Here is a 124,289-nt window from a genome sequence, read left to right on the forward strand (position 1 = left end):
AAAATACTTGCATCCTATTATCACGGACTAACCCAATCTGCAGACCCGAGGATTTTTTTTCCCTCCTTTTTTTTTCCTCTCTATGCAGTACCCTGATCTACTCCACTGCCCATTCGCACGGGTAGACCTAGTATTTCTTCTTTCATCTCAAATTTGGATTAAGCTATATAACAATGCAGGATCTCATCCAAAAAAACTAGCCAGAAAGTATTATTTGTGTTTCTTGATTCTGTATAAGTATCCAAAATCTACCCAGCGAATAACCAATATGGGACTAAATACATGCCCGCACGGGTCCTCACATACTTCCCTCATTTAAGCCCTAACATCCTTATTAGGTAGTCAGCTCCAGCAAATACATATTGTAATATTCTCTAATCCATGGGTTATAGATTAGGTCCACTCTGATATTATTTGTAATAATCCAGGATCTCATCCAAAAAGATTAGCTAGAATGTATTATTTGAATTTCTTGATCATGTATAAGTTTTCTAAAATTTATCTAGTGAATAACCAATGTGAGACTAAACACATGCTCGCATGAGTTTTTACAAGCTCAATTCAATTTTATTAAAAGAAGAGGCTGCATCTTATATCAATCACCAGTGTAGGGTTGAGCCGATTCACATGAGGAGAGGTATATCATATCAAGGAAAGAGTTTTTTTAAAAAAAAGTGGAAAACAAATTGCACCAGCCAGGAAATATAGAGCAAGCTTCCAATTTTCCTAGTAGTGTGTATATATAGCTTAGTCCAAAAGTCTTTCCGTTAAAGTTTGAAAGATTTTCCAAGGAGTGTTGAGCCCCACACCCAAATTCATGATGAGGTCCGCCACGCCTCCACCCCATTCACATCATCACTGCACTACTTTAACCCCACTATGAAATTAGATGGCCACCGGATGCGATATGTGGTGGAACTTTTCATGAACCATTTTCTCACCTCCGCGGCAAAGGAGATCATCCAAGGAACCAAAGTTCATAAAACTAGGTTGGAATTAACTCTAGACTCGTACATAGTAGGAGTCCAAGAACGCATGCGAAAGGACCCTGCCATTCGGCTACATTGCCTGCAAAATTCCCGGTGGCTTAGCGTCTCAAAGTGCTGCCACCTTTTCCTTTTCATTCACATGAGAGCCACCATGGTCTATATAAGGCCCTCCTTCCTCTCTTCCACTCTCCTCCATCCGCCATTTGCCTTCCCATTCTCTTCTGATCAGTAATTACCATCTCCTTCCATCTTTGGTCCAGTGCTAACATGAAGTCAGCACCTCTCTTCTTCTTCTTCTTCTTCATCGCAGCTCTTCTCCTATGCCGAGCTCCGACCACAGTGTCGGTGACGTGCAACCCCATGGAGCTGAGCCCATGCGCAAAGGCAATCCTGTCATCAGCTCCGCCCACCGCCGCCTGCTGCGCTAAGCTGAAGGAACAAAAGCCTTGCTTCTGCCAGTACAAGAAGAACCCCAAGCTGCAGGGTTATATCAACTCCAAGAACAGTAAGAAGGTGGCCGGTAAGTGTGGGGTGCCGATGCCCAACTGTTAATGAACTAAAGAGCATCCTCTTAATTTCTCCTTAATGAGTTAAGCATGGCCTTGTGATTAAAGGAGGGGAAAGAGGGTGCGATCCTTCATATATTTATGGATATTATAGCATACAAGGTAAGGTCGTAGCTGGTATGCGGTGTACGTGAGAGTGGTTCCTACTTGCTAGTTGCTGTTACTTTGTCTTTGGGCTTCTTTGTGTGCATGAGAAAGTTTCGTATCGTGTCCTCAATTATGTTACTTTGCTAATGTATGAGGAGGGAGAATGCTATCTTTTCTGATAGTAACTTATTACGTAACTCTGTTTATGAGGTCAGTACCTCCAATGCTTTGGTATTCTTGGTCTCATTGTTGCTTGCTTCTCTGGAGTTGGGGTTTGGTAGTGCCGCCGGGCTAAGTTGGAAAAGCCTTGTTTGTGATTTTGCCGTCTTTTCGACGAGCTTTATCCACCCCAAATTTCAGATTTTTTTTCTGAAAAGGTAAAGATTTTTAAATATATCCAAAACCAGTTAGACCTGAGCCTAACTCTTTGACCCAAAGCAGCTTAGGTCAAGCTGGAGCCAGATCTACCACACAGAAATCCTTCAATATGGATGGTCTCGGGTTTTGCTACGTGCCTTTTACGATTTCATAACTAGGGCACTTGATATCCATGACTGGTCTGCTTCTATCGAGTCATATGATAACCAGCAACATAAGCGACAAAACGTTTGGTCCGGGCAAGGCCACCATGAAGAATAGCTTTTGGGGACCCAATTACTCGTTGTGATCTGCGTGGATACGACTAAAGTAAAAGCGTAACAATTCAAAATCTCATAAAAAAAAAAAAAACTAGCACGAAGTACGTAGCTAATGTGGGACTAAACATACACCCGCACGAATCTTCATACACTCTCCTCATTTAAGCCCTAGCGTTTTCGCCAGATTAAGAGTTCAAATTCTGTACGGATCCTCACAGAAAGTAGCCAAGTATCCCTAAGCCTGTGCCACCAATCACCCACACGCGGTCATCAACCCTAAAATAGTGGCAATCAACAAAATAGCCGACCTGCCAAACCAAAAAACAGAATAACAAAGCGAAAAAAAAGGCAAATCAGGATATTTAGACGTGAAAATATATTTCTTTGCAGGTAGGAAATCCGCAACTTAAAGGTATGAAGCTTGAGTCCTGAAGTTATATTGCTAATGAAGCAAAAGAATTCACTTAATCCACCCTAGCATTAAAATCCACCATGTTTATTTAATACAGAAAATAAAGAATGACCATCAATAGTTTATGCCATGATAAGGCTGATAACTGACTCTTTATATTCAGAACTCTGATCATTTTCTTTTCAGCCTTTCACACAACTTTTGGATCATGGACCCTAGAATTGCATCCACCAGAGTAAGCAAAAGCAGTGATTCTTGAAACGGTAAAATTCGACCCTGAAATTTCCGGGCTTTCTCCGACCAGTATAAAATGTGGAGTCCAAGTCATGCTACCTCTCAAGAGATCAGGAAATGATAAGAAGAAGTGCCCCAGTGGTGAGAATTTAGTAAAGATCAGGAAATGATAAGAAAAAGTGCCCCGTGGTGAGAATTTAGCAAAATTCAGGTGTCTTCCAAGAATGCCAACAGATATTACTAAAAATGCAGAAAAACAAGCCAAAGAGATGTTACAGAAAAGCCAGAATTTTTTCAACCAGGAGCTTCATAAAATATAAAAATACAAAAAGGTGGAAAGGAATTTATTCTCATCTAGCTAGAAGTACTTGCTCCGATAGTATCATCCCTTGCCGGCTAAGCAAAAGAACTAGAGCGTGTTTCCAAATGACATCAGCCCTCAAGGGGTGGGGTAGTTACTGGGTAGAAGATCTTGAGGGGTGGGATGGGTATACAGTAGAAAGTAGGAGTCCTTTCTAATCACAAAAATTAGAAATCTCACTTCACTGGGAGACCTGCTCCCTCATTTATCCACTGCCTATATAGGCTAGCTCTTGTAAAGACAAGTATCAATAGTCTTCATCCGACTCATTAAAGGCATCAAGCAACAAGAATACTCTCCCCAAAAGTAACTCTTTTCCCCTCTAATATCACCAGATAGATGTGCATCAACATATCCTGGTTGTCACTTTAAAAACACTTTATAGATCTTTCACCATAATACCAATCTCCGATAATAGAACACACATTTTCCGCCAAAGAAAAAAGGCAGAAGCTTAAAGTGTCACTACAAGCAACAACAAAAAAATACAAAAAATCCAAAAATCCAACAAGCATAGTTTAATAATACTGACATGCTAAAGTCTGCTTTCAGATTATCCATGGAACCTTCATATCAAACACATGCTGCCAGCCGAACCAAACTGGTTCCACCTGCCTATCAAAAATGAAAATGAGCTCCACATGAACTACAATCAACCAGTCAACACGCCAATGAACACGAAAACCATGATCATCTAGCCTTGTTCAGCAACACCCCAGAACCATGGAAGTGAATTTTGGCTGGAGGACTCTTTCATGTGCTTGGAGCTGTTTCCATTTTGGCCTCTGACGAGGCTTCTTCAGTCTTCTGCACATCTCCAGCCTTTTCGGCATGATCAACCTTTTCTGCTTCTTGTTCTGAAAAACAGATGGGTTATTAAATTAATATAAGGTTAGAGTTCATAAAATACTGGGAAAAAATATAATTGCACTGCAACAATTGCGCTTTGGATCTTCCACCCCACTACTGAATAGGACAGGGAATGAATTTCTAGTACTTAGAACAAGAGTTTATGCTCAAAAAGAAAAAAAAAAATGCTGTTACAACAGCAAAGGCTTGTGTGTTCGATCAATGCTTACTAATAAGGAAGTTGACTATCAGAATTTCCTAACAAAAAATTATATTGCAAGTCGCCTAAATTGATAATGTATATTGAGAATAATCATGGGTGAATACTATAGAGGATTGAAAAAAACCAGGGCCATTCTAATGTAAATGTTTTAGATTTGTGAATGAGAAACTTGACATTTTCTAAATGAAAAATAAAGGTATTGCTATCTGCAATCAGCTCCTTGGTTTCAATTTCTCACTGGGAATGACATATATCAATTTTGTATTATGCCCGGCATAATTTGCATTTCCACTTGAAACATAGTATTCTGTGCAAAATGCAATAGCTTAAACAGTCAAAAAAAAAAGCACAACAATCTACATAATGGAAAGGAAAGATTAACAAACAATCATTATGGCAGATAAACCTAGAATCCCAAGCAAATGCAAAAGGGCAAGATGGATAGATACAAATTTTGAATCCTCAATAGGGGGAAACTAAGTGGAGGTCCAATTTGACTGATGTTCAAGAATCAGTGGATGAGTTATCGTTAGGGGCAAAATGCCAGACAAACCCAGTTTTTTTTCCCTTTAAGATGCAGGAAACCCATTTCATATAGCCTCAAGGGAACCACAGTTGATTAAATCCTCTGATAAGGAATACTTCTAATTAAGTTGTTAAGAATTCTCTAATCTATCTGAAAAGGGAATCATAGTGCACGAGGCTCCTACCAATGCTGGGTTTGTGGAGAAAAGATGAACATAGCCTTACCCCTACATGGAGGGAGGTTGTTTCCATGTTTCAAACATGATGGAACAACTTTACCGTTGCGCCATGGCCCGCCCCTCTATCCTCTAATCCATCTTGATAAATTAAATTACTTGTGCAATGTGCATGCATTTGTAAGTAGACCCATGAAATGCGAGACTAAATGCATACATGAAGTACATGAGAAAATATGCCAAGTCCTTTCCCCTTAATAAATTATAGGTACTTGTAATTAAGTAGGGCTGATACGTTAAATTCCTTTCCATATCCAGATTGCTAGATCCCCATGAGCAGTGAGGGAAGGGATGCAAGGTGTCCTCAGTTTATCTGATGAAGACTTCGGGTGTCTCCGAACTGTATACCGAAGACTTGAGGTGTCTCCGAGCAGTATTATGAAGACTTGAGTTGCCTCCAAAGCATCTTACAGAATTTTAGGTGTCTTTGAACTGCGTATAAAATTAAGGGGCTGTTTGGAATCCTTCAAGTCAACTTAAACTGCAGCTCAGGTCGCATATAGTTTGAGTTGCTGGTGGATTAAGTTGAAACATAATCAATTCACCAGTTTGAATGGTGCACGAGGGCAAGAGGCAAGATCAAGGTGAATGTAGACCTGGGAGGCAGGAGGGCTGAAATCTCCACCATCAGATCATTGTCCTGATCGGATATGAGCCGTCACTCATCAATCCTCCCTGTGACATGGGAGGATCAGAAAACAAGCGTCCCTCACCTTGTGCATTGTCACATCAGATCTCAGCCTGCAGTGAGTTTGCTTCCCACTAACGTTCTCACACCAGATCTCAGCCGGCATTCTTGCACCAGATATTGCACTAGATCTTTAGATCTTCCGAACTGATTTGAGGCCTCTGCCTCCATGATGCATTTCTCCTGGCATTTTCGGTAGGGCACCGAAGAGGAGGGAGATGATGGTGCGGGATTGGGGATGGTGGGGTTAGGTGGCGAGGTTTAATGGGGCACTAAGATGAGGGAGACCGTGACATAGGGGGTTGGGGCCAACAAGATTAGGAGGTGAGGTTGGGTGGATCACCGAAGGGAGACAATAACAAAGGGGTGGGGTTGGCAGCATCAGAAGGCGAGGCTGAGTTGGGCAAAGGAGAGAGGAGGAAGATGGTGACACAGGGATGGGGTGAGTATTCGATTGGGATAGAAGAGCAGCGTATTTTTTTATACTGCTCACCTGGCTGCGGGTCAACTTGCGATAGTTAAGACTTGAGATGCAGGCCTTGTGTAACTCAAGTTATAGCACGTGGTCTATCTATGCCTCTCCAAACACATGAAGTGGCTTGCACCTGCAACTTGAGCTGCATGCAGCTCCACCTACAGGGCTCCAAACAGCCCCTCAATAGAGGTTGTTAAATCTCAAAAGTGAGTATCCCACCCTCCACAAAAACACATGCATGCAGGCAAATGCTACGCAACACTGTAGTATTTAATAGAGAAGAGCAAAGCCATAGGTAAATGCTCGATATAAGTCTAAAGATGAGGTGGGTAAATCTTGTGTAACTAACACACTAAGCTAGGAATAGAGGTGAGTAGGCCTGAAGGAAACCGCTCAATACTCTAACTTTGGAGCAAAGGTGGAAAAGCCCCAAGGAAAATGCCCAAACCTCAAAGCTTGGAGACTTCAAAGAATGTGAGCTTTGAAAAATATAGTGATTTGTACAATCATGATGACCAAAGCATTGATCATAGCAGTCAATGTTGGACTTAGATGATTATCACAAAAACTGAAGGTGCAAAACAATTGAGGCACCTTTGTTGCCATTCAAAGATTGCCTTGGATATCTAGATTGATATGCTAATATGAGTTAGGATGTCCAATTGACCATGCACTGTAAGTAATGAAACATCATTATAAAGACAGCAATGTTTGGATGGCTCGTATTGCAAAGACAATGTTTAAAGCCATTTGCTAGGAGATTGTAACTATCAGTTGCTGCAAATCATGAAGATTAAGGTGATCAAGTATTAGTGATGACGGCCTCAGAAGAGCTCAAACACTATCAATGCATAAATCACAATGATCAAGAAGTCCTAAAAATACTATAGGCTGTCACGCGATGGCAACAGCACGGACCGTATCAGCATGAATGGGTCTTTAACCTAATGTTAGTGTTCCCTCCTCTTCTATTTTTATTATTATATACTTTTTTACAGACAGCCAGCAAAAAAGAGAAAAAAGAGCATGGAATCTTCTCCACTCTCTTCACAATAGAATACCGTATGTTTAACATTATTCAAAGAGAATGAAATAATGTGGATATTGTCAATAGTGATAGAGAATAGAGAGCAATGAAAAGAGAAGGATGAAAGTACTCACCCAACACCACCCTCTTTCCTTATTTTGGGATCAGCAAGAGATGCTCCTTACTTCTTTTTGCTGCGAGATATTACTGCCCAAGAGAAATCTTATTATGGTGGGTCCTTCATGTAGACTTTGTAAAAATGTCACTAATTGAGTCATGTACGATTTTTCTGGTGATTGAGCATGTCCTTATGGTGGGCAAGGTCTTGATATCTCACGGTGAGGGTTATTGATGGCATAGCAGTATCATAATAGCGTCTGAATGCCCTCAAAGGGTAGCTTCCTCTCTTATGTATACGTGAAAACAGTCAAGAACCACCAAATCCTAAGGAATCATACTTTCCCATCTACAGCCAAAGATTTGAGGCACACAGCTGATATGGAGATCTCTCTCTCTCTCTCTCTCTCTCTCTCTCTCTCGCGCGCGCGCGCGCGCGCGCGCTGTGCCCGTTCATTAGATTAAGGCTTAGGAATATGAGTGGATATCAAAATGACAAGGGGTTTTGACTAATTTCTCTTGATTCTCTTCTTCTTTCATTTCCTTTCACAACACCAGCACACTTCCACATCTTCTAATGGACCCAAAGTGATTCCATACTTCCCTCTTAATTCATTTTCCTTTTAAATTCATTTATGGCAGCTGTATCCCATCCTAAGACTTGAATAGCTGGAAATATATTGAGAATGGTGGTTGAGCATTCTATCCAAGACAAAACTGAACTAAAGAGAAGTCATTTTCCTTCCCAAAGCTTCATGATTCATGGTTGTAAATCAAAGAGGGGTCGAGGGCTTCGGAACAGTTGGAAAGAAATCTAGCTCTTTCTTTTCATGACAATACTCTTTTTCGAGGCCACTAAGACCCAATGTGACCCCTCAATCTTTTATTTCCTTTTCTGGTCAAAGCAAACTCAATGCCCTTTCTGTGTGGCAACTTCACTAGGATGGTTAACAGTTTAACATATAAACAGTATGGCAAGTCTATGGGGTCGATACACAAGATCTTTTATGGGACCAACATATTTGAAGCTTGAGCTTTAATGCATGATTGTGATCATGTAGTACTGGGTCAAGTTTAATTGTATGAGATTCATACTAACCCATCAGGAAGCATGGGTCTGAACTCTGCTATGAATGTTGGATGCATGTCTTCTCGACCCACATAAGCCCTTGGAGGACAATGTCAATGAATTACTATTCCAAATTGGCATTTCCAATCTGTCAATGACTAAATTCATGGGTGCAAAAGCACCCCAAACAATATGATCCATTGGATACTGAAAAAATTGAGTCTGAAGCAATGTCACAACCTAATCTTTCAGTAGATCACGATTTACATGACTAATCAAATTTGTCCAAAATTGCATTACCATGAATCTAACTTATCACTTGTTAAGCTCAACAAAGTTTCATCCTGGAATTTATAAGGTGAAGTAAATAATTCAGTATAAAAAGCATCTTGAGCCGTTAAGAATTGATGATGGCATCCTCACCTTCAGAACATATGCCATGAAGCAGTTCTAGTACAAACCCCTAGATAGCTCTAGAAGAAAATGTTCATCTTCATGTTCTACTTTGATCAACAACACATCAAACATCAAATGCTACTCAACTAAGCTGTACCATATCATTATAGTCAAAAGATAAAAAAGGTAGAAAACCTGCATCTATGTAGTGGAGAGGCTGCGTGCAAGACTGAGTATGGTGAAACTGAATGAAAAATTGAAGGAAATTTTTTACTTCAATTTCCTTTTACTCTCTTTATCTTTCTTTTAGCCCTCCTAATCCCCTTCTGTCACTACAAAAAATATGATAGAAAATCATATCTAGTCATCCATGACACTGGATCACCATCTGAGTTAGGAGGTTAAACATTAAGTAGGATGGAGACCACAAAAAAAAAAAAAAGCATAATGCAGGATTGGAGGTTAAGAAATAAATTGCGTGAAGTGTATACACTTTTATGAGGACAACTAAGTATAAACATAGAGGACCCACCCATCGACTAACAACCATTCTCTTCTTCATATGTTTTCATTTTTATTTCCCCTACTTGTTTCTTTCAATAGAAAACAAATCTCGCACATATGCAAATGATTTTATTTTAAATGTAAACATGCACAGGGAGTATATTATTAAAGATTTTTTGCATGAATATCCTCCAAAATATACAAAATTGTATGAATAACCTTGTAAAATTATTATTTGCATGTATACCCTCATCAAATACTTATTTTGCATGCATACCCTTCTTTTTCTTTTTTTTTATATATTTACCCATACCATCGAATGCCATTAAAAAATAAACGATTTAAATTTGAAATGACTGAAATATGCTTAGAAGTAGGCGTGCAAAAAGAAAACTTTATAAGGATACACATGCAAATAGCAACTTTGCAAGAATATTCATGTAATTATGCATATTTAGGAGGGTATACACTTAAAAAATCCAATAAAAAATGATAAAAATTCAGTAAAGATAATTCAGTTGTTCTTAATAAAAAAAAGTGGCAAAAGAAGATTAAAATTATCATGTCACATGATCTCATATTAATATCAACTCTTATAGAATGAATCATCTTGCTTTTATGAAATTCTCACCTCAAAAACAAACAACTCAACATTTACATATCACAAAAAAATATTTTACTAATCTAAGCTTTTACAAATAATTAAGAATATATAGATGTCATAGATTCAAAAATGACAAAGATATCAAAATCAAATGAAGAATAGCATTACCAAAATGATCATCTAATATTCTAACTTGACCGAGTCATGATCTTTAAAAACAAATTGACAATGTGGCTCAATCTTTTTTTGACTTGGCGATCCAACTGAATCATACAAGACTTCGCAAGTTCTAGCCGAGTTTTGATCTTTTTTTATAAATTTTTTGAATGTATACTCTTCTAAATATGAGAAATTATATGAATATCTTCATAAATTTGCTATTTGCATGTATAGCCTTTTAACATTTTTTGCATATATTTCAGTCATTTTAGTTTTAAGTCGTTTATTTTTTAACGACGTTAGATGGTACAAGTACATATGCAAAAAAAAAAAGAAGGATATACATGCAAATAGCAATTTTACAAGAGTATACATGCAATTTCATATATTTAGGTGGGTATATATGCAGAAAACCTTATTATTAAACATATGAAATTTCTGGGTTGTTACCTTCATCATCACTTTCATCAAGGTCATCATCCATTCCATCACCCCCCATGCTACCAAAATTCTGTGCAAGAGATAAATGCAAGGTAAGAAATGTATGCCTATTTGCTAATAAAAGAAGTAAATTTTATTTGGAAATATTCGTTACCGAGAAATCCATCCCTCCCACGTCAATGTCGCCAGCACCTAACAAACAAGTAAAAGTTAGTAACCAGGAATTCCATAATCATAAGATCACATTTTTATAGGTACTGAGATTAATATAAATTTTCAATTACTACATACACAAGTTACAGTGAGATTAATATACTACGGTCCTCGATTTTTGCTTTACATATTCGCATAGTCAACTTATCCTAATTTGGAGAACTAGAAAGGTGCTTAGTATCTCCAGAACATAATCAATGATAAAAAGTGGGTGCAACGTGAGGCATTCAGTCTTAGCAAGGCAACCTGAAAGCCTCAGCATGTAAAGCATAACACCATACGTTTTCATTATGCAAGATAATTATTTTGAGTAAAAAAGAGATGTGTAAAAACAAAGGATATGACTGTTGCGCTTGGACTTGGTTACCTTCCATGAAGTTTGTAAGAATGTAAGGCAGTATTCTCCAAATATGCACAAGTTTTGATTTACATCAAACGATGATTCACTTTAGTTCAATACCATAATTAAGTTTGACATCAAAACTGCAAGGATTATTTTCTACAGTACATAACTTTGGCATTTGTATTTACACACTTCAAAAGTATATAATAAGTCATGGTAACCATCCTTCTGTTGTACTTTTAGTTGAAAATGATCATACCCTCATGGTATACATCCCACATCAGGAACATCATGAAACCGCATGCCTCACATGTCTCTCATTTTATGCTTATGCATAATTTAGTATAGCATCAGAAATGACTCAAGACATTTGGAGAGCATCTAAATAGTCTTGTATAAGCCCTTTAAAACAATAAATATAACACATAGTTGCTTTTCTTTTCAGCCAAATGTTTAACTAATAGTTAATATCAGCTTACGTTTAGTTTTCATGACATATTTCGCTGAAGTTACTTCTAAATATGCTTGGTTATAGTTAATTCACCAAAAAGGTATTTAGAGATATCTACATCAAACTATCTTCCTTTGATTTGTTAAAGCGCCATTATTACATTTCAAGATACTTGCTGGAACCACTATTCCTTTAGCATCAAATCATTAACTAGAACTAATAAGATGGAACATAAAGGAGAAGCATATATACCATCATCATCTTCGTCCACCCACATATCCCAATCTACTTTCAGATAGTGAGGTGTTTTTGCATCACCACGTAATAGCTTCTTCCACCACCCCTTCTCCACTTTTTCTACCACACAGAAGATAGACCGGACTCCTGTGTTAATTCTGCTTCCCTGATAATTACCAATATGGAGGTAAGGAAAAAAATTGAAATGGTGGAGAACAAGTTCTAAAACAAGATGTTTTTGCTCCACAATGCTTAACAACAAAACTTACCTCTACATTTACTTTATCATAGAGGTCCATTTTCAACTCATATAAGTTGTTTTCAGCTCCAGCAGTTGCCGAAAAAGTGAAAATGCCATCAGGTTCCAGATTAACCTTCACATCTTTTGCATCAGGCAACTGTACAGTGATGTAAACCTTGTCGACCCTTTGTGCCCACTTCACTTCAGGATGACGACTAAGGAAAAACGAGTATACAACATGTCAGATAAAGACTAGGGGTCTGTTTCGATGCTTGCTGGTTCTTCAAAAACAAATAATCATGAAACATGATTTTTTGTAAAATAGATTTTATGAAAAAGGGGATAACATGTTTTTTCATAAAACTCACTTTCCAGGTTTTATGACTTGTCAATTTTAGCAAAACAGGTTTTACAAAAACAATCTAGCTACCATTTTCTTAAAACTCATTCATTTAGGGTTTTTGGTAAACTTGTTTTACTAAAGCTTAAACAGCGAAACCAAAATGTGCTGTTTATTGAGTTTTATAACATTTTCATAGAGTGCAGTTGATCGAGTTGGGTCGGGTTTGTGTCAGGTTGAGACGTAAGTAATCTAAAAAAACTGTCAACCTGAACCAGTCCAGATAAACAGGTCAACAACTCCAACCCGAAACCAACCTGTTTATTAAATAGGTAACCCAACCTGACCTATGTAACTCATTTAATAAACAGGCCAGGCCGGAGATGACACAATTAACCTGTTTACCTTGACATGCTTAAACTCATGCTGACACAATTAGCCTGATTCTGTTAACCAATGCTAATACATTAACTTCACATCCAATTAACATAAATCTTTATACAATAATTTATACACATAATTCTAACAAATAATTATATCCATACCGAGTTAACGAGTTTATAATGAATCTGTTTCAAGTTCAGATCATAATGGCATCAACTAAATGCAGGACAAGTGTGCCAAGTCTCCAAAACCAAAGCCAACCTGTTTAATAAACAGGTTAGTCATGTCAACAGGTTTATGTTACAAACCCAATTATTCCCAATACAGACCTACTAACTTCACCAGTTTTTGTCAGATTGGCAAGTCAATTACAGCTGTCCACCTGAATTCCACTTTTCTTGGGCAGCAGTATGCTTGTCTCGTGAAGTACAATAACAGTTCTGATTTGAACAAAGAAATATGATGGCAACAATTGGGATACTCCTTATAACTTATTTTCTAAATGTAGCTCCTATGGGATTTTCGTCCCAGTCAATCTGCACAAGTTAAGATTTTAATAAGGTTCTAGTTATCCATATCAACTGACCAATTCAAACACCTAGCCCTGTAAAATAAAATGTCAAACAAGCCAGTTTACCAACGTATTCAGAATTTCTCAGATAATTTTTTATTCACTTTACACCAAAAGGGTGCTTCTGAGTAAATACCTACACAATATACAAGCACAATTTTATTGCAATCTAGCATTTTTAAACAGACATTCATGATTATTTGCAAATTTGACTATTTATTCCACAACTTCCCTGATTTCTTTCATGTAATGGTATATCTTCTATATTTTATCTGCTTCTATATTCATCCTTTCACTTTTAACCTATGGCACATTCGCAAATTTTAATTAAAGTAGAAACTTGTATCCTCTGCAAATAATTACAAATATTGAATTGTCACTATACCTAAATTCTGTTGATCCTTAGGTGCTATGGGCGGTATGCTAATTTGGATGCCAAGGGTCCAATTAAACACATAAACAGAATGCAACAAAAGAAATGCTAAACATGACCTGAATTACACAACCATACAAAAAGGAAATGAACAAGATAGATGGGACACAACTATATGGATTCTAACAGTCCCATTAGTATGTGATGTATCCTAGAATGGGTTTAAGGTTTGATATTTCTTTATTCGAGGGCTTTTTTACTATAATTGTCAGGTTTTGAGTCTCATGAAGGTCCTATTTAGCCTGAAGGATTATTTTGGTCGTTATTTCTTTCTTTTACGTGAGGGTGCATGGGAGGGGCTATTGTAAAACTTTCAATTGTTTTCAGTCAAACAATTGTGATTATAATTCAACAATAATTCTTTTGGTATAGCAACTTTAGTCCATATCACTAATTGGCATCTACAACTTAGATAACTCGGCCCATATTTCACCAGATGCTTACACTAGGTCCACCTTCCCTAATTTCTTTTCTAAGTCTGTGGAAGTAAAATCCTAACTCTCCCAAGTCCAGGCTAAAGGATCAACAGACAAAGGGTGACATGGAAAAGAGAATGGACCTATTAGCATCATGTCTACATCATTACCACATGAAAAATCTAACCGTCTATCTTACTTACGATTGACTGTTCATGTTCCAAACTGAGCATGATATGCCTTTGCAAATGTACAATGCTAGCTTCTTCCACATCTTTATGGCTTTCTTTCTTTTTGTTATTTATGAAATTTGATGTCGTGTAGAAGAATAAGAGATTCCCTTATATGAACTGCACAGGTCAATTGAAATGGGTCGGCTCAAGTTGGTCCTCATAGTTGACGAATCCAAGTCACCAGAATGAACACTTGTCAATTGTCCCAATGCAGCTCTTTCATTCAGAGATATGGAGCGCACTAGGTAAATGTCCTCATGCAGCTCTTTCATCCAGAGATATGGAGGGCACAAGGTAGAGATATTCACAACAATGATAGCACCAAGGAATATATTAGCGTCCCCTTTTCTTACAGGAAAACTAGCAGAACATCTTTGTTGGTTACCATAGATTTCTTCATCAAAAGCAAATTTGAGCCCAAAGAAGAGACTTGGAGCAAAACGAGAATCTTGATATTATAGCTTAACACTTATTCCTTCTTACTGCAATTTACTGAAACAGGATTTTAAACCAAGCTCCTGATAAAAAAATCACTAAATATTTCCTACAAAAAGATCTTTACTTAGAACCTTTTATTAAAATGGACACTGGAAATCAAAAATTTGTTTCACAACGAAAAATTCAACCAAATGATTAAGCAATCCTGTACAAAAATTTGATATAGTCCAACAAATAACAACACTAACAAGCACATATAAAAATATCCAATCATATTGATCTTAGGTTCAACAGACCATGTTATAATGTTATAAACAAGTTGTAGCTTTGTAACTTGATTGAAGTCAGATAGTACATAAAAATCTGGTGAGCACTAGTGTATGAGATTCTAGAATTTTATGGAAGAAATTTTAGGATGAAAAAAAATCTTAAATTCAGAAAAATTAAAGAGAAAATATTGAAGATCATATGAGAGAAGGAGGAAGAAATAAGAAGAGAAGATAGAAGAGCCAAAGAGATGTAAAGGACGAGCCACATGGTGCTGAGAAAAGTAAGATTTGGCGTAGATAGCTAGAAATCCATGAGCAGAAATAGAAACAGAAGGCGGAGTGGAAACAAGCGAGTATGAAAGACATGATACACCCCCTCAAAGTTGCTTATGGAACAAGAACAGACATGCACAAGTTCATGATTAGATCCAAAACCAGAAATGATTCGAAGATTATACTAAACGATCTTTCCTTTTGTGTGTGTGTGTGTGAGTGAGTACAATGAGGGGGCACAAAGAGTATGCTACTAGTGCGATTGCGTCTCTAAACTCCCAAATACTTTTCATCCAAAGTTCAACCAGCTAACAGTCCAAGATTTCCAAGTACAAGTTTTAACGCATTTGGGTTCTAAATTTGGGTAACTCTGAAGCAAAACTTATAACTAACTCTGATGCTAATGCTAGGTTTAACCAATGACAATACTTTCAAGAAGACATACTCATCTGTGGCCACAGAAACCACCCCAGATGTCGTCGGCGGCAACGAAATGCCAGGTCAAACGCCAACCTTCTCCCCAAAATTATTTATTATATGTAAAAAGATGGCTAGAAGAGAAGAAGAAGAAGAAGAAGAAGAAGAAGAACTTACCTCATCTCGACTGGATACCGTCGACCGGCGATCGCTGATCGCCTACAGACCACCGGCCGCTGATTACCCTTTGATTGCCGACCGCCGCCCGGTCTCTAGGGTTTAGCGTTTAGGGCTTGTACTCGAAGCTTTGATAATTTTGGGATGAGGGAAGAAACCGAAGCATAAGGTACATGCGCCTGGGTTGGGTACCGGGTTAACGGATGCATGCCCATTTAAATACCGAATCCGATAAATAATAGTATTCCCATTCTAAATCGAACCGACCTAAAATTTCAATTCCACGTTAAATGACACTATAGGAAGGGTTTTTTTTTTTTTTTTTTTAACATGAATATCCTCCCAAATAGCAAATTTTATATAAATACCTTCTTAAAATTAATATTTACATGTATATCCTCCAAAAATACTTGTTTTGCTATTTTATTTTTTTATTCTTATTTTTGTATTTATACTTACGCCATCTAACTCCGTTAAAAAATTAACGGTTTTAAATTAAAAAAAATATCCGTAATGGATAGATGTGCAAAAAAAAATATTTATAAGGCGATTGCAATGAGAGACAATAAAATAATTTCAATTCTATTATATTTGTTAATTAAAATAAATATAGTTTTTATTAACAGTATTAAAAAACCGTTATATTAGGAGCATTTGTGCGAAAACAGTGTTTTATGATGGTACAGAAATAAATATAAATTTTAAGAGGATATTTATGTAAATTGAAATTTTTAGAAAGATATTCATACAATTTTTTTTTTCGGTAATAGACACCATAATAAATTTTGGTTGTAACTCTTTTTCTTTGTCTCAAATGCACGATCAATAAAGATAATAAATTGATGAGAAGTGAGTGAACCATAAAAATAGCATTTTGAACTGCAATTTTGATCTCCCAGTATTACCACCATGATGGACGGAAATAGGAACCTGACCTTATCACAACCCAACCATTATCAGCTCAAATATAGGTCTCCAATCAAGAAACAACAATAGGATACATTTCAAATTATAGTATCATTTTGCTAATGACATTTTAGAAAAAATAGATAAAAGAGAGGCGGTTAACCATCCGAGAAAAGAAAAAAAATATATAACTATCATATTAAAATTAAAGACGATTACTCTTCCAACCAATAATTTGTTAGATAGAAACTCGTATATTAGTCCCATAAAAAGGCAACTGCTATAAATATTAATAGCTGACAATTAGGCAAATTGAAGCAATAATGAAAAAAAATATTGCTTATCAGCACCTATTCCTTTTGCTTTTCACCGACACAATGCAGGCAATCATTGGCCTTTACGTAGAACTCTCAGCATTTGTAAAAATTGTTAAACACAACATCCCATCATTGGAACATTCTTCACCTAAATGTTATATTAAAAATAGATCATTGGGTAGAATAATTGTATACAAAATTATATGATAGAGTTTGTACGACAGAATCATGGAAAATGAAAGAATGGAAAAGATGATATAGTCTCACTAAAAAAAAAAAAACCCACAATAATGAAGCGAAAAAAGACAAGAGTACTAATATATTTATGAAAATCTCATCCAAGAAGTTGTTCGAAAGCGTAGACTCCTGCAGGCATGTGGCACCCATCAAGCTACACACGCCTGCAGGGAAGCGAATTGTGCAGCTGATTGGGTCGCTTTCTATGCGGCTCACCATTCTAGAGACTTTGTTTGGAGGGAGTGCGACACAGTGCCGAAATCTCTTTCTGTTTTGTAATTTTTGGATTTTGTTGGCAGTATCCACATCCGTAGGATGTGAGCCGCCATTATAAAAAGAAAAAAAAAAAAAAAAGTTGTTCGACATCATATCATATCAACCTTTGCATTAAAGCTGCGAGACATTGACACGTAGATGATGTTTCATAATGTAAAATTTCAAGAATAATATTTTGACAACAAAATTGACAGGAAGGACGACTAAACATGAAGTCATATGATGGAGTTAGCATAAAATAAGCCTAAAGACATTTGAGTGACATAGTTTTCATGTCCTCATATACTCCTTTCTAATCTCTTCAAGAATTACTAAAACTCTAATTAGATGATTCTCACATGCATGCAGTTAATGATCATCACATGGATCAGCTTGTTGCATTGCATCATGTCTCTGATCATATTCTACCAAAACTCCAGACAAGTTTGGTAATCCATGTTAGGACTAAAGTAAGGGTTGTTGAGGAATTCTATGGATGGTAGTTTTATCATAAAAGACTAGTCCAAGCATTCAGCAAATCCACTGATGGAGTTCAATCAAAAGATGGATGCCATGGGATCCGGGGTGAGCTTATTAATAGGCTTCAGAGTTCGATTAGGTTGTCAAAAAATACGGCAAAGTAGGCGAATACTAGCGGGTTAAAATTGACGTCCGAGGAGGGAGCTAAAGCAGCTTTTTAACGTCTTTCTCCATATTATGAGACCCACTTTAAACGCACGCAAGCGAGCCTCACGGCGTCATTTGGGCCCCGAAATTTCGGGTTCACGGAACCGTTTAAGGAGAGACTTAAAAACTACACACTTCGAAGTAGTGGTATATTTTCCGATATTTTTTATTTAAAACTTTACAAAACTAGCCGTTGGCACCCCAAATTCAAACGGCCGGTTTTGTCTTCACTTTTTTTTCTCTCTCTCCAATTATTATTATTTTTTTGATCCTAAAAACTTTAACAAAACCCCTTCTCAAAACGAAGCTCTCTCGATTCACAACGCTCGCTTTTCTCTCGCTCTTTCCGCCTCCCATTTCCTTGCTTTTGGTCTTCTGGGAGAAAGAAACCGTGAATCCCCCCCCACCACTCAATCCACCATTTTTTGGGTCTCTTTTCTTTCCTTCTTTTGGTTCTTGGATCGTTTCTAGGATCTCGCCGTGCAGGAATCGCGGGTTCGGGCGGCGTCTCCTTCCCCAAATACCTCTGTGAGTGCTCTTACCTTCTCTTTCTATCTCAGATCTCTCTTTCTTGCTATTTTGGTCTATTTTTGGGAGGTTTTTTCTTTTCGCTTCTTTTTTTCTGGTTGAATGATGCAATGCTGCGGAAATTTCGTTACTTGTTTTTCTTGTTGTTTCCCGATCCGGGAAATGGCAGCGTTTTCTTTGTTTTCTTTGGTTCTGTACAGATCTTGGTAGCTTTTCTCCGTTTTCTTGGTTTATTTCTTGAAATATTACCTCTTTCTCTTCTTTACTGAAAAGATTGTGGAGAACCCTTCCAGCGGTCTGGTCTTTTCTCTGTTTTGATCTCTTAAGACGAAAATGGTTGGAAAATCTCCAGAAGGTTTTGTAAATGTGAATAGAATGGAAAGGAAGAGGTGAATTACTCTTTCTTGGTTGAAATCGTGATTGCTTTTGATCATATTTCGATGGAACTGGAGAACACTTGCGAATGGAGTCATGTGGAAGACAAGAACGAAAGAAGAGGTGGATGGATGAAAAGCTCCGTGAGTTTTATCTTTTTAGAGGTTACGGTTGTATTAAGAAAAATCATAGCAAAACATTGTTTCATTTTATCCTCTATAATTTCTTTCTAAACTTTGTTCTGCTCTTTTTGAAAGCATTTTAGTTGAAAAGCTGGTTTCTGTTCATCACTTCACTGAAAAAAAAAATCAAGATTTGGTAATTCATGGTTTTATGTTACAATGCGAGTCTTGAAGGTTTAATTGTGGTGCATAAAGACATAATTCTTTATAGTTTATATCTTTATTTTTAACCTTCCATGTGGTGGATGAGTGTTTTATGCTTATGTTTTAATCTGTTCATGTCCTGTTGCTGTAATTTCTGATTGAAGTCATGTTTCTCTAAAATTGTAAGTTTACTTTGGTGCATTGTCTTTGCAATGTCCATCCAATATCTCACCAACTTTCTTTTTTTTTTATTTGACATTGTTTAGCCCAGCGCGCAACCAAGATGGCAGCAGCAAGGACTCCTGGTACCCCAGCTTCGAAGACCGAAAGAACACCAGTATCTACACCTGGAGGCTCCAGAGTCAAAGATGAGAAGATTTTCGTCACAGTAAGGATGAGGCCACTGAGTAAGAAAGAACAAGCACTGAAAGATGAAATAGTGTGGGATTGTATCGATGACCACACTATCGTGTTCAAGGGCTCAACTCAGGAGCGTTCAAATTTACCAGGCCCCTACGCGTTTGGTATTGATTAGATGAACCACTCCATTGTTTCTGATTAATTTATTTTGAAGTTTAAGACAAAGAGTTGCAGTTTTATGCTCCCAGACATAGAAGTAACTTGATTTTATCTTCCATATAGACAAAGTATTTGGACCTAATTGTTTGACCGAGATTGTCTACGAAGAAGGAGCTAAAAATGTTGCATTATCAGCATTGACAGGAATAAATGGTAAACATCAATGGATCTTTTTTCAGTTTAGTTTCTACTAGTAATTTGTCTTCATAATGGATTGAACAGGCAATTTTTCTTTTTTTTTTTTTTGTAGCCACCATCTTCGCTTATGGGCAGACCAGCAGTGGCAAAACATATACTATGCGGGGGATCACTGAGAGCGCTGTAAATGATATTTACAAGCACATAGAAAATGTAATTTTTACAAAAAAATTCTCACCTTTTGCTTATTCCCCCTTCTGGTGGAGGGAGGGGTGGAGTTCAGCGGCATCCAGAATTTATTTTTAAATATCCTTAATCTGGCTGCTCAGGAGGAAACGTCTCAATCTGATTTATGTCCTTTTTTATTGTCTTGCAGACTCCAGATAGGAACTTTGTGATTAAGATTTCTGGCATAGAAATATACAATGAGGTAGTAAGAGACCTGTTGAAAACAGATTCTGGTCCTCTTCGACTACTTGATGACCCTGAGGTATTCTGTAGTTTTTCTTATTATTAATCCTTTTTTGCTATGTGATGTTTATCCTGTTACATATTTTGGTTTCACTACCTCTGCAGAAAGGAACTATTATTGAGAAACTGGAAGAAGAAACAGTAAAAGATAGCCAGCATCTGAGACATCTGGTCGGCATTTGTGAAGGTTGGTTTTTTCGCTTTTTTGCGGATGGCATATTGACTTTAACTATTTTCATTATAAGTTCTGTATCTGGTGTTTTTTGTTTGTAATTTAAATGCAATATTTGTTTTAATTGTTTACAGCACAAAGGCAAGTTGGTGAAACTGCCTTGAATGATACCAGCTCCAGATCTCACCAAATAATAAGGCTGGCAAGTCTTATGAACTCAGTTACTTTTAGTATTTTATATTAAAATTCAGAAAGAAGGGGAACACTAAATTTGTTTTGGTTATAAATCCAGACGATAGAGAGTAGCCTACGTGAACATTCAGGCTGTGTGAAGTCTTTTTTGGCAAGCCTGGTAAGTTTTATCTCATATTCTGCTCCAAAATTCCAAATTAAATTTCTTTGATGGAAAGATACTAATTCTCATGACTGGTATTCTGCAGAACCTTGTGGACCTTGCGGGAAGCGAGCGGGTTTCACAAACTAACGCAAATGGTGTCAGACTTATAGAAGGCTCCCATATAAATCGTAGCTTGTTGACTCTTACAACAGTAATTAGAAAACTCAGGTCAGGTTTCTCGTATACTGCTCCCATTTTTTTCAAAAAAGTTTGTTGGAAAGAAACATATCTAGCAAAATGACCTGACTAAGATCATAACTAATGAACTATTAAATAGTTATTCAGTCAATTTCCTGATCAAAGTCCAATCAGTGAAGTAGTTTGAGTTTTGACTGAATTACATGGAATGTGAGGTAACTGGAAATTACTAAAATGATAGAAAAGTAAACTGCCATGTTAAAAAGAAACATGGCAAACAAATTGATGTTATCACATTCAATGAAAATAGGTGAGTGTGTTAATGGTAAATAATTTAAGCAGCTAACCTTTAAGCTTAAGGATGGAACATAAAGAACTTGAGAAAGAAAATAAAACTTTATGTGCTCGGTATGAAATAAAATCTCTGCTTTCTGCACTCATCAAGTTTTTTATTTGTATAATAACTCTTCCATTTGCCTGTGTAAGAACAAGAGATGGCACATTGGAAAAATGATTTAGACCAATATTGACCTATTAATCATGGTTAGACCAATGAAATTTACAAGATGATTTTGACCAATTGACTGAAATTCTAGTCGTGAATCAAATATTTGGATAGGAGTCTGCAATGTTGTGTTGGCTAAGATGAAAAGAAGATATCTTTTGTGTTCAATCATATGAGATGGCATCTCTCTTTGCTCTAGCAATGCTAAATAAACCTTTTTTTGTCCTCTCTTTTGAAAAGGGATCAAAAATAGCTAACCTCCAAAAGAGAGACCAAGTGGGTGTCCTAGATGTCCCTAATGAACCGGACACCATGAACAATAGGAAAGAGGTCGAGCTATTATAGAAACAGTCAAAATGGACAATGCTCGACTTTGGAGAGTATATTTAATGATAAGATATAGATTAATAATAACCATAGATTTTGGATTGCCGAAAACCTATCAACAAAGGGAAAGACCATTATAAATGATGATTTTGATTGGCCTCCTCACCTCTACTACCCCTTGCAGTAGAAGAAAAGATGAAAAGACTAATGATTTTGATAATTTTGATTGATGTATCGAAGGAATGGGAAAGAATAGGGAATTGCAAACATAACTTATTTGGATGCTAATGCAACACTTTTCACCTACATGGTGTATGTTGAACCAAGGTTAAATGCTATTTCGATTTCAGCAGTTTCGGCGATGTCAATGATTTTGGATCAAAGTTTTGAAGATTTAGATAAGGTCCAAAAATGTCCAATAAGATTATAATTTTAGAAAACTAAGTCGATATTACTATTAAATATATTTTATTGTTGGGGATTTGGGGCATATCATTATTGTGGCTCCACTTTAAAACATTTAGCTATTTTAGTAAAATGTTACAATCTTTTTTTAGAGTGTAATAAATTATTTTATACTGATGAAGAAGATGAAATTCCAATTATAATCATTTTTTTCCAGTAGTGAGAGTGAAGCTTGCTTGATTAAGACACACAATCATAGTACAAGAAAAACTAAGGGGGACTCTGACCATAGTTATGAACTAGAAAGATAATTAAGATTGAAAAATAGAAATAATTTATTATGTGCTACAAAAGTTAGGAGATTTGAAACATGGGAGGACATAAATATTTTAATTGACTACTTAGTTTAGTTGCAAGCTTATAATAATGACTTTAGATGGTGTTAAAAGTAATGAGTAGAGAAAGCACAATGACTGATGGAGAATAGACAAATAAAGATAGGTTTATATATTTTTTTAAAAATGGATTGACTTATATATAAAAGGAGTGCAAATGGTTGATCTTTTTGATGGTGACATTGGAAGCGATAGTAGTATATTAGCAACGAACATGTTAAATTGGTTTGATTTCCTTCCCTAAATTGGGTTAAATTCTAAATGAAGAAGGGACTGCAAATTGACCGTTTGTGGTTAATTATTGGTGCAAACATGTCATTTATACTTCTAGAAAAGGGTTTGCTCATGGGATTTGAATATCCTAAATGACCTAAAGAGCAAAAGGATGCATACATTTAGTATAAAGAAAATATGCTGATTTGGTGAATCAAAAAAAAAAAAAACTTTTATTGCAAAGACACTTGTACAATACTTAAGTACAAGTATACATAAGCGCTTGCTCACGCATAAATTTTGTGCACTCTCTTTACACACAAAACACCTCCACTCACTACACTCAAACGTCTCACTTGCACACACTTTGTTCTTCACTCACTCACTATTGATCTCTAACTCTCTTAGCCTCATTTTTGTTACCCAACAAGAGGACCCAAGTCTCCTATTTGTACTAGTTGGTAGGCGGTGTTCTGAAGTTCCGGTTAGTTTGTAGAGATATTTCTTCATCTTTTGAGTTGGTGAGAGAGTGCATGGTGGAAAGAATTTCTTCTAAAAAGAGAAGAAACTTTGACACTAGAGTGCCTAGGGCGCACATGCTACTGCATGGATCTCGAGTCCTGTACTCCTGAAACCCAACATGAGTTTTGTCTTGTTAGAAGAGTTTAATGTTAGTTAATTCTAGAAAGTTTAAATTTTTGTAAATTTTCTTTTGCAGTTATTAAAAAAGTTAATAGTTAGAACTCTTCGAGTTAGAATAGGCCTTGGAATTCCACATTGGAAACTTGAAGAAAAGAGTCTCCTTGTACTACTTATAAATACCTCTATTACAACTCTACTTGCAATTATACTTAAAATACTTGAGTTATTAATCAGTGAGAATTTTCTTATGAGAAATTTTTTTGCCTTCTCTCTATATTCTCTCTCCTCCCTTTTGGTAAATTCCTAGAGTTTACGAGTGATCGTGTGATAGCTGTATTCTTGGAGTGACCAACCAAGATGGTATTTTCAACCTTGGAAGAGAGTGACCCGCGTCTTCTCTTCTTCTAGTTACTGCTTCACCCCTGTTAAGAGCCTATTGGCTTGCTAATCATCATTATATTTAGGTTCCAACCCCTGACACCATTCATGTCGTAGTAAGGTTTCTATCTCGCCATGGTTGCACCAACATATCCATCCTCCTAATTTTCAGTCCAAGTTTAACACCTTCATGGTGTCAGTTGTTATTAGAGCACGGTTTCAAGATACTGTTGCATTGCCGCAACATCAAAGAGCATGTTGAACACGAGCAAGATCTACATGACATCAAATTAGATGAATCGCACTACCAGCTTGAACAACTTCAAGAAGAAAATCCACAGCTTTGTCACCAGCAAGAGCAACATGAACGTCGACATCGTTAGAGTTTCAATCACTACTCTGATATAGAGCCTTTTGATGATGAAAGCAGGTGTTCCCATAAAAAATTGGAAGATTTCAATCTATTCTATAACGGAAAACCATCTTCAATGAGTGAAGAACATACTTATAGCCAACGCAAATGAAGACTACATCGCAACCATCGTGACTTTAGTATTAAAATAAATATCTAACTTTGAAGGATGCCTACAACTTGATAAGTTTGTTGATTGGCTCTACACCATTGAATGAGTCTTTGAGCTTAACGAATTTTTGACGATCGACGCATGAGACTAGTCGCCGTTAAGCTCAAGAAGCACACATCAATTTGGCAAAAAATCTGAAGCAACGATATGAGTATGAAGGATGTGGCAAGATCCGAACGTGGGACAAGATGCACCGTGAACTCAAATGTAAGTTCCCTCCTAAAAATTATTGCTAGAATAAACTCTTTAAGCTTCACAATCTTCGATAGTGTGGTATGACTGTAGAAGAATACATAGTGGAATTCGAGCAACTTCTCATAATGTGTGACATCAAGGAGCTTGACAGCAAACTATAGGGCGATATCTTGGAGGATTGAAGCCTGACATTGAACAAGTTGTGCAACTCCAGCCCTGTTGATGCTGAAGATGTGATAGAGCATCCAACCAGAAGAGTTTCGTGTCAAAGACATCAACATCCTTTAAAGCTAGCACCTTCCAACCATCTCAGAAGGACAAGGGTATCCTCAACAACCCTTGCAAGTGTTTCAAGTGCCAAGGGTTTGGACATATTACAGCTAACTACCCAAATAGAGATCTCATCATTTTGGTGGAGGAAAAATAGTGCGTAGAAGAGGACAAAGATCAACCAGTCAAGTAGAACAAGAAAGGCTCAAGCAAGGAAGAGCTAGTGCATACCGATCAAGGTGAAGCCTTGATGGTCCGCTGCAACTTGAATACGACCATGGTAGCTAATGAAGAAAATTGGTTATGCCACAATATCTTTCATACTAAATCCACTTCATATGGCAAGATGGAGGAATTCAGCTAAACTTTGACATCCTAGGTACCTTATGCATGTAAGGATTTACCTTCGGCAACTTAGTTGTCAAATATTGCTGATAATGGTATATTAGACAATGAACACTGCCTACATCTTGCCAAAAACAAGACTAGGTTGTTGTGTCTCCTAAACACCCATTTGACAGTCTTGTTATTAGACTAATACTACATCATAATGGAGGCGAGATTGTTTAAAATCCTTGTGCTGAAGACATATGTAAGGAGGTCTGTTGTATTAAGATGAATGAGACAAATATAAACAAAAATTCAGAACCTTTCTTGATTAAAGAAAATAAAAATCTGCTGCAGCTGAGTATAGATTCTTTCAAGTATGACTATGTCGATGCACTCCCCATAACCTCCACGCAACTACGATCGGTAGATGAATTAGGCTATCTGGAAGAATCTACAAGTTCTTCAATGGATCCACCTTGTATCCATTTGGCAATGGTTGAGCTATACAAATTACTCCTACAAAATGGTTTCAACTAAGAAATCTGTGGAGAAGAAGTTGGCTTTTAATCAAAATTGCCTATCAATTCCCCACAAACAATCTGCATGTTTTCCACCATGTTTTGCTATGTTGGTTGAAGATTTAATTTGCAACGAAGACATAACTTTGGAGATCAAAGTGATCAACACGAAAAGTATTGATGGCAGTGATGTTGTGATACTTTACTCGCGGTTGCCTAAAGGATTGCAGAAAAGATGGATTACATTAAATTATTATGCCAATGTGGAAAAGTTTCGAGAGAAGAATCTCAAAATTTTGGATGGCAGTACTTCAAAGAGCATCATGTTAAGATTAGTGCTGAAGAGAACATTATCAGCATCTATAATTTTGTTGCTGAACTTAAAGAGATGGCTAAGGTTTAGCATCAGAAACTACTCATTGTGGGTCAAGAGATGGAACCGAATGCCAACAAAGATATTGAAGGAAACCATAAAGAGCATAGGCCTAAATCCAATCTCAGGCCTCTTGCAATCTCCTTCAAGATGGCTGCTGGATTTTGGGAGAACGCAAGAGACAATTGAGCGTTGGCATGCATGCAGTGTTTCCTTAGTTCATAGAGATGGAACTGAATGCCAACAAAGATATTGAAGGAAACCATAAAGAGCATAGGCCTAAATCCAATCTTAGGCCTCTTGCAATCTCCTTCAAGATGGCCGCTGGAGTTTGGGAGAATGCAAGAGACAATTGAGCTTTGGCATGCATGCAATGTTTCCTTAGTTCATAGAACTTACTTTTTCTTGCTCTTCAAAGCTGATCCAACATATTCTATCTATATGAGAGTGGAACTTAGGAGGTTATCCCTTCTAAAGAATACTCTCTCAGAAAAATCTTGATAAAAATGTGAAAGTCAAAATACTACTCTCTCATCAAGTACCAAGAAGATGGGTAGGAAGCACAAGGACATCTATGACAAGAATGCTAGCCCAGTTCATGTCAAAATTAAGGATCGTCTAGATATTCAGTGGCTCCACTACACCTACAAACTAAACATGGATTATGGAAAGGCTTACTTGCTTCTGGATAATCAATACTGCAATCAATAATAAGCTCTCCTTGAAAGTAGCTGGGCAGCTGCCATTGTCACTATGGATGGCAGCTACAACTACAACTTTGCCGACTACTTGTAGTTTATTGATAACTTAAACTTCTTCGTTGATGGTGTATATGCAACATTCAACGTAGTCGACCTAACACCTTACTATGAAGACTAGGAAGACTAAGAAGGTAGACTCGATGGTGTGAATCTTCTCCAACCAAGAGAGTATGATGCCAGAGTGCCTAGGATGCACATGCCACCACATAGGTCGTGGTCTTGTACGCATGAGTTGTGGGTCCTGTATGCATAGGTTGTGGGTCCCGTATGTGCGGGTCATGGAACCCAACATGAATTTTGTCTCATTAGGAAAGCTTGAGAACTTTTGATTTTTGTGAACTTTCTTGTTAAGAACTTTTGATGTTATTAGAAAAGTTAGTATTAGGGTTCTTCGATTTAGAATAAGATTTGGAATTCCGTGTTGAAAAGTTGAAGGAAAGAGTCTCCTTGACCAACAATTCTTCAGTAACAGTTTATCTTGGATACTTAGGATTTGCGCATACCAATGAATGGAGTCAAAAACTTTAGCTTAAAGCCCTAAGATGCCTCGAAACCAATTATTCTTGGGATTCAACCAAATCATTCGAACGATTAATTTATAGAATTTTTAAGAATAATTATCAACTGAGTCTTTTCCTTGCCTTAGATTTTATAATCTATGATATAGGTATAACATAATTATAAGAAAGGAACTCACAATGCATATTCTTCTTCATCTTTTCCCAATTAGTGATTTTTTGGCTTCCCATTATGCTCCCGCATAATTTTTAGTTGGTGCCACCATGCAGCCGCCCTACCTTGCAGTTGTGTTGCCACTAGTGGTACTTTCTTATTGTACGGAACCTCCTTGAACTCAAGGATCTCCTCGACTGTATAGAGCCAATCCAGGAACTCCACGGTCAAGCTCCCTAAGAACTCAAGCAGATCGATTTTGAGGCGCTACTCCCATCGCCTTGGATCCCCACCCAAGGTTGGCCTCCCCTCTGATGCCCTTGGTGCGATCTGGAAAGGGTTGAGCATGTCATCCTCCTCAACCTCATCCATGCATGAGGGTGTTCGATTGCATGAAGTTGTCAAGTAAGTCTTCGATTTGGCATCGAATCTTCGATTCGTACAACACTAATCCACTTCCTTGTGCTCCTCCCACCTGCATCATTTGCTTCTTCTTCGGAGCCATCTGAATCAAATCAAAACTCAGGCTTTGATACCAACTAACGCAATGGGAAAAGAAAGAAGAGGCAATTTGATTGATGAGGTTATACTTCAAAGAAGATCAACACACAAATAGAAGAAAACTAGATTAAAAATTCTTCACCTGGTGAAAGAAATTCTCTCGAATTTTTTTTTATTAATATTTTAAATGTTTCTATTACAATAGGTTATGGGCATATTTATAGGACATGATATCCTAATCCTGATTTAGGTATTAGACATGATATAGAATCATATTTGAAATAGGACTCGACAATAAGAAAATATACTATAATTATTTTATTACAAATATTGAAACCTACCTAAAATTCTATTATCTGCTGGCTCCTACGATGCTTGGCATGGTTTAGTTGATTATAGTACTTGCTGGCTGCAACCCGTGCTGCATAACGTATCTTTTGTAGTTCTATGATGTACTCATATTTTCCATAGACTTGTTAGTCTCCAAGGCACCCTTGTCGAAGCTGGCTCTGATTTCCCTTCACTATAAGGGTATCAATTCCTTAATGACTTCAGGACTAGGTTGTCTCTCCATTACTTGCTCGCCCGGCTTGTCTTGTAACTCATCTTCTATCTCCTTAGAATCTGGCAGCATTACCTGTTAGCGGACCACCAAGATGATGCATCATCAAACACCACCTCATGATATGTAACAACATCCTATTGTAGGGTCACAACATCTCCAGCCTTTTCTTTCACCATCGTAGCCCTCAAAGATGGACCGAGCAGCCTTCTTATCAAACTTGTTGCGTAGTTGATCAGGCACGAATACGTAGCTTACACATCCAAAAACTTGGAAGTGGCTGATTGTGCTACTAAGCTTCTCTTCATCACCAATCATATGATTAGAGCACCTTGAGTCAACAATCCAATCCTTGCTGTAGTCAACCACTCCTGGATTAGACTTAGCAACTGCTGACTCCCCTGCTTCCATGGCAGCAGCTTCTATCTGTCCTACCGTCAAAATCTATCTCTTCTTCAAAGAGGACTTATGTGGACTCTGCTACGACGAAGGATACCTCAAAGTCCCACTCTCCTTCACCATTATAGTCATCTTGATGCTTGCTGGACATTTCTTTCTACCAATTCCTTCTTGTATCTGCAGACTTGTGCAAAGTGGCCTGCCTTGATACAGTTGTATCACTGACCATTCCATTGTTAAATCTTGCGGATTGTACTCTTCTACATCGTGTTGTCGAGCCTCCCCCTTTCCTAGAGCCCCTCCGTTGTTGCCTCCTAAATTTATCGTCCTCCTCTTTCTTTTGTCTTGTATCAAACTGTCTTCCTGAGTGGCCTCTTCTTTTTATTGCTAAAGAGCGCCTCCTCTATATTTTTAAATGGAACTCCCGCCATTTGTTTTGCAAGAGGCTTCGTGGTTGGCCAATAAATTTTCTAAGTCTAGTAGAGAAGGATGGATTGGCCAACCTTGTATTGTCGTGATAACCCCCGGGTACTTGGATTTTAGACCATTGATAGTAATTCGTCTCATTCCATCTTCACCAATTTTTGCATTAAGATCCAATTGTTCTGCAGAAAGTTCTAACTTTTTCAGAAAATATTTACTTATCGAAAGTGTACCATATGAGACATTCATCAGCTCTCTCCCGAGAAGTTGGAGCCGAGCTGCAATTTTCTTTGAAAAGAGGGCAGCAAGAGCACCCCATGCTTCTTTTGATGTCTCTACGTCCTCAGTACATGCAAGTAAATTTTTCTCTATTGCTGTCTCTACATCCTGACTTGGTATGACCCCACATACATTACCAAGTCCTTGATTCTGTACGAGCAAAAAGATCTCCCAAATGGCATAAGCTGCATTGTCCTCGCACTACATTTTTACCTCATAATCTCTCACAGAGAATTCCACGCACTTGTATGAAGCTGTTTTTAAACTACGGTTGATCTTAATGCAATAGTAAATTGACAAGGCTGATTGTTTTCTAAAAGTTGCTGCTATGGGCTATCTTGAACATTGTAAAACTGGTTTTCTAATGCCATTGATTTTCTCCATGCAGTGTTGGGAAAAGAAGCGGCCATATACCCTACAGGGATTCAAAGCTAACACGTATACTGCAGCTTTCTCTCGGTGGAAATGCAAGAACTGCCATTATATGTACCATGAGTCCAGCACAAAGCCATGTAGAGCAATCTCGGAATACCCTACATTTTGCAACTTGTGCCAAGGAAGTTACAAATACTGCTCATGTTAACATGGTAAGAAACAAAATACCAACATAAAATGAGATAAGTTGGTTGCCTGTTTTTCTTGTTGCAGTATCAGGATTTTTCTTTTCTTGAATGAATCATGCAGCTGACCCTTCGCTTAATCAGGTTGTGCCAGACAAACAGATGGTCAAACATCTGCAGGATGTGGTTGCCAGACTCGAAGCAGAACGACGCACCCCGGAACCTTCCGAAGCCCTTCTGAAGGAGAAAGAGCTGAAAATTAAGGAGGTAAGAAACCTTAAATTTTATTGCTTTTGAAGGTATAAACAATCATTTGTATCATTACTTTGGGAAAAGGAGGAGCTATAGATTGATGAGTCATATACTTTGTGAACTGGTGACAAGCAGATGGAAATGGAAATGGAAGAACTGAAACGGCAAAGAGATCTTGCGCAGTCGCGACTGGATGACTTGCGAAGGAAAGTAGGTGCAGCAGATCAGACGGTAAGGAATCCAAACTCCCTTTCCCCTTTTCCAACTCGCATTTACGGAGCGTTATCTTTTCATGCTCTTTTCTTCTGTCACTCTCCAGGGTTCGAGTCCCCTTGAGCCATCGCCTCGACGAGTGGCTAAATGCCTCACCTTTTATGGCCCATCATCACCGCATCATGGCGACAGAGGACATGGAAGGGCTGAGAAGATGAGGAACCCAATGAGGCAGTCATCAACTGTTCCATCCATGCTTGTGCATGAAATTCGCAAGCTCGAACAGCTACAAGAGGAACTTGGAGAGGAAGCGCACCGAGCTCTTGAAGTGCTGCAGAAAGAGGTGGCTTGCCACAGACAAGGGAATCAGGATGCCGCTGAGACTGTTGCCAAACTTCAAGCGGAGATCAGGGAGATGCGTGCGATCAGATCCCTGACTAAAGAGGTCAACATCGAAGATGTGATCACCGGTCAGAATGCCGGTGCCAATCTTAAAGAAGAGATAACGCGACTTCATTCGCAGGGGAGTACCATTGCCAATCTGGAGGAGCAGCTAGAAAATGTCCAGAAATCTATAGATAGGCTAGTGATGTCTCTGCCGAACAATTTGCAGCTCAATGAAACCACCCCGAAGTCCTCAAAGAGTCAGCCGAAGAAGAAGAAGAAGAAGATGATGCTTCCTTTGACCTTGAGCAGCCACGTCAACCGACCGCATCTTATAAGGGCGCCATGCTCTCCTCTCTCTTCTTCCCGGAAGATATTAGAGTCTGAAATAGAGAACAAGGCTCCAGAGAACGACGCAGGATCCCCGGAGACCTTTTCAGGTTCTGAGAAAGCTACTCCGACCAAGAGCGAAGATGGTGGCGACATAACATCCAGGGAAGGAACGCCACGCTGCCAACGTTCCAGTTCTGTGAACATGAAAAAAATGCAGAAGATGTTCCAAAATGCTGCAGAGGAAAATGTAAGGAGCATACGAGCATACGTCACCGAGCTGAAAGAGCGTGTTGCGAAGCTTCAGTACCAAAAGCAGCTTCTTGTGTGCCAGGTTTGAGATTTTTTTTTCTTGGTTTTCGTTTTCGTTTTCGTTTTCTTGGTTTGTTCTTCCTTGAACATCTAGAAATTTTTACCTCTGTTTTAGGTATTGGAATTAGAATCAAATGAAGCTGCAGGGCACGAAGTACCAGAGGCTGATGAGCATATATCAGAACTGCAAAATTCCACTGATGCATGGGATTCCGTCTTCAAGGAGCAAATGCAGCAGATTATTCAACTATGGGATGTTTGTCATGTATCGATAATACATCGGTCGCAGTTCTACTTGTTATTCAGAGGTGATCGAGCGGATCAGATATACATTGAGGTAGAGCTCAGGAGATTGGCTTGGCTGCAGCAGCATTTTGCTGAAGTTGGCAATGCAAGCCCTGCTCATATCGGAGACGAGCCTGCAGTTTCTCTGTCATCAAGGTATGAGAAATTTGAGTTACTTCCACATTATTCAATCAGTTGTTTGCATTATTTAATCTTTTAACCGGCGACAAACTGTTGTTTGCTGATCTTTTGATCCAAACTGCAGCATTAAAGCATTAAGGCAGGAAAGAGAGTTTCTTTCCAGAAGGGTTAACTCACGTTTGACAGAGGAGGAGAGAGAGCGGCTCTACATCAAATGGCAAGTTCCCCTTGAAGGGAAGCAGAGGAAGCTTCAGCTGGTGAACAAGCTTTGGACTGATCCAAACGATCCAGTGCACATCGAGGAGAGTGCTGACATAGTGGCCAGATTGGTAGGATTCTGTGAGGGAGGAAACATCAGCAAAGAGATGTTTGAGCTGAATTTTGCACTGCCAGCAAGCAAGAAACCATGGTTTTTGGGATGGCAACCCATATCAAATTTGTTGAGACTCTGATGCTGCGAGGTACCAGAAATAAAAGAACTGAAATTTTATTAGATTCTTTCTTTCTTCCCCTAAATTGTTTTAATAGCAATTATTATTGTTTCCTAAAATAGTTGCTAACTACAAGGAATCCCTTGAAAAGTTCATCTCAATTTCAGGGGTATTTGCCTGATTATGGGTTATCAAAGAAACCTTATTTCAGTGGCATAAACTTTAACCTAGCAAATTGTCACGCCCCGAACCCAGCACCTGGGTTCGGTATGCGACCGGCCGCATGAGCCCTAGAGCAGTGCCCTAAAGATCATGCAAGGTCTAAGATGAACAAAAATCCGATAATTCTACAGTTAATCACTTAAATCAAATAGATAAATCCAACATGATCAGATAATCAAATTGGTTCATTTACAAAAGCTTTCAATATTCATTGATATCAAGATAGACTAAGTGACTAATGACTCTCATACTCGCACTCTGCGCTCATCCCATCAATGTCTATGCATCCTACAACTCTGAAAAAAAGAAGAAGAAGGGGGGGTGAGCTTTACAGCCCAGTAAGAATTCCTACACATCCATACCAACACAATAATAATATTATATTGAAAGCCACGACAAATCGATGCACATTTCATGAAATCATAAACCGGCTATCAAAAGGCTCAAATAATCAATATAAGTATGTACGTCAAATATCAATGAAAGTCCAACCACACAAGAATGATATAGCATACGATAGCTCATAAATCTTCATTAATGTTTTCAATGCTTTTTCTTTCCATTCTATATTAACTTGATCCGGATCAATTATCTTTCCAACTTTGGGCTACATCCTGGTCATGTTTCCGGCCCGTGACAGGGCAATCGATAGTATCACATTTCCAGCCTGTGATGGGGCAATCGATAGTATCACATTTCCAGCCTGGTCAAGAGGTCGAGGAAAGAGGCTGGAGACGGGGCAATCCATAATATCACATTTCCAGCCTGTGATGGGACAATCAATAATAACGAGATAAGCCCAAAGTCCATGTTCATTTAATCAATTCACAAACACACATCCATTCCCCTTTCCACTTTATTTCTGACCTAGACTGACCATGGTCACGTTTCCAGCCTGTCACGCCCCAAATCCGGATCATGACACGGCCGTGCTATTGCTATCTTATGCACACAATAACACGAAGCCACATAAAATTTTATAATAAAAATAAATAGTTTCATTTACTAATGTCATAACATTATTGAAGAAGTTGGAATAGTACAGAGATTCTAAAATCTGATTATTACATAACATTTTCAATTATCCCAACCCTGAATAACATCAAGCTCCCTGCTCCTAGTGGTCTTATTCATCTGTAGAAAAAAGTAGATAAAAAGGTATGAGCTACACAACTCAGTAAGTAACCAGGTACTATCTTATTGGATCAAGTACAATTATGCCAATGCAGTGATTAAAAAGCCAACAATTGTAGTAAAATAAAATATTTTATAGATGATACACACAAATCAGGTCATAAAGCAATGTATGATCCATCCATGAAAGTTCATTTTTTTTTTTGATGAAAAAAAGGGGTAGGGGGGAGGAAGGGACAAGCCCACCCCCGCGTAGCAGCCCCCACTGGGCCCCCGCCCCGCCAGGAGAATGTTCGATGCGGGCAGAAATGGCCGTGTGTTGGGCACCCCGACCGGTTTTACTCATACCCTCCCCATCCGTGAGCCCGGCTCAGCTACTCCTCTGAGCTCTGGCTCGAGTCCCACGTGTGAGTACGTCACACCCGGCACCACCCCGGCTACTAGCGGTTCAAGAGCGGTCCTACACCACAAGTCCAAGCAGTGGCCAAAGTAGTGAGCTCCGGTCCACAATTTAATCGTCGCCGCAACGATTCGAACTTGGGACCTTGTGGTTAGAATTGCTGCCCAGTACCACTAGGCTACCACCTTGGTGGCATCCATGAAAGTTCATAACCATGATAATGCAAGTTATATAGAAATATTGCCATTTATCCATACTTTATAAAACATACTCTCAGACGGATGTGCTGCTATGGTCACTATAATCCCGTGACAGAGCCTGTTAATCTTAGTCGACTAATTCTGTTATTCGTTACCAACTTTAACCCGTTGGCAGAGGGCCTGTTATTTTTTGGATGCTAGCTCCAGGGTGTCGACTGGCCTCTATTTCTAGAGGTGGTCATAGCTATCTGAGAATTCATAAATCATATTCTTTTTCTTTTATAAATCATAATCATCATAAATAGGTTGGAAAATGATAAATGACATCATATAATAAATGCATAAACATGTCTCAAATATCATTTTTCATGCAGTCTAGCATAATCATAATTTCATAACTCATACACCATCAAATATTCATGAAGAATGCTCTTTAATCAAATTCATGAATCACATGCAATCATATACTTGATCCTAATTTTGAGAAAAATATATCATAACCAATACATTTTCATAATTGTAAATAAACAGTAATTTAAAAACTTTAAGATCAGTGCCAAGGTTACTTACTGCAATATGCTTTCCAATTTCTTACGTCCGGGTGACAAATCCTTGATCACCTAAATAAATCACATAGGGATCACATTATTCTCTATTTATTTCATAATTTTCTAATTTATCATAATATGAATTTACTTGCTTGAATCTCAAGTCCAATTTACTTAATTTAGAGCCCTTGGCCTCCATTTAGAATCAAATTGGGTTCATGTAGGTCAATTGGGTCTTTAATTAAAGAATTGGGCTCGGTTCCTGATTGGGTCTAGCCCTATCGGGTCAATTTGGTCTTCTGATTATGTTATTGGGCTCAATTTCAAGTCCAATTAGGTTTAACTTTCGTCTAGGGTCAATGTGGCTCATCTAGGCTTGAGTCAGGATCAGCCCAAAGTCAATTCGGTCTCAATTTAGTTAAACTGGTTTTGAATTGGGCTTGATTCATATTTAATTTGGGTCTGCTGAGACTAACTCAGCTTAATTAGGTTCAGACCCAACTCAATTGGACTTAATTTGGTTCGGATTTATCCCAATTTATAGTTTGGGTTCGTCCGGACTTAGCCCAATCTGACTGGGCTCGGTTTTAGTCAAATTTGGCTAAACCTATTTTTCTTTTCTTTTATTTGGGCCTAACAGGTTCGGACCCGTACTCGGATCAGGCCCGTTAGGTCGAACCCGTTAAGGGTCTCTCTCTTTTTTTTTCCTTTCCTTTTCTTTTCTTTTTCTTTTCTTTTTCTTCTTTTCTTCTTTTTCTTTTCTTTCTTCTTCCTTCCCGAACCTTCTTCTCCATTCTTTCTTCTTTCTTTTTCTTCTCCTCCTCCTCCACTGTTTGTCTCCCTCTCTACAATCCTCTCCGATTGGTAGGACCCGGTGTTAGTCCTACGTCGCCGGAGCAGAGGGCTGCATCACCGGAGTAAGAGACGAACGATCCCCTTCAAGGCAGGTAAAGCCCTTCTTCAGAATTTATTTTTTGTGGTGTGAGGCTCAATAGTCCCACATCAGAAAGACTCGTTCTAGAACCTGGGCATATGAGGCGGGTGTCTCCTAATCCTGCAGACACATTTTGGGTGGAAAACAAAACCGGGGAGGGATGAAGGACGCTTGCGTGAAGCCCCGGAACCGGACAATATCTGGCAGGGGAGTCCCGTGTTCTTCCCTTATGTGGCCCCCACGTGGGCACTGGGTGCCTCACGTGCTCCGCGCAGGCGGAGGCGTGACATTTGGTATCAGAGCCGAGGATGGCTCTTGTCCGATGGTGGGAAGGGTGTGAGGCCCAATAGTCCCACATCGGAAAGACTCGTTCTAGAGCCTGGGCATATGAGGCGGGTGTTTCCTAATCCTGCAGACGCGTTTTGGGTGGAAAACAAAATCGGGGAGGGGTGAAGGACGCTTGCGTAAAGCTCTGGAACCAGACAATATCTGGCAGGGGAGCCCCGTGTTCCCCCCTCATGTGGCCCCCACGTGGGCATTGGGTGCCTCACGTGCTCCGCGCAGGCGGGGGCGTGACACAGCCCGTGACAGGGCAATCTATATAACATGGTTAGTCCATACCACCACATCCATAAATCCAATTATGCAGGTATAGGTTATACACATACATACATCCATCACAATACCAATCACAAGCCAACACGATTAAAATATAATTTAATATAAAACTATTTTGCTTTGTCTGGATCATAGCATATCAAACATATATAGTGCAAAAATATTTATATCATGTAGGATTGGCGTACAAGGATTCTTACCCTTTGTTGAAAAACTCAGATAGACTAATCACCCGCCCTCACGGCGATTTAGAAACTGGGATGCGCAGAACTCCGCTCAACATCCTTTCGTCCAATGGATTATTCTCCTACAGAACCAAGACGATATTAAAAATTACCCAAGATATCTGACAACCCAAAACTCTCTATGGATCCTCTCAAGGGTCTACAAGTATCTAGTACCCCAAGACTAACCAACAATCCATGATCTCCCTAAATTAAACTAGAGAGAAAATAGACTAATAAGAGACAACAACTAGAGAGAGAAGATAAAATAACCAACTCTCTCTCTCTCCCTCTCTCCCTCTCTTCCTTCCTCCTTCCCGTCAATAAAATAGCCAAGAAGAGAGAGAGTTGGCTCTCTCTCTCTCTCCCTCTCTTCCTTCCTCCTTCCCGTCGAGAGTGCTCGGCAGCAGGCGGCCCATGGCCGGCGACGCCCTATGGTCGTCGGCCCATGGTGGTGCCGGTGGTGCCACGCCCAGCGACGGCCGGCCGGAACGGAAGAGGAAAAGGCGGAACAGAGACTCGGCTTTTCCCATTAGTCCGGCGGCTTGCCAGCCGGATTCCAAGGCGACAGTGGCCCAAAGACAAAGGAGAAGGAGGAGAAGGTGCTCACCTTACCTCCGGCGACGAGTTCCTCCAGTAAGATCGGCGGCAAACAACCCAATCTCACGGATCCCCTTTTTTTTCTTTCCTTTTTCTTTTGAACGGCACTCGGTTGATGCCCTAGGACGAGGAGAAAGGGATCTTTTATAGATGGAGTTTGGTTCAATTTAGGTAAGATTTAATCCCCCTTTTTCCTCTGTTTTTTTTTTTTTTTCTGGTGGATTCGGGAGGAGGAAGATGGGTTTGAAACAGGGGAGGGAGAAGACCCGGTCGGGAGTCTCCCTCCCCCTTCTCATGGGTCGGATTGTATGCCAAGCCCAGTAAAATGTGGGCCTTTACACAAATATTTCGGACTATTTTAAAACCTTAAGAACTTGGTAACCGTTGAGGCAAAAATCTGATCCAAGCCAAATTGTTGATTCCGAGATGGAAGTAGGATATCCGTTTCATTTCACATCAATTGGTCAGAGGATATCTGAAACCAAATCATAGTCATTTTATATTAAAGTTAATGGCTCAGGATGGATGTAGTATTGATAGCTTGAATATTTTTCGGCGGTTGATAAAATATTATTTAATGAGAAGATACCTTGGATTGCTAAGTAACTAAATTCTAGATAACTCGTTATATTTAGTATATTCTCTAGCAACATTTTGAAATTTTTCTTTATAATCCTCAGTCCACATGCTGCGATATCCCTTAAGAACTGGGTTCGCTTTGATATCATTTGTAATAACTTAGAATCACACCTAAAATGATTAATTAGAATATATTATTTGTATTTTTTGGTCTTGTATAAATATCTAAGATCTATCCAATACATAGGTAATATAGAACTAAATACGTCGAAAAAATATAGAACCAAAAGAAAGTTTTCTTTCTTAAAATTTCTATAAGAAAATTGGTCACAAGTGGCAGTATTCTTTAAGGCCGCAAGAGACCTTAAACTCTTGTAAGACTCGGACTACATTGAAATGAAAAGTGAAATCTTAAGGTATTTCTGGTTAAGAGGCCAGACTACATGATGGGAACCTAGTTGTTTAGAAAAAATAAAGTAGGTTTCGAACCAAGTGCTGATGATCGATTCTCCGTTCATATCAGCTAGTTTCTAGAAGAGCATTAGGTGCATCAGAGACTATTACACATAGCCTGCACAATTCATTATATTACACTAATATTTTATTAATTTTTATTACATGTTTATGGTCATATTCTTATTTAAAAAATAAAAGTGCAACCACTAATAATCTCGCTATATTGTATTTAAATATCCTCTATATGCAATATTTTCCTATTTTTTATTTATATATAAGTTGGATCGTGATCTTATTGTTTTATAATAATATAATAGCTCACTATATCGATAATTATACATATACTATTGAAATTTTATATATTAATAGTATATCATAATATTAATATCAAAATATCATTTTAGAAAATAATTATATTTTTATGCCTATTATACTCTATTCTATTACAGTTATCTATTTTGTTATATTTATTTTATATTGCATTATAAGAACAGTTAGAAAAAAAGGAGAAAGAATTACACCTCATGCATCACGCGAGTTATACGCTATTATATGTACTAAAATGGGGACTCTACCTTGACAATTTTCTATTCGCTATGTGTATAAATGGTCATCCGCCACTAAAATAAAAATCAGATTGGATACTCTCATACTGGTATATCTATATTTGTTTTGTTCGATAAATATAAATACGGATATAAATGTTAGTTGTATTAATACGGATATAAATTTGTATCCATATTATTTTAAACAGATATGGATACAAATTGAATAGTCAAAGAATGGATATAAGTTGGATAATTAAATTTTATGACTACAAAATCAAAGATATTACTAAATAAAAGGTAAATCAAATAAATATCATAATTTATTTTTCTTAAAAGTTCATAAGTGCTAATATAAAATTAAATAAATTATAAATAGAATCGGATATTCAGATACTGATTGAATGTCTAGTCATACTTATATTCGTTTTTATTTTTTATCGACATGGATGCGGATACAGATATTAGTCGGATGCTCAAATTTTTATCTATATCTGTATAGATTAGGATACAAAAATGGATCTAAATGGATATTATCTAATCTACTCTTGGAAACACTTCTTGGGTGGACGGTAGTTTTGTAGTTTGGGAGAAGGAAGGGCATTTGGATCGAACGGTGCATGTCACTCGAGGGAGGGTGATGGGGTTTCTTCATCATGATTCGAAACCTGTGGGTCGTTGCCTTTCGCTGACCTGAAAAGAACAACCTAAATATTATACGGTGGTCTGGTGATTTGCATGTTGGTAAATTTGGTGACATGAATGCACGAGAATAGCTCAATTTTTTTTGGTTTTTTTAGCGATCTTTTTCTTCTTTTTTTTTTCTTTTTTTTTTTTTTGTCGAGTGGTAAGGATAGTGGAGCGATGTGGCACTAGCACGGTATATGCGCACTTTGGAAGTAGCCAAAGGCTCGGCATTTCCACTAACACATGCAATGTAAAGGATAAGACCTATCATAACCTGTTATGGCTAGAAATAGTTTAACTGCATAAAAATACTGTTTAGATTTACATGAATAATATGTAGCATGTTTAGTTTTAAATGAATAATATATAGCATGTCTGGAATAAGGCCCAAGAAAACATGGGAAGAAAAATAAAAAATAAATTAAATAAGGCGAATTAAAAGGAGAAGAACAATCATCAGATTGGACAAAAATCAAAACTTGTTAAAAAAGTCCATATGGATCAAGGGAGGTGATTGTTCGTACCAGGTTCCGTTTCTACCTTGTTGATGAACTCTGAATGGAGATGTTCTAAGCTCAAAGGACCATGAACTCTATCTCTATCTCTCTCTCTCCTCTCCATCTAAGGCACACTTTCTGAGATCCAGTATAGAGAAGCCATGAGAAGATGGACTCACAATCCAAATAAAAAAAATGGACAGAGACTAAATAAATGCAAGGAAAAGAGGAGGGGAAACAGGCGAAATAGGAAAGAAGACCAGCTTTCCTCTTTCTGAGATGTAGATAATCTAGCTTCAAAGATTAATGTGAGGTCACTGCCTACCATCCAAAAAATTTTAATGCGGCGTTGACCCAGTTTGACCGACAGAATTCTTTGGACATGATCCATGCTTGGACTTTGTCGGCTCACATTCGTTGGTGAGTTTAACCAGCCTCTCTTCACCTTTGCAACCCCTATCTCCTTTTCCTAGATTTGAAAGATCAGAGACATGAATCTAGAGGATTTGCACCGGGAAAAATCTTAGAATAAATTACATAAGGCTGAATTCTTGAGAGATGACAACTCTCAGTCCTGAATCTTGATCATTTTCTTGGAAGCTCAATCCAATTTTTAGAGATTGTGTATAATGGGATTGAGTCAATCCAGATTGGAATAGAACCCAAGCGACCTTAGACCTGACCTCTAGGTCCCGCATGAGTATGAAGTTAGGACCCACACTTTGATTGGATCATATATGGAGGATTTCAAATGATTGGACTTGATTCGTGCTGGTGAATTGATCCACTGGTAAAAATTGGCTCAACGGTCTAAGTTAAACCTCATTGTATTAAATAGACTAACATAACATGAAACAAGACACCACCCAACCCAGACGAGTGATGGATACTCCAATTTATAGTAATTTTTTTAAAAAAAAGGAAGACATGGTTTTAAAAAAATAAAAAAAAGAGGAGAAGAAGAAAGAAAGAAATATCTGGTGAAATTTGTTGGTGACTAGCAGAAAAATTATTGAGAAAGCAAGCACGCTCGATTTCAATCAGCATAGGAGACACAACCCTAACTTAATAAGAGGCCCAACAAAATTGAGTTTGACTTTTTTTTTCAAAAAAAAAAGAAAAGAGTTCAACTATTCTTTAAAAAAAGAATTATACAAAGGGATGTTTGTTTTCTTTTTCTTTTTCTTGTTCTTTTTTTTTTGAGAGGAATTATCATAGCATTAGTATATGAGCTTTTAACCCTAAAAATGTGTGAATCGAATAATAAGAAAGGAAGATTACCAAAAAAAACAACAACAAAGTGTAATTTGTTCAAAATATAAATAAAAAAATGTTAATCTTTTTATCTCAATACATGAAAATCAAATATTTGTGAATAAAAAGTATTTATTACTTCGCAAACAATCAAATATATTTATGTGCCAAGAGTAATATATTTTAAAGAGTAATATGTCTATTTATGTGTCGATGACCAATATATTTTTGAGAATTCTTCTTGGTGAATGCACCGAGACCATAAGGATACCAATTTCAACACCAAAGTCCAATGCGTTAGAATGAATGGGGTGCATAGCCAAAAATTTGGACTTAGTTAATATAAAAGTCATTCACCCTTCTCTCTCTAAAAAAATACCAAGAAAATACTTGAGATAAAAATTCTAAAAAAAAATATTCTGGAAGCATTATTGTATCCCTTATTCACACATGAATTTTTCCATTGTTCTTTTGAGAAGCTAATCAGATTTCTTTTTTTCATTAGAAATATGTAATGTGTATTTAAAGTAAATTTATTTTCTAACATGTTTTAAATGAGCATATCTTATTTCAAGTATATTATATACTGTAATGTTAGTTAAAAAATAAAACGCAAATGAGCTGGCTATGAGCGGTTAAGGCCCTGTTTGGGGGAGCTTTTGGAGGGCCAAAAAGCATTTTCTGGCCCTCCAAAAGTACTTTTAGATAAAAAATAGTGTTTGGTAAAATTTTCGAAAAGCTGTTTCAGCTTTTGCGAGAAGCTGAAAACAGCTTTTGGGGAGAAGCTCAAATTTGGAGCTTTCCGAAAATACTATTTTCAGCTTTGTCGAGAAGCTATTTTTTGGACCAAAATACCCCCATTAAATCTCACTTTTTTCTCCAAAACCCTCATCCCACCTCTTCCTCTCTCACCCATCCTCTCCCTCTCCCTCTCTATCTTCTTCTTTCTCTCAACGCCGCCGCCTCTTTTCCTTCTTCCTCTTCTTTTTTTTTCTTTTTTTTTTGTTTTGGGAGCTCGTGGCTGCCCACGGTGGTAGCCACCATGCCGGCCACCACCCATGGCCGACGATCCTTCTATATTTCAATGAAATAAAATAATAAATAAATAAATAAATAACTAAGTAAAATAAATAAAAAGAAAAATAATAAGTGAGTGGCAAATAATCTGATCTAAATAAATAAATAAATAAATAAATAAAAATATTAGTAATTATTTAACCAATTTTATCACGTAGCTAGAAAATTTGTTAGAGAGATAAATGGTCATTAGAAGGATGAAAAATTAATTTACACTAATAATTATAATATTTTATATATTTATTATTGTATTATACTATAAATATAATATTATATTACATTATACCATAATACATTGATATGTTATGTTAAATAATTTAATACTGTATTAAATTATTATTCTATAATACATAATGTTATAGTACTATATTATAATAATATTATCTTACATTACATTAATATTATATTATATTATATATTTATATATTAATACGTATTATATTTTATTATACTCTGTTGTATAATACTGGTAATGTTCTTTATGGTCATTTTGTCACATAAAAGTACTTTCTCAGCTTCTTTACCAAATACATGTTAAAGTGCCACAGCACTTTAAAAATGTAGTTACCAAACAGCAAATATTTTTTTATAAACACTCTACTTCAAATAATTTTATTTTCAATAGCCCTACTTCTAAAAGTTTTACTATTAATAGCTCCCAACACAAGCGTGAGGTTGAGAAAGCAAAGTGTCGATCGCCTTCCTTTCACTCACGGACAGCGGTTGGGCGCCGCTCCCCGTTTGTCGAGGCAGATCCCCGCCACGCACGTGCCGATCCGCAAACTTTTCTCCACGTGGCGCGGCGTTCGATTTTTTCCGACTATAAAAATTATGGCTCAGTCCCAGTCCACGGCGGCGGAGCTGAAATTTCTTCTTCCCTCTATCCCTGTCAAATTAACTAAATCCATCTCTATCCTCTATTGGATGCTTTATCGCTCTTGAATTCTTCCTCCCTGCTCTCGCCGTTCTCGTATCTCTCTCTCTTTCCATCTCTTCCTCGAATTCTTCGATTCCGATCGAAGTCCTGGGGTTTTCCCTTTTTGCTCTTCGATCGATTAGGGTTTTCGGAGATGCTGAGGTCGCGCCGGAGCCATCACCAGCTCCACCAGAACACTATCAGGCGCCGAACCGCCGGTGGCAGCGCCGCCGCGTCCCTCGCCCCGCCGCCGGGGTCCAGGGACAAGTTCGCGTCATTGGACAGCCGCGAGCCGGAGGAGCGAGCTGGGCGGTCGGAGGAGTCTTCCAAGTCGTCAGCGAACTCCTCGTCTTCTTCGGCCTCTACGGCAGCTCCTTCTTGTAATCTGGATCGTTTCTTGAAGTCCACTACTCCATCAGTTCCCGCTCAGTATCTCCCAAAGGTTCTTGATTTCTTCTTTGAAAAAAAATCTAGTTTTCTTTGGGTTTTGTTTCGAGTTTGATTGATTTGGTTTGTAAAATTGGTAGACGAGGTTGAGGGGGTGGAGGACGTGTGATGTGGAGTACCGGCCATACTTCACGCTGGGGGACCTATGGGACTCCTTCAAGGAGTGGAGTGCCTACGGTGCTGGTGTTCCTCTCGTTCTGAATGACAGCGACTGTGTTGTCCAGTATTATGTTCCCTATTTGTCCGGCATCCAGTTATATGGTGAAGTAACCAGTCAGGCACTCAGTTCTTGGTATTCCCTACTGTGCTAGTTCTCCTGTTTCTATATTTAATGTGAATCTGTGAATTTTTTTCGAAAAGTTGTGCTTTTAATGTTCGCTCTTGCTGTAAGTCATTTTATTAAAGTGGTATTATTGTTTATTTGCAGTATAATGTTGATTCTTCAAATCATTTACTGGAGATATATAGAAAAAAAAGTAGCATGGAAAGAAGCACGACTTCGTTTATCATACCTATAGAAAAAAAAAACGCTCACTAGAGGGTTGACATATACACGGGAATTGCCAGTTTTTCATTGGATCATTTTTATTGTTTGCGTTGTGATGCTGACACCTAACTGGAAGATGGTAATCTATTTCTGTTTTGCCTTTTTTTAAGGAAAAAAATTGGGATTTATTTCAGTTATGAGATTTGATGCTCTCATTCTCAGTCTGCATTAAACCATAACCACGAAGCCTTATTCCAACTTTCTGGGGTCAGCTTTATTGATGATCATTCACTAAGAATTCTGATTTAAGGCCACATCTAAAGTTAGTTAAAGCTCAATTCTTAGTCTGTATTAGTTACATATATGTGCATGCTTTCATAACTTTCTTTGGAAATTCATCCGGACATTGACTAACATAGTTCCTCATAAAATGAGGAGGTTGTGTGGAAGCATCACCAAAAATGCAATTAGCTGACATGAAAAGTACATTCTCTTTAATGGAAACATGTTTAACGGAAAATGCATACAATTTACAGTACAACATATTTCTAAAAATAATTTTATATTTGATGTTACTGTATCATGGAGACTATTTTGCTACAGATGTTATCCAATGGAGGGGCCTTAATGAAGATTTGGATGCATTACATGATCAGAGATGATTAGGAGGTCTAAAGGTTCATTCTAACAGATATATCTGCACATGGAGTGAGATTATATGAGATTGATGGTGAGTCGTGGTTCTGAGTATTTAGTTTGGGTACTAAGCAAGATGCAATAAGTGATGAGTATCAAGATGCAATAAATCTGCGCAGATAGATGCAAGATAATAAATGTTTTGTTGCATCTAAAAAGGTTGTAAGGATTGCTCTGTAGCAGAGATCTGTGAGGGGCTTGCTGAATATATGTGAATATATCCTAATGAAATATATTATTATCATTAGGAGTGGCAATTATCATAATGAATGTTTTGGAGCATCTGCTGATGTTTTCTAAGTTAGTATATATATTTGGATTTGTACTTTCTTGGGACCTCATGTTTAATTTCAATACTTCCCGAGTTAATGACAATTTTATATATGTTTTAATAATGGTGACCTGCCTATGACACCCTCTCACACCTGGGGTGTATGTGTTCCTGCTCTGGCTGGACTCTTTCTCTTCTAACAGTTAGTAATGGCAGCCTCAATTATGGGAATCCTATTCATTTAAACTTTGCTATTTAAGAACTGATCATGCTAATACCGATAAAGATGCTTTGAATTCTTCTTGTCTTCTAGAGTTGTCTGTTTCCTCCTATCTTGAAGTTGTTTTGTGCAAGTCATTGTCATCGGACTAATTAGTCAAAAACTATTGAAACTGCTTTCTTTAGGTTTGAAATGGCTCTTTGGCTCTTAAAATGAATTTTTAAATGCATCCTTCATTGAATTTGGCATATCAGGAGCATACCAGTTTTCAGTATGGCCATTTCTGTAAAGGTACAAGTATTGCAACTATACTTTGATTTATATTGTTTTATTCATCTATAGGCTTTAGTATGCTTCAATTTCTCCATGCATGTATTTTTTTTTGGGGAGACGAATGCCTTGCTCAACATAATTTGACTTTTTGGCCAACTGAACCAAATGTGCAAAGTTGATGCCTTGTTTACCCTGTTTCAGATGCCTAGTTTCTGTGTTATCTAAAAACATGGTCTTCAATATATTTTCAGGTTGAAAAGGAGTTAGGTGGAAAAAAAGAGTTTATACACGCTGCCAAATTTAGTGGTGATTGCAAAATGGAAATATAAACAGTTGGATATAATCTACAAGGTCTGAAATGCATATAATGCCATTTGCTACGTCACTCTCAAAACCAAAACAATATAACACGCTATTAAAACTATTATTTAGGACAACTCCATACATGAATAAGGAATCTCTAGAACATGAAATTGTGTACAGGCATTTTAGACAATTAAAATCATTACAGTGTTCTAAATTTTTATTTTGAAAACTCTCATCTTTAAATTTGTTAGGGTGCTTTATTCCTTTCTTTCACCCTGCATGTTATAACTCTACGCTGGATGTCATATATGCATCTGTGCATGTGCATCCAAGCATATGCTCATGCGCGCATGCCTGCCTGCATGTACTCACACCCATGCATATGCACATGCATGCCTGCTTGCACACATGCATGCATGTGTACAATTGATAGGCGGATCAGGGTAGGCACTAATAACTAATAAGTATGTCATTTACTTGAACTACATGTTCTTAGCTGATTTTATGTTATAATGCAATTTAACTGTTAACCGTATGTTCTGTGTCAGTTGAAGTGGACCCATCTTGGATGTGCATATTTCCAAAATCAGAAGCTGCTCTCTCTGTAGATATCCATAATATCAACTAAAATTAGGTGACTTAGAACATACTTCTAGCTAGGAGCCTCTTTTCCTTCTGCCCAGCTCCTCGAAAACAACGTTCGAGAAACTTCGGAACAAACTAATCCCCCCGAGGGGGACGAGGCCACAGGCCGAAGGGGGGTAACGCCCAATTCCCAGGTGACAGGTCCATTTATGGACCGGATATCCCCTGGGCAATTCCTTTGAAAGACTTAGGTACATACCTTAGTTGGTCCTTCTGTCATAGTCAACAGGTAAGAGGTAAACCCGCCTAGTGCTTGTCATAATTGCGGATCTGCAGTGAATTATATGATTCTTGTCGAGATAACTAGATCAGTATCAATTTATTGTCAATTTCTAGCCATTCACTGTTCTAACTGCTCAAAGTATCAATGGGTGGGAGCAACTGTGGAAAGTGAACTTTGTCTAGGAAGAAATCAGTACTGGGCACTGACCTGCATGTCTTTTATGAATCAAATTATCATTATTGTTGCCACCGCTGCGATATTATATTGACTCCGAATATTGGTTTCAATTCTGACTTTGAATATTCAGTGGAAGATCTCAGTCTTATTAAACAGTCAGTATACCATGCTTATGGTCTGCATTTTTATGGCTCAAACCTCTTTCTAAATGATCGGGGCTTTATTCTTTTTGATATCTTCAATAATTTAACCAGAGCAGTATAGTTGCATAGGAAGTCGACTTCCCATCTTCTAATTTGTTATTAAACATAGTGAGTTCATTATAAGTGATTTTTCATGCCCTGCATACTAAAATTATTATATATGCTTTGTAATTTGTCAATATATTTGGTGGCTTGTCAAGCCATTACTATTTAGAAGGATCAAAGCTTAAGAGTTATGTGGATTGTGACATTGTTTTAATTTGAGTAACTTGTCTGCATGGACCTGTTAGGGCAGCCAATGCAAATCTCAATTTCAATTTTCAGGTTATCTACGAACATAAGTTAAATGATAACATTTGAAGTTTCTCGCTTGCAATCAATCCATGTTATATTATCTCTTGATACCATAAATTTGAAGAATAAATTGCTTCCTGCTGATATTTATTCTAAAGTTTCTCTTCTGCACCATTGGCTGAAGATGTCACCTTGTTGGTAAACTGAGTTCATCATAGCTGTTCTCTTCTTATGGACATCATTTTTCTTTTCTATCAGGATGATCTGTTTTCAGTCCTAATATATTATGTTGAACAAAACAATTATAGCTAATATTATGGTGCATGATGGATTTCTTATTTGGTTATTGCCTATCTGAACAGCAATTTGATGTGCCTCTTGCAATTCATGATAGGTTACGAATTTTTCCAACTGACCTATTTACTTGCATCTTTTTTTCCCTAATTATGTTATTGGCTGAAAAAGATTATTTGCTAATACTAAACGAGCTCATACTGTGTATCTAGAAAACTAAAATTGCATAAGAAAATAATTATAGTTAACTTCAGAATTTCAATTGTTTGACATGAAAATATAATTAATATGAGCAAAATTACAGACTTAAGACTTCAACTGTGACAGCTCACAATGTCATAGTTCTGAGATGGATTTCTACATCTATTCATTCTTTTTTCTAATTAAACCATTGTATTGAAAACTAACAATTAAATGCAATAAAAAGATAGGCCAATGTTAGAAAAATGTGTAACGGCCATTTAAAGTTAGTTTGGAGAAAAGAAAAGAGCACAATCTCAGGGTTCACGGTCTTGGTGTGGACTCTATACCAGTACTATGCTCGTACAATGTCAGTGCGCCTGGTATGTAGTTTGGTTTGGCGCACCGAGTTTCGGTACATTCCCTGTATCGAGTCTTAGTTCGTTACTGGTACGATACAGTACGCACTAGTATGGCGAACCTTGGAACATATTTAGAAACCTTAAGTTCTTTTTCTCCTTGTATCAATTGCTCTGTTGCTTTTCTTCGTATAAAGAAAAATTTTCCTATTTCTAGGAGGAAAAATGTATGTTAATTTTTCAGTAGGTATGGAGGAAAAATGCGATGTTATGATGATGTAGAAGACCAGATGAAGGGACCTAACAATTCAACAAAAAGGGTTCTAACGTCCGACTAAGAATCATGAGCAGATTTTACATAGTCAATCAAGATTAAAGTAATGTCGCAACTATAACCTGCTGCTGTAGTAGCAGCATTATCAATTCCAGAAGTAATCTCATTACCTTCTTCTCTTTTTGTTCCACTAAACCTTTTCTTGTTACTTCCGTTCTCCTTCTTTCTTTTTCCATATTTGTTCTCTGAACATTTAATGATAATCGATATTAGATAAGGAAGCTATATTGATGCACAGATTTGCTAGACTAGCCCATAATCACAACTTGGAATTAATTGGCATGGGACAAAATTGTAACTCAGAAGAATTGCACAATAGGTTAAGAATATTGTCGAATATTCAAACAAGTTGGAAGAAAGTGACATATTATTAGATATATCTTCGTAAGCAGGGCAAAAAACAAAACGTTTACGTGAGATTTAAAGATTTTTTGTTTAGAAATCAGACTGGCTACCACCTCCCATCCTTTATATATTACGTTAAAAGTGTGAACATGGATTTAGAGATTTCTGCTTAGAAATCAGATTCACCACCAGCTTCCATATTTTATATGTTAAATAAAAAGGGTTCCAGATCTGAAACAACTCAGATCAGATTAACAATTCTACAATTGTGTCACATGGTCATTATTGTGAATGTCACCTATTTTTTTGATATATTATATATTTCTGCATCAAGCTAAATTAGTATAACATTCTGTATCACTTAGTGCCGAACCTTCACATCTTATTTTGGAAATTTCCTGTTTTGATGCTTATATATCTCCCTTCATTGGGCTTAAATCAGTGAACCACCATATGTTCGTGCAATATTGCCACAGATTTGATGTGCCATTTTTTACTGGACTTTTTGTTCAACACAGGTGGCCTGGGGAGGAGAGTGATTGTGATTGTTACAAGGATTCTAGTAGTGATGGAAGTAGTGATTGTGATAATGAAAAGGACATTAAATATTCTTTGAATTGGAATCAGAACCATCTGGCTGGCACCTCCATGCTTAGGATGGATAGACTGCCCTTGAGGGAGAAGCATGCAACTCTGCAAGAAGGGTTTTCAAGTGATGATGGTGAAGCTGGGAATTCTCAAGGTTACCTGCTGTTTGAATATCTCGAACAGGATCCTCCTCATAGTCGTGAACCTTTAGCTGACAAGGCAAGTTCTATTAATGGTATCAACTAAACCTTTAGTTTATGTTGCTCACACCTTGTTTCTTTGACATTATCTGGCTCTTTCCAGGTTGCAAATCTAGCATGTTGCTTTCCTGAATTGAGAAGCCTTAGAAGCTGTGATTTGTTGCCAGCAAGTTGGATTTCTATTGCATGGTAAGATTCAGTCTGGGTTTAAAGGCATAATCCTCTTCAAGGGAATGTTAACTTTATGAAAATTTGAAAATGTTACAGGTACCCTATATACCGTATACCAACCGGACCAACACTAAAAGATTTGGATGCCTGCTTCCTAACCTTCCATGCTCTTTCAACATCATTTAGAGGTAATGGTATTTTCTCATCGCTTTCATTCTTCTCCAGGCCAATCAAAGAGAATGGTCACTTATGTATGCTCCATGGTCTTATGCTGTGTATCCTAAGTAATGACTCATCAGATGCAAACTTTGAGGCTTGGATTGATGAAGGGATTCTTTTTTTCTTTTTACTTCTGTTTTTGGATATATATGTAGGATTTGGTAATCTCAATGTTACGCTTGCAAGTGATATCGTTTGAAATCTTATTGTTCCCTGGAAAGTTTTAGATAGGAGATATTATATATTCTGAACATTTATGCATAGACCAGTGTCCTGTTTTAATTTAGTCTGTTTTGTCAGGATTCTTAATTATTTCTATTAATTATCTTATGCATTTGAATTTATGGAATGGTTAACATATTCTACTTGCATAACTTGCTTCCTTTTAATTATCCTAAAAAGCATTCTCTTTAATTATCCTAATAACAACTTAAGTATGCCAATAATTCATCCATGTAAAAAATTGGCCTGTGTAAATGCTCCTTCTTTATTCTGAAAATAACCATCTTTATCTAAAATGACAAGGACTAGAACCCAAAATTGCCTACTTTATCAAAGGCAATCAGGATTAGAATATAATTTTGTGGGTGTATTGTCCTTTCCATGATGTTTATCCATCCGTGCTCCCATATCATATGGCTTTACTAGCATACTTCTTTCATTAGAGCCCCTGTATCCTTTCAACTTTGCTCAACAACAAATAGAAATACAGAATCGAGTGAACTAAATGTGATGCGACATTACTTTAGCCAACCTTTGTTGGTTCAAAACTCGAAATCACTCCATGAAATAAATACTAAATAGGGTTGCAAATAAATTGGATCGACTTGCTTCTAGTCCAGAACTGGCCCAAAAATGGTCTGGTCCAATCTGGAGCATAGTTTTTTGAATATGAATTGATATTGATTTTGATGTATCCTGATTTAGAACTACATGGACCCAAAGCAGCCCAAAACTAATACACTACATTTTCAAATTTTTCCATGAATTTAAGAAATTAATTATTCTTAAACTTTCCTTTCATTGGCTATTAGCTTCACATGCATATGCACATGCACTTTTACTAGTAAATGATAAACAGCATAATTTCTTTATGTTTGCAATTTTCCATATGAAGCCCTTAACTGTTTGCTAGATTGGTGCATTACACTAGGAAATCCTGAAATTTAACAGATGCGGCTCTTGAATTCTATTTTTCCAAATCCTGGCTTATTCTGCTTTTTGTAAAAAGAAAGAATTGCTATATCTTAAATCTTTGTATTTAACAATGGACTTGCTTATCCATCCCCTTACTTTTTTTAATTTTTAGAGCAATTGCTAAATTTTACCCAAGAATTTAGAGTAGAAAAAATTGAGATCAATGACTTCTCTTTTTAAGAAAATCATATATGTAGATTGACAGTAATATCTTATTAGTTAGTTTGCTTTGTACCATATGTGCACAAATTTAGTTAAAGTAAGAAGAGTAATGAGTATGAAGCCGAACTGGTACTGGAGGGGTACCAGCCGACGACTAGTTCGGCTACAGATCCGCATCATGCCATTCTAAGGCGTATCGACATTGGGAGAGCTGGAGAGGGAGAAGGAGAGAGAGGAAATGAGAGGGAGGGAGGGAGGGAGGAAGGGAGAGGGAGAGCGGGAGGGAGAGAGGGCTCAAAAGCCCCCATCGAGAATGAAACAGGGGATACCAATTTCACCCTTTTTTTTGGCATATTTTGAACTAAAATCGGCAAATAGTTCACCGACTTCACTCAACCCTCCCTCTTCCTTTCTCTCCCTCTCTTTGTCCCTCTCTCTCTATCTTGTCCTCTCCTTAGGATCTCGAGCACCGTGGTAGGACTTGTGTTTCGAACCAATGGAATAAACCATGACAATAACCGACTAGTCCAGTTTAGTATGCTCCAAATCTACTAGTTCGGCGCACCCCAAACTGGACGGTTCATACAGTTCAGCAAACCTTATTTCTTCTACCTTGTGGATCATCAGACACTTATTTTGAGAAGAGAAAAGGCTGGAGGAATTGTTAACAAATTTTGATGAATTAACTGCAAGAATAATATAATATGAAACTTTCTTTAAAAAGAATATTATATAATATTTCTATGCATTTTATAATTTTTACAGTGAAGCCATTAGTATAGCTTTTTACTTTTTAGTTTGTCTGGACTATGATACCAACCCACTTGATCTTATCTTACAAAATATAAAGTGGTATATAACAAATAAACTGTCAAAAACAAGAGATCTGCATCTCCCTTTGTAACCAGCATTATCTATGACAAATATTTCTTCTTCATACAACCATTTGACCCATTGATATCTTATAGTAGTTTTAGTTGTGCTTATAATTAGTTAAATCTAACTACTTAATATAATAATGAAAGCATTGGTATTTGGTATACTCCTTTCACTTAAAAAATTCTAGAAACTTAATTTATATGCCTACATGCATTGTTGCTCTAGAAGCTTAATTTATATTGAGTAAATTACGAAAACCTTCCTGAGATTAACGGTAAATTACTTTTATACCTAATCGTATGAAAAATCTATACTTACCCCCCTGAGGTTTATTTTTATCCAATACTTTAACCCATAACTTAATAGAACGTTAGTCAAACCGTTAACTTTTAATGGGACCCAAATGCCACATTAGAATTTTTTTTAAAATGATCAAAATAACCTTACAAAAACTCTCCTAAGGTCTACGTTTATTATACTTACACCCAATATTTTGTAAAACCTACAGTTACACCTAGTTAAATTGACAGCGTTAGTGAAACCATTTATCTATTATAAAAAGTCAAAATTACCTCTATAAGAAAATAAAGCTCCTCTTTTACCTTTCCGACCCTCGATCTCTTTGAAGTTTTCCGTCTTTAAGAGTCTTCTTCTTTTTGAAATTGAGTGACTAGGGTTTCTTTCTCACTTTACCACCCCACCATGAGCGTCCCTTTCCAACAAGCAACCGACGACAAGCTTTCTTCCCAACCAGCATCCGGCGACGAGCATCCTTAATTTTCGACCAGCATTCGGCAACGGACGTCCTTTCTGATTAGGTTTTGTTCTCGCTTCCTCGTCCACTGTCACCGAGATCAGGGATGCCTGTGTATCATTTGTTGATTCTGAGTTCTACTTATCCAATATCGTAGACATGATTCTTTAACATTGTCGCTATGGATGAAAATTTCTATATCTACATATAGAATTATGATATCTCTGGCAGCCTATCATCAAAAGGATCCAAGTCAATACGTGTGTGAGAACTCTAGAGTGCATAAGTTGCGGTTCTATGGCCTGGCTTGGACCATGAACAAGCTAGCTCAAGCGACAAAATTCTTGATACTAGTCCATGCAGCATAAAATTTTAGAGGCATCCACTTGTTTGAGAAATTTAGATTGCTTTTTCTTGGCACATAGCTCTTTTTTGATGATTCATCAAGGTCAAACTCCAAACCTATGGCACCTCACGGCTATTCTCCTCTTTGGGTAGATGTTATATCACTTAAGGCTAGTTTGGTCATTTTCTAAATTTTTTTTGATGTGGTATCTAAATTCCATCTAAGTTAACAATTTTGCTAACATTATATTAAGTTATGGGTTAAAGTGTTGGATAAAAATAAACCTCAGGAGGATAAGCGTAGGTTTTCAAACTATTGGATGTAAGTATATTTTATTCCCTAATCTTAAGAGGATTTCTTGTAATTTATTTATCACTCGGGGGCAATTTTGACTTTTTACATGAGGTAAACAGATTCACTAACATCGTTAATTTAACTGAGTGTAAGTATAGATTTTACAAACTATTGAGTATAAGTGTAATAAACGTAAACCTCAAGATTTTTTTTAATAATTTACTCATTTATATTTTGACTATTAATGGGTTTATATTACTTACAAAAATTCTTTGTTGCTTCTTTTCAATGCTGTAACATAGCTTATCACTGGATTTTGACAACTTGTTCTCTTCAAGAACTTGAAAATCCTGAATTCTTAGATGTCATGACCCAAGTGCATTCCTCTAACAAATTCTCATATAGATAGATCAAGCATTGAAAATGAGATACTGAAATTGCTCAAGTATTGAACCTGAAAAGTAGAAACATTATAATGATCCACTTGTGTCTTTAAGATAATCATGCCGGGCTAGTTTGTAGACTGTAGGCTCTGAATACTGCCTAAGTTCCACCAAAATCCACCCCCTATGACAATCACATTGACCAGAGTTTAGAAGCCTTGTCTATTTAAGAGCAATATTTTTGCACAATTTGAGAGTTAGCAGTAATTTGATAGATGATTTTCATAGAAGGGACCAAACCTGGAATCAAATCCTGTATTCTTTACTTTTAACTCAAAAATAAGGCCATTTTTGCTCCATCTTCATCACCATTTTTGGTTATGGTCTCATAATATGGTATTGAGAATCTCCACAAAGGTGATTTTTTTTTTCCACCATAGAATAGTGGGAGTAAGCAGATCGCCAACCCTTGATCCATTACATCAATATAAACGCTGCTTGTTGATATATAAAAAACATTTTACTGGAAAAAATAGGTCTTTGCTCTATGGAGAACTTTTTCCATAGGAAATCTCCCTGCATTATGCATCTCTTCAGGAATACAGCCTCATCGGCTCACCTAACATTTTATATCTTTTATAATGCAGTTGAGCTTGAATCTTAGTGGGTCATTTACTGAAGAAGAATGGTTTAGTCTTTTGATGATGACCCTTATGAGTGATTTTTTACTCAGGAAACAATGCTTGGTTGACATTATGCTTTTTGTAAATTTGCTTAATTCTGTCCACTGTTCTGTGATACTTAACCTCTTTATATTCAGCCTTACACCTTCTGACTACCTTTCAGGTGCTGATACTGCTCTTCCTGTCATTACCTATTCACATGGGGTTGATGGTGTTCCAAAGATCTGTCTTACTGCTTTTGGTCTGTCCTCCTATAAGTTTAAACCCTCAACGTGGACTTCTAGTGGAGGATGTGAGAGCCAACTTGCTAGCTCCCTATTGCAAGCTGCTGACAGCTGGCTCCGACTCCTTGATGTCAATCATCCAGATTACCTGTTCTTTGCTTCGCATGGTGCATTCCGCAGATAGAACTTGGATACTGAATCACTTCGAGCTTTTTTTATTTCACTACTGTAGGAGTCCCAGTTATTGTTGTTTAGTTACAGTTACACACGCCGGGAAGTTCTGATGGCAGGATCACTGCATGCAAGTGGTTCTTACTATCAGTTTGTTATCTCCTGGGAATAATTTTAAAAAAGGAGGAAAAATAATGAGACAATAAATATAGCTAAAATACAATGGAAAAGAGCAAAAAACGTCCCGGTTCGATGTGATGGAAAGATGAAAAAGGAAATAACCACTTCTTAAAGGAATAGAAAGTGGACAAAGGTGGAAAGAACAAGGGAAAAAAGGATTCAGATGCTGGATTGCGCCATAAAAGAGCATCTGGAGGATGGTGGAGTATCTTTTAATTTCTTTGCCCTTCTCTTTTGCATGTACCTCAATGATTGTGAGATTTTCATGTCCTGACAGGTTAGCACATCTTTTAATTTTCTTGGGGTTTTTCTCTGTATATTTGATGATGCATTGGGGTACAATTCAGGTAATCTCCCTCCAAAATCCTTAAGACTGATTAATCCTGTTGTTGGCTCACAGAATGTTGTATACTTTTATTTCTAGATACAGATACTGGAAGGAGCCAGTTGAGATGTTCTCTTTTGTGTTGCCTCTTGCCAAAGTGGAAGTTACTGCTAGTTCTAAATACCAAATACTGGGTGGAAGTTCTAATGGTACTTTGTTGTGTTTCTTGGCTGTTATTCAAGCTTGCTCATGAAGCACCCTCTAGCATGCTGAAGACACCTTGCATGCTGCTTTAATTTTTTGTTTTTTTGACATCAATATTTCATGCACCATGCTTTCGACGAGTAGTGCAGAAAATAAATAGAGTAATAGACTATTTGATAGTATGTGGAATGGTACGATCATTTGTGGAGAATGATCATCTAGTTCAGGATCATTATGAACAAACATCAATCATCATGTAGAAAATGATTGCTTGGAGAATAAAATTAAGAAGAATAAATTTGGAGAGAGAAAATAAATAAATTTTATTAATAAAAAAATTGTAAAATTAAAGTTTTTGGCTTCTACTTCAAGAATGCTTAACAAGATCTCTCCAACGGTGCATACGCCAAGAATCGGAGCACTCTACCTCTAACAGATCATAGGAATCTTCCATAAGAAATCTTCAAATTGAAATGTGGATACTTTGTTTCCTTATTTTAAACAAAACTTTTCTAAGCCTATCAAGATTCAGAAGCCGAGTTTTGCTTCAGCTATCCCACTGAAAGTCGAAGTGCCCATCATAGCCTAGATGGCTAAGATAATAATGTAATAAGCAACAACTAGGAATGTAATCCTGGCTAAATTAATACTCTCAATGCACCACCTATACTCCCCTCATTCATGCGTACCCGTTACCACTCAATACAGGCAACTTCTACTTCAGCAGCTCATCACTAGTCCAACCCCTTTAATGTGTGCCAAAGCCAAGGTTTACTTTAGAACTCCCCCTATTCCATCATTATTAAGTTGATCATGTGAGGATTCATGCAGGCATGTGTTTAGTCCCACATCGGTTTCTCGCTGGATAGATCAAGGATACTTATACAAAATCAAAGAATCCAAATAATAGCTTTCGGCCGATCATGGTGCTTATAATTAGATTCGAATGGATTTGAACCCTTAGCCTGACGAGAACGTCAGGGCTTGAATGGAGGGAGTATATTAGGACCCATACGGGCGTATGCTTTGTCCCACATCGATTATATGCTGGGTAGATCTTGAGTACTTATATAAGATCAAGAAATTCAAATAATACCTTTCAGCTAGCTGTTTTGGATGAGGTCTTGGATTGTTACAAATGGTATCAAAGCGAACTCGGCCCATAGCCTATGTAGACTAGGGGACATTGCAGCACGAATTCATGGAGGCTGACTACGGGCTTATCGTAGTGCTTATGATTAAATTTAAATGAATTTGAATCCTTAACCTGATAAGAATGCCGGAAAAGTATGTGACAACCCATGTGAGCATGTATTTAGTCCCATCGGTTATCCATGCGAGCGTATATTTAGTCCCACATCGGTTATTCGTTGGATAGATGTTGGATACTTATACAAGATCAAGAAACCCAAATAATACCTGTCGGCTAGCCATTTTGAATGAGGTCTTGGGTTGTTAGAGATCTCATCGGACATCTAACAAGGACTAATTGATATCCATGAGTCATATTTTAGAATTATCACTTGACGCGGTGCTTGAACCTGTATGACTATTTACACACATGTTTGCAATCATGCATTGGCACAAGGTTATACCTTAGTAGATGTTTTAGCACTTGCTTCCTCCGATATTTGTGCATCTTCCCTCACACGTGTGCACCTCTAGCACACCTATACCCACGTGGCTCACTCGCCTATGCTTTATAGCTTTTTGCACTTCCACATTATCGGCTCCCTCTAATCATGGAAATTTATTCCCATGTTTCTTGCTCTATCAAGATTGTATGACATGCAATATATTTTGACTCTTCCTTAGTAGCTTCAAAATAAACAAGCTCTCCCACCTTTGTCAAATACCAAGGCAAAACTATAAAAATTCATCAACATCAAGCATGTCTTCAGAATTGGTTTGCTCTGGCACCTCGTTGAGAACTAAATCTCTGTAGGAGACCTCCATGTCCTACACAATATTTTGCTTGTTGCAGCCACGACCCCAGACTCATTTATAACACAAATCTTGTGCAGCCAAGTTTGTCTCCCTTGGCGAGTTGAGTTATGGATCAATTGACACCTCTAAAGTCGAGGGCAAATAAGGTTCGCAGGACCAATTATCAAGTTGGAGGACATACAGGTTTTTAAAATTGAGATAGAGTATGTGGAAGGCTGGAGTTCTAAAACTCGTTGTCTCTCTTTTTTTTAATAATAAGAACTTTACTTATTTGTTTTAGATATTAAATATGCATTAATTTTTCCCTCAATTTCGCACTTATTTTGGAGGATCTTGGACATCAAGGAAGAATGGGTGTTCTCTCTCTTATCTGTTCCACTTGGTAATCTGGAAGAAAAGAATAATGAACCATGCATAGATCTGGTTTAATATTTTCACTTGAATTTAAATTTAAAATATACCTATACTTGCTAAATGTTGAATTTCAAGAAGGTTTCTCCTTGGTGATCAAATCTACAAAACAATGGAAGACCAATCTTTCTAGCATTGGTGACGATCATCAACAATGTAAGGAATAACTGCAAATTCTTTTATATGATAAAATTAGGCAACTCAACACCTAAAAGTTTCAACTAATGCAAGAGCCTCAAAATGTTTAAAGTGATCTATTAGATATTACCTTTCATCATTTTTTTGGGATCTCGAACTTTACTCTAATATAGAGGTTCTTTTTCAGAGTATGAACTGTAAATTCAATTTAGAACTTATTTGGCATTGCTTTTATTTTTTATTTTCTAATTTAAAAATAAAATCATACAAAATGGGATAAAAAAAGGAAGTAAGAAATATTTGCTTTCAATATTTTCAAAAAAAAGCATGTTTTTTACAACCACTGCTAGCACTCCTTCACTACCACTGTCGTCATTGCCTTTGCCACCACCACTGCCATTATTATTGTTGTCACCATCGCTGCCATCCTTGTCGTTGCTGTCACTATTGTACCACCATTGTCATCCTCGTTATTCCACCTAGTGTTGGGCAACGGGTCGTGCCGGGCCGGCCCGGCCCAGGCCCACCGGGCCCAAAGAATAAACGGGCCGTGCCGGGCACGGCCCGTCCAGCACGGAACGCCAGCCCGGCCCGGCCCCAGGCCCGTCTATTGGCGGGCCAGGCCGGGCACGGCACGCCACGGGCCGTGCCAGGCACGGCCCGTAACGGGCGCAAACGGGCCGTGCCAGGCACGGCCCGCAACGGCTCCAGACGGGCCGTGCCTGGCACGGCCCGTTTGGAGAGGGAGGAGGAAAATAGCCGTTTCCAACGGCTATTTTCGGGAAAAAGACCCTTTTACCCCTCCCAACAGTCTAATAACGGCTGAATTGAGGGGTATTTTGGGAAAAAAAATTTTTGGGCTTCTATAAATAGCCCATTCCTCTCTCATTCTCACCACACCAAACCAACTTTTCTCTCCTTCTCTACTGCTATTATTTCTCTCTTTTAAAGTGTTCTTCTAGCAATTTAATTTTTAGTTTGTTCAAGTGCTACACAAGAGGAGGTTCCTGTTGAGAAGAGAAGGTCGCTTCTGTTGAGAGCACAAGAGGAAGCTCGGAATCTCGGCTCTGCCTCTGCCCTCCGACCCTCTACTCAATTCCTCCTTGCGGTTAGTTTTTATTTTTTGAATTAATCATAGATATGTTATCTTTTAAGGAAAGTCAGTTTGGCATTCCTCCTGTTTTTGAGGGAGAAGAAACTAATCCCCAACCCCATGTTCCTAGTTCCTCTAGAACTGGTGAACCGAGTGAAGATCAAACCTCTTCTCGTAAGAGGACTAGTGCTGTATGGAATGAATTTGATAGAGTTATGGTTGATGGAGTCTGGAAAGCTAGATATAAAAAATGTGCCAAACTTTATAGTTGTAGTAGTAGTGGGGGAACAGGGCATTTAAAACGACATCAAGAGAGTCATAGGATGCATGATTCTCATGCTCAAACTCAAAGTACCCTTAATATACAAGGGGGATTACTTGTAGGTAATTTTGCATATAATCATGAAAATCAAAGAAAAGCACTTGTAAAATGGATAGTTAAGGATGAATTACCTTTTAGTTTATGTGAATCTTTTAATTTTGAAGAATATGTTCAATTAAACCTACAACCTGCTTACAAAAGAACTAGTAGGCGTACATTTAGAAGAGTAGCTATGACTAACTTTTTAGCAATGAAACAAAATTTAATTGAAACACTTTCTACTTTAAATGTAAAAATTTCATTAACTTCTGATATTTGGTCAGCATCTGTAGGTAGTAATTGTTTTATTGCCATTACTGCTCATTATATTGATAATGATTGGCAATTAAATAAACGTATTCTTGCTTTTCGTGCTTTTGATTTTCCACATTCTGGGCAACAAATTTTAAATATCATTTATCAAACTGCATGTTCATATAATATTAATGATAAAATTATGTCTATTACTTTTGATAATGCATCTAATAATAATTCTGCTGTTGCATTATTAAAAGACTCATTGCATCCCATGTTAGATGGAAATTTATTGCATATTAGATGTGCATGTCATATCTTAAATCTTTCTGTTCAAGCTGGCATGGGCATGATTCAAGATGTGATTTCAAAAATTAGAAATGCAGTTTCTTTTATTCATGCTTCAAGATCAAGACTTCAAGAATTTAAGGAATTATGCATAAATCATGGTAAACGTTTTAAAAAATTTAAACTTGATGTAATTACTCGTTGGAACTCCACATATAGCATGATACATGATGCATACCCATATAAAAACTTATTAAGTGCATATATTAATGATCGTGGATTAGGCTTTACATTGTCTGAAACTGATTGGAATAAAGGAAAAAATTTGGAAGATTTTTTGCTTAGTTTTTATAATGCTACCAATGTTCTTTCTGGTATTTATTATCCAACTTCATGTTCATTTTTACAACAAGCATATATAATTAGTCAAAAATTTGCAGAATATAGATATGATGATGTTTTAATGCCTATTATTGACCTAATGGAATCTAAATGGAATGAGTATTGGGACAAGATATGTCCTATGCATAACTTAGCTGCCGTATTTGATCCTAGAGTTAAATTAAATGGCGTGCTAATTTTACTTGATGCATACTCTGAAAATATGAATCAAGATTCTGAATCTGCTAAAGATGAGGTAAAACAACTTCTTTATGATATTTATGCTATATATGATGAAAAAATTCGTGGATCTAGAACACAAATACAAACCTCTATTTCTTCTTCTAGTAGTTCTCGTTCGTCATCTATTTTTTCATTCATTGCACAGAGAAGACACACACATGCTTCAAGTTCCTCTTCATCTTCTTCATCTTTAAGTAGTGAACTAGAATTTTATTTACGAAATGATCTTCATTCTGCATATGATGAAAATCAAATAGAGAATCTAGATGTATTATCTTGGTGGAAGAGTGTTAGAAATCAATATCCTGTTATGTCTGCAATTGCACGCGATATTTTAGCTGTGCCGATGTCCACGGTAGCATCGGAATCCGCTTTTAGTGCAGATCGGCGTGTTCTTGACGAAAAGAGAAGTAGGATGACGGGCGAAACGGTGGAGATGCTTCTCTGCTTCAAAGATTGGTTGGATGCTGAGGCAAGACTTCAAGATAAAGGTGGACATAATACAACATCCTCTGATAATGATGATACAAACACTACTGAAGACTGAAGGCTGAAGACTGAAGAGTGAATACTGATTCACTGAATCACTGATGATTAGTAAGATTTCTTAATTTTTTATAATTGTACATTTTTATTATATTCTGGAGGTCAGACCAAGGTCCAAATCTCGGCCCTTTCTTATTGTATTCTGGAGGTCAGACCAAGGTCCAAACCTCCCTTCATGTACCATTTTGATTTATATTAATAAATTGGTAGGGGTCTATGCCAAACCCCCCACCAATGGTGGCTTTATATTCATAAATCCTTAGTTTTCAATATTTATTAATTTATTAAAAAAATTTATGAAGCATTAATTTTTATCGGGCCGGGCCGGGCCCAGGCCCGGACCGTGCCAGGCCCGCGGGCCAGCCCGGCCCAGGCCCTTATGGGCCGTGCCGGGCTGGCCCGCGGGCCGTGCCGTGCTTGGCCCGCGGGCCTAGACTGGGCCGTGCCGGCCCAGGCCCGAAGCGGGCCGTGCCGGGCTCGGCCCGCGGGCCAGTACCCTGTGACCCAGCACGGCCCTCTCAAATGGGCCGTGCCAGGCACGGCCCTGCACTGTAGCGGGCGGGCCGTGCCAGGCACGGCCCGCTTCGTGCCGGGCCGTGGGCGGCCCGGCCCAGTGCCCAACTCTAATTCCACCATGCTGTTAGCATCTCCACCACCGCCTCCACCTCTGCATATCATTGGTGTGCATATTACTGCCATCATCATTGCCATTGCTACTATTATTACTTTTATTGCCGCTGCTGCTTGACCTGCCAATATCATTTTATTGCTATGTTTATTTTTTAAAAATAATAAATTATACTAAATATATTTATTATTTTTCAAAATTAAAAAAATAATTTTTATCTTTAATTTTTAAAAATATAAGAAAATGAAAACAACACCTTGACATAGATTTGGTTTTAGGAAACTAGATGCATGTGTCACTTTCTATCTTGGATTCTCAATCTCTCCATGATCTGATAGGTTTGCTTTCTAGCCTTTTTTTTGGTTGGATGGGTAAAAGCATTTATTCCTTGGAGCGTGAAACATTGGTTCTCAATTCCCCGGTAAATAATACGCCGGGCCACCTTTGGGATTCTCCTCTGTTTCGTCCCCATCGTTCCCCAAAAAGAATTTCGGCCAGAGCGTTTCTTGGTGCAGGGATCTCCTGTTCTTCATGCACAGTTCTCACTCCCCAACATTCCTAAGATTCCTTCCCTTCTCCTCCTCCTCCTCCTCCTCTTCCTCCTTCTCCTTCTCCTTCTCCTCCTCTCTCACTCGTTCCCCCCGGCCCTTTTCTTTCTATGTATTGATTTAGGGCTCAACCCTTGGACCGTGCGATGGCGACCACCGGTACGGCCCCGTGAGATCTGGCGATGCCGGGAGAATCCGATGGCAGGCCCGCCACCTGGGATCTGCTCTTCAATGCTTTCGCCGGCGCCTCTGCAGGCTTGTCGTCCGAATTCTACTCTTTGTTTTTAGTGCTCTTAGATTCTCGCCTCCTTCTTGTTTAATTATATATCTACAAATATACTCGTTCTGATTGATGCTTGAATTGGTTGGGGTGCTGCAGGGGCGATAGCAGCCACCTTCGTCTGCCCGTTGGATGTGATCAAGACGAGGTTTCAGGTCCATGGGTTGCCCAAAATGCCCTCTTCTGCTCAGCGTATGCTCCCGTGCTCCTTCATTTCTGTACCCTTTTCTCTCCCTCTGGCTTTAATTTTACTAATTTGAAGTGAGATGTGTATTTAGAATGTTCATTGGATTCTTGTGGCATAATCGAAGTTGGAAAAAAATTTGATATAATAGATATAGCTTCTAGAGGGTGTAAAGGGGATTCGATGACATAAGGAAATTCACTGAGATGTAGAATGCAAACAAAAGTTTCCAAAATCTCATGGTGCAATTAAAAGCATCATGTTTTCCTATTCTAGAGAACAGGGTGCTTTAAATGAGTATCTGACATGTGCCCTAGCCAGTATCCAATATAAGTATTAGTATCAAACAGGTATTAAATATTAACACGACATGTAGTTCGAAGCATCCATGCTTTCTAGGTAACAACTCTCAAACTCTTCGAATAATTAATGTCTTTTGAGATTTCACTTAGGTGCTTCCTAATCAAGAAAAAAAAATCCCCTCTTGCAAATCAATTGCCTATATATATATATATATATATATTAAAAGTGTTACGTTAAATGATATTCTGATGTACACTGAGTTAGCTTATTGATAAACGCTGCTCGATGCATTCCCCATGATACATGGTATACTATGCAGCGGAGTCATTTCACTTGCTGCTGATTGTAAAATGGATAATGCGGTAGCAGGACTTGCCTTAACATTATTTCTTTCAAGAAGAATGCATGATGATCCAGTCAAATTTGTATGATATTCCACTAAATTGGGAAGCATTTCTATTAAATCCATCAAAGTTGTTTGCTTGCCCCCTTTGCTTAGTTGACGCCGGCTGAAAAAATATTATATATGAGATTGAGACCAACATAGAAAGTGGCTAGAACACCATATTTTTACTACAATTAAGTATTTCAAACTTCATCCCTTTATATTGTTTTTTGTAGGTTAGCGGTTATTAAGGCATTTGGTTGGTTTCTATATGGTAAAGACATATAAAAAGAGTGGAATTGGCGCAATGTATTATAGTTGAGGAAGTGTGTTTCTCAACATATGCACAGCCGAAAAATTGTTAGAATAGATCTTGGTAGGTTTACAAGCTAGATCCACTAGTCTTCATACGAGGAAAAAAGACTATTGAATGCATTCTATATCCTTCTATACATGTTTAGGAAAAGGTTGCCTTGTTGGGAAGGATGGAACTTTGAGGTGTTACTCTATTTTCGGTAGGAGTACCTAGGAATCATAGTTATAGGAGCAGTGTTTTGCTGTAGGATGATGATAGATTTATAGGGAGGCATTCATCAGAAATTCTTCAACAATTATATAAATTTAGAAAGCAATATAGTTTATCCTTGTCATAATCACCCTCACATGTATTCTTATCTCTTCTTCTACTAATGCTTGACTTGATGTTGCATCCCTTTTTGCTGTTCAATTGCTTAAAGCAAGAGAATATTTGAACTATGTCTCTGCTTGATGCAGCACAAAAATCACATCTTGCATACTGGCATATGCATGATACTCAAAAAGTGGAAGAAAACAAAAAACAAAAAAGAAATAGGTGATGGTTCTATCTCAATGGTAGCTAAATATGAATCCATGTTTACCTCTTAAAACCCTTACAAGCTAGGGTAGCTGAATCTTTCCTAGACTGTAGACAATTTGATTTATTTTAGGCTTTGTTAATTTATTTATTTTCAGTTATCTTTCATTTCTTTAGTTCTGGGATGAATAGGTTAGTTATTTTATATTCTCTTTCAACTTTTGGATTCAATTATACGGCTGTTATTCGGGCACACTTTATATTTTAGGAAATATAAGCATTTATTAGTCCTACTTTAGTTATAGATTAAGTTAGGGAAATTTTAAACTTTACCAAGATTGTTTCTTGAAGGAATTCTAATGGTTTTTTATTCCGACCTCTATAGCAGTAAGAATTTTGCTATTTTAAAATATTTGAAATTAATTTAATTTGCTTCTTTTCTTATTTCTTTCCTAGGTAGAAAGTCTAGGTGTCCTAGTTAACTAAGCAGTCCTGTTTTGTAGGTTTTATTACATATTTAGCTATAAAAAGAAAAAAGCAAAGAGCTATCATATTTTTTCTATAATACTTTATTCTCTTTTTGTTCTTGAGAAGTTGCCCAGATTGTGGGAACAAAAAGAGGGATACATTTTGTAACTCTCAGGCCTTTCTAAATTCTTGTATCTTAAAAAAAAAATCAGATCATCGTTCTGGAGCTTTGGCTGATTTTGAATTCTCACTTGTTCCGATAATTAGATGTTTTGTTTTCTCAATCATGTTATTTAATGCATCCTTGGGGCTTGTCTATCTCTTATATTTACATTCAAATATCAAAAAAATCAAGGAAGATCACAATAGATCATTAGCTTACAGAATCATGCATATGAAGAGCCGTGGAGCTACTTCATGCATCTATCTGAGTTCATTACAATAGCGACAAACCAGCCAGCAGGAATTTAAATGAATAAAAAGAAATCAGGCTACATCATCATATTATACATTATGCATTTTTTGGATTGTCAGCTGTTGATGTTCACATGGATGCATATGGAATTGGTGAGACCCATGTATCACGTATTGATTCAGTGATTATCTCTTTGTTTTTTGTGATCTTTCAAATGTTAAAATATTTTCTCTTTTTTTTTTCAAATGAATTAGGTAGTGTTATCATTTCAAGCCTAGAACAGATAATAAAAAATGAAGGCATCAAAGGATTGTATCGTGGTCTCTCTCCAACAATTACTGCACTACTTCCAAACTGGGCAGTGAGTATATCTTTTCAAGTACCCTATGAGGCTTAATAATCTGCAATTAATTTTCTTTCTTTTTGTTTGTTTTATTAATTCTTGGATCTAAAGTACAAGCCATATTTATCAAAAATAAAGATTACAGATTTACCCTTGTTTGCCGGAACTAAATTATATAATCCAAATCAACAAATTATCACTTGTTGATTCTAAATGATCTAATGACAAATAAATATGGTTGGTATGGCTACAAAAATCAGAGTTTTATGTTTAAATAAATATCAAGAGACTAACAGACATTTAGCCTTTTTGCTTCCATGGAAGAAATATTTAAATTTGGTACTCCTGTTGGGGTAGAACCACATTTGCAACTTGATTTGAACCTAATAATAAAATGTAATGTGATTGTCTTAATTTTGGCTGTGACTATTAGCGAGAAGTTCTCTATATTGCCACCATGAAAACAGGATTCAGAAATGACAAGTTTAAGGTGAATTAATATTTGGCTTCAAGAGGCAAGAAGTTGCGACCTTTTAAAATCTGTGTACTTCGATACAGTATATAAGGTTGTTGACTTTAAAGATGAGAAAGTGAGATGGATATATTACTTATATGTATTTTTTTTCATATATGATGATTTTAACAAAATTGATTGTTTTCTGAGAAACAGAATGAGTGGGTTATAGAGGGAACCATATGGATTATATGTACAAGGATTGGATATCTGTAATGGAAAAAGGCAACTGATGAGATCAGCTGTAGCTCATATTATGAGATGTTCTAGTCACAAGATATTCAAATTCAAGGTTCACTTCAATGATCTTGGCAACTGATCTGATATAAATTTCTAATAGCTTGGATAGGTATAGAGGAGAAAATGAAAAGAAACAGAATATGGAGGGAAGATGAGAAGAGGAGAGGAAAGAGATAAAGAAGGGAGAGAAGATGCATGGTCAAAATTAGTGGTGGCAATCAGGTTGGGTTGGATACAGGATAGACCAAAAATTTATCAACCAAAATCCAACTTGTTTATTAAACGGGTCAAAAATCCATACCCGAACTTGTTCATTTTATTAAATAGGTAATCTAAACTAGTCTACAATAAGTTGAAACAAGTTAAACGGGATAAACGGTTAAGTATTTCCACCCCTAGTCAAAATTATGGTCCTTCCATTCTTTGTCTCTCTTTGTGAAATATGAGGATGTTCACCTACTATGGATTACAAATATGCTCCTAATAATAGAAGAGTGTGGCATATATGTTTTAACAAGTTTATTAGCTTATATATTGGGTCCATAACATGAAGGCATGGTATGCCGTACTGGCCCGAACCGGGCAGTACGGGCATTCTGTACCATATCAGTGCGGTACCGGTATCCGGTATGGGCAAAAAAATTTTGTACCGTATTCAGGCTGGTACGGAGCATTCCGTACCGTGTCAATCGATACTAGTATCTGGTACGGACAAAAAATTCTGTACCGTACTGTACCGACACTATGATAGTGTGGCCCGGTAAGGGGTCCAGTACCGAGGCGGCGAACCTTGTATGATGGTTTAACGTAAGATTCACCGTTTCGGTACCGGACTTCCTACCCGTGCTACACTAGCACTGTGTCGGTACAGTACAATATGAGATCTTTTTGGCATACCAAGTGTCAATACGCCACGCAAACCGATACTGTACGATATGCTCCATACCGTCCAGTTCACCCCGTATCGTCCGATTCGAGCTGGTTCGGCGAACAATATCTTAGACAACCATGTATGAGCTAAGAACCTTCAACTTGAGATATTATAGATGATTTCTTGTTAATTCTTTAATGCCCTTTCTTATACTAGAGCATGGATACCTTCCATCCCTTGGCTTGGAACACATATTTTGGATGTCCATGAGACTTTTTAAGAATATCTAGAACAAGGTACGTTATGTCGGTATCGGTGCCATCCCGCTACTATGTCAGTATGCCTGATACAAGGGCCAAATTGGCATACCGAGTGTCGGTACGCCTTCTATACTATGTACTGGTGCTGAATCGGTAGGTACGGTACACCCTGTACCATTCAGCCCAATACGGTATGGCATACTTTGATTTAGAAGACTTCCAATTTTAAGACATGTGATGGCTACTTATTTTTTACCTTCTCTCTAATAAAATGACAATCAAGTACTTATTATTTCGCTAAGTTGTGGAAATAGGGTTATTCATAATTTTGTTTCTTGTTTATTGTAGTACATCTTCCTTGGGCCACTGACAGCAAAACCCATGGCCTGCATACTGCTCTATGCTTACTTTTATACTGAACCAATCCATGACTTCTTGATTTTTATTTTTCCAAGTAACCAAATTTCTTCCAATAAGGGTATTTTATCTTTAGGTTGACCTCCAAAGTTCTTCCAACTTTTACAAATTGTTTGTGGGTTTGTAAGTTGCATCTTTTGTTTGCTTCCCCAATAAATGAACAGCAATTTTTCAATGTAAAATTTAGGGCAAATGCATAAAGTGGTGGACTAGGATTGTAGCAAATGTTGTGTCTGGTTCATACTAGTTGAAGAGAAAAGCTTCTGGACCCGTCTCTTTTTGAAAAACTTATGCCATCCTTTCAATGCCAAGAAATTACTTTGGGGGTTCCAAATCATGGATAAAAAATTCTTTCGAAGATGTTCCTTAACTTTTATAAGCACTTCATTTTTATAAATAATGATCATCGTGTCATCTACATATACAACTATGATGAAAATACCCAGCTATCAGCCTAACAAGTTGGAATGATTTGCCTGGCTTCTTTTGAGCCATAGCCCATGGAATTATGTTAATTTTTATCATGATATGCTTTACCAGACAATACTGCCTAGTATGGGGCACCGTAATGTACCAATAGGATACCAAGACTCGGTATATGCGCTGTACCAAGCGTTGGTACCGAGGGATGTACCATGCCCACACTTGATACAGGGTGTGCTAGTTGGATGCTAGTACGGAATCCAGTACCAAGACTATAAACTTTGATTTTTATCCAATCAAATTTGGTGTCTACGATCATGCTATAATTGCATTGTTCACGCTTTAATATGACCATTGTTGAACAACAACCTGATTGGTGCGAGGATGGATTTTCTGGGCCTTTTACTTGTCCTTAACTATTGATTGATGCAGTTCTAGACCCAGGTTCAGGAAAGAAAACAATCTAATAAGTCCTAACCCTTACCAATATCCTTCTACGCCCTTGGGCAATCTCTAATAGATCCTGTATCGAATTTGGACCATTTGCCTTTGCTTCTTCTAAGTGCCAAGTGTCGACATCTTCTAATATCAATAATAAGCTGACACATATCCAGACTATAGTATGTATAGTGGCTTGGCTATGAACTACTTCTGAACCTCTTGGTTTGGTGTTAAATGCTCTTTCTTGGAACCAGCAATTCATCAATAACCTGATGGAATTAATTTTCCTTTCATCATGACAACTGGGCTCTTAGGTAGTACCATATCATTATCTGATCATCATCTGCTTGCCTTCATTGGTTCATCCAGATGGGACTTTCATAGCTGACAGGCTTGTTCTAATTTTTTTGGAATTGACTCAATTTGATTAGAGTCGTTACCGTTTGCTTTTTTGACTGTCTAATTACATGATCAGAAAGGGTTAGTGGCACAAATGCGCACATTGTGAGCTAGTCAAGCAATGTTTGGTGATACTCTCATATTAAACTTTCATATAAACATAGGCATAGTTACAATCAAGGTCAGGTTATTGAGAGAAGTATGCTTAAATGACATGCATAGACTATTTGGATTACTTTCACTCAGAATATCATGTTCTGTTGAAGTTTAAGAATCTTGATCCCTGTAATTACATCTGGTTAACCTTGCTGACATTTTTGTTTCGTTTCCAGGTATATTTCACTGTTTATAATCAGCTGAAAGGCCTACTTCATTCACATGGTTTGTTTTCTTTAAATTCACCTTAAGAATTAAATTTTTTATTTTTTTCCATGAGTTTGGAAACATATATAATGTGCTCCTTCAGATAATATAGTTTTAAAAACTTACATTTCGTAGATAATTTCGGAAATGATCTAATCTCAACTTTTCACATTTTTCACATGTGCAGAAGATGGAAATAATCAGCTCTCAATTCGTGCAAACATTATAGCTGCCTCAGGTGCTGGGGCTGCAACAGCTGTTGCAACCAATCCATTGTGGGTTGTTAAAACCAGACTTCAGGTATGTTTTATGATAACAGCCATGTCGTATCACATATACACATTCACACACCCAGACCCACCCACTAACCCCCCACACTTATGCACATGCATGCATGCAAGACTAGGTTTGTGATATGTGTGTTTGATATTGGATAAAGTAAGTTCTTCATGTTCTTTATATATTCTTTTTGCAGAAGTGTGTGTTCGGTAATGCCATACTAGAGGTCTTTTTGTTTAACTAGAGGCTAGAAGGTCATTTTCAGAGAAGCTAATAAAGCTCTCTCTCCCAGCCTCTTCTTGTTGTCCCTTCTAACTTGTGTGAGGAATAATACCACAGGGATAGGAAAGCCAAGCTTCCACTTTCTTTAGTTAGTAAAGATGACACTTCAGGCCCAGGCCTTATTTTTCCACCTCGGGGTGCATATGGTTTATCATTGTCTACGTCTTGACCTCAACCTAGACCTGGTACCTGAACTATCAAGTCACGAGCTTTGAAAAGAGGACTGATCAAGTCTCAGAATTTTGAAACTAGCCCCAATTGGACTTTCAGTTGCCTTGAACCCAATGAGGAAATTAATCAATAACAGGTCCAAAACCCCAAAGCCAATTCGAGATAAACCTCACCAAGCAACCTAACCTAGACTTCGACCTACCTGGACCTGTATCCTGTTCATACTCTCTCCCTCCCTCCCTCCCTCTCTCCCTCTCCCTCTCCCTCTCCCTCTCCCTCTCCCTCCTCATATATATAAACACTTTTTTTTCAGTTACCAGTAAGTGATTTTGCAACATGCCAGTATGCCAGCACTTGACTATGGAAAATTAACATGCAATATGTTTCTTTCTGAGGTTTTCTTGATGAGTTTTCCCTGGATCTTTGAAAGTGGTAGCACCACCAGAAGTTCTTTATATGTATATATGCTCATTAGTTTCTTTGTAAAGAGTATGACCTGCTCTTCTTATAGTTGTGTATATTGTTGAGATGACTAATTTATTGATTTTTCTTTTCTGGTTTATTTTATATTTGCACATATTAGAACTTCAATTTCATTAATTAGTTTTCATGATTAATGTAGAACTTATGTCATCTTTTTGTGCTTGTGACCAACATGAAGATTCAACGATTCCAAGAAAATGCATATTATTAGGATTATCTATGGGTCTTTGGTTGTAGTTGGAAAAAGAAAGAGGCTTTAGAAGCCCTGCTATTGAACTTGCGTAGGTACTAAACTTATGAAGGAGAGATGAAACAAAACTAGCTGCCAGAGATCTTCTGACAGTAAGGAATTTACAAATTTCATTTGTTTCTTTAAGCCTTTTATGGCACTAAGCTTGCGAGGACTGAGGCGATGAGACAAACTTAGCTGATGGAAAAAAATATTTTATATGAAAGGTGCTGATCTTGCAGTTTATATAATTTTTGGTATTTGTCTTTATTCCCATATTTTGTAATGTTTTATGGTTTGTTGTTTAGCATTTATAAGTTTCATGTTGCTAATGATAAAGGGTAAGCATAGTTCTTGATGATGTTTATAATAGTATGGATGATTAATTTTGAACTCCTCTAGTACCTCAAGACATAATGGGAGTGTTAAAGTATGTACTAATGATAGAGTTCTTTTTGGTCCTATCCAGTCCCTAGATTACTTTGATTCTCTGTGACTAGGAAGACCTGAAAGACAAAGCTAAGAAAATATATCTTTTGATCAGCTTTCATCAAGACAATGTATGTCCATGGAAGAACTTTTTTATTCTTTTCTAGAAAAGAAATAGTGCTTTGAATTATCAAAGCTGCAAATTCAATTGTTTTATTATGCTCTTTCATCTTGAGTGGATAATTATTTTGTACCCTAACCAAAACATGCATGCGCCTTACTGCTATAAAGTAGTTATACTAACATACTGCCCCTTGATGCTTATTCAAATTACATGATGAATAATGAAAAAATCTACTCTAGCTGTGTAAGTAGAATGTACAGAAATTCCATTTTGTTGTTTTTACCTCTTTTATGTAAGGCAACATGTTCAGGAGGGTTGGTGAGAAAGGTCGGTCATCTACCAGATTTTGTTGCTAAATCCTTTAGGCTGGCCACGTGATGTGGGATCAGTGTTGTTAAAAGCATTCATGTAGGTGCCTAGTCATGCCAGACTGCGTAGGCCACAGCCTACTTAATCGTAAGCGATTTTTGCTCCTCTTTTGGGACTTTTGGTTTCTTATCCTACCGAACAACCCAGACAGTTTTTTGAGTTTTCTTTTCTTTTTCTTTTTCTTCTCCTCTTAACTCCAGGGTTGTCTTCTCCCCTTTTCTTCTCCTTCTGCTCCTGTTGCCGATGGAATCAACTGTTCTCCCCTTTCTTTGACTCTCTCTCTCTATTTCCTTTTTTTCTTGCTTGATGTGCTGGTGCTGCTGGGCATGTCAGGTTGCTCGTTGTGGCCCTGCAACCAGCAAGCTGCTGGTAGTGTAGCACCTATTTGGACTTTTTTAAAATTTGAAAAATAGGTTTAATGTACCAAAAATGTGTGCACGTGGGAAATGTACTAAAAACATAGGTGTGCATTAATTGAAGCCTTGGAGGCTTTGTCTCCCTAGGCACCTATCTAGACCTTAGAGAGGGTCTGCCTATGCTTTTTCACAACCTTCTGTGTGATGTTATCCATGATAAAGGGAAAAAATCTCTTTGGGATGGGGGGAGGAGACTGAATATTGCATGGCCCTTCGCTTTTCTGACCTTTAGAGCTACTCTTATATATAATAAATACGCCTGACTTTGTTAAGTTCCTGATATAAGGGATAAGGGAGATCAAGAGACAAGTGCACCTCCTAAAGATGGAGTCATAGAAAGGGAGAGGATAATTATGAGACTGGCCATCATAGTTGTTCACTTCTCCAGATTTGCATTTTGAACAAGCAATACATACGTGGTTTCTTACACCTTGGTTCTGCACTCTTTTCCCTGGAGTGTTTGATCTAAATGCTATTATATATTGTGGATGTATAGAGCATCAAGTTGAGATGAGTAATTCTTGATGCATAATCAAGGGCATATCTTGATGCCAACAAAATGCGGATTGTATGTCATATTTAGCCAAGGTTCAGAATCTTGGTTTTGGTTGCATCAATCAAACCTATCGAATTCCAATTTCAGTAAATGTTGCTTAAAAATCAGAAATAAGTAAGAAAAATTAGAGGATAAAGGAAACCAAAGAAACATATATCACAATGTCCTAGAGTATTTTATGCTACATGGAATCGTCATATGTATGGTTCTGGTGTTTTTAGGTTAACAGTCTGAAATTACTAAAAATATTAAATTATATTACAATAAGAAAAGTGTTAAAGAATCATTGTTATGCATCACTGTAGTATGTTATTCAATTGTTTGATGAAAACCTAATAATTTACCCATGTAAGTATTAAGTCCTATGAGCATAAAACTGGTTAAGAATATGACCTCAAAATGAAATGACAATATAAGATTTGAGCTCAGATCTCTCAAATCCCAGCTGAATCTAATAAATTCACTCCTTTGTGGGTTGGGTGGTTCAAATGTACTCTTTTCTCTTCTTTCCTCAAAAAATCTCTCAAAAACCACCAACAGTCTCTTACAATTAAAACTAGTTTACTTTCTTATAAATTTCTTGAAATTGAATTCCCAATTCCTTGCCATTTACATAAAAATTGCAAAAATATATGTTTGACCCTAATTGCTTCCAGAAGGCTAGTTTTATCAATAATCAGGAGGCACAGACCCTCTTAGTTGATTGATAGCTTGAATCGTGAATTAAAGGATGACTGATATTAGTCTCATACTTAAAAATTCTGAGTTGGTTACCTATATTTAGAAATTATGGTTTTCTCATCTTTTCATTTTGCTCACCAATATTTTTGATTAATTGGAAATTAGAACACATCACCTCTTCTGCTTCAACTACTTATATTTGTCTATCTTCTTAAATAAACTTAGGAATAATTTTTGATAAATACTAAATGGGGCGTAAAATTTCCAAAACTAGGAGTTCACATTGTGGAATGCACTATTTGAATGTAAATCATTTCTAAAGATGTCCCATTATACTAAGGAACATGCTTAAAGAAATAAAGAAATTACCTTAATGACACTAAAAGGCCAAATAATTAACAAATTTAACATTTATAATCGTTTATTATCATTTTTGGCCAAATTTGTCTGAAACTGGTCAATTTCTGCCAACAAAACCCAAGAGCTTGTTGTTAATTAGGCTCTGCCTTGATCAAAACCAAATCTTAATACTTGGGTTTAACTTGTCTTCTATGTGGCTAGACCAAATAAAAAAAACCCATTTAACTAGTCCTAAGGAATCCTTTTATATCTGTTGCCTTTGCCAGTGCGTGTGAGGAATGGTAGCTTTAGAGCATGACACCACTTAATTTGGATTGAAATTAGAAAGTTTATATTTGATCTGATTTTCTACCTGAATCTAAAGAAGGAAAATGAAGAGGTTAACAAAATGGAATTAAGAAGGAATAGCGAAAGAGAAAAGAGGATTAAGCTCGGACAGTCTTCCTCAAGGAGAAGGAACAATATGGTTGTAATGCTTGTGATAGTCAGACAACTCTAAAAATTGGCTTAGATAATTGTGAAATTTTCCTAATTCAACTTACAATTAGAGTTTTAACACAATCAACCTGTTCAAATTCATTAAGAAGTTCTATGTATATCTTTTGCATGGTTGGTGTAGGTAGTTGGATATAACGCTAAAAATGTAGGCTGAAATGTGCACGTAGAAGTTAGAACCTTAGTCCTATTGGGTCATTTGAGATGCATGTAACATCACTTGTTTGGTGTTCAAGAATTGTTTACCACATGAATTGATAGTTGCAAAGTATTAAGCCTTCGTAGTTATTGTCCATCAGAATTCCAATACCTGTCATTGTGCCTTCCTTTTGATTATGCATCAATTTCCTACCATGGTTATGCCTACGAAGTTGCAACTTATACATGAAGTAATAAGATGATGAGAGTCACTAGGATCACAATGACAGTCACAAACATGGCACAAGCACATTTACAGGATCACCCATAGAGCTCACAATATGGCAATGCTGCCAACCTCCCCTTCTCTATTAATAGAGGCTATCAAAGTGTTACTACTATATTTCCTTCACCAATAGAGCCCACCAAAGCGCACCTAGCCTTCTCCACTTACAATGCTCCAACACTAAACCCCATAGGCGTGCCCATTGACTTGACACGAGCCCCTCCATGCAAGCATAACTAAGGTTTTAAATACCGATTCTGCTACTCGTATCAGTACCCAATGGTACAATTCTGGTACAGTCCATTTTCGATCTGGTCCAAGTCTTGATATTGATGCTCGATATGGGGGGCGTACGAAGTATCAATTTCGTTCTGCTATATAGACTATATAGACTAGTATGGTCCAGTACTAAAACCATAAGCATAACAATGACCACCACTTTCTCCTTCTCCACATGCTAAGTTAAACCCAACAGAATTGCTGGTGCTATGGTGAGATGAAGATTGATGCTAACATGAAGCAGAGTGCCTAGAAAGAAGTGGATATCATGAGGAATATTGGATGTTGCAACCCTATAAGACCACCGACTGATGGGTGAGGGCATAAGCCGGCAATCGGCGGTTGTGGGTGTTAAGGGAAGGAACTTCTCAGCCGCAAAGGACCCTCCTCAACACTAGGCCAGGATGGCTTCGTACCATGATTAGGTGAGGAGGCTAATTGGTGGAAGGGAGAGAAATATAATCAAAGTGTCCAATGAAAAATGAGGGGAAAAAATAATCCTAGAATAGCCCTACTCCGATTCCTATTTTAAATAGCTATCCCAAGAATAGGGAGGTTTGATTGGAATAGTTATCATAGGTGTTTTTCCAATTCTGTCAATATTTATGTGGCTTAAATAGGGTCCTACTCCAGGTCCTCTTTTCCAAACAAATAGCCTTTAAGAGGAAAGTGAAGGAAAAAGGGCAATAGTGGCTTCATAGGAGAATAGAAAAATTTTTACTGATCTTAATCTTGCAAAATCTGTTCATGCAACCATAAGACTTCTAGTTATAACCATGATCAAAACCAAAGACTCTAGTTAGCTGTTGAGAAAAATGAAAGAAAAGAAAGTAAACCAGTGAGAAAATGAAAGAAACCCGAGGGTTTTCTCAGGTTTCATTGAACTAAGTAAATTGCAGAGAAAGTGATTTAGATATGATTATCTTGAACCACTTGCCTATTTGTTATTTTCTTTCAGAATTGCTACCCATTGGAGAATAAAAATAAGCCTCTTTGAGAAAATTTTGACCTATATCTCATCATTGTTTTTGAAATTTCTTGAAGAACATTGCTCTCTAAATCTCTTTCCTTTCACTTTCTATGGAATCATAAAAACCCTAACCAAACAAAAAAAGAACTCTCAAATTGTCTTTTCTTATTTGGCTGGTCATAGGAAGATCTGTCGAGAGAGGACGGGTTGGGTGGGACATAAAGGTGCCTAAGAGGTTGGAGTGTCTCTATGTTGCTGATGAGGCAGTTTTAAGTATCCACATCATGTAATGACCTAAATCCTTCAGATTATAAGACCAAATCATCTAATGTCAACCATACAAGTAAAAAAGCACTAAGACAACAAATAAAAAAGCCAAAACTGAAAACAAAACTAAATTTCTGCGACCAAAGATCTAAAATCCTGGTAAGTTCACTTTTAGATAAATATGTGCCCAAGGATTCTCATGTGATAGAAGCGATTGATGTAGGATCTAGTTGAGGGCCCAATATAAAGCATCATTGTGTTTCTTAGAATACAGTCTAATTGGAAGGCATATGTACTTCATATGCCACTTATCAGTTGTTTTTATTGATTAGTCTTGATTTATAGGTGTTAAGAATTGCTACCGAATTAATTAAGTTAGAAAGTCCATACATAGTTTGCTTGGAGGCATTGTTACCTGGACACTTGCGTCCAACTCTAAAAATTTGTACGAGATATGTATCTAAGTCGGATATGTATCGGATACTTATGCAGTTCTTTGGTAGCCACTTTAAGATTGGAAGACAGATGAACTCTTCCAGCAATAAGTGAGTCGAACTCTTCCGAGTTCCGTCAATTAGTTTGATCCTTTAATTTGATACTAGGAGTGAGTGTTTGCTCTTTTTCGAGATTTGTTAAAGACGTAGGCATTAAAACAACTTTGCAAAATATTATTCTACTAATATCCTTAAGTTAATTGGTAGGTTTGAATGAGAAACATATATGTTGAAAGATCTTAACAAACAATATTTTTTAACATTCTCTTTTTAATGTTTAAATAGTTGATGTTTAAAGATTTGAATATATAATTTTGGTAAATTTATACAATCTTAAGTATCCTCTTATCTCTCTTTTCCCTCTTGCCGGGTCAAGCACTTGGATCTATGTCCAAATCTGATTCCCATATCCAATTCCATGCAACACTGCTTGAAGGTTAAATCAAGAGGCCTCTATCTTATTTATGACAGTCTATGTTGATAATATAATTTTATATTTTGGACTTTAGAATGATGCAGGGTTGTTCTAACTTCTAGGTCATCTTTTAGAATTAAAATATGGATATTTGTCAAGGAGTTTTATGAGAGTGATGTTAGATCTCTCGAGGAATTAAAAGATTCCAATCATCTACGGAGGGTATATATTCCCCTTCTCCATTAGCTAAGTTGGAAATTTTGAATTGATGTATTAGGAAGTGTTGAACAAAAGCAGACTCGGATTTAGTTATAACAGGAAATTGTGAGGTACTTGTCCTTTTGGAGAAACCCTATAATTAGACATAATGGAGTAGGTAATTTGATTATTTTTTATGTGCTGTGTGGCGTGTTGGTTATTGTTTATATACCTTGTTGGTCAATTATTGGATTAATTTACCTCATAACTATATCTTCATGCTTATTGACCCATTTTAATGGCCATCATCATTTTTGCAGGTACCTCCTCATTCACATATAATGCAAATAAATTGAAATCATATTTTGGAAGTGTAGAAAAATTCTTCTGCATGGTTAGCTGGTTTATGTTGTTTCTTTCACTGACAGACACAAGGAATGAGGCCTGGAGTGGTGCCTTACAGAAACATGTTATCTGCTTTTCGAAGGATTGTGCATGAAGAGGGTGTCCAAGGATTTTACAGGTCAATTGATTTTTTTGTATTTCATTAAATCCATGAGTGTCAATCATATAAATTATTTTGTTCAATTTTTGACTATCTAGTTCTGTGCCCTTTACATGCTATTTTTTGTGTTGTGCACAGTGGCCTCCTTCCTTCTTTGGCAGGGGTTAGTCATGTTGCCATCCAATTTCCAGCATATGAAAAGATCAAGTATTACTTGGCCAGAAGGGGTAGTGAGATCTTTGGGATTCCAAAATTTTAGAGTGTAGACCTTTACCCTGTTTTTTTTCTATTTTTGGTTGCTGAGCTGTTATGGTTTCCCAGATAATACCACAGTGGACAAGCTCAGCCCTGGAAGCGTTGCTATTGCTTCTTCACTATCAAAAATAATCGCGTCCACAATGACATATCCTCACGAGGTATGCCTGACATCTTCTGGTATATGCTTAAGGATTGCATGCAGAACTTGCTACTAAGATGTGCTTGTTCGGTCTCCTCAGCGCAGAATAGTTCTGAGTTGAGAGCACCTTTCATTGGTCATGGCTGAATGACTAAAGTTCTGTAGCTTCTAGCTTGGGAACTGGTGGAAGAGGGGAAGTGTGTAGCCTGATTGCCATCCAAGGCCAATTCAGGAAGTGCGTATAAAATGGATGGTTTAAAAAGTTTCTTCTGAACTAAGATATTGAGAACTAAACATCCTCCTATAAAAGATTTTTGTCAAGTTGTAAACCCTGTTGGAGAGAGACAGTTAGAAATTATGATAATATGTCATTCAATCATCTTCTTCAAATTTATCGTGTTGTCTCCATCAGGTAGTACGGTCCAGGCTGCAAGAACAAGGCCAGGCACGTGATACTGCTAACCAATACACAGGTGTAGTGGACTGCACTAAGAAAGTCTTTCAGAAGGAAGGCATCTCTGGCTTCTATCGTGGCTGTGGCACAAATTTGCTAAGAACTACCCCAACTGCAGTCATCACCTTCACTAGTTACGAGATGATTCAAAGATTTTTGCATCGAGTGTTTCCAACCTGAGCTTGAACCACTCCAAAACCCACCTGAAGTCTAACATTGATTGTGAGAAAGAGAGCAATAATGGAGGAGAAAGGCTTGGACGCAGCTGTTTGGTCTTGTCAAACCCAATAGATGAAATGCTTACTTGCCAGACCATGTCATACAGGACACTGTGTGTTAATTCTTCTCCCTCCAATTTGACCAGAATATGCAGGTATACAGAATAGAGCACGAGAGTATATTGATTTTCCCCTGAAAAAAAAAGAACTATTATCTCATTGTTTCGTACATCTAGGGCCACCCAAGCATGTTGCAACTTTCAGAATTTATTATTTTGACACCAATTCTTTAAAGTTTTTGTCAGAAAAGTGATCCTATAAGCTAATATTTTCACAATAACATGAATGTACCTGTTCTTGATATTTCAAGTGGAGCAGCAGCCAATGAAAATTAACTAAGAAATAGAGCTCCCTGATGTCATTGCGGGATGGTGGTGATGATCCTTAGCTTTGCAAAATAGTCTCTTCACCTTGAATCCTAATTGGAATTTTCCTTTTAGTGTGTCAAAGAGGATAAGCTTGTTGCATATAGATATTTGAAGGTATTTTGGCTGTGGATTTTTGTGCTTCATGCTGTACAATGACAATCACCTAATTTGATGAAGCATGCGCTGACCTTCATTTTGACATTAACCTTTCACAGTATGTTGGTCTTAGTAACTAAGACCCATGAAATCCTATGAAAAGTTCCATTCCTATATGGTTGTGATGGTTTGCCTCTCCCTCTGCATGGATGTTATTAGCTACCTGCTTAGCTAAGAAAATCTTCCTCAATGGTTGTGATAACTTGGCTCTTCCTCTGCATGGATGTTATTAGTTGCTCGCTTAACTAAGAAAATCTTCCTCTATGGTTGTGAGGGTTTGTCTTTTCCTCTGCATGTATATTATTAGTTGCTCGACCAAGAAAATCTTCATGCTGACCAGGGATCAGGTGGTTTTTGGCGCCGCAGTTTGTATGTGGTGCTCTATAAATAAGCTTGTGAAATGTGACCTGGATAAGTATGTAATAAACTGTATGTGTTGCAGGATTTTGAGGGCATTGTTGCGAGCTTAAATGAAGGGGTTATTGTATTTGAATGCAGAATTTTAGAGATAATTTAACCATTTTATAAACATACATCTAGGAAGAGTAGGAACACTTCGACCTGTTACTCAACCAGCTTCATTCTGAGACCAGCAGGATTAATTTTGAAACAATTTAAGCGGAGGCAAGGATTTGCAATTCAGAAATATGCGAGGATTCCATAAAAAGTTTAGAAAGAATATGAATAACTAAAAACTAAACAAGATTAAAAAAAATAAGTAATTGAAGTTTGTTGATATATTTATACATTTATTCATGTAAAAGAAAACAAAAAAAGGAAAAAACAATGAAAGAACAAAACAACAAATAGATATATATAGATACGTAATCCATGAAATCTTCATCAATACATTATGCAGTCTGCGAATCATCAAATATTTCTCAAGTGATCTGCTCATGAAGCCAATACTGGTCCGGTTTGGTTGTCAGAACCAAACAGGAACAATTAACTGATGTGAGCTGTATAGTAGTTTCTGGGCAAAGCTTTTTATCTGGTGGTTCCTTTCATTGCAGATTTCCCTTTCCCAAGGTCCGAAGCTAAGTGGCGGATTAGGCCATCTGAACCCTAACCAGAGAACACTTCACCTCTTCCACATCATTGCAGCCGATCCAAAACCCCCACTAAATCAATAATTTTCATCAACTCCACAAGCAAGTTACTTACCTTCTTCTTTAAACATAAGCAAGCTTGTCTTCCCAGCAATCGATCTTCTAAGAATTGATATAAAACTTAAATTGCCTACACCGACAAACTATTCGACTTCTTCCTTCCGAGCAAAAGACAGAGTCCAGCTTAAGACAGCTCTCACGATCTCCAGAGATCCTTCTCTCCACATAATTTAATCCCAAAATTCTCTAATTCATGTTACATTATTAAATTAAGAAAAAAACCTGAAAAATAAAATAATCGACCAAAGCTCGAAGTTGAAATGAATTATTCCGCGAGTTAACAAAACAATCCATCTGGACAAGACAGGACGGTTATTATAGTATTTAGACAGCTCCGAGGATCCTTTAAAGAAACTTATAAAATATCCAAATCCCTACAATATTATTCTGCACACCAAATAAATATTGTTATTATAGTATTTAGACAGCTCCGAGGATCCTTTAAAGATCCTTATAAAATATCCAAATCCTTATAATATTATTATGCACACCAAATAAATATTGTCATTGTAGTTTCTAAGCATATGAAGAATGAAAAGCAAATACGATCAGAAAATTCCTCCACGGTGGCACAAAGACTATTTATTTATCACCCTTAGGCTCCTTCCAACCGTAGCCTCTTATACCTTTGCTCAGCGAGAAAGACGTCCAAAGGGCGAGAAAAGAGGAGGATAGGAAAAAGAAAAAGGGACGAGGAATTCTTCTATCGGCACCTACTTTTCACCTACTCACCTATTCTATGTTGCACATATCTTATTATTATCATAATTATTAGCAAATTTTATGAAAAAAATGTTAAAAGATTCATTTTGTAAAATGGATACATTTTTAATTTAGCAGTTTTGCCCATATTTTGTCTCTTCCATCCCTCAATATAGCTGACAATATATTTCTTCCGTACAGTGGCCAAAGCATATATATGGTAAAACCAATCGGATCAATTTTGTAAGATGTGAGAGACCATCACAGAAAGAAAGACTGCTAGCTTATAAAAAAAGATGGCATTCTAAATGTTGTCCAAAATAAAGAAGGTGGGTTTAAAAACGAGATGCGGCTAGCAAAGAGATTACGGAGAAAAATGATAATGTTCGTGAAAGAATTAAAAGCGGCCGAATTGGAACTGTAGGAGGAAGGTGGTCATCTTGGGAAAAAGCCAAACTTGGTGGAGAGAAAAGAGAGGGAAAGTTGGATGGAATGGCAGGCGAGGACGAGAGAAGGAGAAGGAAGACGGCATTAACAAGAAAGTGATGAAAATGGAGAAAATATTAGAGCTAGTGAAAAGGCCGGCAATGTCAACAGAGCATTATAACCATAATCTTTCTTAACAACCACACCTCATTTTTAATCCTACCTTCCTCTTCTTTGCTACTATTTAAAATATTATCATCACTCACAAGCACCACTATAACTTCACCTTTACTGCCATCCCTTCCTCAACTAATAATATATTTTCTCTACATGGTGGCTAAAAAATAATATATTGAGAACGAAATTGGAGTGGTGCAAGAGGCCATTGGAGAAATAAAAAAAAAATAATCTTCAAACAATTTCATTTTGCAAAATTTCCTTATTATTATATTTTTATCGTTAAATAATATTCAAGTAGTATATATGTATATATTTTAAACGTTCCATTTTGCTCGATTCTACTGACAAGTTAAAGTCTCATGCTAGGGTTTTAATTGGGAAAAGAAAGTCTTATACCCAAAACTCCAAAAGAGAGGGTTTGTTTTTGTATTTCCCCCGTCCCCCCTGGTGCGCATTTGATGGCGGATGGGGGGGGCATGATACAGTTCACGTCTCGGTCAGCAGCTGACCGCGTTTCCGCGTTGAACCATCAGCCATCTCTTCTTCTTCTTCGCGTCGGCTCTATCACTTCCTTGTACCAGATCTGAGGCCTGGGCCCTTGGGGATGAGAGATCGGAGGGCGCGAATCTCAAGGGGAGCGGAGGAGGAGGAGGAGAGAGCGGCGGAAGAGATGGCCGAGCCGTCTGTGGCGGCGGCGGCGATGAAGGGGAGGCGGCGGCACCGGCGGCACGATCTGGTTCCTCTGGCGGTGCTGATAGGCCGGGAGCTGAAGAGCGAGAAGATGGAGAAGCCGTGCATTCGGTACGGTTGCGCCGCGCAGTCCAAGAAGGGGGAGGACTACTTCCTCATAAAGGTCGACTGCCACCGCCTCCCCGGCAACCCCTCGTCCGCCTTCTCCGTCTTCGCCGTGAGCATTTTGTCCCTCTCTCTCTCTCTCTCTCTCTCTCTCTCTCATTCGCTTGCTTTTAACAATCGATCTGCTCTTTTCCAGCATTTTGGCACAATTACATTTCTGATCGGTTTTGTGTGGTTGCTTGCTAAGTGAATGTTGTTCGCGCTTTTGATCCTTTGAAGTTCTTAATTAATGATTGATTGCTGCAGGAACTGACTTCTTTAAGTTTTCAATGGCATCTGTCAAAAAAAGGTGCCACTTTTGGTGGAATTTAATGTTCGTTGAACTAATTATAGAAAGAAAAAAATGAATGTATTGATTGGTGAAGGTTTTAACTGACCTTATGGAGAAAGATTTTCTTGGATAATTGTTTTTAGCAGCCTGATCTGGGGGTTGCGAGGACTTGACTTTTTTTTTTCGTTTAGTTTAATGTATGGTAGCCTCTATGCTTCTAAGAATTATAATATTTAGAATCCTTAAAGCCAAGTCTGTTTGTCTTTGCTGCCATTAATGCGATGCAGTTTGTGATAAGAAGAATTATTTGGTGAGCCGAGCTGAGCCGAATTCTTTTCAGGTCTTGGATGGCCACAATGGGAATGCTGCGGCAATATATGCAAGGGAGAACCTGTTGAATCATGTACTGAGTGCAATACCACGTGGACTTAGCCGGGAAGAGTGGCTTCAAGCTTTGCCTCGTGCGCTAGTTGCTGGGTTTGTCAAGACTGACAAAGAATTCCAGAGCAGAGGCACGCGTGCTACTATTTTTTTCTTTCCTCATGATATTTTTCTGTTGAAGATTTGGCCTATACCTGGATGAACTAATGCGGGGACGATTGATACATGGTATTTACCAGGACAAACTTCTGGTACAACTGTCACATTTGTGATAATTGATGGATGGACCATCACTGTTGCTTCAGTTGGAGACTCCCGTTGCATTTTAGATGCTCATGGCGGGGTGGTTTCTCTACTGACCGTGGATCACAGGCTAGAAGAAAATGTCGAAGAGTGGGTACCTGGTGTTCTCTTTTATGTTATTCTTCTAAAGTTATTCCCCTTTCTGCTGAACAAGTGATGTGCAGGAGGGAACGGGTGACCGCGAGTGGAGGTGAAGTAGGAAGGCTCAGCATTATGGGTGGTGCTGAGGTGGGATTGCTTTGTGATCTCGGTTTCATTAGCATAAATAAATTAAAATGGATAACAAGAACATGTTCGGCCATTTTATGTGATGTTGAAAAAAATTAAATTCATCAGTTTCTTGCCTTCATTTCAGATAGGTCCCCTCCGATGTTGGCCAGGGGGTTTATGCCTATCAAGGTCTATCGGAGATATGGATGTTGGAGAATTTATTGTTCCAGTACCTTATGTCAAGCAAGTGAAGGTATTAGTTATGTATCATATTAATCTCTTTTAATGGCTAATTTTTTTATGACTTTTATATTCACTTCCATTTATCCTAATAATGTAAGAAAGAAAGAAGAGAGGAGTGGGGTGGAATTGGAATGATGAAACCCATGGAGTGCTAACCTATTTATAATAGGTGTAGGGATGCATCTCCAAGGGATGCATCCCATCCACACATCCTCTCATGAAAGGGCATCATCTAAAGGGCCATATCAAATAAGAGGAGGTGCAGATCAAGTGAGGAGGTGTATCAAATGATATGTCCTTTCATGTGGTGCCATATTTTGACCAAGTCAACATCACATGCTAATCACATGTCCATCACGCCTCACCTCTTGATCTTTCATGATGATGATCCAAGGGCTCCAATGCAAGGCGCCATTCACTTGACCCATTATGTCTTCATCCAATGGTGGGATTAAGATCCAATGGTCAATTATGGTAGCCATCCTCTAACCCAATCCAATTGGGTTAAACCAACTCTCCATTATGTCTTCATCCAACGGTAGATCAAGATCTAACGGTCTAGATTGAATGATTTATTAAATCTAATCCAATTAGACTCAAACCAAGCCAATTAGGTGCCAACTCTTGGCTAACCCATATTAGAATATGATCTAATCAAATTAGATCAATTAAGAATCAGATTCGAATCCAATTCGAATCAGATTCGAATCCAATTCGAATTAGGAGCTAAGGTTTGCAACACCTGCTAGGATGTTTATCTTGCAAACATGATCTAATCCAATTAGACCCTTGATAAGTTTTCTTGTGTGTGACCCATTGGGTTCCATACTTAGCCAGCAATAGGTGTGAGTGCGAGTTGACCCAACTTGATTAGAACTCTTCTAATCGATTTAAGTCCAAACTGCGCGAACCCGAACTTAACAATTAGAATCCTTTCTAATTGGTGATCGAATTAACTCTTTAATTTGATCAAACCTATAAAACAAGATTGACGTCTAGCAACGTGTCATGTCTACCCGGAAAATATGGAATTTGGTGGAAATACCAAAAATACCCTTCAGTGGCAAGTTACCATGCAATTCAATCCTTTAATCAAACTGCATCCCAAAAATGCATATGAGTATGAATATATGTCAAACTCAATTTCATATTCATATTTTTCTCAATCTTTTAATGATAATTCAAATAATGAAACATTAGAAACTCTTTCTAATTTTCATTCTACTTTGATCAAAGGTTTCCTGAATTATCATATGATTAGAATAAATAGGATGCTATCTTCTCTTACTAGAAGTGATTAATTCCTTGTTGACCTACTCATAATCTTCGTACACAATTCACCATATCCAGAAGACCTCGTACATAACTTATTGTCATGAATGAGTGTAAACCAAAATATGGGTTCATGTGCACAAGATACCATGGTGATCTCAGGTCATAGGATCAGTTGCACAACTCCCACTAAGAGAATCATCTTTTGACATGTAAGTAAGACTTCATAAGATTTCTCTTTGTAGGTCAATTCAGTGAACTCATTCCTCTAATGAGCACCCACATCTTTGTATTAGTGTCTCCACACAAATGATTGTGAGATCAATCATCCTCTGCATCGAGCATACATAAGACATGCCAGTCTTTCCGGTAATCATTGATCCCCGACTCAATGTACCAATGACTGGGAATATTTAAGATTAGGATTTTAGGATTTTAAGTCTCACTAGTATGATCTCATCATAGTCTTAAAACCATTGCCCTAAACTAAGGAGTTTATCATAAATATAATCAACAGCATATGATAAAACATAACGCCTTTATTCATATTTAAATGTCATGTACATGATTTGGACAAATCAAAAGAAAAAACCTTTCGCAATACATATTGCGATTGGCTTGTAGGGCATCTACTCTTTCAATCTCCCACTTGCACTAAAGCCAATCGCTCTTATATTTTATCCCCATACAATCGAGGTGGCGATCGAACTGCTGTTGTGGTAGAGCTTTAGTGAACTGGTCTGCTAAGTTGTTCTTTGTGTCTACTCGTTCAATGACTATGTCTTGTCTCTCGACGATCTCTCGAACGAGGTGGAAGCGTCTTAGAATGTGCTTGGATTTGTGATGAGATCTTGGTTCCTTTGCTTGAGCAACAGCTCCAGTGTTGTCACAATAAACTGAAACTGGTCCAGCAATCTCAGGAACTACTTCCAACTCAGCGATGAACTTCTTCATCCAGACAGCTTCCTTAGCGGCTTCACTTACAGCGATGTATTCTGCCTCAGTAGTTGAGTCAGCTACAGTTTGCTGCTTGGAACTCTTCCAGCTCACTGCACCACCATTTAGGGTAAAGACATACCCTGAAGTGGATTTGCTATCATCTGGATCTGATTGAAAACTAGAATCAGAAAATCCTTCTAGTTTCAACTCAGATCCTCCATAAACTAGAAAAATATCTTTAGTCCTTCTTAAGTACTTAAGAATATTTTTCACAGCTATCCAATGATTTTCTCCTGGATCAGCCTGGAATCTGCTTGTTATGCCTAAGGCATTTTTGTCTTCATTTTTGTCTTAACAATCTTTGTTGGTACACCAGCTATCAAATGCTGGGGGAAGACTTATCATTGCTTCAGATGGCATTTGGGATGCCCTATCCTCTGAGATGGCTGCAAAGTCGTGCCGTGGGTTGCCTGCTGAGCTTGCTGCCAGACAAGTTGTGAAGGTGATTAATTACTTGTTGTGTCCCTTTCGAATTTGTCATTTGCAAGCTGTGTGACCATCCTGGTTTAGCCCTTAGGCAATATATTTTATGAAGTTCTATTGATGCATCAGTGTTGGATTTGATTGCTTTTGTTGGCATAGATATAGATGATCCAGCTAATTGTATGGTAAAGCATCCTTATCACATTTTACTGACGAACATTCAGGAAGCACTGAGGACAAGGGGGCTGAAAGATGACACAACCTGCATCGTTGTTGACATAATTCCGCCTGATCATTCAGTACTGCCTCCATCTCCACCAAGAAAGACGAACAAACTCAAGTCTCTCATTTTCAGGAAAAGGTCAGAGGATTCTGCTAGTAAGCTGGCAAAGAAGTTGTCTGCTGTGGGTATTGTAGAAGAACTGTTTGAAGAAGGTTCAGCAATGCTTGCAGAAAGGTCAGACTTGTTATAAGTTTCTCTGTAGTTAGATAACAATATCATTTTGGAGCTCTTGTTATAAATTTGATACTGTACAATTTTTCCATCTTTCTATTCGGATGCTAGGTGCTACTTAGAGGGAAAATAAGTTCGACGCTAGGACTGAGAAATTTATATTCATCTTTGTTTAGATCTTGAGATGTACATACCAGATTCTGATATCATGTATGGGCATGAGTGGGTTCTTCTTTTCCCTTTCCTTTCCTTTCCATTTTTCCCCTTTTTTTGGTATGCATGACCAGATATGGTAGCGTTGTGGTTTTATTTCTGAAGCTATATTGCTTTACTTGCTTTGCACTATTTTTAATATGTACAAACACTTCTTGCCATGACCTTTTTGGGGCTTTCTGATTAAGGTATTCTGAAATCTGAATCACTTGACATGTTTTGATTAAGGGTCCCTGACTCGTATGTTCATTCATCTTTCCATGCTTGTAGCCACATGATTCTATGTTTTGTTTAATTAATGACTTAGTTGCAAATTGGCACACATAACAACCTCCCGCAAATTGGTACACATAAATCATCAAAATGCATTATGTAAATTTGTATGGTCAAGTTTTGCTGCCATATAACTTTTTGGCGGTAGGATGTGCTCTAAAAACCATTTGACATAATGAACATGGTATTCTAAGTCATTTCTTGGTATCTCCCGTACACATGGTCATAAACAGTTGGAGGATGTATCACATATTAGCCAGAAAGAGTCCAAGAGTGCCGTTTATAGGTAGAACCAAGTAGCCAATTGTGTATCCAATAGGGAGAAAGGGATCACTCTTGACTCTTGACACTTGAAAATAGTTCACAGCTATGGTTGAGGTTGGGCATCAGACACATATAGATACCATTGTATATTGTATCCAATAATGGATTGGAGTGGCTGTTTTATCATAGTCATCAAAGTAGTTCACTTTGCATTAGCACATGGGTCTATTTCATATTAAACAAGTAATAGGTTCAAGACCATCTCTTGGAAATCATTGTTGAAGTTAGGGATGACAATCTCGTGTATGCAGCATGCAAGTGGTGCCCTAACCTGAGGGCATGACTACCCACGGTTATCTTGGTTCAATAAATAGAAGGCCAAACTTGTGTATCAACCAGGATATCCTAGATTTATCCTTGATTGGAAGCATACATCAGTTTATTATGCTGTGGCACGAATGGGGGTAAGGATTGTCCAACAAGTAACCTATCTATAGAAATTTACACGTATCAAAATAGAGACATGTCAGGCACATGAATCCTGGATCTAGCGGTATTTTGACCAAATCATTTTGATATTATATAAATATTACTTATTTTGAATATAAACAAAATGTTTTATTCAAAATTTGTTTTGCATGTGCATTGGCTTTCAGTGGTGTTTGACCCATGATCTAGGATTCTAATAGGTGTTGAAATTGATTGGTTATGAGTTTGACAATACTATTTTTTTTGTAATGGACAATCAAGGTAAGGAGAGGTGGAGGGACTAAATTGCAAAAACAATTGCTGTATTTGAAGAGATTTTTCTGTCCATATATCTACTAGGGGTTGGTGTGATTGTACATCTTTATATTATGGGGAGGCCGGTCCAACTTGCTTCATTGTGATTGCGGCACACCTATTGAATAAGAGGGACATGGTAGATTAGAAACCGAAGTTAACCTTAGGGTTTGGTACTTGTTCATCAACCTTAGCCTTTTTCTTTCTCGTGAATCCTCACCAAACTCATGCTCAATCAAATTGAGCAGAGGGATTGGTTCATATAGGCTGACAAGACCCAATTAGGGTGGTCTAATGAATTGGACTCAAACCATGGACTAGGGTTTTCTAAGTGCCCAGTTCCTAGGTCCAACCCTAAGTGACCCACCATATCTGGGAGCCCTTCATGGTTGCCACTTACCTAAGGTTTCATAGGGTGGCTCCACACGGCCTAGGGATCCTCCCTAGGGCCGGCCCCTTAATGTTATAAATAGGGGTGCAGGACTTGGGTAGAAAGTGGGGATGTTTCTCGTATCTCGAATGGAGAACTCAAACAAGAGGTCTCAAGGTGCCACCCACTAAAGAAAGAGATTGAGAGAAGGAAGAAAGAGACAAGGAGGAGACTTCCTAGTAATTCATGGAGGGCCTACCAGGTGCGAGTACTTTGTGTGGTGCCTAAAATAGTCTTCATCCATCTTTCTACATCTTCTCATGTTCTTACATCTTCTTTGCAGATATTAATCTATCTTGATATGCACATAATCTATGTTTTTATGGCAGTTTATCGAAAAAGAGTGATCCAGTCTTAATCTTCCGCTGCATTACGATGTTGGACTGCATTGTTGTCCTTCAGTAACTTTCATCTATTGGAAAATTTTAGTTCAAACTTAGATTCTAAAACGTTTACTGTTTAATATTAGAAGGTGAAGTTAACTTCAAGTTACCAAAAATGGAGTGTTTTGATGTTTGTACATAATTTTTTTTTTACTTGTGTTTCGAAGGTAGGAGTTAATTACTCACAACTTGATATTAAGATTTTTATCTCTGTAATCTTTATGCACTTGCATTTTTGGCTGATTTTACATATTTTTATACCTTAAATCCTCATGAATTCAAATATTGATCCATGAACACCTTATCATTTTCAAATGATGCTGATGGCATGCTGGCTACACTCTTGAACATCCATTTGCTTGTAACCAAGGTTAAAAACTTGGTTTTAGTTATTCTTGGACTTGTAGTGCATTTTCACTTCCACTCAAGGTTTCGGTCAAAATTAAACAGAAAAGTTTTAAAGAATAAAAAAAGGAGAAAAATAAAAGATTCCAAGTGTTCACACAATGTTTTGTATTTTTTTGTGTGATATAGGATCTTGTTTTATATTGGTAGTATTTCACTGGAATATATATAAGTAAATTTTAATTGTCTAATGATGAATTATGTTGTGGAACATATATTATTTGCTCATTTTAAACTTAAGTTGTTCAAAAATTCATTGTATTTGACAAATGTATAGCTCTTAGTGCCTTGTGTATTAAAATCTCCTTCTGCATCTATTCAAATAGAACTTGAAAGGATGTTGAATTTGAGAATGTCCTTCACATAGTTCGAGGTTTTGATTGCCATTTAATCCGACACAGTTATGGAATCTTATATTTATCTAGAAGATGCTCCTTTTGTTGTTCTGGTGGTGTCTTGCATTTAATTATTAATGCTAGTCGGAGAATTTCAAGCAGAATCTCTGAGTTGCTATAACAGGGGTCTCAATGGAGCCTTGTCCAGTTAAGTGGCCAAAGGCCCAACTTCAATTGACTAAGTTTTGCTGAAATTGCCAATTTATTGTTGTTGGCTTGTTGCTATATATCCTTTGTTTAAAAACCAGAGATATGCCAATGCACCTTTTTTATTAATCTATCTAGTTTACATTTGGGCACACTTCATTCTTCATAGCGTAGATTTTGAATATTCTACATGAAAAGTGCACCCATCTGCCAATAAACTCAATCAATTTAGCAATTGCAATAGCATATCCAGTAGATTTTTAATTAAAAAAGCAACAGCAGTAAGTTCTTTTTTCAATAAACTGCATCAAGTGTTCATTACATCTCCTTCAGACATCTCCTATCAACAACATGATCCATAGCAAACATATGCTTCTTCTTGTTATAGTTAGTTTCGCAATGCCTGATACCTTGTTCTATTTGTCAGTATCATGATGATGGGTACAGTGACTGCCGGCCGTAGTGTAATCAGCCCAGTGATATTGAGCAGCATGTTGATAGTTTATTTGATCAAATAATTCGTTCATTTGGTTAATGTGTAGTTTATTATTCCTAGTATAAGGCTTCTTCATCGTGCAGCCCTTGATTGGTTGCCTGAAGATATTTTGCAGCTGTTTTTACTTTTCTGGGAGCATCTACGGTTCTCAGACCACTGATTTTAAGCTGATTTCCTTGCACAATCATGTCTTTGTTGCATGTCAGTCTTCTTCCAATGCTGAAGGAATGCTAATTTCTCTTCAAATTTCAGGCTTGGGAATGACTTATCAGCAGGACAAGCAACTTCAGGCCTGTTCACATGTGCTATCTGCCAGGCGGACCTTGCTCCAAGCGAGGGCATATCCGTTCATGCTGGTTCAATCTTCTCCACCAGCTCAAAGCCATGGGAAGGCCCCTTCCTTTGTGCTGATTGCTGCAACAAGAAGGACGCAATGGAAGGAAAACGCCCTAGTGGAGTCACAGTGCTATAGCTTCTCCTGCCCTTTCCTCCTGTTGTCCCCATAAATTATTTTCTTCTTTGAATTTAATTTGCTGCCAATTTTTGTGGGCTGCGTGATTAGTTTGACCTTGGGGATGAATGAAGCACCCATATATGTAATATCTGCAAGAGGAATGCAATTTGAGTGATTATTTATGTTATTTGAAGTTGATTACCCTCCTTGCGAACTGTTACACTAGCTGACAAGTTGCATATATTGGCAATGCGTAATTCTTTGCATCTTTGCTTGTAATTTATGAAAAGGCCTGGTACTAATTTTCTTCATCAGATGTATCATATTATCTTAATATTATTTTTATCATGGTTTGTTGTTCTTGCCCTTTAAATCAGCAATGAAACTGTTGTGAATTGTGCCTGAGAAATTCTATTGCTAGAGTGATATTCATAGCATTCTATTTCTCGTTTCATGCTTTAGTTTTCACTGGGGTGCCTTGTGTCAAATGAAACTTATCAGCCGGGTTGCATACTTGCATTTGCAAGTCTTAGAGATCAACCTGACCCACTGGCGAATCTGTATCCCTGAGCTGAGTTCAAATTGGGGCTGTGATGGGAAGCGGAATTGCTATAAAAGTGGAGAATTATGCTGCCAATCTACCATGAGATGAGGTGCTCCATGATCGCTTGCCTCCTGGAAGCTAATACGTGTGTACGTAGGAACTGAGCCTTCAGTAGTTGGTAGGTTCAGCATCCAGGATCCACTAATAGATTTGCATCTCCTATGTGGGAAAACCTAAATATTTCATTAATGCCATATCGGTGTGCCATGAAATAATTTTTATGATATTGTTTTTCCAGTAGGCTGCTCGAGCTTTTAGTCATTGTTTTCCAGGTTTTCTTCCAGTCCATATTAAAAACGCCCATGGTAAGTGTATCTTCTCTTATCACCAGAAGTGCATTTCTCTTAATAACTATTGTTTTCCAAGACTTTTTCGAGAAAAAGGGGGGAATTTCTTTTTTATCAAAGACAGCCTATGATATGAAAGCATTGGCAGTTGCATGAAAAAATGTCCTTATCATGCTAACTTCTAAACCTTGCACATCCTCTTTAGTTTTTTTTTTTTTTTTTTTTTGCCTCATGCTATTGATAAATGAAATATGAGGTGACTTGCTACTATTTCGCTAAAAAAATAGATAACCAATATTAGGTCATTTCAAGTCTGGACCAGTTAGCATGCATGTTTGAAGCTAACATCACTTTGCCAGGCAGGTATTTACTGCCTAGTCTGACAGTCCTTACCTTTATACTCTGCCATGTATGAACGTATGATCTCTACCCCAGCCTTTCCTCACCAAAATCAAAGGTTTGTGCATCCATATTGATGTACAGGTGCTTTTTTTCTGTTAGGATAAAACAGAAAACTAGAATGGGTTCAATCCCAGTCAAAAGCCAGGTATCTAGATGATATTAAAACAAAAAACTAGACTCATTCTGCAGTCAACACCCTCAACATACAAACACACTGTCCAACCAGTATTGCATTTCTTCATTTTTTTTTCTCTTTGTAGAACTGATACTTCATCTAAATGGAGACCCACTCATCAGTTCAATCAAAAATAAACAAATGCAAGCACAATACATACCAACCACCCTTGTAGAAAGCCTAAATGTATAGAACCAAAAGAATGCAAGTGAAAGATCTCCAAATTACAGCTTATTTTTTCCTTGTTTTATCTTTAACTTCAACAGGCAGGACAAGCCCTGAATCACTGCTTAAAATCCATAACCAAGGGACCACCACCTACTCTATGCTCAACCTAGAATTAAAAATTTTATATCACAAACAAAATGACACAAGTAGTTCAGGAATTACACATCCAGAGTAGGACCTCTATCTGAAAACCCTATGAAGAAGGTAGAACATGGAACAGGGGATTGCACAAAATATCACAGCATAAAACAAATAGTGGTCTGTTTTTGCAGCATACAAGGAACCCAAGCTCACTGTTAAATGTCTTCAAGTTGAATCGTGCTAGATATAGGTTCTCAACCTGCAACAGGCTGTATAAGGATAACTTTCATTGCAGAGCCACAAGCAATACCATCTCCATTAAGTGTTCTGGAACAGACTATCTTTTGACAAGTGGAGACGAACCAATACTTGCAGAGTTGATTAGAGTTCAAACGACCTCTTTGCTGTGGAAGACAGAAAATATGATCAGCCGAACCAAGAAACTTCTCGCTGAACTTGAGGGGACAATGAGAAAGGGAAAAGTTTAGATTATAATGACTTAAAATTGCCCTCCACTTGTGCACCAATAATTTTTTGAGCCATAACTACATCAGAAAATCTTATTTAAAACCCATCTATTTTTTAAGAAGCAATTTTCAGGCATTCATGTTGTTATAATAATTAAAAATAGATCATGTTTCAAAACATGATCATATAATGACAGATGAAACTCACAGACACAAAAAGAAAAAAAACAAACAAACAAAAAAATCCACCTACATTTACTATCATGCTGGTGTATATATGACGTTTCTTGTAGACTAACTTGTGGAGATGCTGTCCGATGGTGACATCCATCTTTTAGTTTAGGTCCATCCTTCACCATGCAGTTTATAAAATAAAAACAAGAATGTCCAGATCCCAAATATATCAGTTCAATGATAAATTCAGTTATGAACTTAGACTAAATTATTGCTTAAGAATGCTTTGTTCAAATAAATGTGCTTGCTTAGTCCCAACTTTTTCTGCAGAATGCAGTCTTGGACTGCCAATGAAGCAAACCAAAAATCATTTCAACTCATTTCCAAGAGAATGCTAAGGTGCAGTTGTAACCATCTTGCACAAATATCTGGAGAAAGAATCTGCCAAATATGAAGAAGAAGAGCTTGAGTGTGTAAAAATCTAAACTGCATGAGCAAAGCAGCAATGGATATTTTTTTTAGAAATATTTATAGAATATTCTTGCTGTCAATTAATATACCCTCTGCCATGAATTCAAAGGCTTGCATATACAAATGTGCCCAGGTTTTCTAAGTATATTATATTTTCAAAAAATAACACAATGGCAATTTCTAAACCAAATTGAACATAGGAGTGATTAATAACAAAAGGACTTTAAGATATGTTTGCAAATCAAATAAAATAAGCACTTCAATGATGAGTAAATATTACCTCATCAGCATATTTTACCATTAAACAAATGATCCTAGTCAGATGAGATTATTGCACTAATATCCAATGTGATCAAGAATGATCCCTTATGCTGTTAATATATGTACATAATTGTGGGCATCAATTGTATTCAATTATTTTTCATATGCATATATCGAAGCATTAGTAATAATCCTCCTCCTAGACCACTTCTTTTACCTAATCTATATCTATCCCAAGGTTTTTAGATCTCAATATATCAGTTACCTCAGTGAGTGGCTAAGACCAAGATGAACCAGAATCTCGGTTTATCTCAGCCAATATTGTCAGTGGGAAAAATCTGGAGGGAATTAAGATTTTCTAAGATCTCAACCAATACTTTTGAACCGAGATATCAGAATCTCCCCAGATATGGTAAAATCCAAGATTAAGAACTATATTTAAGCATTGATTTCATGATTTATTAATTCAAAAACTATTTAAAGAAGTAAAAGAATGGTTGAAAAATATTGGATGATATAGATATATCATATTCCCAATATCTCAGATTTTATCGGTTTATATTGGCCGAGATTTCTATAAATATTGTATTGAGGGGGTGCCTGATACCAATACAAAGCAAGATCCTGAGATGAAAAACTTGATCCATCCTCTCTTAGTCAACAAACATATTTGGAAAAACGGCAGAATTTTTCATTAAAATAAACAGCAGAGGCAAAAATGAAGCAGAGACATAGCAACATGGTATTGAATACCAAATTGTGATCAAGTTTTACCATCCTTAGCATGATAAAAACTGTAGTCAAAGTTTGTTCCTACTCATATGGTCTTTTCTTGTCCAGCAGTCACTCTCTTCACTACAACTCAGCCATAGATCTCAATGTTCCAGCAAGTTTTGCGACAGATCCCGCCACAGGGTTGATTATTTTGACTATCAATCACTTAACGCTAATCCAAAGCCCTTCTATCACTTAGCCTCTCCATATGGTCAACATTTCACAGTTCATTGTTTCCTAATGTACTTCTTCAGAATTGCTGATCCAGATGATTATTTACTCTATCTATTGATATAATTACAGCTGCTTAATCTCTAACTAGTTAAAGTTATTTCAAAGACTTGGCCTTTTCTTTGTGGGCTTTCTGAGAGAAACATCCAAAATCATAACCTACATCAGTATATGCTGTTGTTCATAAACTTTTTCTAAGTAGATGAGCTACAATGTTGAACCAATTGAAACTTGAAAGCTTTTTTCTGAAAAAAAGAGTGTGTAAAAGCTTAAAAAGCTATTTTACCATGTCATCCCAACTAGGGAATGCTTATAATGGTAACATATGATAGTTGACAAGGTAACGAATTTTTCAGAATGAGGTTGTTTCATTTATACTAGGCACAAAATGTGGAGAATCATATTTCTAGATATGTTGTGTTTCTTTTTTTTCTTGGTGAGAATATTTTGTGTTGCTCAATAATGAAGAAAATGCAGATCTTCAAAATCTCCTAAAGGTCTCCTGGAGAACAAAAAATTAGTTTATGGTCTTTCTTTGAGAAGATTAGATACTTCTTTTATATAGTTCTGCTATCCTTTAACTACCTAGCTATTTGTTAAAGATTACGGTAATATTGTGATCATTCTTTAATGCACAAATGCAACCTTCATTTCTCTTGGAGAAACATGCCTTGCAAGTTGTCAAGTACTGTACTGCATAGACTCATGCCACCATTTCCATTATTGAGCTTTGAATGGGAAAACCTCTCGTCCTTTGTAATCTTTGTAATCCTTCAAATAATTTTCCACTTAGCCTTTCAATTAATAGAAACAATTCAACATCCTTCTAGATAAACAAACTTAGAGGGCAAGCCAGCTTTCTTTTAAGAGCTCATATTGGTGAACCATCCTTTTATCAATTCAGGACTGTTTCACCAGTACCTTTTTAAGTCATGAAGATTTTTACCCACTCATCGAAGCATGCATACAGAAACAATTCGATGCAAATGATAAAATGCTTGGTATTGTCGCATTGCGAATTATTAAAGAATCCTCACATATTCTAACTGAGTGATCAACCTTAAAAAAGACAAGTTTTTTCTGCTTCCTCTTCTTTTGCCACTTTGCAGCAAGAATACGAATTCATAAAATAGCTAATGATTATCCATCATTTTTAAATGCTACAAATTGGAAAAAAAATCTGATATTGACTATCAAGGAAAACAAGATACTGATTTTGACATCAGCAAACAGCAAAATACTTGCCTGATCATAGAGTACCACATTTGCATTTCAATAAACCAACCTACAAAGGTAGCCATTAAGAGAGGCACTGAAGCACATGGTCCACCAAATGTGTACGATTCATCTTCTACAACAGAGAAGGAGATCAAGTTTCAAAATTCCAAGTTCCAGAAGAATGCAAGTCCATATTCTCCCTTGAGCGACTGTGAAGATAAATAGTTCATTCAAACAACTATGTTGATTAATAGTTTTTAACAAGAAACAAAATTGGCACAGCAGCAAGAAAGAGGCAAAAGAACCGGACAAACTAAAATTTAAGGGTCTATTTGGATTTTCCTATAGGATTGGGCTGAAAATCCTATAGGATTTATGGATTGGACCAGTACAACCAGTAAGATCACAGGCTACAAGCTGGGCTAGGCAAAATATTAAGGAATAGCTTTGAAGTCGGCCGGCCCAAATCCCATAGGGAGAATAAAAAAAAAAAAAAGACCTCGGCATGTAACTTGTGATCTTTGCATTTTATGAATACAAGCCTAACCCAATACGCGGCCCATGATCTTACTAGTTGTGTTGGCCCAATCCACAAATCCTAAAGGATTTTCAGCATAATCCTGTAGGAAAATTAAAACAGGCCCTAAGTATTTTCCTAGTACTACCAGCAAAAGCTATTCACCAACTTCGATTATACTCATCAAGGAGATCGGAGTGTTGACTACAGAGTTACCTAAAATAGGAGCAAGTAAGTCAAATTCAATAAGCAAGTCAATTATCTTAGTTACCTGAAACTGGAGCAAGTATAATTCAAATGCAAGAGCAAGTAAGTCAAACTCTTATTAATGTTTTACATTTAGGAAGCAGTAGAGAAGCATAAGAGCAATATCCTAAAGAGATAACCAAAGTCTGGCACCATAAGTAGAAGACTCTAGCTAACAAGTGACAAATACAACAAAAGCATCTTCATGCACTCAATGAGGGCTAGTGTCTCCAAAGATGATGAAGTGGTAACAACAAATTTCAGAGCTTATCTACCAAGCCCATTTCAAGATGATAAGGATATTTTTATGGCTTTGGAGATTAGACAAGCACTATCCTTTTGTTAGATGTATGCCCTAGAAGCCAATTTGGCTGACACATTGTTGATTCTAGGGACATAATTTTGTACTTGACTATTTATTATTGAATAAATAAAAGGCATCTTTTTCATTCATATTGTTTATGTGTCTATGAATCGTCCAAGAAATTAATAAGATGATGATACATATTCTCAAGAGTTGAGAATTTGAGCCATGTATCATTGGTGATTAATTTCTAAATGCTCCTGATCAAAGGATCATCACGAGGACGGTGATCGATCCGATCAGTGCACAGATCACTCTCCTTCTGGATGGACGAGACTTGAGTCCACAGTGTAGGGACACTGAAGTGATAGTGCAGGTGCTTGTTAGAGAACAAGGGTACTGAGCGTGACCAATACAAGAAGTCACTTGGATGTCTATCCACTCGTCAGTGACTTGCTTGATGTTGCAGTAGTGTGACTGGTCCTTTGACCTGCGGCGCTTCGGCTACTCACAGTGAGGTTATTGTAGTTTGACTGCACACATACATGGTCTCTAGCCATATGGGTCCATGCAGTGTAGATTGGCTGCAGTAAGTTCACTGTAGGAGTAGGGTATGCACCTATATGGAATCTATCGACCTTGATAGATAAGGAGAGATCCTATGTGATTTATAAGACTGAGTTCGTAAGACCTCGGCCGGGGCAGTATGCACAGTGGAGAAAGAGTTTTTCACTATCGAACTCGAGTCGAATAAATCTTGACATATGACAGACGATGGGGTTTGACGAGTTGTCCATGACCTCCGTCCTGTAGGGATCCACGATAGTAGGACTGTATCACATGTTAACTGCACCTAGAGGTTCATCATTCCATTCTGCTGGGTAGCCACTACATGCTGCTAGGTGTCACTGGTGGATGGTGGGACTCATAGGGATTATCTTGATGATCGATAAACCCTAATGAGTTGAGTTGGAATCGTTCCAACCCATTGAAAGGAGTTTTCAATGATATAGTGATAGAGATCACAATATATCTCACTACCAGTCAGAATAGAACCTATGGGGTCACACACACTAGAAGTATTGACCGATCCGATGGTTGAAATCGTGATTAGGAATCACAAGAAATCAATTTGATTGATAAGAAGTTGAAGAAGGAAAAAGGAATTAATTAATTGGACTTGAAACAAGAATCCTACTTCGGGTAGGATAACTAGAGTTCTAATTGGATTAGGACTGGGATTCCTACTTGGAATAGGATTCCTCAATCCTAATGAGATTAGGAGTTTTGAATTAAAAATTGGATTCCTACTTGGAGTAGGATTTCTAGAAATCCTAATTGGATTAGGACTTCGGATTCAAGTAGAGTCCTAATTGGATCAGGACTAAAATTAAACAAATCCTAATTGGATTAGGATTCCTTAAGTCCAAATTAATTATTAATCTAATGAATCAACATGACTCCTAATTGGATTAGGATTGAAGAGTTCAATTGAGTCATGGTTCATTCAAGTCCTAATTGGATTAGGACTAGTATAGATTGAACCCAATTTGGCCAATCCTAATTAGATTAGGATTAAACCATGAGAGAGGCACCTAATCCTCTTTGGAAGAGGATTAGGTTAACCAAGTAAGAGGGGCATCAGCCCCTCTCATCTTGGATGGTGCGGATTGAAGGAGAGAGAGGGGCCGGCGCACCCCCCCTTTCTTTCTTTGGAAAACCATCTAGGGCTCCTACTTTGAAGGAGCCCTTGATGGCTATAAGAAGCACCATGAGGCCGGCGCCCTAGGTATTGGAGCCATCCTCCTCTTGCTGCCGCCACCCTCCCCTCTCCTCTCTTGGTTCAGCCGCAAGCAAAGGAAGAGCAAAGTCCAAGCGTTGGCGTCATCCTCTTCCTCCAATCCTTCTTCCAACGCAGGGAAAAGAAAGAAGGCTGCAGAAGCTGTGTTCTTCTTCCTTGAGTTCCTTCTTCTTCTTCCTCCTCTCAAGCACTTTCAAGAGTTGAAAGAAAGAGAAGAGATCAGCCATCAAAGGAGTCTTTGCAAGGGAGCTAGCACCCCGGGAAGACAAGAAAGCTTTGATCGGTTCTCTACTTCGTGTGGATACCCGTAGAGGCCGGACGTTTGAACGGCTTCAAACGAACCCTCTTCCAAAACCACGAATTCAGATTCGCGGTGATCATCTACCCGCGCAAGGTGAAGATTTGATCTTCCTATTAGTTCTAAAAGTTTTAATTCTTACCTAATTACGAAAGGTCTCGAAACAAGCGTTCATGCGATGAACGTCGAACCCGTGCATGCCGATTCCGCTGCCATCTGAAAATTTTTGAAATATCAGCGGCATGGGCGGGTTCCCAACAGTGGTATCAGAGCCTAGGCTTCGTAGATTAAGGTAAGAATTAAATATCTAAAGGCATATTAGATCTGAAAATTAAATGATCATGCATGCTGAAAAATTCTGCATGCAGATTTTTCAGGGGTGCTGATTTTTACATGCTGATTTTTATGTGATAAAAAGATGATTCTAATTGCATTGTTAATGGGATTACAAAGTTTAGAATCATGATTAGCATGATCAGCGACCTATGTCATGATATAATCAGTTAAGTTTCAGATCTGAAAATTATAATTGTAGCATACGGTGATGATCATAGGATTCAACCCCTTTTGGTATCAAATGTAATGACCTGCGATGTGATCTGCGATGTCATGTAATTTTTCAGATGCTTGCATGCATCTTATTTGATGTTTTGAGAGGCCTGCGTGCCTCCTAAAAGGAGATGTAAATTATTTTTATTTTTATTTTACATCTGGTTGTATTTCTGTGATGTGATGTACATCAACGATCAAGTTGAAGCAAAGGCATGAGATGAAAGGTGATCTAAGCGGTTGATGGCGATGGGATCAAGAGTTGATCAAGGATCGAATCAAGGAAGCTTGGATCCAATTCAAGAGTTGAAGACCACTTGATCGATTGATGTGCATGTGCTTGTAATACGACCTAATTAGAATCCATGATCATCACCTAGTTAAAGTTTAGCTTTAATTATTGCCGCGATTATAACTGCCTGCAATGCGCCGTTTGCATGTGATGTGAATGAGAGTCGGGTAGATAGGTCTACATGTGATGTAGCAAACCCAATTGAGACCTAAATCAAAACCTCCTCAATCAAGTCGAGAGTGAACCGACATGAGCAAGTCATATTAGATTAATTGATCTAATTGGTGTCTAGGAAAGCATGAAAGGTGGTTACTTAATTAGGACCTTACTCTCTGAGTAAGGGGAGCCTCCCACCTGCTTACCTGGCCAATTGTTCGATTACCTCTTATGAAAGGCTCAAGTTGCAAACACTAAGACCTGATTAACCAATATTAAGTCAATAGGTCTTCCACTGTAGTAGAGCTGCTAAGGCCTTTCTGATGTTGACTTGTCTCGGCTGGATACAGTGGTCAAGTTGCATTGGGGGGCTGGACCTCTCTATAGACATGAGATGTTGTAGGGTAAAGGTGGGGTTGGGCACCAATAACTGTTAGGTGAGGACCCAATGACGACTTTATTCCTACGGTTATACGGTGGGTCTGACTTAACTAAGAAATGAGACCAATAACTGTTAGGTGAGGTCTTCATGGCTTAGAGACCAAGTTGCACTGCAACATGCTTGAGAAGCATTGTACAAGAGTTATACACTCATCCATCTATGTGTCACCAATAACTGTTAGGTGAGGTGGCATGTAAATTGGTGGGACCGCAGTACCCACTAGAAACCCTAGTCGTGTGGGATTTCCGTTTTCCTACCAGGAAAGTGTGAGGAATTCGAGAAAATAGTGGGAGTCACATTTGTTCTAAAAGACCTTAGGACAGATTAGGATCAAGTACAAAAGTCTAACTAGAATCTTTACTCTCTGCAGATACAATGTCGGCTTCAAACCCTTTGACCCGTATTCTTGAGACCAACCGACTGACCGGAACCAATTACAAGGACTGGCTTAGAAATCTCAAAATAGTTTTGGACTGTGAGAAGATAGGCTATATACTTGATTCAGATATCCCCACATTACCAGCACGTCCCACTGATGTTCAGCGTGAGATGCATAAAAAGTGGTTGGACGATGACATTAGAGTAAAATGCTATATGATGGCATCTATGTCTAATGAACTCCAATGCCAGCATGAAAATATAAAGACTGCTAGGGACATACTGGCACACCTACAAGAGTTGTATGGAGAGCAGAGTCGCACAGCTCGTTTTGAAGTGTCCAAGAGGCTTTTCAAAGCGAAGATGCGCGAAGGGCAGTCTGTCCATGATCACGGTCTGACCATGATCAAGGACCTAGAGGAGCTTGAGAAGCTCGGTATGGACATGCACAAGGAATTGCAAGTGGATTTGATCCTACAGTCACTTCCTGATTCATTTGGTCAGTTTATAGTAAACTACCACATGAATAAGATTGAATGCACTAAGACTGAACTAATCAACATGTTGGTAACTGCTGAGGGAGCCTTGAAAGGTTCAAGGGGCAATGTCCTCGCTGCTGAGTTGACTTCTGGTTCCAAGAGAAAGTCTACTTGGAAGAAAAGGAAGCCTACAAAGAAGCAGAAGAAAGACAAGAAGCCAAAGAAGGAAGTTCAAAAGAAAAAGGCTAACGACAAAGGAAAATGTTTCCACTGCAATGTCGAAGGCCACTGGAAGAGAAACTGTCCTTCATACCTCGAGAGCCTAAAGAACAAGAAAGGTGACACACCTTCAGAAGGTATAGACTTGCTCATTATTGAAACTAATCTAACGGTTTCTTCTACTTCTAGTTGGGTTATAGATTCTGGTTCTAGTGCTCATTTGTGCACTACCATGCAGGGTCTAAAGGAAAGTAGAAGGCTGGCGGAAGGTGCGGTAACCCTTCGGGTTGGCAACGGGGCAAAAGTTGCTGCTGTGGCTGTGGGCACCTACCATCTGCGACTACCGTCTGGATTTAGTTTAATACTTAGAGACTGCTATTATGTACCTGTTGCTAGCAGAAATTTGATTTCTGTTTCATGTCTAGCACAGGAAGGTCATGTTTTTACATTTGACAAAGACTGCTGTTCTATTTATTTGAGAAATAAAATAGTCGCACGTGGTTTTATGATTGACAGTCTCTACCATTTACATATGGATGTATCTGTGAATGTTACCGAGCAAGATGTGAGTGCCAAAGGATCCAAAAGATCCAGAGATGAGATAAACCAAAGATATTTGTGGCACCTCAGACTTGGCCATATTGGAGAAGATAGAATGAACAAAATGGATAAAGATGGGCTCTTAGGCTCATTGACTTCCGAGTCATATCCAGTTTGCGAGTCCTGTCTTCAAGGAAAGATGGCCAGACTACCCTTTGTAGGACATGGGGAGAGGACCACTGAAATACTTACCCTAGTACATACAGATGTATGTGGCCCATTCGATGTGCTAGCCAGGGGACGTTATTCTTACTTCATTACCTTTACCGATGATTATTCACGGTATGGGTATGTGTATCTTATGAGACACAAGTCTGAATCCTTTGAAAAGTTCAAAGAGTTCAAGAATGAAGTAGAAAAACAAACTGGAAAACCTCTTAAGGCTCTTCGATCAGATCGAGGAGGAGAATACCTTAGTGGGGAATTCCGGGACTATCTCAAAGAAAACGGCATAGTCTCACAATGGACACCTCCGGGAACACCTCAACTCAACGGGGTGTCAGAGAGGAGAAATCGGACCCTATTGGATATGGTCAGGTCCATGATGAGCTTCACTGATTTACCTATGTTCCTTTGGGGAGATGCCTTACTCACAGCGATTTATTTATTGAATAGAGTTCCCTCTAAATCCGTTCCTACCACACCGTATGAGATATGGCATGGTAAGAAACCAAGTCTGGGTCATCTCAAGATTTGGGGATGTCCGGCCCACGTCAAGCGACTACAGGCGGACAAGTTAGAGGCTAGGACCATAAGTGCTCGTTTTATAGGATATCCTAAAGAGTCATTAGGATACAATTTTTACGTCTCAGAGGATCACAATGTGTTTGTGAGCCGTCATGCCATCTTCTTGGAAAATCAGTTTATCCTTGATAGAGGCAGTGGGAGGAAAATTGAGCTTGAAGAGAAAGTCTCTGAAAAGCAACGAGTCATGGATCCTATAGAACCTATTCATAAGGAGCCAGTACACGATGTCCCTCAACCACCTCGTAGATCTAGTAGAGTCTCCCATCCTCCCGATAGATACTTAGGTATACTTGAAGAGGATACTGAGGAAATGTTCCTAGTGGGAGATAGGGATCACATACAGGATCCCAAAACATACAACGAGGCGATATCTGATATCGATTCCGAGAAATGGCTGGAAGCTATGAAGTCAGAGATAGACTCCATGCATTCCAACCAAGTCTGGACCTTAGTAGATCCACCAGAAGGTATTGTACCTATTGGATGCAAATGGATCTACAAAAGGAAGATAGGTTCGGATGGAAAGGTAGAGACCTATAAGGCAAGGCTTGTGGCGAAAGGGTATAGTCAGCGCGAAGGCATTGACTATCAGGAGACCTTTTCACCTGTAGCCATGCTAAAATCCATCCGAACATTGCTTGCCATTGCAGCATTTCATGATTATGAAATCTGGCAGATGGATGTGAAAACTGCTTTCCTGAATGGATATCTTGATGAAGATATCTATATGGAACAGCCTTTGGGTTTCACTTCCAGTGATGGAGATCACAAGGTCTGCAAGCTGCAAAGATCCATCTATGGACTAAAGCAAGCCTCTCGGAGTTGGAACACTCGTTTCGATGATGCAATCAAAACGTTTGATTTCATCAAAAACGAGGAGGAACCATGTGTTTATAAAAAGGTTAGTGGGAGTGCTGTCGTTTTTCTCGTACTGTACGTAGATGACATTCTCCTGATTGGGAATGATATTCCCATGCTAACCTCGGTCAAGGTCTGGTTGTCAAAAGAATTCTCCATGAAAGACCTTGGGGAAGCATCCTATATTTTGGGAATAAAGGTCTATAGAGATAGATCTAAAAGGATGCTTGGCCTGTCACAGAAAATGTACATAGAGGAGGTGCTGAAGAGGTTCAGCATGGAAAACTCCAAGAGGGGTCTCTTACCCCTAAGGCATGGAATTCATCTCTCCAAGAAGATGTGCCCCAACACATCTGAGGAGATTCAACGCATGAGCAAGATTCCTTATGCATCGGCAATAGGAAGCCTCATGTATGCCATGCTATGTACACGACCTGATATAGCTCTTGCTGTGAGTGTCACAAGCAGATATCAGTCGAATCCAGGTGAAGAACACTGGACAGCTGTGAAGAATATTCTTAAGTACTTGAGAAGAACTAAAGATTTATTCTTGGTTTTTGGAGGATCATCAGAGTTAAAGGTAGAAGGGTACACAGATTCAGACTTCATGACTGATGTCGATGACAGGAAGTCAACATCTGGATACGTGTTCTTGTGCAATGGTGGTACGGTGAATTGGAAGAGTTCTAAACAACCGATCATTGCTGATTCGACTATGGAAGCCGAATACATCGCCGCCTCTGAAGCTGCTAAGGAAGGCTTCTGGTTCAAGAAATTCATTGCAGAGCTGGATGTGATGACATCAGATGCCATAACACTCTACTGCGATAACAATGGCGCCATAGCCCTTGCTAAGGAGCCAAGGTCTCATCAGAAGTCTAAGCATATAGAGCGGCGCTTTCACCTCATACGCGACTATGTGGAGAAGAAATATGTAGAGGTGCAGAGAGTAGACTCCGCGGATAACGTGGCAGACCCTTTCACTAAGCAGCTGAGTCAGCAAAAGACTGAAGCCCACCTTGAGAAGATGGGCCTAAGATATATGACCAATTGGCTTTAGTGCAAGTGGGAGATTGTTAGATGTATGCCCTAGAAGCCAATTTGGCTGACACATTGTTGATTCTAGGGACATAATTTTGTACTTGACTATTTATTATTGAATAAATAAAAGGCATCTTTTTCATTCATATTGTTTATGTGTCTATGAATCGTCCAAGAAATTAATAAGATGATGATACATATTCTCAAGAGTTGAGAATTTGAGCCATGTATCATTGGTGATTAATTTCTAAATGCTCCTGATCAAAGGATCATCACGAGGACGGTGATCGATCCGATCAGTGCACAGATCACTCTCCTTCTGGATGGACGAGACTTGAGTCCACAGTGTAGGGACACTGAAGTGATAGTGCAGGTGCTTGTTAGAGAACAAGGGTACTGAGCGTGACCAATACAAGAAGTCACTTGGATGTCTATCCACTCGTCAGTGACTTGCTTGATGTTGCAGTAGTGTGACTGGTCCTTTGACCTGCGGCGCTTCGGCTACTCACAGTGAGGTTATTGTAGTTTGACTGCACACATACATGGTCTCTAGCCATATGGGTCCATGCAGTGTAGATTGGCTGCAGTAAGTTCACTGTAGGAGTAGGGTATGCACCTATATGGAATCTATCGACCTTGATAGATAAGGAGAGATCCTATGTGATTTATAAGACTGAGTTCGTAAGACCTCGGCCGGGGCAGTATGCACAGTGGAGAAAGAGTTTTTCACTATCGAACTCGAGTCGAATAAATCTTGACATATGACAGACGATGAGGTTTGACGAGTTGTCCATGACCTCCGTCCTGTAGGGATCCACGATAGTAGGACTGTATCACATGTTAACTGCACCTAGAGGTTCATCATTCCATTCTGCTGGGTAGCCACTACATGCTGCTAGGTGTCACTGGTGGATGGTGGGACTCATAGGGATTATCTTGATGATCGATAAACCCTAATGAGTTGAGTTGGAATCGTTCCAACCCATTGAAAGGAGTTTTCAATGATATAGTGATAGAGATCACAATATATCTCACTACCAGTCAGAATAGAACCTATGGGGTCACACACACTAGAAGTATTGACCGATCCGATGGTTGAAATCGTGATTAGGAATCACAAGAAATCAATTTGATTGATAAGAAGTTGAAGAAGGAAAAAGGAATTAATTAATTGGACTTGAAACAAGAATCCTACTTCGGATAGGATAACTAGAGTTCTAATTGGATTAGGACTGGGATTCCTACTTGGAATAGGATTCCTCAATCCTAATGAGATTAGGAGTTTTGAATTAAAAATTGGATTCCTACTTGGAGTAGGATTTCTAGAAATCCTAATTAGATTAGGACTTCGGATTCAAGTAGAGTCCTAATTGGATCAGGACTAAAATTAAACAAATCCTAATTGGATTAGGATTCCTTAAGTCCAAATTAATTATTAATCTAATGAATCAACATGACTCCTAATTGGATTAGGATTGAAGAGTTCAATTGAGTCATGGTTCATTCAAGTCCTAATTGGATTAGGACTAGTATAGATTGAACCCAATTTGGCCAATCCTAATTAGATTAGGATTAAACCATGAGAGAGGCACCTAATCCTCTTTGGAAGAGGATTAGGTTAACCAAGTAAGAGGGGCATCAGCCCCTCTCATCTTGGATGGTGCGGATTGAAGGAGAGAGAGGGGCCGGCGCACCCCCCCTTTCTTTCTTTGGAAAACCATCTAGGGCTCCTACTTTGGAGGAGCCCTTGATGGCTATAAGAAGCACCATGAGGCCGGCGCCCTAGGTATTGGAGCCATCCTCCTCTTGCTGCCGCCACCCTCCCCTCTCCTCTCTTGGTTCAGCCGCAAGCAAAGGAAGAGCAAAGTCCAAGCGTTGGCGTCATCCTCTTCCTCCAATCCTTCTTCCAACGCAGGGAAAAGAAAGAAGGCTGCAGAAGCTGTGTTCTTCTTCCTTGAGTTCCTTCTTCTTCTTCCTCCTCTCAAGCACTTTCAAGAGTTGAAAGAAAGAGAAGAGATCAGCCATCAAAGGAGTCTTTGCAAGGGAGCTAGCACCCCGGAAAGACAAGAAAGCTTTGATCGGTTCTCTACTTCGTGTGGATACCCGTAGAGGCCGGACGTTTGAACGGCTTCAAACGAACCCTCTTCCAAAACCACGAATTCAGATTCGCGGTGATCATCTACCCGCGCAAGGTGAAGATTTGATCTTCCTATTAGTTCTAAAAGTTTTAATTCTTACCTAATTACGAAAGGTCTCGAAACAAGCGTTCATGCGATGAACGTCGAACCCGTGCATGCCGATTCCGCTGCCATCTGAAAATTTTTGAAATATCAGCGGCATGGGCGGGTTCCCAACACCTTTGACCCTAACAAGAACAAAATCAGCAGGACAGCAGCTTACAGTTGTGGTCAATAAGAGCTACATAGTTTTGTTCAAGGTTTGAGAAGTTGGTTTTGGTTTCAATCAAGCTTTTCCAGTTTTGTTTTCAGCAGTTTTGGCTGTTTTGGTATTTTTGGCTTGAGTTTCAAAATTTCAGCTGAAACTCAGATAAAATGAAAATGATTAAAAAAATAAGAAAAAAACATTTAAGCAAATGAAACAGACATTGGGTAGTACTGGATTTTCAAGATGAAAGTCTGAAAGTATGAAGAATATAAAAACATTTGAAAATGAATGAAATGGTAAAGAACTATATTGCCTGATAACAAATCAATAACATGATCCTTGGATGCCTAGTAATGTAAATTTGACACTAAAATTACTAAAACAGAAGTACATATGACTATGAAACTTGATATAATATTTACTATCACATTAAATACCATGTACTGGCAACAATTTATAATCAACCTAGTATGACGAAGACTCTGATTAGATATACCTCATGTAACTGCCTTGGGGACTTAAACTAAGATAAAGCAAGTGCAAGCTCAAAACCTGCTTGGAGACCTTATTTCTCATTTCCCTTCAGAAATTATCTTAAAAAGCAGAGATCTCTGATACCTACAAAGTTGTATCTTTTCTTAAATTCTAGACCCAAATGCATTTAATTTTTGATAAACTCAATAAAAAATATGATTAATGTTCATAAACATTTTTGCTTTTAAATCGAAAATGAAGAGATGGCCCAACATTGACATTAGTTCGTCAATTTTACTTAAAGAAATGTAGAAATGACCTCTCAATGATATTAAATTAAAATTAAAACTAAAAGCCCCAAAATCTTAGAATGATCAATATTATGAATACAAAAGCACACAAAATCAACCTCGGCCAAGACTGGCCAAAACTGCTAAACGTAAACAACAACAAATTAGTTTTGGCTAGAACTAAACCAAAAATTTCAGTCAAATTAGGATAGACCTGTTCTGGGGTTTCAGCCGAAGCTTTTTGTCCTTCGTTTGATGAAGTAGACACTTGGTGAGAATTTCTCATGCATGTCAAACAATTATGGTTATAAGTGAAGTTAATATCTCCATTCATAAACAAAAAGGAAATGATAAATCAATAAGAACACTTCACATCAAACTAAGGCTAGAAAAGGTCCAGGCTGGGCCGAGCCAATCTCCTACATAAGACCTGCCAGAAATTTTTTTGGGGCTTCGGGCCAAGCTGAGGTCCGAAAACTTTTGAACAATCCCAACCCGAGCCCAGATCTGGGCCCAACCCGAACCCAATTGGGCCAACCCGAATTATCCATTTTGACTAAAAATTTGGCTGGCCCGAACCCAATTGAAGCTTAATCTTTCAATCTTTCATACTATAGCTTCACATTTTTTTGATGAAATACTATAGCTACACATTAGCAACCATCTGATGATCAAAAATATGTTTACCAAAAAAGTAAATTGATAACATAATTGAAAATGGCATTCCTACTTTCTAAGTAGTAAACAAGTACCAAAGTTCAGGTTATGATTTGGGGCTAAGTTCGAGCTGGGTCTGGGCTTGAGTTAGGGCTCCATTTCGGGCCTGTTTGAGCTCGGGCTTGGGCTTGGGCCGGGCCCGGGCCAGGCCAATGATATACCCAAGCCCGGCCTGAAAAATATGGGCTCTAAAATTTAAGCCCAAACCCCCTGAGCCCAGCCCCAAAAAAAAAAATATGGGCTCTATAGTTAAGCCCAAACCTGGTCCAAAATCTTTCGGGCCTAGTTCGTAGCCTAACTCGAAGTCGGCTTGGCTCGAGCCCAATTCAAGCCCTACTTCAAACCAAAAGAGTTGTAAGTACAAAAAAAAAATAGGAGGCTTTGAAGGGATCTTTCTAGGAAGGGCAATGGGATAGGTAAGGATCAGGTAGACCATTACCTAGACTCGTCCCGCAATTGAGAACCACATACCCATATCGGCCTCTAACCCAACTCAGGGTAGGGTGGGGTCTAGTGATAGATGGAATGGGTAGGGTGGGGTCTAGTGATAGATGGAACGGGTTGGAATAGATCGAGACGAGTAAAGCTGCAAAAATCCTTTTTTATATACAAGTCAAATAAATAAAAAAAGAATATAAGAGTAATCTTAGTACTTCACATAATGTTAAACAAAATAAGAGTTGAAGATATAGAACATAACAAACCAAAATTTCAACACTAATAGAAACAACAAACAGAAATTTTGCTCTTTAGAAAGTCAAATATCCCTTAAACTAATAAAAGTAATTAACCAAAAAAAATGAACAACTAAGCATATATCTTGTAGCTTTACATATGATTAATCTTTCTCATGATTAGTCATAATATTGTTTTTTCCATTATCATCATGATAATCATAATCATCAAGGCTTATATATAATTAGGTTGGGTTTGGAGCAAATATTGCCATTATCCGCATCCGCCCCAAATCCATTGCAGGTTTTAGGATAAAGATCATCCCCACTGCCGACTCTACAGGTAAAACCCGCATCATTAAAATCAATTCAAGACAGGTACTCGATAGGGTGGAGTAAATTTCAACCCCTCAATCACTAATGGTTTGAGTGCAACCAATATTTCTTCCCTTGATTTCATGAAGAAGTTAGAATCACCATAGATAAGAATTGAAAGTCATATCTCCTATGTTGAATCTAGACAAACATTTTAAGTACTAGATTCTACGGGTCCGTACAGGGTGTATCATACCATACTGGTCGGAAACCAATACCTAGTACAAAAGCCAGTACGAAGAAGTGTACCATATTCAACTTTGTACTAGTTGGGTACTAGTACAGATACCAAAATTGATACTTAAAGTGAAAACATTAATCCAGACAAGATACCTGCAAAGTTCTAATGATTTGTTTCTTTTTCTATCAAAAGTTTATTTCGAGAGAAGGTATGGTGAGATTTTTGCATTTATTTTTACAATAAGGCTAAAAAAGCATTAAAAGATATAGTAAAATTACTCTTTTAAAGAAAAAAAATCTCAAAGTTTACTATTCTTATTGACTCCAACAAATATTATGTCTTTAAGAGTAAGACCAAAGTCGGAGGAACCGGTTCCGGGCACCGTACCAATTCTCCGGCAGCACGAGTCGGTATGGACCGTGTCGGACCTGTACCAACAGAGAAAACGGTACTATGGGAGAGAACAAAAGAGAGAGAGATAGAAGGGAGAGAGAGGGAGGAAAGCTGGCAGAGGTTGGTGGCCTCCGCCGCCCCCCCGCGGCCTCCGTCGACCCTCCGCCGATATCCTGACCTCTCCCTCTCTTGCTCGCTCTCTCTTTCCTTCTCCTTCTCCGGCTCTGGCAACGGATCTCGTTTCCGTTGCCGGAACCGTACCAACGAGCTACCAGTACAACTCAGAGCGGCCAGAACCGCCCAGTTCGGGACAGTTCCGCCGACTTTAAGTAAGACAAACTAAACTAGTCAGAGCAAGCTTTATATTTTCAAAACAAGAGTATAGAGTGACTGGTTATTTATATTTAGTAAAATATGTATTACGTATACATCGCACAAACATATATCTGAATCTCATTTTGTCTTTTGCTAACCCTATTCTACTACTGTTGTTCACCTTCTGTTCTCCCAACATTTCTCTCCTAGTTCTTTTGAAAAGATAAGGCATTATCAAACTTCTTTCCTAAGTTTAAATAAGTTTAATAGTCTTCATCTGGAGAAAAACAATTGATGATCTGAATTTACAACAGTTACGACAAACAAATACAAGACAACATTCACAGAGCATCTTAATGAGATTTATTCTATAAGATAATAATACAGGATTCAAATCTTAAAACAAATTTGTATAAGATAAATAGGACACAAAAGAGGATGTGAACCACATAAAAAGGGAGAAAGAAGTTGTGAACATGACCTTTGCAGATGGGGCAACAAACAATATTGCGATCACATCATCCAAATTTCTCCAAAACTACAACTGGATAAGCAAATGCACCAAACAGACTAGAATCAATCACAAAAGGAGATCTTGGATGGCTGGTGCCTGTGGAACTGCATTTAGAGGAGTCTCCCCTCTTTGTCTATGCTCATGTCTTTCATGATGATGACCACTCCTTGTTGAGTTCCTATGACTTTTCTCTTCTTTTTCCTCATTATTCTGAGAACTCCTATGCCTCCCTTTACCATGACTACGATGTTGACTCCTCCTAGAACTTGAACTCCGATTTTCTCTATCACCCAAATCTAGATTTTCTTTTGACTGAGGAACAGATTCACTATTATCTGACACTCCTTTCATTCTTCTTCCAGAAGACTTGTTTGAAGACCCTTTTTGTGATGAAGATGGTTTGCCTTCATTGCCCAAAAGAACCTCATGTATTGCACCAGATAGCATATCATCTTTTGATTCCTTCACGGTTGTTAAAGCAGATGGCAAGACTCCATCACCTTCATCCATTTTTAACACTATGGGACGTGGCTTTGTATGCTTTACCTTTCTGGGAATCAGCGATTGCTCGGTGAGCTTTACAAGGTCCTCTGTGGCATCACTGTGACTGACTGGCAGCAGAGGGTCATAAGCACGGGGGAAATCATTCAATTCAGTCTCATCTTTCTCTGCAGGAAGGTAATACAGTCCATGACGTTTACGGTGTTCAGCAAGCAGATATGTTGACTGAACTGATGGTGCGGCTTCATCCTTGGTCTCCATGTGTTGATGACTTCGAAGGGTAAATGAAATTGACATGGATGGAGCAATATCACCCTCAGTTAATATCATGGCAAGATCAGAAAGATTTTCCTCAAGAACAAGACCCTCAGGTACAGGAACTCTCTTTTGAGCATTCACAGAAACTGGACCTATCTCTTCGGAAAACATTGCTTGCATAAGGTTCATAATTTTACCAACCCCGTTATCTTTATCTTTTTTAAAGCCCTCCTCCTCAGTCTTCCAAGCTGGAATCTCTTGCAACATATGAATCAAACCAAGAACATTCCTTGCCCGCTCCTGAACCTCTACATCATCATTCTCTGATAGCGGACCGACTGCTGTTTCGATCAAATATAGAATGCGTTTAAGAGATTCACGTGTAAAGAAGGGATCTTTCTTCTCTAACAAACTTAATAAAGAGGCAGGTTTGTCAGCAGTAGCAAAGCCATCAGCACTCTCCGTCCCAGTAATATCATCAGATAAGCAATTAGCAGAAGCAGCATTACATTCTATAGTAGACCCTCCTACGGTGGTTGAATGGCCAAGAGATGAAACTTGACTGGCTTCTAGTTGATCGATGTATGAACTGAAACAAAAGGCAAGAACTTTAAACACTGCCTGAATATAAACAGCTCTCACCAATGGAGGAAGAAGACTAGTCCTCGGCTGCAGCAGTGCCTCAACAAGCTCCAACCAGTTCGTCGAGAACTCGACATACTCCCCCGAAACCCAAGCAGCCGCAGACAGTATCCTCCAGAGAAATGGGTTGCCGAGCAGAGCAGGATCGATCAAAAGATCTCGAGCCACGCGGACGAGCTCCGGCCTCGCGTCCCTGACCCTCAGCCCAATATCCACGAGCTGCCGCTCGATCTCCTCCCCCTTAGCGCAGTGTGGGTTCCTGGCCATCTCCCCGAGAAGCGAGACATACCAATCGAAATCCACGATCAGCTCGTACACATTCCTCCCGCAGGTGGTGAGAACCGCGTCGAGCATCTCGTTGGCGAACACGGGGTCGGACTTCATGGCGTAGTTGACCAACATGACGGAGATCTCGACGACGTTGGTGTCGAACACCATCCCCATGATGAGGCGCAGGGCCTCGTGGCGGATGTTGGGGTCGGGATCGGCGAGGGACTGGATCACGGAATCCCTGCTCTCTACCACGCCCCAGGAGTTCCGCGGCCCGAGAATCGTGAGGGCGCGTAGCCCAAGGTATCGGAGGTTGGGGTCATCGTCGTTGGTGAGGAACTCCTTGACCTTATCCACGGCGAGGCGCAAGGCGCGGTCGTGGTCGGGGAAGCCGGAGAAGAGGGTGCGGACGCACTCGAGAACGAGGGACTGGGCGGAGGAGCGGCGGATAAGGTCGCAGAGGGGGTCGACGAGGCGGGCAGCGAGGCGGGGCTCGAGGGGGGCGAGGCGGGCGAAGATCTTGAGGAGCTTGATGAGGACCCAGTTGTTGCGGGAGTCGGTGAGGAGGCGGTAGAACTCGGGGGCAAGGGGAAGGTAGGGAGAGGGGTCGGTGGCGGAGACGAGCTCGGCGAAGGCGCCGACGGCGGCGGAGACGACGCGGGGGTCGGGGGAGGAGAGGCAGTCGACGAGGGGCTTGACGAGGAGGGGGACGACGTCAGGGCAGAGGGAGAGGGCGTGGAGGGTGGCGACGGCAGCCTTGGGGCGGAGAGGGGAAGAATTGTTATTGTTGTTCTTGGTGTTGGTGGTGGTGCTGCTAGCGCGGGGGGAGAGGAGGGGAAGGATGTCGGGGGCGAGGTGGCGGGCGAGGTCGGGGGAGGCGGAGAGGGAGAGGAGGTGGAGGGCGAGGGAAGAGAAGTTGGGAGGGGAGGAGGGGGAGAGGTCCTTGCGGAGCTGGTGGGTGGCGAGGGGCAGGACGTCGGTGGTGGAGGGGTGGAAGGAGAGGGAGGCGGCGAGGTAGGCGAGGCGCTTGTGGAGGGGGGAGGGGGAAGGGAGGAGCTCGAGGGCGTGGAAGGCGGCCCAAGAGGCGTCGAGGCCGTGGATGGAGGAGAGGTAGGTGAGCTTCTGGAGGGCGACGGCCTTGGTGTCGGGGTCCGGGGAGCGGATCTCGCGGCGGATCTCGGCGAGGGCGCGGGAGAGGAGGGCGGGCTCGGCGCCGACGGGCTGGGAGCGCAGGGACTTGATCAGGTCATCCAGGGAGCGCTGGAACAGCGAGTCCACCAGGGATGGGCCCGTCGAGGACGAGGAAGAGGAGGAGGAGGAGCCTCCCGCCATGGGTGCTGGGTAGGAGGAGGAATGCGAAGACCGAACGCGTCTGGAATGTGTTTGTTCTTGGGAGCCCCCTTGTCTACCACTCGGCACTGACGCCGGCGATTAGATTACTTGGGCCTTTGTCGAACCTCGCCGTGGAACTCGGAATTTCCGTCCCTCAGAAGGGAGCGAGATCCAAGCACCATTGGGTACAGATTTACAACCGGAGCTATCCGATCTCGTTGTATAGATCTGGGAACCGATAATCCTATACCCGCCGATGACAATCCGATCCGACATCTGCTAGGTCGGTCGCACACTCTTCACGCGTCAGTAAAATTCAGTTCCACAATTTGCAATTTGGCATGTATCAAAGGAGAGTGACGCAAATTAATAACAGATCTTTTGACCCAACACGAGTTAATCATGATAAAAATCATGAGTAAACTTACAAGAAAAAAAAATTCGGATACAAGTCATTTTTATTATCATATTATGCCAGATTACAGTGAATAATTTTTATAGTATAAGACAGATTAGTAATAAAATTGCAATCGGAATAGATTAATTTGTCGTGCATATAAGTCTTTGATTTTCTGTATCAACAAATGTAGGATCCATTTGTGAAACAAAAATTAAGTGTTAGTTTATATAAATAAAATTAATACCTTTATTAATTTTGAATATTTATTAAATTTTTGCTTTGTTTAAAAATTTTGAATCTTTGTTTAAAATTTCTGGGATTTGATAATCCTATATCCACCAATGACAATCCAACCTGACATCTACTATGTCGCACACTCTTCACACGTCTATGAAATCTATTTCCACGGTGAGTTGATAAATGGTAATTTGTGAATAGTTTGCAGTTTGGCACATATCAAGGGAGAGCGATACAAATTAATAACAGGTCTTTTGACCCAAGATGAGTTAATCATGATAAAAACCAAGAGTAAACTTACAGGGAAAAAAAAATTTGATACAACAAATCATTTTTATTATCGTATTGTGTCATATTACAGTTAATATTTTTATGGTATAAGAATTTTTTTTAGCAATAAAATTGCAATCGAGATAGATTAATTTGTCGTGCATATGAGCTTTTGGTTTTCTTTATCAACAAATGTAGAATCCATTTGTAAAACAAAAATCAACTATTATTTTTTATAAATAAAATTAATGACTTATTAATTTTGAATATTTATTAAATCTTTGCTTTATTTAAAAATTTTGAATTTTTGTTTAAAAATTTTGGGAACCGATAATCCTATACCCGCCAATGACGATCCGACGCGACATCTGCTAGGTCGCACACTCTTCGAGGGTCAATGAAATTTAGCTCCACAGTGAGTTGGTAAGCGGTAACACACGAATGATTTGCAATTTGGCACATGTCAAGGGAGAGTGATACAAATTAATAACAAATCTTTTTTTTGGTAAAAAAAAGACTTGTTATTAATTTTTCTTTTTTTTTTGACAACAAGTCTTTTGACTCAACAAGAGTTAATCATGGTAAAAACTAAAAGTAAACTTACAAGAAAAAAAAAATCGGATATAACAAGTCAATTTTATTATCGTATTGTGTCATATTACAATTAATAATTTTTATGGTACAAGATTTCTTTTAGTAATAAAATTGCAATCGGGATAGATTAGTTTGTTGTGCATATAAGCTTTTGGTTTTCTTTATCAACAAATGCAGAATTCATTTGTGAAATAAAAATCAACTATTATTTTATATAAATAAAATTTATACTTTATTAATTTTGAAAATTTATTAAATCTCTATTTTATTTAAAAATTTTGGTGTGTCTAAAATACTTAAGAATCTTGTATATATGAGAATTGTACATATATAAGGCAAGCAAAATAAAAGTATAATTAAAATACAACAAGGTCAATGAAGTTCTATACGAAACAAGGTTTTTATATTAATAGCCTGCATCTAATTTATATCAATGTTATATCCTATTAAAAAGACTTGTCAATCATTCATTGGTATAATCTTTACAATTAAAAAGAGCATTTGGGGATTTTTAGGTCTATGAAATTTGGCCATTGATAAAATATTACTTGATTCTTAAAAAAAATTATTATATAGTTTTGAAACAAAAATATGCAAATTACTAATTTTAATCCTCTCTCTCGCATCAAATCATCTATTTGACCCTCTTATTTATATCTTATTTAATCTTTTCTCTCTATCTAACAAACTTATTTTCCTCTATTCATGTCTCCTTTAACAACTTTACCCATCTCTACCCTCTATCTCCTATTTTGATTTTAATTTTCTATATTTTTTGTTTTTTATATTATTTTTATTTTTTTTATTTTATTAATTAGAATAGTTATTTATTTTCATTTTATTTAATATAATTATTTTTATCTTTTTTTTTGATACTAAAGGTGCTTCGTGTGTCTCCATATGCTAATACAATTAAAATCTCAACACTATTATAAAGACAAATATTGAATGGTAACAAATTCATTAATACAATCTCTACCATTATAAAACAAATAGATTGAGCTTCTACTTATCATCTTGGAGACTCCATCTTAACTACATACTCTGTTACATATCTCCCTCTTTATTCGTAACTCTTTCAATAAAAATATTCTTATTAAGTTAACTATTGTTTAATCAAAAAATTGACGAGTTTATTAGCTGAAAGTGAAAATATGTTTATCCTAAAAGATGACGACCATCAATCTTTCCTCCCACATAATTGCACCCATCTCATGTGGCCTTTCTAAATGTATCTTGCTTTGGTTCTGGGCCAAGATTGATGGACCGAGATTTCGGTCCATGTCGATATTAACCAGCTCCTGAAGGTCGAGATTCTAGATTTTTTTTTTTTGAATGGTTTCATATTATATATAGTTTCTCTTTCATCTTTGGTTTTCGGGGGGAGTAGGGGTGCAAATGGATTGGGTCGAATCGGGTCGGGTCATGAGTAACACTGACCCAACTCAATTCCTTGTTCAGGTCCTAATTTTGGACCCAAACCCGACCCAATAGAAAATTAGGTCGGGTCGGGTCTACCGCTATATCGAGCTCTACCAGTCTACCTTACTCGCATTTCTTTTGAAGGGAGCCAAAGAAATGTCTCTACCTACTGCCAACAGTCTTTCTTCGGAATTCTACTGAAGGGGTCGATCCTTCCCTTCGTTTGTTTTAGCAACTTATCCTAAGGTCTCCTCTATAATCTAGACCCAACCAAAAAAATTCGAGTTTAGTTCAGATCAACCCATCCATGGCTTCAGAACTTGTTTACGCCCCTGCGGGCCCAAATAATTTTATAGATTCGGATCGGGTCAGGTTGTAGAATTGAAAATTCAAAATTACCAAAAATTCAATGGGTCGGATTGGGTCTGAATTCAGCAAATCCAGACCTGACCCAAAAAAATAAAATGGGTCCAATTTTAAGATCCGACCCGGCCCCATGGGTCATTCAAACGGGTCGAGTCGGATCTAAACGGGTCGTGTTGGGTCGGATCACATGTCAACCCGACCTATCTGCAGCCTTAGGGAGGAGGAGTTGGACACAAGAAAGGAGGCCGCATTGACTGCAACCCCACTCCTCCAACCCAATTTAAAATCTTCGAACATCACCCTATCTCAGCTCGACCTATGACTCTTGGGTCGTTGGCCCGACCTGGCGATAAGCAAGGATATATGGGTTCTTTTCCTTGAACCTTGACTCATTGGATGTCATGATCATTCTTTCGACTCTCTTGCTAGATCTTGGATTCCATTTAGCACTATATATTCATTGGGATGAGCAGCCCATGAAATCAAATTTGGACTCCCTTTGAAGAATTATACTGAGGTGGTCACTTGGGTCAACATGTAATAGATTGCAATTGCATAATCTGCAAGATTATGTGCATTTCAGCTACATTTTCCATATGGCAACCCCAGACAAGAGATGAGTGCCTATCTTTGATATATATATATATATCTTTGTGGTTTTCAAAGAATACAAAAGGGTGCAGATAAAAACAGGAGCCCCATTACTTTCCATGACTTCCAAACTTGCAGCCTTTTGTATGACCCATCCCTTTTGTTATGATGGAAAGTACTTCTAATTATCATTATCGTCGTCGTCGTCATCATCGTCAAATAGAAAATACTTGTATTTTAATATAGGTAGTTTGCCATAGTTGTCAACCATTAAAAATAGCTAAAATTAAGGTATTGAGGGCACATATCCATCCATGGTATATTAAAGTTTTGTCACGAACAAAGTCTTAATGGTGAACTACTAGATGCTTCTGTTGCCTCGCAAATTCCTACACCCTTAGCATAAAACCCTTTGGTTAGGTAACCCAAAGTTTAAATTAGCTTTGGTAGTGGAGGACAAAATAATCCTCATATTCTTAACTGAGGTAGAGGCTTAAATAATCTACCTCTACTAACTGTGAATCTTATGGATAGGTGCAAGAAAAAATTAGTCAAAAAATTTCAAAGAATATTGATGAATAACTTATATTTTAGTGCATCACTTGTCTTTGGATTAGTGTGGAGCCTAGGAGCAATGGAAAGATGATGATGCAAAAATGAGTAAGGCTTGAGGTTTTGCATATGGTGAAACAAGAAAAGATAGCAAAATAGTAGACTAATGTCTGGGCCAAAGGCCTACAAAGAGCTCCACTAGTGGAGACTCCTTTTTTTCCTTTTAAATATTGTATAACTTTCATTTCAAAACTAGATTTGTCATATTATTTAATTCCTATTTATATTTTTGTTTATTCTAATCAATATAAGATATTTAGCTTTACTAAATAATTAAAGAATTATTTAACTTTCATTGTTTCACAAAAATACTAGTAACCCTAGTTCATTTATTCTGCAATAATCTTCAAACTAACTAATTACAACTTAAGATTTCCAACAAAACTAATTTATTATTTATTTGGTTCGTTTTTCTTCAAAATTTTCATCACGATTTAGGAACTTTATTTTTAGATATTCATTATATTTGAGAAATACATTTTTCTCTTTTGCCATTGTCAAATTTTATTCAAAAGATAGACATGCTCTACAAGAAGTAATGGCCTCTTTGGCTGCCCGGTTTGAACCTTATTTCTTGCTATTGAAACCAGTAGTTAAGATTTTCTCTTTTTGACAAGAAAAAACCATGTAGACCATTGTCTATATTTCTGGCCAGATTTCTTTTCCAAGTAATGTGAAGCAACGAGAAACACTATGACCATATAAAACTCCAAAGAGATCAAGCATCATAACACATTCTTCTTGTTCAAAATTGAACAAGAAGAAAATACTATGTTTTCCTCCCCTAAGCATGTATCTGTTGATCTTCTAAATGACACCACTATGAGGGATATTGGACAACCAACGCCTTCCATTTGGATCCTAAGTTAGGTAAAGGGTCATGATTCCAAAATTACAAGTAAACAACTTTTACAAACAAAAATGTGCACGGCTAATTATATTATATTTAATTATAATATAATATAATAGTTATTATATAACATAGATTATTATAACCATGTTATACTAATTATTTTTGTATATAATATTACAATATAATGTTATAACAACAATTACGATATATAATAATTATAAATATCAGTTCAATATGATAATGATATGTAATATTATACATATTATAAAATATTAAAAAAGTTACTAGTTGTTCATTTGCTGGTCAAATGTATAAAAAAGTATTAAAAAACAGTTTATGTTTCAAGGGGTGGTGTTCCTTGATCACTTGGAGGATTGGCAAATCTATTTCAAAATCAAATAAGAATTAAAAATACATGCACAGTTATCGATTACAAATAATTAAATAAAAATAATTTTTGTAACTACAAATATAAATATAATATTTGTAGTTGTATTGCGTGTAAGTAGAATCGCGGGTAACTACTTTGATGTGGGTAAGTGAATTCTTTTAAAACAATATAAAGGAAAATAATAGCTTTATTTTGTGAACATCAAACGCGTTAATGTATTTTTGTGTTGTGCTTTTGCCTTTCAGTAATATATATATACATATATATATAATTAGGTTTTTTTTGTATGAATATTATTCTAAAAATTTAAATTTATGTAAATATCCTCTTCAAACTTATATTTATTTCTATACCTTTATAAAACACTATTTTTCACAAATGCTCCTAATATAACGGTTCTTCTAAGAATATTTTAGTTATTTTAATTTGAAACCGTTAATTTTTTAACAGTATTAGATGACATGAATATATATACAAAAATAAGAATAAAAAAAATAAAATAATAAAACAAGTATTTTAGGAAGATATATATCATGTAAATTTCGATATTTAGAAGAATATTTATGTAAAAAGTTTTATACAATTTTTTTCCAAACCTAACGGTCAACCGCTCACGTTACCCAGTTGCCATCTAACCCCGTTAGGATATCAGAAGAGTTCCTTCACAGCCGTCCCATCAACCGAAATTCTCTGGTCCACCACAATCCTCGACCACCTTATCCAGATCATTCCCCAACGAGTAAGGCTACGCAGCCCAACCATGGCACCAAATTATTTTCTGTGCATCACGCCACAGTGATGTTGGTGCTTTCTCGACTTCGTTGGGTAGAAAGATTGAACTTCGAAACATTATTTCATTTTCATGACAAATGGACGAAATTACCCCCACCTGATTCCACCTGTAAGGATAAGAATCTCTCCCCCAGATCGCGAAATCCAAAACCTAGTAGCGGCAATTCCAGCGCGGAGGCTAAGGACAAGAGCTCCAAAAGTACCATAGGGGTAAAACCGTCCAAGTTGACAAACTGCGCTCGCCGTCGGATGGCACCATCTTGGAGTAAATGCGAGCCGAGGTGGGCCGGTTGACGTGGGACGTGATCCTGAAGAAATTGTTACATGGACCCCATCTAATAGCCAAATCCCAATTCCAGAGCATATATACGGTGGATAACGGGCGTCTATCATTTAATCTTGAACTGTTTGATTTAAATAATAATAATAATAATATGGCGAGTGACCATTCGACTGGTTCATGATCTGATCCATCTAATAATTAGATGTAATATTGATACAATAATTATTAGATATATCATGTCCAGTTAGACTGATCCAATAATCATTTGTCACACTATCTCTTACGCACTTTACTGGATCTGATCCATATAATAATCTCTCTTCAGGGTGGAGAATAAATGGCACGACGGGCCACATATTGGCCTGTCCGTAGCTACACTCCCACATTATGCCCCATGGTTTGATGATTCTCACAACAGGTATAACGCTGCCTATGAACTTTACCAAAATGTTGTTTATTTTTCTCTTTCCAAAATCTGACCCAATATGCTTGTTAGTATTGTTTAGATCTGGTCTGAAATTTTTTGATTTATGAGACTCATGTATTAGAAGCTGTAAAATTCAAACTCCTAAGAGCATCCACCAAATTTCAAATGCTGGCATTCAATTATAAACAAAATAATATAATATTTTTTTCTTTCTCTAATACATATCTACTCCATATTATGTAGTGCTAGTGTAAATAACAAATTTCATACAAAAACATTATAGTGCAGATATATATCCTTTATTTTTTGCGCCTTTCACCAACAACCCATAGCACTTTCAGTTTGATCAAAAAAAAAAAAAACTATAGCTATTTCATACAGAGCATTTTGAAATAGTATTATTCGCACTTTAT

The 124,289-nt window shown here is 37.9% G+C and overlaps 6 protein-coding genes and 1 long non-coding RNA gene across 14 annotated transcripts; 4 read left to right on the forward strand and 3 right to left on the reverse strand.

Annotated features, from left to right (window-relative positions):
• Positions 1 to 3,647: 3,647 nt before the first annotated feature.
• LOC103709364 (uncharacterized protein OsI_027940-like) lies at positions 3,648 to 16,190 on the reverse strand. The gene is made up of 6 exons (XM_026805517.2): positions 16,037 to 16,190; positions 12,114 to 12,300; positions 11,860 to 12,010; positions 10,755 to 10,792; positions 10,610 to 10,670; positions 3,648 to 4,144 (listed from the first exon to the last, which is right to left on the reverse strand). The coding sequence occupies exons 1-6, from the start codon at positions 16,039 to 16,041 to the stop codon at positions 4,041 to 4,043; spliced, it is 546 nt and encodes a 181-aa protein (XP_026661318.2). The 5' UTR covers positions 16,042 to 16,190; the 3' UTR covers positions 3,648 to 4,040.
• Positions 16,191 to 18,758: 2,568 nt separating this feature from the next.
• Positions 18,759 to 33,361, forward strand: LOC103709316 (kinesin-like protein KIN-7A). Its single transcript, XM_008794609.4, has 15 exons — positions 18,759 to 18,966; positions 19,934 to 20,191; positions 20,310 to 20,399; positions 20,497 to 20,597; positions 20,761 to 20,874; positions 20,961 to 21,042; positions 21,162 to 21,229; positions 21,320 to 21,379; positions 21,468 to 21,592; positions 30,683 to 30,881; positions 30,999 to 31,121; positions 31,242 to 31,337; positions 31,426 to 32,367; positions 32,461 to 32,786; positions 32,896 to 33,361. Exons 2-15 carry the CDS (start codon positions 19,951 to 19,953, stop codon positions 33,221 to 33,223), a joined length of 2,895 nt encoding a protein of 964 aa, XP_008792831.2. The 5' UTR covers positions 18,759 to 18,966; positions 19,934 to 19,950; the 3' UTR covers positions 33,224 to 33,361.
• Positions 33,362 to 34,396: 1,035 nt separating this feature from the next.
• On the reverse strand, positions 34,397 to 38,801 carry LOC120112408. Its single transcript, XR_005514015.1, has 3 exons — positions 38,093 to 38,801; positions 37,459 to 37,565; positions 34,397 to 34,558 (listed from the first exon to the last, which is right to left on the reverse strand). It is a non-coding gene; the product is annotated as an uncharacterized LOC120112408 (long non-coding RNA).
• A 5,228-nt stretch (positions 38,802 to 44,029) lies between these two features.
• Positions 44,030 to 56,955, forward strand: LOC103709317. 6 transcript variants are annotated; one of them, XR_003386130.2, is made up of 8 exons: positions 44,030 to 44,535; positions 44,621 to 44,832; positions 50,366 to 50,654; positions 50,739 to 50,824; positions 50,903 to 50,994; positions 55,887 to 56,498; positions 56,576 to 56,645; positions 56,723 to 56,955. XR_003386130.2 is itself a non-coding variant. In XM_008794611.4 (6 exons), exons 1-6 carry the CDS (start codon positions 44,248 to 44,250, stop codon positions 56,129 to 56,131), a joined length of 1,212 nt encoding a protein of 403 aa, XP_008792833.1. In that variant the 5' UTR covers positions 44,030 to 44,247; the 3' UTR covers positions 56,132 to 56,835. The 6 variants fall into 6 exon arrangements, 1 of the variants encoding a protein (XP_008792833.1); XR_003386131.2 differs by having other exon boundaries at positions 56,729 to 56,955; XR_003386127.2 differs by having other exon boundaries at positions 55,887 to 56,645.
• A 6,493-nt stretch (positions 56,956 to 63,448) lies between these two features.
• Positions 63,449 to 80,929, forward strand: LOC103709318 (nicotinamide adenine dinucleotide transporter 2, mitochondrial-like). The gene is given in 11 exon segments (XM_039131742.1): positions 63,449 to 63,656; positions 63,791 to 63,921; positions 64,046 to 64,138; positions 66,791 to 66,897; positions 70,777 to 70,825; positions 70,995 to 71,107; positions 79,157 to 79,251; positions 79,372 to 79,460; positions 79,555 to 79,649; positions 80,043 to 80,257; positions 80,259 to 80,929. Coding segments are annotated over 10 exon segments (969 nt in total). The 5' UTR covers positions 63,449 to 63,656; positions 63,791 to 63,848; the 3' UTR covers positions 80,299 to 80,929.
• Positions 80,930 to 83,724: 2,795 nt separating this feature from the next.
• Positions 83,725 to 93,300, forward strand: LOC103698052 (probable protein phosphatase 2C 15). Its single transcript, XM_008780008.4, has 8 exons — positions 83,725 to 84,270; positions 84,830 to 85,001; positions 85,110 to 85,263; positions 85,338 to 85,401; positions 85,529 to 85,636; positions 88,214 to 88,339; positions 88,545 to 88,777; positions 92,816 to 93,300. Exons 1-8 carry the CDS (start codon positions 83,968 to 83,970, stop codon positions 93,033 to 93,035), a joined length of 1,380 nt encoding a protein of 459 aa, XP_008778230.2. The 5' UTR covers positions 83,725 to 83,967; the 3' UTR covers positions 93,036 to 93,300.
• A 1,354-nt stretch (positions 93,301 to 94,654) lies between these two features.
• On the reverse strand, positions 94,655 to 116,950 carry LOC103709365 (AP-3 complex subunit delta). Of its 3 annotated transcripts, none has more exons than XM_026805518.2 (3): positions 113,603 to 116,950; positions 98,418 to 98,523; positions 94,655 to 95,198 (listed from the first exon to the last, which is right to left on the reverse strand). In XM_026805518.2, the coding sequence occupies exon 1, from the start codon at positions 116,636 to 116,638 to the stop codon at positions 113,702 to 113,704; it is 2,937 nt and encodes a 978-aa protein (XP_026661319.2). In that variant the 5' UTR covers positions 116,639 to 116,950; the 3' UTR covers positions 94,655 to 95,198; positions 98,418 to 98,523; positions 113,603 to 113,701. The 3 variants fall into 3 exon arrangements, 2 of the variants coding, with proteins under 2 accessions (XP_026661319.2, XP_008792886.4); XM_008794664.4 differs by having other exon boundaries at positions 98,418 to 98,599; positions 113,603 to 116,949; XR_005514016.1 differs by lacking the exons at positions 98,418 to 98,523; positions 113,603 to 116,950 and adding an exon at positions 95,515 to 95,876.
• Between the last annotated feature and the right edge of the window lie 7,339 nt (positions 116,951 to 124,289).

Source organism: Phoenix dactylifera, chromosome 11 (assembly GCF_009389715.1).
Source record: "Phoenix dactylifera cultivar Barhee BC4 chromosome 11, palm_55x_up_171113_PBpolish2nd_filt_p, whole genome shotgun sequence".
NCBI classification, from domain to species: Eukaryota; Viridiplantae; Streptophyta; class Magnoliopsida; order Arecales; family Arecaceae; genus Phoenix; species Phoenix dactylifera.

Excerpts from the sequence above, each read along its gene's own strand:
- LOC103709364 (XM_026805517.2), bottom strand. Across the intron at positions 12,011-12,113 it reads ATGATAAAGTAAATGTAGAG|GGAAGCAGAATTAACACAGG; the intron begins GTAAGTTTTGTT and ends GGTAATTATCAG. Across the intron at positions 10,793-11,859 it reads GGTGGACGAAGATGATGATG|GTGCTGGCGACATTGACGTG; the intron begins GTATATATGCTT and ends CTTGTTTGTTAG.
- LOC103709316 (XM_008794609.4), top strand. The coding sequence starts at position 19,951 with ATGGCAGCAGCAAGGACTCCTGGTACCCCAGCTTCGAAGACCGAAAGA. Across the intron at positions 21,593-30,682 it reads ACAGTAATTAGAAAACTCAG|TGTTGGGAAAAGAAGCGGCC; the intron begins GTCAGGTTTCTC and ends TTCTCCATGCAG. Across the intron at positions 30,882-30,998 it reads ATACTGCTCATGTTAACATG|GTTGTGCCAGACAAACAGAT; the intron begins GTAAGAAACAAA and ends TCGCTTAATCAG.
- LOC103709317 (XM_008794611.4), top strand. The coding sequence starts at position 44,248 with ATGCTGAGGTCGCGCCGGAGCCATCACCAGCTCCACCAGAACACTATC. Across the intron at positions 44,536-44,620 it reads CCGCTCAGTATCTCCCAAAG|ACGAGGTTGAGGGGGTGGAG; the intron begins GTTCTTGATTTC and ends TAAAATTGGTAG. Across the intron at positions 50,655-50,738 it reads GTGAACCTTTAGCTGACAAG|GTTGCAAATCTAGCATGTTG; the intron begins GCAAGTTCTATT and ends GGCTCTTTCCAG.
- LOC103698052 (XM_008780008.4), top strand. The coding sequence starts at position 83,968 with ATGAGAGATCGGAGGGCGCGAATCTCAAGGGGAGCGGAGGAGGAGGAG. Across the intron at positions 85,264-85,337 it reads CTAGAAGAAAATGTCGAAGA|GAGGGAACGGGTGACCGCGA; the intron begins GTGGGTACCTGG and ends AGTGATGTGCAG. Across the intron at positions 88,778-92,815 it reads TCAGCAATGCTTGCAGAAAG|GCTTGGGAATGACTTATCAG; the intron begins GTCAGACTTGTT and ends TTCAAATTTCAG.
- LOC103709365 (XM_026805518.2), bottom strand. The coding sequence starts at position 116,638 with ATGGCGGGAGGCTCCTCCTCCTCCTCTTCCTCGTCCTCGACGGGCCCA.